Genomic DNA, 144,179 nt, shown 5'->3' with positions numbered 1-144,179 from the left:
CTATAGAACAAGAAGCCATTGAAATAACTGACAAGGAATTCCGAGTGATAATTCTAAGGAAACTGAATGAGATACAAGAAAACTCAGCTAGACATCATGATGAAATGAGGAAAAGTGTACAGGATCTGAAAGAGGAAATGTACAAGGAAATCAATGTCCTGAAAAAAAATGTAGCAGAACTTGCTGAACTGAAGAAGTTATTCAGCGAAATAAAAAACACAACGGAGAGTTTAACCAGCAGGCTTGTCGAAGTTGAAGAGAGAACCTCTGAACTTGAAGATGGGCTGTTTGAAATAACACAAGCAGACAAAAAGAAAGAAAAAAGAATCAAGGACATGGAAGAAAATCTGAGAGAGATATCAGACAACCTTAAGCACTCAAATATCCAAGTCATGGGTATTGCAGAAGGGGAGGAAAATGGAGATTCCATTGAAAACATATTCAACAAAATAGTGGCAGAAAACTTCCCAGGTATAGGAAAAATCACAGATCTTCAGATCCAGGAAGCTCAACGATCTCCAAACGTATTCACCCCAAAAAGACCTTCTCCAAGACATGTCATAGTCAAGTTGGCAAAACTCAGAGACAAAGAGAGAATCTTAAAAGCTGCAAGAGAGAAGCGTCAAATCACCTGTAAGGGAGCCCCAATCAGGCTAACATCAGACTTTTCATCACAAACCCTAAAAGCTAGAAAGGAATGGGATGATATTTTCAAAAAACTAAAAGACAAAGATTGCCAGCCAAGAATACTCTACCCTGCAAGGCTATCCTTCCGAAATGAAGGGCAAATAGTATATTTCTCAGACAAACAAAAACTGCGAGAGTTCACTACCACAGACCACCCTTACAAGAAATCCTCAAGGGAGTACTGGGTTTGGTTCCTGAAAAATAACTACCACTGCCATAAAAACCCAAGAAAAATCAATACCCACTAGTATAATACAAATGGCATTCATGAAGAGAAAACAAGCAAACAAAACTCTATCTACAACCTAAGGAACCAACAAACACAGAAACCAAACAGTAAATCAGAAAGCAAGGAACAAAAGACACCTAAGACAACCAAACAACCAATAAAATGCTAGGAATAAATCAACACCTTTCAATAACAACTCTTAATGTAAAAGGCTTAAATTCCCCAATCAAAAGACACAGACTGGCTGACTGGATCAAAAAGGAGGACCCAACTATATGCTGCCTAGAAGAGACCCACCTCACCCATAAAGACTCACACAGACTAAGAGTGAAAGGATGGAAAAAGATTTACCATGCAAACAGAAAAGAAAAACGAGCTGGAGTAGCTATTCTTATATCTGACAAAATAGACTTTAAACTAAAAACCATAAAAAGAGACAATGAGGGACACTACTTAATGATAAAAGGACTGATCCATCAAGAAGACATAACAATCATAAATATATACGCACCCAATGTTGGAGCAGCCAGATTTATAAAACAAACTCTATTAGACCTAAAGAAGGAAATAGACACTAATACCATAATAGCAGGGGACCTGAACACCCCACTGTCAATATTAGACAAATCATCTAGGCAAAGAATCAGTAGAGAAACACAAGATCTAAACAAGACTCTAGACCAATTGGAATTGGCAGATATCTACAGAACATTCCACCCAACAACCTCAGAATATTCATTCTTCTCAGCAGCACATGGATCATTCTCCAGGATAGATCACATATTAGGTCACAAATCAAGTCTCAATAAATTCAAAAAAATTGGAATTATCCCATGTATTTTCTCAGACCACAATGGATTAAAACTAGAAATTAATAACAAACGAAACTCTGGAAACTATACAAACACATGGAAATTAAACAGCATTCTACTTAATGACATATGGGTCCAAGAAGAAATCAAGCAGGAAATCAAAAAATTTATTGAAACTAATGAAAACAATGATACATCATACCAAAACCTGTGGGATACTGCAAAAGCAGTATTGAGGGGAAAATTTATTGCATTAAATGCTCACTTCAGAAGAATGGAAAGATGGCAAGTGAACAACCTAACACTTCACCTTAAAGAACTAGAAAAACAAGAACAATCCAAACCTAAAGTTAGCAGACGGAAAGAAATCATTAAGATCAGAGCAGAACTAAATGCAATTGAAAACCAAAAAACAATTCAAAAGATCAACGAATCAAAAAGTTGGTTTTTTGAAAAGATAAATAAAATTGACAAACCATTAGCATGGCTAACAAAAAAAAAGAAGAGAGAAGACTCAAATAAACAAAATTAGAAATGAAAAAGGCGATATTACAACCGATTCATCTGAAATACAAGGAATCATTCGAGACTACTATAAACAACTATACGCCAACAAATTTGAAAATCTGGAGGAAATGGATAAATTTCTGGACACACAGAAGCTCCCAAAACTGAACCAAGAAGACGTAGAAAATTTGAACAGACCAATAACAATAAAGGAGATTGAAGCTGTTATCAGAAGGCTCCCAACAAAGAAAAGCCCAGGACCAGATGGATTCACAGCAGAATTTTACCAAACATTCAAAGAGGAATTGACACCGATTCTTTACAAACTATTCCAAAAGATTGAAACGGACTCAAATCTCCCAAACTCATTCTATGAAGCAAACATCACCCTGATACCAAAACCAGGTAAAGATATAACCAAAAAAGAAAACTACAGGCCGATATCCTTGATGAATATAGATGCAAAAATCCTCACTAAATTACTAGCAAACAGAATACAGCAACACATACATAAAATTATTCATCATGACCAAGTGGGATTCATCCCAGGGATGCAAGGTTGGTTCAACATACGCAAATCAATAAATGTGATACACCATATTAATAAACTCAAACACAAGGACCATATGATCATCTCTATAGATGCTGAAAAAGCATTTGATAAAGTTCAGCACTCATTCATGACAAAGACCCTCTATAAGTTAGGTATACAGGGAAAATATCTCAACATAATTAAAGCCATATATGCCAAACCCACTGCCAATATCATCCTGAATGGGGAAAAGCTGAAAGCTTTTCCTTTAAGAACAGGAACTAGACAAGGATGCCCACTCTCACCACTCCTATTCAACATAGTGTTGGAAGTACTAGCCAGAGCAATCAGAGAAGAGAAGGAAATAAAGGGCATCCAGATTGGAAAAGATGAAGTCAAACTGTCCCTGTTTGCAGATGACATGATCCTATATCTCGAACAGCCTTAAACCTCTACAAAAAAACTGCTGGAATTGATAAATGATTTCAGCACAGTAGCAGGATACAAAATCAACACACAAAAATCAGTAGCATTTCTTTTCTCCAATAGCGAACATGCAGAACGAGAAATCAAGAAAGCCTGCCCATTTACAATAGCCACCAAAAAAATAAAATACTTAGGAATTGAGTTAACCAAGGAGGTGAAAAATCTCTATAATGAGAACTACAAACCACTGCTCAGAGAAATTAGAGAGGATACAAGAAGATGGAAAGATATCCCATGCTCTTGGATTGGAAGAATCAACATAGTGAAAATGTCCATGCTACCCAAAGTGATATACAAATTCAATGCAATCCCCATCAAAATTCCAAAAACATTTTTCTCAGAAATGGAAAAAACTATCCAGTCATTTATATGGAACAATAAAAGACCACGCATAGCCAAAGCAATGCTGAGCAAAAAAAAATAAAGCTGGAGGCATAACACTACCTGACTTTAAGCTATACTACAAAGCTATAATAACCAAAACAGTATGGTACTGGCATTAAAACAGACACACTGACCAATGGAATAGAATAGAGAACCCAGAAATCAACCCACACACTTACTTCCATCTGATCTTTGACAAAGGCACCAAGCCTATTCACTGGGGAAGGGACTGCCTCTTCAGCAAATGGTGCTGGGATAACTGGATATCCTTATGCAGGAGAATGAAACTAGATCCATACCTTTCACCATATACTAAAATCTACTCAAAATGGATTAAGGATTTAAATATACACCCTGAAACAATAAAACTTCTTAAAGAAAACATAGGAGAAACACTTCAGGAAATAGGACTGGGCAGAGACTTCATGAATATGACCCCAAAAGCACGGGCAACCAAAGGAAAAATAAACAAATGGGATTATATCAAACTAAAAAGCTTCTGCACAGCAAAAGAAACAATTAACAGAGTTAAAAGACAACCAACAGAGTGGGAGAAAATATTTGCAAAATATACATCTGACAAAGGATTAATATCCAGAATATATAAGGAACTCAAACAACTTTACAAGAAGAAAACAAGCAACCCAATTAAAAAATGGGCAAAAGAGCTAAGTAGGCATTTCTCTAAGGAAGATATACAAATGGCCAACAGACATATGAAAAAATGCTCAACATCACTCAGCATCCGGGAAATGCAAATCAAAAGCACATTGAGATACCATCTAACCCCAGTTAGGATGGCTAAAATCCAAAAGACTCTGAACCATAAATGCTGGTGAGGTTGCGGAGAAAAAGGAACTCTCATACATTGTTGGTGGGACTGCAAAATGGTGCAGCCTCTATGGAAAATGGTATGGAGGTTCCTCAAACAATTGCAGATAGATGTACCATACGACCCAGCTATCCCACTGTTGGGAATATACCCAGAGGAATGGAAATCATCAAGTCGAAGGTATACCTGTTCCCCAATGTTCATTGCAGCACTCTTTACAATAGCCAAGAGTTGGAACCAGCCCAAATGTCCATCATCAGATGAGTGGATATGGAAAATGTGGTACATCTACACAGTGGAATACTACTCAGCTATAAAAACGAATGAAATACTGCCATTTGCAACAATATGGATGGACCTCGAGAGAATTATATTAAGTGAAACAAGTCAGGCACAGAAAGAGAAATACCACATGTTCTCACTTATTTGTGGGAGCTAAAAATTAATATATAAATTACACACACACACACACACACACACACACACAGACACACACACAGACACACACACACACACACACACACACACACACAAAAACCGGGGGAGGAGGAAGAAGATATAACAACCACAATTATTTGAAGTTGATACGACAAGCAAACAGAAAGGACATTGTTGTGGGGGAGGGGGGGCGGGAGAAGCGAGGGAGGTTTTGGTGATGGGGAGCAATAATCAGCCACAATGTATATCGACAAAATAAAATTAAAAAAAAAAAAAAAAAGATTTTCCTGTCTTCAACAGCTCACTGTAATTGTTCTCAGATTTTTGGATTTCATGGATTTGTGTCATTTAAAAAAATTAAAATTCACGTTTATTTTGTAAAGCAAGAGCATTAAAAATAATATATTGCCTATTATATATCATTTTGCAAAAGAAATAATACGTTTCTAACCAAGAGCAAGGAAGAAATTATCTCAGAACTTTGGAGTGGACAGAGATAGGTAACATATTTACTTCATTATCCTTATTATTTTTCATTTGTTTGCAGTTTGGTCCTGTGGGATTCCCCTTCACCAGGAAGGATTACCAATCACACCCTCCAGACGGAACTTCAAGGAAAGGCTTTTTATTTTGGAAGACATTGACTGGGAGATAGGGGGCAAAGTCCCAACTGCCTCCCTGATCGACTGAGTGCTGGGTTTATAAAGGTAAATGTATCAGATGAGACAGGATGCTTTGAGAGATGTATTGGGACGTATCAGGCATGATAGGCAGACAGGATGTCTGCTTTTGACACAATCTTAGTTAATCATTAAGCATGAGCTATAAAGGGAAAGTAAAGTTAGTTCTATAGGGTATACACAAGTGTGGGGGGTTTTCTACATAAAGTACCAGGCTGTGTATATGAATTTTGAAACCCCTGGTTGCAAATTAAAATTCCAACTTATTTATTTTAAGCTTTTCCCAGTTAGTTCTCAGTCTATGTCTCCAATTTCTTTTCATCCCATTTCCCCCCCACCCTCCAGCAGTTGTAGTTTCCCAGGGGTTGGGAAGAGGGAATGAGAAAGTTCAGAGGAAAATGCTTCATTTTTACGGAGACGACCCAGGAATCGCATACATCAGATACGTCCATGTTCCATTGGTCTCGACTTGGTCACAGGAATACACCTAGAAGGCTAAGAATTCTGTTCTGTAGCTGTTGGCCATGTGTTTAGCTAAAACTTGGTGGTTCTATTATTAAGATGAATGAGTGAATGGATACTAGAGAACATACTGATCCTTCACAGTTCACTACTTTGGCCATCCGTATAGCCATGCTCACCTTTCTTCCCACCAACAGAGCACAATCACCACCTACTAATGACCCCAAGTCCTGTCCATGTGCTGCATCCATCTCAAAGTCCAGGATTTCTGTCCTCTCCATCAGGTGTCAAGGTGGCTCTTGCCTCCCACACCTACATCCAATATGTAGTGATGCTGTAGAGTGGCACTGAGAGAGGAATTGCTCAGTTTCCTTGGGTTCAGATCTCAGGGCACACTTCCTGGGTTTCAAGCAACTCTTCAAGGTCTCCCTCCCCTAGGCTCTCCCCTAGAGCAAAATTGCTGTTACTTTTAGACCTATTTTCAGCACCAACATGGGGAAGTTGAGATCATAAAGGGCTGGCTTATGCAAATCCAGTGACTGGGCATGCTCAGTAGAGAGAGGTTATATAACCCTGGTAGCTGAGCATGCTCAGTGGAGGGGAGTTTATCCTTTGAATGACCTTCCATTAGGGCTGCTAAAGAGCACAGAATATTCTTCAGTATGTCTGGTGCATGTGATAGGATTTGACCAATGAACATACATATTTGATTCCTCATTTAATTTTAATAGTAGGACAGTAAGAAAGCTGACTAAAGTTTTGGTGTACATGGGTGGATGTTGTTCATTTAATTTAGGATGAGCAGATGAATGGAGTCTTCCCTGATCCCAACCTCAAAGACCAATTATGGATATTTTGTTCAGAGGCACACAACCCACTTTAACTGTCCTATTCTCTCCCAAAATATTTTAAAATTTATTTAGCAAATAACCTTTTGATATTCTGCCTGGAAGTGAACATCTGGGTCTCTGCCATTCATCCTGGAGGATGATGAGATGAGGTTAATTGTCTTGTATAAATATACACATATAAAGTCAATTCATTGATTTCCTTTTTCACCTTGTCTTCATTAAACCTTCCAAATGGGATTTCAAAACCTCTCTGGAGTTGGGCAATTTTTTTCCCATTTTAACTTCAGGCCTCCTTGCGTATCTGAGATTGTGGCACATATGCTGTTGGGAAAATAGAATGGTTTGGTTAGGACCCTTGTCTTGGGTCCAGTTGGGTGTGGTTTTAGCACATCCTTTGTAAGCAAATTGTGTGTGTGTGTGTGTGTGTGTGTGTGTGTGTGTAGTTAGTGTGCATGAGTGCCAATGTATCTTTTTAGTTTTGTTGCTATTCTTGTGTTCTTCAGAGAGAGAGAGAGAGAGAGAGAGAGAGAGAGAGAGAGAGAGAGAGGTAGAGAAGTAGGGAGGTAGAGAGGAGTTTTAGTGAAGCAGGCAGGCAGGTGTCTGCCTCGGGTGTCTGCCTGGAGTTGCCATGCTTTCCAGCCTATGGCTCCAAGGACCTTTTGGCCAGTTACCTAGCTCATAGACCTGTATGTGAGGGGTCTGGTGACCCAGCATGGTATGTGAGGGGACTGGGGACCCAGCCTGGCATGTGAAGGGTTTGTGACCCAGTCTGAATGGGTTTGAGGGGTCTGTGAGCTCCAGAACCAGCCTTAGCTGGACAATTGGCCCAGCTGGTACAGGATTACTGGTAGGTAAAAGAGCCCAACAATTAGTGTGGTTGTGTAGCTAGACAATTGGTGTCAAGAGCAGGATTACAACAAGAGCCTGAGCACCATACAATTGGTGTAGTTGGCAGGATGCTGACATTAGCAGTAGTGCCACAATTGGTGCAGTCAGCAGGATTACGGGCAGAGGACAGAGCCCCAGCTTTACATATGCCATATCTATTGTCTGTATTAGGTCTTCCAAAAATTTACTGAAATCTCTTGTCCACTTCAGTTCTTCTTCTATTCTGTTTTATTTCCTCACTACCACTTACATGGAATCTCTGAAGGAAAGGAAGACAAATTCATGTGCTCAAATCTCCTTCTTAAACTGGAGTTTATTGACTTTACAATTAGAAAAATAACAGCAAAAGTAATTTACAAAATACAGACAGATTGTGTGAACTTCTATCCATACATAATATCTTGCCTTTGGCATACAGTAGTTTTATTCCTCAAAATATTGTTACCAACAGACTAGGCTGTGGTTGCCCTCTTGCATTAAACAAATGACTCGAAAGTCTAGAAGTTGGTGCAAGGATTAGAAGGTTTATTCAGATAACTGGCATCTGGGGGATGACCAGGCTAAAATCATCCCACCTTCTGATGCCTGTTCTGGAGTTTATAAAGGGGAAGAGGTGGGAAGATGAGGAAGGGTCTTCGTTCTGAAGAAAAAAGCAGAGTCTGGGAGTAGCATATAGTCTGAGTCAGATGTCAAGGTCCCATGATGGATTGGGAACTTCAGCATCACAGAGTCTGTGGTCAGCTTCAAGTCCTTGATGTTACCTAGGGGTCAGAGTCCTTATCTCCTAGGGAGAGCTTGAGGATAATAACCTTAGTCAAACATCATAAAAATACCTGACTTGGATTTCTAATTAACGTGGATGAAGTTTTCCTTTAAGTAAGAGGGGAAGTTTACCACCGGCTAGGTTGTCTTGCCTCTCTCTTTTATCTCTTACTTGCAGCTGAATAGAGAGGTAAGAAAAACAAGAAACTTAGTTTCAGTCCTTACCTGTAGGTGCACAACCTCTGAAGTAAATCAGCATGAGAGGGGGTGATTTCATCTCCGGGCACTCTCTCAGTTCCTCTGTTAACCTCAAGGAATTGATAATTGTCAGTTCCCAAGCTAAGGGCTGACTGAAACGTTCTGCTTGGTCTTAGTTACCCTAAAGATGGTTGTTTTTTTCTGGCTAAGGTCCCTTTCAATATGATAATCCTTTTCTCAAATAAGTTTCAGAAACAGGCAATGTCTCATTTAATCTTTTACTGGTTTTCCTTTCCCATATGATGATACGAGATTAGAGGATGGTAGTGTCTTGGGTGAAAAAAAATGTGAAAGGGACACTAAGTTTAATGCAATGAATTGAGAATTTATTTTCTTTAGCTCAGTGGTTCTCAATCTGGGGCTATTTTTCCCCTTAGGGAACATTTGGCAATGTCTGAAGACGTTTTTGGTTGCCACAGCCGAGGATGTTCTACTAGCATCTGGTGGGTAGAGGCCAGAGATAACTGCTAAGCATACACAGGACAGCACCCTCCCCCTAACCCCCAACAAAGAATTCTCCAGTCAAAAATGCCGATAGTGCCGAGGTTAAGAACCCTTTCTCTTGCACAACAATGTGAATGTGATTAACAATACTGAATTATACACTTTAAAATGATTAAGATGGTAAATTTTATGTTGGGTGTATTTTATCACAATTTTAAAAAAGCGTCCTTATTTACTAGGAAAAATTTCTATTTACAAGTCAGCTTTATGCTATTTTGATCAGAATAAGAAAATTCTACTTCTATGCTCAGGTAGAGCTTAATTTCATTGTCAAGATTGAAGTGTGTGGTGAAATTCACAACAGAGGCCCATATGTGCAGATACCATAGGAGATCCAGTCAAGCATCTGTGCCAGGGATTTGCAAACAACAGACATAAACTGATTCTGGCTAACTTAAGCGATAGACAAAATTTATTGGACAGCAATGCAGTCAATTATGATATCTGAAAGAGAATCCCTACACCTAAGCTACAAAGAGAACAGAACCCAGGGTAGCTTTAGGGGATCTATCTGGATGCAAGATTAAATAGGCAGTGTCTCCAGAAGCCCTCAATCAGGATGAATCAGCCTCCAGGGTTTTCGAGAGAGAGATTGTCTGATAGGCCAAGCTTGGGTCCTATATCCCTCTCTCAGCCCGGGCAGCATGTGGCATCCTAAGTGATGTCCCATATGAAGATTGTACACAAAGGGGAAGAGGCAGTTTCCTGTCCCCAAAAGTAGGGTGAAGGTAAACGTAGGGCAGGTAAGAGCGATAGGTACTCACTTCAGCTGCTGCCTCCTGCTGCCCAAACCAAAATACAAACAGGTAAACAAACAAAAATGTTCTTAAATCACGACTACGTTTGCTTATTGTGAATGTTATGGAAATCTACAAAATAACGAACTTGAATTCAATCACTTCTAACTTCCTTTTCATTCTAACATTATAGACATACTCCCTTAAGTTTTAAAACGGTCTTTGAACTCCAGTTCATATATACTTCATATTTTGCCTGTATTGTGGATTCTCCTCTCATTTGATCTATTCCTGGGATGGCTTCCTAATGACTGTGGTGGTAGTTCCGAGTTTTGGGATATTGATCTATTTTGGGTAAAAACAAATCTTTAAGTGAAAATTTAAAAAATTAATGCATCTTTTTAGGGCATGTATGGGGGGCATAATTTATATCAGTAAGAAAATGCTGTGGTTTGAATGTGTCCCCCCAAGTTTGTGTGTTGGAATCTTAATCCCCCATGCAACAGTGTTGAGAGGTGGGATCTTTAAGGGGTGATTAAGTCATGAGTGCTCTGCCCTGATAAATGGATTAATGTAGTCATCATGGGAATGGGTTCCTGGTAAAAGAATGAGTTCTGCCCCCTTTCTCTCTCTCTCTCTTTCTCCCGGGCTCTCTTGCCTTTCTGCCTTCTGCCATGGGATGACGCAGCAAGAAGGCCCTTGCCAGATGTGGGCCCCTCAGCCTTGGACTTCCCAGCTTCCAGAACTGTAAGAAATAAGGCTCTGTTCTTTATAAATTACCCAGTCTGTGGTATTCTGTTGTAGCAGCACAAAACAGACTTAGACTATAAATTTCAATTGTTCTTTCCTCTTTTATAGAGAAAACCATGTGGGGTGTGGGGAGTGTGGAGGAATACTAAGAAAGAAAAGGCTGAAATGGCAAAGGCTTTGTCAGCATTGTGTCCTGCTAAAGGATTAAGCCCTGCATAAAGAGGGCTTCACATGGAGAAACACATCAGCTAGTCTCTGTGGAGGGCCTGAGCTGCAGGTCATAGAAAATATGTTTCTGGGCAAGTCAGAAGTGGAGTCTCAAGACCAGAGCATTGGGGAAAGATGTGGTAGGAGGCTGCAGCCTATCGAAGTAGGTGGCAGGAGCAATTCCTGATGCTGGGGTAGGTAAAGGATTTGTAGGATGGGGATAATATCCTATTTTAGTTTTGTTCAATTTCATTGCCCTTGTGCAGTATAAAATCCTACTGTTGAAGCAAATCTGGTTTTGAGAAAGTTTAAGAGAAGAGGGTGAGACCAATATCTGGGTTGGTATGGGGCAGAGGAAAGGGAACCCAGAGAGCAGCTGTAGCAGGAGAGATGCAGGGAAATTAGGAGATTAGGATTAGAAACTTGGAGCTGGAGGATGTAAGTCCTTGGGAATTCACAGACATTTTGTGGGATGAATTGGACTTCCCAGAAGTCTCACAATGAGAGCTTGGGTCAAAAGGATAAAGGGACGTATAAATGTAACTTTGAGCTACACTCATGAATAATAAAGAGGCTGAGCTCCCTCCTTCCCCATGTGATGACAGGGCGAGATGCAGCTGAGGACCCCAAAGTAATGTGGTGGGATTTTTTTTTTTCTGTCTAAGTCTTTGATTTCATTATACAGCACGTCTTTTCTAGCTCCAGAAACAGTGCTCCGAAATATAAATAATTTCACCGTGGAATAAAAATTTTATTTATTTGTGTATATAACATTTATTGACATCTACCAATTGCAAGTTGCCTGAGGAGAGTCATAGTCATGCACTAAAGGAGTTTATCCTCAGAGGAAGAGAGAGAAACAAAAACCAACTGCAATACAAGGAAGCATAAAGTCAATGCTAAATGGAGCAAAAGAACCGTATTTATTAATTCTATTTATTAATTGGGAAACAATGATGTAGAATCTGATAAATGAGCGGATGTTCTCCCTGAGTTTCTAGTGCTTTCTTGAATTATTTCTCTTTCCTGTTAAGAAAGAAAATAAGAACATTCTGACATGGTATAAAGTACATAAAAACCATCCTAAGACTATACAAACACAGGGAATATCATGGTATGTACAATATGTTGCTCACCTAGCCCAGTATTCTGTGTTTGGGGCAAAGACTCTGAAGAACAACCTCCAAAGGCTGAGGTAATATTGTACATAGTGTGAGTCCTGGAGTTCAGATATCTTCACATCCTGACTCTACAATTTTACTAGCTGTGTGACATTAGGTAAATTACCATTTAACCTGTTTTAGCATTAGATTACCAACCTGTAAACTGGGGATAATAGCATTTCATTGGACTGTTGTATTAAATGAGTGCTTGGACTTGGTACGTTGTAAGTACTCCATGCATTTTAGCTATTATTTTTATTATTCTGAAAAGAGCATTAGGAATCTTGCATCCATGAGTTAAATCACATTTTTTTGAATCTATACTTTCTGTTCATAGTTACTTTTTGGATAAATGAACTCCTTAAATTTACAACTTACATAATTAAATTCTACTTTCATTTGTCCAGAAGTTACTTTCCAACTTTGACTAGGGGCATCTCTTGGTCTAATACTTGAGGGATTCGTGCACCAGTCCGTTTTCTTCCTGTTCGATTTAATCAGTCTGCCTCAGAATATTCTTTAGTCTCCTTGTATATTTCTTAAGTTTATAAGATAGTTATAGAATGCCATAGAGTATTCTATGAGTTCCATAATTTTATATCGGGGAAGGGTGTATTTTCTGTTTGTTGACAATAACTTTGCCAACAATTGGCAGTATTTTGTGAGTCTTTTGGACATCAGTATCTCCCTACATAGCATTTTCCAAACTTTTTTCTCTGAAGTACTATTTCATGGGATTTCAAAGGGTTTTCCATAAAAAGGATTATAATTTAGTAAACATCAAATTAAACAATGTTTGTTCAGTACTCTTTAATATCCTATACACTTGAATAGTAGTAGTATTTTTTGGACTTATTTCTCTATAGTATCCTTTTTTGGAAATTGTCTTGTAAGACTAGTGTTTGGGAACACACTTTGGGAAATGTTGATTTACAATAAATTCTAGGTTCAACTGATTCATTATCCTACAGGAATAATTTCCCCCTAAGAACAGTACTCTGTTATGTGAAAGCACTTTTATGGCTCTTTTCATTATTCAGAGACTCTTATGTGATCTTTTTGCAGTGTGTTCTTATGATCCTGATATTTTGCTGGATAGGTTTAATGATATCTGCTCACTTAAAGATGTTATTCTGTATTCTCTTATCCAGATTGCTTTTAAAAGCATACTAGGTAGTGATAGGCAGGGATATGTAGTAGAAAGAGTATGAAGTCACTCGGCCCTGATTTGGAATCATTGTTCAAGCACTTGGCAGCCACATGACCTTGGAAAATTCAATTAGCCTCTTTGAAACTTACTCTTCTCACTTTCATCTAGAGACATGCTTTTTATCCTGGCCCTTTGATTTCTTTCTCAAATACTGTTTTTGACTGACTTGATCAAGCAAATTCAAATCAGTGTATTTTTTTAAAAACTGAACTTGGAACATGATTAAAACAAAAAAGTATAGATTGGAACATGGACTATTCATAAGCTTCATGACCAATTATAAACAATTACAAGCAGTTGCTATCTATGGTTAACTACTTTCTGTGTGTGGATATGTAAGCAGAAGAAATTGGGTCACTTTTAATCACCTAAGGCTGAATCCTTGGTAGTGGGCGCATGGAGGACGGTGTTATGTTCCTTCAGTCTGCTCCTACAGGGGGAGACTCTGCTAGGGTATTTGAACTGAACAAGCAAGAACAATGAGTGGCAGCTTGAAAAAACCCTTGACAGTGTCATTTTCATAATTTCACTGCATGATACTGTATTACTGGAACTTAAAATCAGCATCCTGATAGTATAAAATGGCTTGGTTAAGTTTGGAGTATTTAAGGTCTCATATTTCTCTACTCAATAGGTTTTTGGATAGATATGAGTCATGTGAAGCCCCCTTATTTGAAATCATGAACATTACCGTATAGTTTCTGAATGCCTTCAATATCATCCTGGGAAAGTTTAAAATTTATGGTATCTCTATTTTCGTAGGTTGGATACATCACAGCATGAGGATTAGAGGAATGCCCCAGACCCAAAGAATGGCCAATTTCATGAGTTGCAGCAAACAGGAAGTTAATTCCTACAACCAAAGAAGTGACATACAGTAACTATAAAATATCTGTATAAATAATGTAACATTATATATAATATAGTAATAAAAAAAATTAACTATACATATACACAACTCTCAAGCCTCTGTAGTTTACTTATTTGTTTCTAGGCCTTCAAAAGTGAGGAGGGGTTAGAAGGTATGGGAAAGCCAAGTATTTCAGCCCCAAATTATATTTCTTTTACATATTTCTAGATGGCTAACACAAGGAGACTAGAAAAACAAGATTAGCTAGAAGGCTATTTCTTTGTGAAAAGAAATTTACATCTGTACATGCAAACATCCGGGCTTCTTCTAAGGCACCAGCTCCTTGGGCTACTATGTCTTGTTTCTGAGCAGCTGTGAGACTACCTGAAATATTTTCATTTGCATTCTAGGTGTCTCTACTTAACTTTAACTTCTGACTTCCTTCTTTTACCTGTGACAACACTTACCTGCTCAACTTCAGAGAAACCTGGTCTTAGGTCGTTGATCTGGGACTTTCTCCCTCTACCTTCTATCTCTCTCCTGAACACTGGTATATAAGCTTTGTTACTCCCATTGGAATTTTGGACATTACTCTCTTGTGATTCCCTGGTGCTTTGTTTTCTCCCAGCATGTTAAATAATAAAATTTGTTATACTTTTTCTTCCTATTGATCTAAATTTGTCAGTGATTTTTACTAATGAGCCTTTAGGGGTGAAGTTTTCCTTTGGTCTGGACAAAGCAGAATCAGAAGAGTAGTGCCTTAATCTCATCATCATTTCTGCTTCTTTTAAAAGTGTAATGTTTTTCTGCCTATTTGCTTCTTACATAATCACTCAGGCAGCAAAATTCTATAGTGGAAAGCAAAGGCTTTAACAGAATTAAGGTCTGGGTTTGAAACATAGCTCCACTACTTACTAGCTGGACAACTCTGGACAAATTAATTGATGTGGCTGAGTCCCCATTCTTTAGCTGTTAAACAGAGATAATAATTCCTATCTTGTAGATTTGTCATGATATTTAGAGTTTCCCAATATCTGAAAAGTAATGGCTGTGCAATAAATGATAGCAACTTTGGATATCAGGAGAGAGAAAGTTGGTTTGAGAAAGCCAAGACTGAAAGGCAGGATCTCCAGGCAATGCTGAGCTTTGCTTTTGATTTTGAAGCTTTGTTTTTGATTTCGATTTATTAAATTGTATAACCTATATCCTTTTTTCCCTCTCAGACTCACAGAAAGGCTTTGCAAGTAAGGGGGAAAGTGTGAACCTGTGAATTGGAGGAGTGGCCAGATCTCAAACTGTGCATTAGATTGAAGGAAGCTGCCTTTAACTTACCTTGAGTAGGAAGAAAGGAGAATGAAAAAGATATCCAAGATGCAAAAGGGAGGCAGCACGGCAGTTTCACATAGGTTAGGTTTTCACAGCAAGGCATCACTACTTGTTTGGACTGTGGTAAATTCCCTTTGCCAAATACAGGTACTAATTTTTCTTTCAGGACCAACTTGTAGCCATTTACCATTTTTTAAAATTTTAGAATTGTCTCCAGTTAGGATTATTTATGTCAGAGCTATTAGGTTTCATGGCCAGCATCAGCACAACCATGTTAATCAACTTTCCACCCCCTATCCCCTTGCTTTCTGAGGAAAAACGGAATTTGTACAAAACAGATTCTTATGCAAAGATGACCACCCAATGCCCTTCCTCTAATTCAAACCTTATAAAACCCTTTTTAGTCTGTACAGGGGCAGGAGCTGATCTGACTCAGTCTCCCCACCATGCTGGTGGAATAAAACTTCTTGGCTGAAATGGCACCTGGCTCAGGTCTCTCTCCCCCTTTTCTCCATCTGGCAGAACCTAATAAGACCTCCTCTCCATTAGTTCACTGAGGTGTCTAGAATCTCCTACTTTGTGAAGTGACAAATATGATGGGCCAGGTTATGGAGCTGATTCATTCAGAACAGTAGTGAAAAATTCCAGAATCATATATAATTCTTAAATATCCTAATCTCTACTTTTTTCTCCTCCATTTGAGGTGCATAGTTTTTGGGAAATATGAAGAAAGACCTGTAATTTATTGGATTATTAATATATTCCAAGCATGATGCCAAGTACTTTATAAGCATGATCTCATTTAATTTAAATAATAACCCTTGAGGTGGGAACTGTTTATATTCCCATTTCATAGATGTGGAAACCAAGGCTCAGAGAAGTTAAATAACTTGCCCAAGGACACGCAGCAAGTTATTAGCAGAGGTATAGGAAACTGAACCCAGTGTTGCTGGACTTCAGAGGCTGAGATTTCATCTTCTGCATATGTATACTAAATGAGATAATGAATTTAAAGCCTATAGTACAGTGGTTGGCACTCAGCAAGGGCTCAATAATTATTATAAATTAAAGCAATTATCAAATTAAAGGTAGTAGGAGTTTGGGATTTTGAAAAGGATGTGTAGTAGACGAGACTGGGAAGCTATACCTAAACTGCTACCATCAGTCCAGCGTTCATCCTCATCAAAGTGAGCATCTCCTCCTAAGCCTGGTCCAGGTGAAAAGGCATGAGCCAGCGTGTTTCCTGGTCCATCAAATGGGTAGCCATCTCCATGAGCTGAAAGAAAGAGGGGTAATTGCCCTTAGTGACTGAACTTTTCTCCAGTCATTTCATCTTTTCAGTTATATAAATAAATATAAATAAATAAATAAATGTGTGTGTGTGTGTGTGTGTGTGTGTGTGTGTATTAGTAAGAGCAGTCCAGTCCAACCAATTGGCATTGTTGGTAAAAGTGGTCAGTTGTATACACAGGGCGGTTTGGGTGCTTATTAGACACAGGCACTTTTTCTTTTGCAGAACCACTGCTCATCACTGGTAACCACTGTCTCTTGAAAGTTTGCAGGATATGGGACTTTACCAGCTTTTAAGTGTAACTTATGGTTGCATTTAAGCTTTTGATAAATTTGATCACTTTGCTTAGCCAAATAATGGTGAGCAGGAGAATGCGTGTGAGTACTGCATTCAAGTAATTTGTGTACCGTCTCATATATATTTTTTCTTAAAAATCTAACTTATTATTTGTGAGCTTAGTAGACAATCTCTTGGAGAACCACGCTCAAGGTCTCTTAAAATGGATTTCTGTAGTCCTTTTATTTGTGATGCAGACCTATGTATCTTCAAATTGGTATCAGGCTGTATTTATTCAGTTCTTTAAAAATTTGCAGTGCCATGATTAATGCTTTCCATAACATTTTCTTCAGTGTTGTCAATATTGTGGGTTGAAGTCATATTTTGCTGGGGCTGGCTGGCTAGCTCAATTGGTTAGAGCATTGCCTTGTAACACCAAGGTCAAGGGTTCGGTTGCCTGTGCCAGTCAGCTGCCAAAAAAAATTTTTTTTCAGCTAACTTCACAGTACGCAGTCAGTTCAACATTAGAACAGACCAAAATGGGCAACATTTTCCTCTAAATTTGCACCATGAAACACTAGCAATTAAGAGCATGTATGTGAGTTATATACATATTCGTTTAAACCCTTTAATATGAAAGTATCCATTTTCTACTTTTTTGCTACATAAAGGGCATTGACCACAAGTCATAGGGGCTGCCCCACTTCTTGGAGCCCACTTGAGGCCTTTGGAAGCTGTAATCCTTTCTGTTGGTTTACTGTTGATGTTAGATATATTTTAAACTGATACACTTATGCACACACATACATAATGATTCATGCTACAGAACAGAGGTTGGCTTTTTCTATAAGAGTTAGATGACAAGTAATTTAAGCTTTGTGGACTTGATGGTCTTTGCCGCAATTGTAACCCACCCAGAAGCAGTCATGGACAATAGCTAAACGAAGGAGCATGGCTATGTCCCAATAAAGCTTTATTTCCAAAAACAAATGATGGGCTGGATTCGACTCATGGGTTATAGTTTGCCAACTCTTGCTGTAAAAAGTGGCTCTAAAATAACAGATTAGAAGAATTGTAATAATATTGCTAAATACTAAATATAGATAATATATATATTTAACAACATTGTTACAACTTTACAATATATGATGCATATAATATATATCTCTCTATCTACCTACCTATCATCTGTCTATCTATCTATCATTAAAGGTTTTAAATCCTGAGAAGAGGAGAGCACTGATATAAACAACGAAAAAATAAAATAGCACACATGATCAGTCTACAGTAGTCTTCCTTACCGCCTCTTGCAAAGCCAATCATGATATCAGCAATTCCCCACCTAATTCTCTTGAAACGCAGGGGGATCTCTCTGCTCCACAAGTCGAAAGCCTTTGCCACTAATTCATCCACTGTGAATGGTGATAAGTCTGGAGTATATGATACGATCCTGGTAGCAAACAAGAAAACAATATTTGAACTCTTAGGAAAAGGGCTTTATTGTTCTTGTCAAAATGAGCCAAAGCACAACTAACCTGTAGGTGACTACACTGGAAGTCCATTTTGGGTTATCTGGGAATAGTGAGTATTCTGCAACATCTGGCACTCCACACCTGGGCTTCTGCATTATTTCTATGATGTGGGCGTTTAATATTCCAGTTATAGGCAGGCTGAAGAACTTTTGCATCTCCTTGAGTTTGGCTTCTAAACTGTTGGCAGTTTTTGTTTCTGAGTCGCGAGAATAAAATCTTTTGAGATAGTCCTATTGAAAAGAGAGCAATTAATCTGTAGTTCTTGTTTATTGTATTATTTCATCTCAGAAGTCTGCACATCTTTTCCTTTGTTTCCTATGGATTTAAATAGTGATTTGAAGAATAATTATGTAGGCACTGAGTAAAATAAAGTGTGCATGAGTGAGAAAATTTAATATTGATAATGAAGCACTTGCATGTCATTACATGAGCAGAAGAGAAGAATCCCTCAATTTATCTTTTATCATATTAAATGTTTTGAGGAGAAACACACTATTCACTTTATAAAGTCTCGAATTGTTTGTTAAGAGCAACCAGGAAGAGTGTCCCAGTGTGCCCTCAAGGGGCACAACTGAGACTTTCCCTTGGCTAGATGCTGTTGGGAAGATCTGATGTCAACCAGCTCCATCTAAGATCCTACCGAGATCTGGTCCCAGTTAAAGGTTAAAGAGTCTTAAAATTTTAGTTCTGCGAAAGAATATTAGATTATTAACTTAATTAGTTTAATCTAATTGTCCTGGTGAGGAAACCAAACCTCACGGCAACGAAATGCTTTGCCCAAGCGCACACATTAAATTAGTAGCAGAACTGGACCTGAGTTTCCTGACTCAGGGCCTTCTTTTTTTTTGTTCTGCTCTCTCCCCTTCCAATTCTTCTTTCCACTGTTAAATCCCGAGTAAAACCCACTTTTTACTAGGCTTCAGTATAAAGCAAGTCTCCCAGGTCTATTCTAAGCACAACTGGGTCTCTGAGAATTTCTTAAAGGTTTCTAGTGTCTGGATATGAGAATGAGAATCCCGAAGACTAAATACAGGAAAAAAAAAAAAAAAAAAAAAAAAAAAGGAATGAATTAACAACAGTAGCAAACCTCATAAGAACATTTTTAAAGCATTTACTAGTGTCAGGTACTTGCATACATATCTCATTGAAACCTTATAGCCATCCTGTGAAGCAGGTATGGCATTGTTATCCCTATGTTATATATAAAGAAGTGTGGCTCTGAGAAGTGAAATCACTCAAGTGTTCTGATTTCCACACATTAGAAAAATTTATAGGGCTGTATAATGCATGATGGTATTGTTGTTGAAATGGTGTAAATATTGGCTCACTTATTTGCAGTCTATTTTCGAGTAGATGGAGTGGTTATTTGTCTCAGAATCTCTTAGGAGTATGCACTTTATGTAAGTAAGCTTATTAATATTGTGTCCTCTCTTCCTGTTACCAAGGATTGTGCTTCATTCAATACAACAGATACTTAATTGTTGATCCAAGACAGTTAGGGATTAATCCTTTATTTAAAAGCACATAATCTATTTTGTCCCTTCCAGAGCAACATAGTTTGCAAAGACACCCTCTAGAAGAAATCTCTCTGTGTTCTTGAAATAACTTTTCCTGCCTGCCATTAAACCTAGCTATCCTTCTAGTTTATTGACAACATTGCACGCTAAGTAATGGGACTAAATTCTCCTGCAGGTGTACTCCTTCTAGAGAACCCATTAGGTGGAACCGTATAAAATTTCTGTTTTGGTGTTAAAAAACGAGCTAAATATTAATAATTTCATATGGCTCAATCTGACATATTATTGGAACTTTTTAGAAGTCCAAGTTAATGTGAAATAAAACTTGACTTTTCTAATGCTGAAAGCTTGAATTTATAAACAATACTTATGAGCAATTACCCCATTATTATACCAAGTAATAATTATTTATATTTATTAGACTGCTTATTAAGTAGTATATTGGAAAGAACATGATTTTTGAGCAAAAAACCCCAAAAACCAAAAACCAAAAAACTTGTCTTTGATTCCTATCTCTACCAATAACAAGTATGTGAATCAGCTTAACTTTGGTTTCTTCTTTTTCCCATGATAGAGCCAAGGATTAAATGACATAATGTATATGAAAGTACTTTATAATCTGTAACTGTTACAGACATGCTAGTTAGTATTGTGATCACCTCATTTATACACTAGAATACCCAGTGAGGTACAAAACATATAGTATTATTATTTGCATTGGACACATGAGAAAACAAAATCAGAAGTTAATGTCTTGCCTATTATCATTGGTTTGTGGCAAAGCTGCAGCTTCTACCCAAGTTTTCTGACTTCAAATCTCTCCATTACAAGTAGTCTTCATCTTAAGAGGTAACATTCTGTGCACTTCATGAAAAAGAATCTGATGTTACAATAAATAATAATAACAACTTAAATTTATTGAGTATGAACAATGTTTCAGGTACTGTGCTTTACAGCATCCCCAAAAAGTTGATATTATTATTTCCAAATTCCGAATTAGAGACAAGCTCAGAGAAGTTTAATGGCATTCCTAAATTTAACCATGTAGAAAAGGGAGGAGTTGGTTTAAGCAGGCTCTAAAGCCTGTTCTTAATGGCTACTCATTGAAAACATATATTGACTTTATAATCAGAAAAATTACCAAAAAGAAAATTCATTGCAATACCAACATGGAAGGAGAAAGAGTTGAAAACCACACGTCCTAATGCTGATGGCAAGACCATGGAGCCCAGAGGGAGAGGGCCGTGACATACCTGAGCCTGTTGCCACTGTAGCTTACTCATGCCCCCTGCCTCCCGGGGCAGCGGCAGGGCCAGGCTGCCAGGCAGCAAGCTCACAGAGCACAGCAGGGCAAGCCACATAGCTGCCAGCAGAGATGATTGTTCTCAGCTCTACGGTTGGTTTGGCATTTTCTGCTAGGGGCCGGAGAAATTTATATAACTTCTCAGCCCTGAATGTGGAAATACGTGACTCACAGGAGTGTTTTCTTTCTTTTTAGTGTCTACAGAACTTTGAAAGTGTGTGTTATTTTTCATTAATGACAATGAGGAAGTATTATGTCCTTATTGGCAGGAAGCACACAATGTATTTGTCTTTCAAAGGATTTTTTTTTTTTCTGTCTGCTGTATAAATTAAATTAATGGAAAACTTGCTTTGTTTGGCAGAATAAATTAAAAATTTTGGGGAGAATGACTCAGGATGTTACTGTATCATATATCTTAAAAGGATTTTGTTTTAAAAATTGAAATGTATGGAAAAGTGCACAAAACATACAAACAATCAAACAATTATTAAGTAAATACTGTAATAGTCACCAAAGTCAAGAAAGAGCACATTGCCAATTGGAGCTGTGCTCCGCCCCTACACCCTCCAGGGACCTCAGTGGAACAGTGAAATTACCTTCTTTAAGTCTTCTTTTAATCAGGCTACTTATTTTTTAAATGGTCAACACTGCTCCTAATTCCTCTTTAACTACATGAAAAAATACCAAACAAAAATCTCTAAGCGTGGGCTTGACTGTTCATCTGCTCTACTATCCTGCTTCACATTCTATAGTAACACGTTTCTCCAAAGCTAGACCTTCAACTTGGAAATCACTCTGTCCAGTTTTCTTCCAATCAGTCTGACTCAGGCTGCTACCCATCTATATAGGTAGAGTTGTGTTGATTCTCAGTACACATAATGGTTATCCCACACACAGCAATAATGACCCGCTATCTACAGATTCTAGTCCAACTACTTCATTTTTACCAAAGATAAAACTGAGGCCAAGATGACAGGTTAGTTTATTTCCCCAGGGTCACATAGCTAGTTATTAATAGTCATAACTTCCAGTCTAGTACTTTTTCTATTGCACCACACTGTCTATTCATTGTGTAATAGGTCTATCTCCATTATTTCATTGTATGTTTCTTGGGAGAGCACCATGGCTTTTGACTCTACTCCATCCTGGGAAACACACCAAATACAGTGGAGCTGAATTTAGGATTATTTAGATATCTCTTAAATTACCAGGTGATTGGGCACTGGGTGTCAGAAAAGGTAAAATTTCCAGACCAATTCATTAAATTTGCTCTGTTTACAGAGATGCTTTGATTCTGTGTGTTCACGGTTCAACTATACTCGGGTACTTGGTATCTTTAGTCTGTGTCTGGTATATAATAGGTGCACAATAAATTTTGTGGAATAAATAAATATTTATGGACTTTACTTGGATCAGCTAAAAACAAAGTTATAAGAGATTTTCAGTGATATTTGCATTGAATTAAAATCAAAGGCATTCCATCAAGAGATTAAGAAGACAAGCCACAGACTGAGAGAAAATATTTGCAAAGACACATCTGATAAAGGACTGTTATCCAAAATGTACAAAGAATTCTTAAAACTCAACAATAAGAACACAAACAACCCAATTAAAAAATGGTCCAACGACCTTAACAGACACCTCACCAAGGAAGGCATACAGATGGCAAATGAACATACAAAAACATGCTCCACACTATATGTCATCAGGGATATGCAAATTAAAACAATAAGGAGGTGCCACTACACACCAATGAGAATGGCCAAAATCCAGAATGCTAACACCACCAAATGCAGAAGTGCTGCAGGGATGCAAAATGTTACAGCCACTTTGGAGGACAGTTTGGTGGTCTATTACAAAATGAAACATACTCTTACCAGACGATCCAGCAATCACACTCCTTGATATCTACCCAAAGGAGATAAAAACTTATGTCTACACAAAAACCTGCGTATGGAGGTTTATAGAAGCCTTATTCATAATTGACAAAATTTGAAAGCAACCAAGATGTTCTTCAGTAGGTGGTTAAATAAAAAAATTGTGGGACATCCAGACAGTGGAATTTTATTCAATGCTAAAAAAAAAAAAAGAGCTATGAAACCATGAAAAGACATGGAGTAACATTAAATGTGTATTACTAAGTGAAAGAAGTCAATCTGAAAGTCTACAAAGTGTACGATTTCAACTATATGACATTCTGGAAAAGGAAAAATTATGGAGACAGTAAAAATATCAGTAGTTGCAGGGAGTGGGTGGGGGATGAACAGGCAGAGAACAGAGGATTTTTAGGGCAATGAAACTACTCTGTATGATACTATAATGGTGGATACATGTCATTATGCATTTGTCCAAACCTGTAAATTGTGCAACAGTAAGAGTGAACCCTAACGTAAACTATGGACTGTGGGTGATAATGAGGTGTCAAGGTAGGTTCATCAGTTGTAACAAATGTCCCACTCTGGTGGGGGATGTTGGTAATGGGGAGGAATATGCACGTGTGGGGGCAGAGGGTACATGGGAATCTTCTGTACCTTACTCTCAATTTGGTTATGAACCTAAAACTGCTCTAAAAAATAAGGTCTTTCTTTAAAAATAAAAGCATTTCCTAGATTTTGTATTTTATATTTCTGTTTATTTTTAGTAATTCAAAGAGCATTAGAAATTATGAACAATTTAAATGAATTTAACTCCCTTGAGCATTCACTTTTGGATAGGGACAAAGAGGTCTTCTCTTGTCTTGTTCATCTAAATTGTAATTAGCGAAAAAATGGCCCCGGTAGGATCCAATCCCCAGTTTCTGCCTTTAGAAGGTTATTCTCTAGGGGAGGAGATACGGAGGTAAATACTCTTTAAAACAACGTGGCCCATGCTTAAAATATGCAACACTACCAAAGAGAAGGGTGCAGGAAGGGAATCTTTCCTATGGGAATTGAGGAGGTGGCATTTTAGCTGGATTTGGAGGATAACTAGGAGTTCTTTTGGGAAAGGGCATTCTAGGAAGAGGATGTGGGAAGAGAAGAGTGCGAGTGGAGTAGAGAGAGCAGGCAGTGTGGCTGGGATGGGGGGCAGGCAGGGAGTGGCTGGAAGCAGGTTGGGATCAAGTTGTTGAGAGCTAGCCTTGTATGCCAGGGAGTTTGGACTTTATCCTTAAGGGCATGAAGGAATGTTTGAAAGCTAGAAAGTAGCATGATCACACATGTAATGTAAGAAAATAATGGTGTTTGTTCTGGAGACAAATTGTGGAAGGATAGATGACTCTCTGTAGAGGGATATTAAAGAGGCAGATGGACCAGGCAAAAAGTTATTATTATAGTCCAGGAGAGAGACCAAGGATGAAGCCCTCAACTAAGACTGTGACTGTAGGGTTGGAAAAGAGGAAGGAAACCCAACACATATCTGGAAGCTAGGATTGATAAGGACAAAATAAAACAAAACAAAATGAAAACTTGGGAGCTGGTTGGTTGCAGGAGTGAGGAAGACAGAATCAAAGATGATCTGATCCTAATAGACACAAAAGTTCCTAATTTTGATGAAGTCCAATTTATCTATTTTTAATTTGTTTATTCATGCTTTTGGTGTTATATCTGAGAACCAACTGTCAAAGCCAAGGTCATGAAGTTTTGCCCCTTTCATCCAAGAGCTTTATGGTTTTAGCTCATGTTTTGGTCATTGATCCACAGACTTTGTTTTGATAGTTTTCTTTCTCATACCTTTGCTTTCTCAGCTGTAGTTGATTTCCTGTTCTGATCTGAACAGACTGACTTAATTTGTTATCATGTTAAAGGAGAGTCATTCAATCCTGGTCAGATTCCTTTTGTGTCGCAGTAACAAAATATTTAACCTCAGTGAAATCCAGCTTCCTTATTGAAAAAACGGGGATAGTGCTTTTTTCTTAGGGTTGTGGTGAGGATTAAATGAGAGGATTAAATGTATAAAAGACTTAGCAGTGTTTTTGGAGCACAGTAAGAGCTTAGTATATGCTAGTTAGTATCAATGTTACTGTTGTCATTATTATACTGGGAATTTTTTTTTTTGTGGCTGGGGATCTGAACCCTTGACCTAGGTGTTAGAAGGCTGTGCTCTAACCAACTGAGCCATGTTGGGAGTTTTTATGTACTGTAATGTCCTTTTTCTTTCATATCTATAAACGTAGCATGGAGATCAGATAAGTATAAAAGAAAAACAGAAGGTTCAAATGGTTTCATTCCAATAATTTTACTAATACTGTTAATGCCAATGTTTTCTGAGATACAAGGAAGTAACTATCTCAAATATTACAATGTGTTTAAATAGAACCAATCCAAACAATCACTTTATCAAAGAAACTTAACTTTTTAAATAAGAAAAGCACAAGATCTTTATCAGTAAAATCTTTGCATGTACAGTATGAGCAACAGAACATAGCTATGGAAGAAGTCACAAAGATTGTAATGGGGTAAATCAGAGGTTAGGACAAGTACCACAACTTTAATTTTAAATGCAGTGAAATGTTTCACATTCGGGAGAAGAAGAACTTATACAGAGGTAAGGAAGGCAGTGGAATACCTTAGTGGATGGAGCTGGTGATATGAGCAGCCCTCCCACTGTGTCTGGGTGACAGGCAACGTGATGTCTAAGCCTCTTACAAGACAAGTGTGAGCTGCAGCAGCAACATTGCCTCTCAGTGCAGCCTCCACTGCTCTGAGGCTCATGCATCAGCTGATGGAAAGTTTCAGAACTGAGAAATTGGAGGAGGAAGGAGCACAAAGAGGAGAAGGAAGTGAGAGGAAGGTGAGGGAGAGCGTGGTTTGAGTGACTACAGCCTCCCCTCAGATCACATTCTATGTAAGCTCACTTCCTCCACCACCAAAGAGAGAAAGCAAAACAAAACCACCAACTCTTCCTTTCTATCTATCCCTTCCTTTCCCCTGCAAATCCTAACCTGTAAAGAATTTGGATCATGCTTAACTAAGGGCATCTTCCTGTTTGCAAGAGGAAGGGCAGGGAAAATTTTAAATGGGACTGGACATTTTTCCATTAGTGCCAATTTTTACAAGTTACACCTCAGAAAGAAAGGAAAGTGATTATCCTTGTCCCTGCCCAAGCCTTGAAGCAGGAGATAACTTTGTACGCATGACCTCCTCCATGTGGACTCACACGTGGTAGCTCTGTAAAGTGGATTTTACTGGAGGGTAGGGAGTAGTGGAAGGTGAGTTATAGCTGAGCACCATGCTGCAGATAATTCAAAAATTAATACTAAGCTACCTATTCTTTAAAAATGATCCTTCATCAACTACGTCTTCTGCCTCCTGCCCGGCCGCTTGGCTTTCCCTATTTCTATTTGCCTCCAGTCCTAAACTTTTATTCTTTTTGTTTGTTTGTTTTAAATTAGGGGCCCTTTAGTAATCTCCAGATTGTCTCCTTACAGTACAAACTCTCAGCAGCTTATCAAGGCATTTTTCTAAGCAAAGACATCTATTTGTCTGGAGCAACTCTATGCCTATTGGTAAACTGGGACGTAGTCCCTCAGCTGTGTTATATAACATGAACTCCTTTTAGAGTCTTTATAGAGGTAATTCACAGTTATGACTATTTTTTATTTAGTGATTTTAAAAAAAATAGAAGCAAATAATTTACTTGACATTGTGTCTAAAATTTCATGACCAAATTTACTCTGAGTGAATACTCAATCTTATAATATTTTTGGCTTTCAATCATTTACTCTGAGAATATTTTAGCTGCCCTGTCCCCTCATCTCTCATGTTTAGCTGACATTGAAAATTAATTAGATCGATGTTTAGAATCAAAATGATCATTGGAACTTTTTATTGTGTTGTTTCTGTCCAAAGCTTTAAGCAGTTTGCACAGCTAAAATCAGCAATAACTTTTGAAGAAAGCCAAGCACCTTAGGGCTGGACTGGCCCAGGAGGTGCAGAGACAGAGACACTTGTCACACTGAGTCAGCTTGCCTCTAGACGCGCTGTTCATAGGGCAGCCACTGCTTCCTGGGTGGACCACACCCTCCCATTCTTTAGAAGCCAGTCTTGTGGTTCACCAAGGGTGGCGTCTTCACTCAGTTTTCTCATGTGGTTATAGCTAAGGGTATCTGCTAGCTTGAGACTGGGTTCAGATTAGAGCCAGTTCCAGGATCAATCAGGGGTTTATCTCTTCTTTTGGGCCTTTCTCTCCAGTTTGCTGTCCTTACCCTTAGCCTTTTTCATTTCCCAGCTCCCCAGTGCTCGTTTTTCCTTCACCACCTCTTAGGATCTCTACAGGTCATCTATACCTCAGTGTGATGTTTAGCTTCCATTAATGCTCCCAAGGGAATTTACGATTTAATCCATGTCTGTAACTGAGGACAGCCATCTCCTTTTCAAGAAATATCAGGCATCAGTAAATAAGTAAGGGCCAATTTGGAGGAAGGGGAGCCTTTCCTGCCTGCCCCCCACTCCATTCAGGTAGGTCTTCCTTACTTTGTCAATGCCCAGGGATGGTGTTAGTCTGTCTCTGGGCCTTTGTCACCTGAAGGGAGTCTTGTCACTAGTTTCTTATTGCCTAAAACTGTGCTTCTCAAACGTTTCTACTTAGCTGCCCTTGGATATTCTAGGGGTGTGGTCCAAAGTATCTCACCATAGTAGGGAAAGTTCTTTGTTATCTTATGGTATCATATGTGCAGATTTAGCATAGTCTCCACAACTGATGCACTAAGGGCAAGCAAGGCAGAGCCATAGCTGTAATACATGTCAGCCCTAATAAGCACAAATTGCTGCCCCCTACCTACAGGGTGGAAGGGGTCTGATTTAATCAACTTGTCACCAGATAACTGCTTGATCCTGAAGGAAAGCAGAATATGTCTCTTTGATATTAATATTTTAATATGCCTCCTTGATATTAATATTTTAATATACCTCTTTGATATTAATATTTTTGAGCTAAGGACAATTAAGAAGCAGCAAATGGAGGAGTGTCTTTTTCTGTCCCCACCCAGTTTCCACATAAAGACAGGATATAAATTCTTCTTTACTGGAGACAATTCTTATCAGCTCAGAGATGGCAATAGAGGAACCTGCAAACAAACCTTATTTCATTAGTTTCTTCCCATACAACTACCTTCCCACAGTTTCCTGCCTCTGGAAACCTAAACTGCTTTCCTTTGTCTTGCCACTTCTCTAAAATTCATTGTTCTTTATTAAAGATCATATGTAAACCAAAGTTTTAAGCCACTGCTTCAAGTTACCTTTTTTGGAGGTTTCTCCTGCTTGATGTGCACTGCATGCTTTAATAAATCTGCTTGTTTTTCTCTTGTTAATCTCTCTCTTGTTATAGGGATCTGTCCCAACTACAAATTTATTAGGGTTGAGGAGAAATTATATTTCCTCCCTGTATTAGTTTGTTTCTGTTGCTTATAACAAAACACATGGAACTCGGTGATTTATAAGAAAACAAAATTTATTGCTCACAGTTTCAGAGGTTTGGAAGGCCAAAGTCCAAGGAACACATCTGGTGAGGGTCTTGGTGGTAACTTCAGTGACACAGGGTATCACATTTTGAAATGGCAGAGCAGAGAGAGCAGAGAGAGACAGTTCCTCATGCATTGTCCTTTAACCATGACCCTGGCTACCATTTTTAATCCATTGTAGAGCTAGAGCTAGGGTCTGGAACTCACAGAACCCTGGAGCCCATTCACAAACCCTTCACACGCAGATCTATGAGCTAGGTAACCAGCAAAGAGGTCCTTGGAGCCTTGGTTGAAGTAGGAATAGTCTTTATTCAGCACACACAAACACTAATACCTAGGCAGTACAAAGAGAAACTCAGAAACTCAACTGCTACTGGCAAAGTCCAAAGAAAAACTGGGCAGCTGCTGGCAGAGTAAACATGATCTATTTTTGGACACAAGCTCTCTGCCAGCCAGCGGCTGCTTCACAAACTGAAGAACACACAATAGCAATTAACTAAAAAGATACATTGGTGCACATGCGCACTAACTCTACCCACACACAACCCGTTTACAAGAAATGTGCTCCTCGACCCCCAACCAGACCTGAGCTGAGGGAGCATGACTAAATTATCCTATTTTCCTCACATACATTCACTATGGCATGGACTACAATCTAATCACCTCTTCAATGCTCCACCTTTCAATTACCATAATAGGATTTCCCACCATCTTAGCAGTCACAGTAGGGGCTAAGTTTCTAACATGTAAAACTTGGGGGACACAATTCAAGCTTCAGGGAGTTTTGGGGGAACAAAATTCAATCCACTACACTCCCCAATAGTCCACTTGAAGGATGATACCATATTCAGGGCTTAGGTTCAGTCCTCAGTACTGACAAGTTGGGCCTTCAACAGCAGCAGCAGCAGGTAGACCAACTGCAGCTGGGCTCACAAATAACCCCTATGCCTATGACTATGGCCTTATTGTTCATGGACCCATTGTGTTCATGGGGTAGCTGAGGACAGAAGCTGGCTGAGCCACTGGATGCATCATCCCATCCACACAGGTGTTTAGTGCTTCCTTCTCAGTAGCTGTTATCTTCTGGGTACTGCTATGAGACACAAAGACCTGCACACTTTGTGCTTTCTTCTTTTTTAAGTTCATTCAGGTGCTACTTTCCCAGACATCTTTCTCTTTGATTTCATAATCTTGCCTTCATGCTCCTTGCAGATTGTGACTGACGAATGAAGCAACTTGTGATTACCCAGTGATTTAGTTTGAGTATGTTTGTCCTCCCAAAGCTTATGTCCTCCCAGAGCTCAGTGGGGAATTTAATCCCCACTGTGACAGTGTTAAGGGAGTGGGAAATCTTATTATGGTAATTCAAAGTTGGAGCCTTTAAAAGGTGATTAGATTGTGAGTACCATGCCATACTGAATGGATTAATCCATTGATGGTTTAATGGTGGTCATGGGGCATGGTTCTGATGGATTTAAAGGAGAGCCAGTGAGGACGTTAGTCTCTCTCTCTCTTACTCCTGCCATATTCACCATGTGACACCCTGCATTACTGTGAAGAGTCACCACCCACCAACAAGGCCCTCACCAGATGTGTTCCCTGAACTTTGGACTTCTCAGCCTCTGAAACTGTAAGAAATAAATTGTATATCTTTATAAATTACCCAGTTTCTGGTATTCTGTCATAAGCATCAGAAATGGACTGATACACCCAGGAATCTACGTGTATTCTTACTTATGGTCACTTCACTCTCCCTCCAGACTGAATTGGTGACTGTTTATCATCAGCAGCATCAACACCGAATGTACTCAGGGCTCTGCCTACTGGAAGCATTGCTCCTCCCTGCCATCCTGGGTGAGGCGCAAGTGCAGCAGCAGTCTCTTTTCAGTCAGGCAGGCATGCATACTTTTTTCTGCTTAGTGAAGTTAGCTAATGAAGGGTAGCGGAATATGCCATCCTAAAATATGCCACTTGGCATGAGGATTATTTTGAGCTTAAGGCAATTGAGAAGAAACAGATACAAGAATGGCTCTCTGCCCTCTTCTTATTTGTCTAAAAGTGTGACATAAATTTGTAAAGATGTTCCCCCTCCCCTCTCTACCAGGAGGGACAGAAGTTAATCATTGGAGACAACTCTCGACTTTTATTAGTCTGGGAACAGCATGAACGAAATCTATATAACAACCTTTACTAACTAGCCTTATCTTCCATTAGTTCCCTGATATATTTACCTTGACACAATTTGCAGCTCTAGAAACTCAAAGTCCCTTTTCTTTGTCTCGTCACGTTTCTAAAAATGTATTGTTCTTTTGTTAAAATGATATATAAGCTCAAGTCCTAATACTCATTTGAGTTACTCATCAGAGTGCTCCCATGTGTAAGCCCCATGCAGGGGTTAATAGACTTCTGTTTGTTTTTCTTTTGTTAATTTGTCTTTTGTCAGAAAACCTAGGAGGGTATAGGGAAAAATATTTTTTTCCTATAGAAAGCCCTCAAAGGGCTATAAGTATCAGCTAGAGGAGAGGCCTTGGTGCAAAAGATGCAGCTGACATAGGAGTTTTGACCACCTACTCATGTAACTTGCTTGTGTTCTCTTGACCAGCTTGGATCTTGTCCTGAATGTACATTTTCATCATGTTTGCTTTTCAAATAATGGATAGTTCTCTGCTACAAAGAACACATTTTTGCTCCAGAATTCTAGGGTCTGCGCTGTGATTCACTTATTGGGGCTCGCTAGGTCTTGTGGTTTGAACCCGCAATAAAATTATTTCTCTGAAGGCTGGCCTGTGGCTCACTTGGGAGAGCGTGGTGCTGACAACACCAAGTCAAGGGTTAAGATCCCCTTACCAGTCATCTTTAAAAAATATATATATATTTATCTGGATCTCAGCCCTATTTAAATCTGGCAACCTTCCAATTGACCTAAGTAGGTTAGAATGATTCTTGCTTTCTCTGAAACCTAAAGATTGTTGTGCTTCTTTCTTTCTTTCTTTTTTTTTCTAAAAGATGGCTGGTAAGGGGATCTTAACCCTTGGCTTGGTGTTGTCAGCACCACGCTCAGCCAGTGAGCGAACTGGCCATCTCTATATAGGATCTGAACCCATGGCCTTGGTGTTATCAGCACCGCATTCTCCGGAGTGAGCCATGGGCTGGCCCTTGTTATGCTTATTTCTTAGTGACAGGAAGAATAAGATGCAGTAGCTTGTTTTTTTACCTGGGAAGGGATATTTTGTATGCCCCAGGCTGTTGGATCCAAAGTATAGGGCCACATGGAAGAACAGATAGCCAGTAGTGCTATCTTATCAATACCATTAATTAAATAACTCATTTTTTTACTTAATCAAATCATCATCTTTGTCCCAAATTAAATAATCTTTATGCACTGTCATGTAAATGTCTCCAAGTATACAAAGACATAAAGGTAGGTTAAAAGCAAGTAGCTGAACAATATGGTTAGTATTATTCCATTTACGTAAATAAACATATTTAAGTATAGAATATATATGTATAATAGTGATTTCCTTTGGGGAGAGGAGGACAGTGAAATACAGATAAAGTGAGATGTTCACTTTTTACTATGTAACAATTAATAAGAATAACGTTTATTGCATATGTAGGGTCTTGTTCTAAAGTTTCACCTGTTTTATTTCACTTACTAATTATGACCCTGGGAGGAAGATACTAGTGGCTAAGAACGTAGGCTCTTCTGGTTTATAGATATTTCAGAGTTTAAACTATAAATCTCAGCTCAAAAACAGACTAGTTGTATATATTTGACCTCAAACAAATTACTAAATCTTTTATGTCTCAGTTGCCTCATCAGTAAAATGTAAATCAAAGTGGTACCTAAGTAGCAGAGTACCTAAGTAATAGTGGTGCCCAAGGAATAATGAGGATTAATTGAGATATACTTGTGCACTTACTGGTACAGTCCTTGACACATAGCACTCATGAAATAGCTATTGTCATCATCAACAGCATCATATCCATTTTACAGATGAGGAAAGTGAGTCACAAGGCTTTTAAGAAACTTGTTAGCAAGTTTTAAAAGCAGTCTGATACCAAAACTATGCTCTCACTTACTCGGTCAAACTGCTTTTGTTGGAAAAATTCAAAATTAATTCTTTCAGTAGCTTATTTTGCCTTTAGAACAGAACCTGCATATTGTGTCTGCTTTACTGATAATCAACTGCTTGCACTCCCACTTTTGTAAATATGCTTGCTTATCACAATGGCTACTGCACTGGCTACATAAATGCTGAGAAAACAAAAACTACTACTGCACTAGCTACATGAATGCTGAGAAAACAAAACTTAAAAGAACCTGGAAAAGTCAGCCTATATAAACCCTGTAAGGCCTAAACTTGGGGCTCAGGTTGTGGAGTGCTAGCTCATCTGGGCCCACGGCATAATAAAGTACCTGACTCTCCAACCCTCTGAATGCTGACCTCTTCTCTGTTGAGTCTGTTCCATAACACTTTCTCTCTCTTTTTTTTCCTTGGCAGCTGGCCCTTGACCTTGGTGTTATCAACACTGTGCTCTAACCAACTGAATTAATTTGACAGCTGTCAAACTGCATTTTTAATTCTCCTGCATTATGAAATTTTTTGATAAGTATGCATAGGAATTTAATGGGGCTCAGGACGTGTCATCCCGAAATGTAACTGTAGGAGACCAGAATATGCCACCTCAAATAAGCCCATTAGCATAAGAATTATTTTGATCTGAGTATTCTGGGAAACCGAAGACACAAGAGAAGCTCTGAGAACATAGAAGTTACCCTTTTGTAAGAGAAATATACATCTATAAAAGAAATCTTTATTTGTAAGGATGTCTCTTTCTTAAGAAAAAGGATGACTTTAAATCACTGGAAACTCTTATCAATAGAGAAGGTACTAACTTAAATCTGCACAACAAACCTTGTCCTTATTTACAGTGCCCTTTCAGGCATTTCTTCATTACTGTCTACCCCTCCCAACACCCTTTCTTTGTTTCAGTTGAAGACGTTCTTGAAGCCTGAGCCCAAAGCCACGTCTCTGAGATTTATTCATTTTCCCTGGGTATCTTCTGTGTATACATGAGGTATGCATGTTATTCAGTGTGTTTGTTTTTCCTCTTGTTAATCTGTCTTTTGTTACAGTGGTTGATCCCAACTAAGAACTGTGAAGGGTAGAGAGAAAATTATTTTTCCTCCTCTACAAATACATGTATTACATATTGTTTGGAGAAACACAAAATGGATGTTTTTCCTATACTCTTGTAACTGAGCAGTAAAGACCTAAATGAGTTCAGTTGCTCATTGCACTGAGAGCCAGTCATCAACACAAAAGTAGTGTGGGGAAGAAGGATTTTATTACAGCTAGAAGAATGGAAGAACAGTATTAGCCTGCCTCCCCAACTGAATAAAGTTTAGGGTTTGCAAAGGGAGGTAAGGAATGTAGGTGTGTGCAAGGAGGTAGTGGGAAGTGGAGGTGGGGGTGTCACAGGATCAGCAGGTGGGTTGAGTCAGATTTCAGGGTTCCGTGATGGACAGGGCCTCTGGTGTCATGGAATCTGTGGTTGGTGGTATTTCTTAAGGAAAAACTCAAGACAATATAGTCTCAGCCAAGCTTCTCTGGAATATTAAAATACCTGACTTGGGCCCTTGACTAATGTACATGTGTAAGGAAATCTTTAAGCAAGAGCACAGGTTAATAATCAGCTTGGCCTCTCTTTGGAGTGCCTTTGTTCACAAAGGTCGACTAGGAAAGCAGGAGAAAAAGGAGGGAGACTCAGCTCTGATTTTTACCCCGAAGTGTACAGAGGCTATGTAAATGAGCACAAGGAAGAAAAGAAATACTTTTAAGAGAAATCCTTATGGGGGCCCAGTTTCACTCTTACTCAGCAATAAGCAACACGGAAGACTGACTTCTGACCTCTGACCAAATGTGTGGATTTCTCTCCACTAGCAAGCAAACAAGCAGTTCTGCAGCAGACACCAGACGGGTGCCCTCAAATTCAATTCTGACACTTTCTGCCTGGAGATACAGATTGCACAGGGTGAGGGCTCAGTCCTGAAGGTTGCCCCCCATTTCAGGTGCCAGTCACAAGTCCAGGCTTCTGGAACTTCTGACCAACTATAAATCAGGGTTTCTATAACACCCTCCTTGGGTTCCATTAGTTTGCTTGAGTGGCTCATAGAACTCAGAAAAACATGTGCTTAAATTTACCAGTTTATTATAAAGGATACTACAAAGGACACAGATAAAAAGATGCATAGGGCAAGGTATGGAGAAAGGGGGGCAGACCTTCCATGCCCTCCGCCGGGTGCGCCACTGTCCAGGAAGCTCCACGTGTTCAGCTATCTGGAAGCTCTCTGAATCCAGACCTCTTAGGGTTTTTTTCCTCTCGGGTTTTTATGGAAACTTCATTATGTACGCATGATTGAAGCATAGACAGCGGGGTAGAAATGTGATTGGACAAAAAGAATATGACCTAATACTAAGACACTAGGTGGGGAAACCCAGCAAAGGTTGTTCGTTTAGGTTCTTCTTGACCTCTCTGTGCAGCACACCTTCCTCCTGGGTATGGGGTGGGATCCCTCCTGAAGTGGGGGTCTTATGACCTACAATCAGCTAAGCTAGGTCAGAGAACTTCCTGCCTTGGGGAGAAAAAGGAGCAGGTGAAAGGAGGTCAGGAGAAGGACAAAGGGTAGCATGAGCCAGGAATCATGGATCAAAACCAATGTATAAATATCAAACGTCACACTTATGTATTTTGGAGAAATTAAAAAATGTGACTAAGATATCTCAATAAAAACAAATCATTTTCTACAAGATGAAGAGAGAATTTCTAATTATAACCTGTACAGTTTTCAAGAGAGCGTAGTAGATAAATATTTTTTAAAAACAGCATTATTGAGGTATAATTTACATGCTGTAAAATTCACCCAATAATGGTGGTTGGTTTTAAGAGGAAAAAAGGCTTAGTGTTTTGCTTTAGCTCATGGTAGAATGTTTAAATTCATACTGGTATTTCACTTAGGGTCAAATAATTTGATTCAATTCAACCCATTCATAATTGTTAAGCACCTAACAGAGAAGCAGGCCTTGGGGGATACAGCCAAGCTTGTGAAAAGTCCCCTACTTTCCCTTAAACTTAATAAGCTGGTGTTTTTTGATAATTTGCATTTGATTGTTTTTGGCCTTTTTTTTGTTGATGCAAATCATGATTAAATTAGATAGCATGCTCATACATTAGATAGCATGCCATTACAAAACTAGCATATATAGTATTGACCTGAAAAAAAAACAGCTGAAGCCATATACACATAGCAAAGATTTATTGAGCCAATATGATGATTGCAACTGGGAGACACATAGATCAGATAGCCCTGAAAATGTGTTCCAAAGAGGGCCAGCAGAGCTTAACATTTCATAATCACAAGAAGAGGGAAGGGTCAAAGGAGAGAGAGAGAGAGAAAGAGAGATAGCCCCACCTAGATCGTAAGTTAGTACAACCACTATGGAAAACAGTATGGAGGTTTCTCAAACAACTACAGCTAGATCTACCATATGAGCCAGCAATCCAACTTCTGGGTATATACCCAGAGGAATGGAAATCATCATGTCAAAAGGATACCTGCACTCCCATGTTCATTGCAGCTCTGTTTACAGTAGCCAAGATATGGAACCAACCTAAATGTCCATCAATGGATGATTCGATAAGGAAACTGTGGTATATATACACCATGGGATACTGCTCTGCCATAAAAAAGAATGAAATTCTCCCATTTGCAACAACATGGATGAACTTGGAGAAACTTAAGTCAAGTGAAATAAGCAAAGCACAGAGGGATAAATACTGCATGTACTCACTCATATGTGGAGCTAGGAGAGAAAGAAGGAAGACCACAGTGGGTTGGACTTGCAGAGGGAGAGAATATACCTAGGGATAAAAAGTGGAGTGGGGGAAAGGGAGATGGGGAGGGAGGTTGGTGATTAATTGGGTGGGGGACGGGGGTATAATCACAATTTGTGGTAACGGTCATGCTGCCAGTATGGATCTGGCCACCACATCTTAGGCATGAGTGGTGACAATTTGCTTTGTACCCAATGAATATTCATAAACAACCAAAAAAAAAAAAAAAAAAAAAAAAAGAAAGAAAAGAAAAAAAGACAGCCCGCCTAATTAATTAGGCTTTCTATTGGTAGTACATGACATATAGTTTTGAGATTGTTACTAGTTTATATCCTACATGCAGGAATCTAGGGTAAGAGTAGTAAGAAGTATTCTAGGTTATTTTATGGCTTTCTAGCAACACGATGGTTGCTTCTCAGTAAAATGGTCTAATGATAACGTGTTCCAGGACAGGTGGACGTGATTACTGACTTATCCCGTATCTCCCAAGGCACTATAATTTAGCTGACTTGGTCAGAGCAGATTCTTTTGGTTATCGATGGCCCGAGAAATGAATCATTTTTTAATGTCCCCTTTTTCCATATGACACAATTATTTTCAGTAATAAACAGGAAATGAAATGAATAAGAATATTAACTGGAAAAGAAATGCAGAAAGCAAAATTTTCAGCTACTAAACATTTCATGGATAATTATGCCAGGAAAACAAATAAAAAATAAAATGAATATTCAAGTACAAAACAAAAATTACATTACTGTTGAAAAAAGGAAAAAATTTATGCCCCGTAGTAATCCATCATAGTAATAAATGAGGTCACAGTTTTTGTTCTTGAGCCCAAACTTCATCATAATTGTTGGAGCTTAGAACATTTAATGATGGATTCAATACTTTTGCTATCAGGATTTTCTTTCACCTACTTTGTTTTGTAGAAGTTGCATTCACTTGTGGCGAAGGAAAGACTTCTTTAATGTTCAATATATCCCTTGGAAATAATTCTAACATCATGTCTTATACTAGTCATTCCAGTCAAGAATTTTCTATGGTATTTGTACAGTCAGAAGGTATATATGATTCCTCTTGGTATATATGAAACTCTACCAGTTCTTCTTTTTCTGGAGTCCCCCTCATTGATTGAACTTCCCCCCAACTCCTTATCTAGCCTTGATCACAGACTGGCTTGAAATGACATCATGTCTCCATACACTACTAGCAGAGTTATTTTGTATCGGGGACAGTCTTTTTCCTTAGAGACCTGAATTTGCTGTAAGCATGGAGAATTGGGAAAACAGAACTGAAGTTCCTGGTAGGTTATAAATGATGTGGGTGAGTGGCATGATGCTGGAAGGGTTAGTGGAACACCAACAACAGATTTGCCACATTTATGAGTCCCTCGAGGCAGTGACCAAGTCTGACTCTGTTTTGTGTTCACAGAACTTGTTTGTTGAGCTGGCCGGTTAGCTCAGTTTGTTAGAGCACAGCCTCTTAACACCAAGGTCAAGGGTTTGGTTCCCTGTACCAGCCAGCTGCTAAAAACAACAACAACGAAAAACTTGTTTGTTGTGACATGCAGGCGGCAGTAGAGAGTAGTAGAAAGAGTGTGGACATTGGAACTAGGTACGCTTGGATTTAAATCTCAAAAGTATTACTTGAGCAGGTTATTTAACTTTCCTAGGCCTAATTTCTCACCTCCAAAAAGGCTTAGTATAGAGGTTCTAAAATTTTTTTATTTTTCATCCCCTGAGTCTTAGTGATTTTTTTTTTATTATTGATTAAGTTATTACTATTATTTTTTACATTCTAAGATGTGTTGTGGAGCAGTTGGGGGAGGGGAGAGTGGGGAAGGAGAAGGGGATAGGGTGAGGAGAGAAGGAGGGAAGGAAAGGGGCATGGTTGAGGCCTGTATCATCCCCCTCATTCTGGCAGGGGAGCCCAGGACACTACTGGCAGTGGCCTGGTGGTCGTTGCTGGGCTGGATGTGGACGTTGAGGGGGTGTGACTGAAGCCCACAGCTCTCCCTTAACCCTGGCTTGGAAGCCTGGGGGGCTTCTGGTCCTTCTAGGTTTTATAGGTGTTCATTGGTGATGTTAGACCTTTACTGAACTTTGTCTCTGATCTGTGGGTTTTTTGTGTTTTTTTTTTTCACTTCTGTGTTGGATTATTAGCTACCCCCATCACTTAAATTCTGCACTGGAACTAATTTATTGTCCTTTGCTTACTTCTAAAATGGGGGAACTTCCTGTGGGGACCAGCACTTGAGCCCTGTGGTTTAGCTAATTTGCTGCTTTGCTGCTGATTCCTTGGGGAAGGCTTTTTGTGCAACTTAGGTTTTTATTGTTGACCTTGTAAGCACTTCCAGGTCTTGTGAGGTCAGTACACCAGGGTTGTGTGGAAACTCTGGTCTGGGCATGAGTGTTTTCAGCAAACTGCACCCCCTGCAGATCGTATTCCTGACCAGTCTCCACTGAGTGGTCCTGTGATGATTGGGGGACAGATCAGCTGTCCATGCTGTACCCCAGTGTTCCCCCATGTGGCATAATCCTGCTCATGATGCCAATTGTAGAGCTAGGGCTAGGATCTAAAGCTCACAGACTCCTTCAGCCCATTCACAAACCCCTCACACACAGGTCTATGAGCTAGGTAAAGGGCAAAAAGGTCCTTGGAGACTTGGTTGAAGTAGGAATATTCTTTATTCAGCATGAACAACACTAGGAGCTAGGCAGTACAAAGAGAAACTCTGAAACTCCACTGCCACCAGCAAGGTCCAAAGAAAAACTGAAACTGAGCAGCTGCCAGCAGAGTAAACATGCTCTGTTTTTAGATAAGAGCTCTCTGCTGGCCAGCCTGCTTCACAAACTGAAGCACACACAATAGCAGCAAACTAAAAAGATACATTGGTGCACATGTGCACTAACTCCACCCACACAAATTATTTACAAGAAATGTCCAGGGAGCCTCACTAAATTATCCTATTTTACCCACATCCCGGTGGGCTTGTTCCCCCCTCTGCCCACACTCCAAACACTTCCCATGGGACAGGCCATGCGCTGGTCCCTCGTGATGACTCACTGGCCTCTGAGTGGTTCCTTTTTTCAATTGTCTGTGGCCTCTCATTCCTATGTGGGTCTATGGGAACCCTGTTAGTGGTCTTGCTGGCTTGGGGGCCACCAAGGCCCTCTTCTCTCCGTCAGCCTCCAATCAACTCCATCCGAAGGACACAGCGGTAGCTTTTGCCAGCTCCTGCTCCGTGCGCTCACCAGGGCCAACCTTGAAGTGGCCGAGGCTTGAAACGGCCAGAGCAGTTTGTTCTTTCTCTCTTTGTGGCTTCTCCCACCTTCATGCACTCCGTAGGTCTCTCTTCCTCCCCTGAGTTCTAGCAGCCCCAACTTGGCTGTAGTTGCTTTCTAATAGTCGTCCTTAGTGACTTTTTTTTACAGTGTCCCTAGGCCAAAAGAAATGTCCAACAGTCCTATTTATTAAGTAGTTAGGTCCAAGTCAACTTATTGAATATTTATGTCCTCACAACTTAGTAGCTATTTAAAAAGTAATACACATAAATTGAAAGAAAAAAATATTACTTTTATTTTATTCTTTGATAGCCACAATTCCTTACTAATGGAATGAGTGCACCTTTAGGACTCTGTAAAACTTCTCAGTTTTTAGAATAAGATCAATCCATGTTGATTTTTATACAGTGCTTGATTTTTATCACAGCAACTATAGAAACCCAGCTTTGCAAAGTTTGATGATATCTAAAGGAATATAGCACAATCTAATATTGAAATTGTGAACTACCTTAAGCTACTAGTTTGTGCAGTGTCCAACAAACATCTAGTGTTGCTGTGTTTCCCTTGAAAATTTTAAATATTCTGTGAATTCTCTTTTGCATCTTGGGTCACCCTGGTATGCAGTTTGGGAACCATGGAGTCAAGAGAATTTAAGTGCAGGGATGTGGGGGGGAGATAAATGCAATAGTGCCTACTGCATCATAGGTGCTCAATAAATGCAGCTATGAACATGTGTTTGTTGAAGAATGGAGAAAGGGAGGGAGGGGCCAGAAGAATATGGCCCAGTAATTGTTCCTCTCAAAAATAAAATCCTCTCAATATGCCAAGACTGAGTCCTCTTGCCCCTCTGCTGACACACACACACACACAGTAGAGCTAGGGCTAGGGTCTGGTGCTCAGAGACGCCTTGATCCTGTTCACAAACCCTTCACATTACAGGTCTATGAGCTAGGTAACTGGCAAAACGGTCCTTGGAGCCTTGGTTGAAGTAGGAATAGTCTTTATTCAGTACACACAACACTATGAGCTAGGCAGTACAAAGAGAAACTCAGAAACTCAACTACTAGGACAAAGTCCAAAGGAAAACTGAAACTGAGCAGCTGCCAGCAGAGTAAACATGCTCTATTTTTAGACTCGAGCAGCTGCCAGCCAGCGCTGCTTCACAAACTGAAGAACACACAATAGCAATTAACTAAAAAGATACATGGGTGCACATAGGCACTAACTCCAACCACACACAACTTGTTTACAAAGAAATGAGAATGTGTTACTGGACCCCCAACCAGACCTGAGCCCACTGAGCTTGACTAAATTATCCTATTCCACCCACCCCCATGCTCACATGTTAGGCAGGTAGTGCATTAGAATGAAGATGGGGATTTTACTCAGAAGATCTGGGGTGGTGGTTTTAAGTTTTTCTGTTGAATAACTTGAGGAAAATTATGTGGTCTCTTTGAGCTTCAAGTGAAGACACAGCAAGTTGAGGACACTTTCAAGTTCTAGTTCATTGCAAACCAAGTACTAATTGGCAGCCAAACCTCAGCCTCTGGGTCAGGGTGCTGAGGAGGGAGAGGTGGTGACTGCAGTGAATGGGAGAGCTGGAACAGGGCAATTGCTACTCAAGAGATGTCAGAAATGTTTGCTACATGAGAGTTCTGAGTTTTAGGTATCAACTAATTTAGATAAATAAAGGACAATACTATGTGGTCCAATGCCACGCAGTTCCACCAAAGCATGCTTTGGGGTTAGTTTTCACCCATGGACCATCCTTTTCCAACCGTGGAGCCAGTGTAGTCCCTTTACCTCCATTTACAGAGGCAGGAGCAACCTTAGCATATGTGGTCAATAGAATGAAATAACTTTTTATCACCCCCTTTCTCTAAATGACAAAATTGCTTTCTGTAGCTCAAAATGCTAATTAAGCTTCAAACCGTCTGATCCTTCTTTGAGTCCAGATTTTGTGTGACTTCTGTGAACATGTGCATGTAGAATTTTGTATGCTTTTTCTTCTATTAACCTGTCTGTTGCCAAGTTTATTTTTCAGACTCAAATATCGAACCTCCAGAGTGGACAGAAAAGGCTCTCTCACCTCTACATAATTGTTCTTTGCATGTAACCAATCTGTCAGTCTATCTCTACTCATAGTTAATTGAATAGCAATTTTTATTACTTTTAATTTAAAATTTTTTTTCATGTGGGGTAACCAATATACAGTTAGGAAAAGACTTAAGCATAAGGATAAGTTTGTCAAAGTCATAAAGAATACCATTGCACATCAGTTCTGGAAATCACAATGTTATTCATGCCTATTTCTTTGATATTGATTTTAGCAACTTTCATATGTCTCCACAGCTGAAAAAATTTTAATACCATTTAAAACTCTATGTCATAGATAATGACAGAGTTGATTGAATTCAAGTTCTGTTTTCTCATCTTTATAATCCCATGCTCTTATTGTTTATTTTGAATGTACTATTTAAATGCAAGAATGTGTAGTACTACAGGGATTGGAGAAACAAACTGTGTCAGAGCAAGCATGAACCTTTATGAACTCACTTTCGAAAGGTATGTGTGTATCTGGATCCTCATTTGTCTGAGGCTAACTGTGTAGCTAGAAGTTCTCCAAATTAAGTACCATGTGGGACACATCTATTAGAGATAAATAATAAAAATATGCTAATTTGAAGTGTACATATATATTACTAAAATTTAACAGTAACTTCAGCATTTGTTTAGAACATAGGCCCATACAAGATTTTTGGGGGAGGAAGATTTTGTCAATGTTATTGTTTAGAATTGCTGCACATGGTAATAATAAAAAGCAGACTGAATTTCAGTAAGTCTGAAAAGATGAAGCAAGGACACAAAGCTCATCAGCAGAAGATCTGGCCTAGAACCCGGATTTCTTGTTACCCAGCACTAGGTAACATATCCTCAAGGCTTCAGAAGGGCAATAAAAATAATGATTATTTTAATATTATACCAATTATTAATTGGTTGCTGATTATAAACCAGGAATTATGCTAAATCTGTTATCTAGATTATCTCAATTCTCACAACAATAATTCCACAATTATTATTCCCATTTTATAGTTGAGAAAACTGAGGCTTAGAGAAGTAAATAATTTGCCACAAATTATATGGCTCTTCCTGGCCTGATTACAGACCCCACAGACTGGTGAGGTTTTAATAAGATGTGTGTCATCAGAAAGGTAAAGGTGACAAAGTACATTGAACAAGACTGCCTAAAGCTGTGAGCTCCTGCTGCAGCCATTGCCCACCTCCCTTCCACCTCCACCCACCTAGCAATTCCCCTTTGTACTGTATGATTCTGGGAACATAACATAGGCTAGGTCTGAGTTCCTTGCTTTGCTTTGATAACTTGTGGGACTGTAGACATGTTATTTAACCTTCATTATTCAGTGAATAACTGGATAGGTTCACCAAGGGCCTTTCTAGGAGTGAAAAACGAATCCCTTATAATGATAGCACATTGACTATAGAAGCTCCTGTGAGGTCCAGAGAATGTGTGGACATCTCTCTCAAGCAGCAAAATCCTGCTCGTGTCTATATCTTTTACAGATTTTTGGGGAGACTTTTAAGCTGCCTTGTCTCAGGCATCTGGTCCTTGGTAATGATGCACTGATCAGCAATCTACATCCCTTGTATACTAATGTTTTCTTCTTTTTCTCTTAGTATTTCCCTCACTCATGTCTAAGACAGTTGGACTGGAAATCCTGCCCTTCCTTCGTAGTATTCTTAAGGCTACTCATTTCCAGCATTTTGTGATGGTTATTCTTTTTTAATATCTCTTCTCCCTACCCTGGAGGGGCAGAGCAGTATAAATAAATTTCTTCAAAGAAACATTAATAATTCAAATACTTTTATGAAATAACAGGCCCACAAACATACTTGATAAACGCAGGCTGACATGTTTAATCCTGTGTTTGTTTTTCATCTTTACTCCTGTTGAAACCAGGGGATAGACCCTGATTTCCCCTAGCTGTTCCCCTAACCACAGTCAGAACAGGCCTTGGCTGGGAGGAAGTGGGAACTATCAAAAGAAAATCTACTTGACCAAGCAGGATGGGCTGGATTCCTAGGAGGAGCAACAAAATTCAATCAATAATAAGATAAAAGTAGAGTAGATTAAACATATACTTCCTTAGGCTAAGACATGATTTGAAAGTCAGGATGTTTGTTCCTTAAATAAATGCCTTATGGCTTAAGATAACATCTGTAACCCCTCTCCTCAAGTTGTCTTTGCAGATAACAGCCACAAGCTTGCTCTGAAGTCTGTACACCTCCAGACTTGAGGGAGCCAAGGAGGACCTTAGTCAGGATGCCAGAAATAATTGCACTGACCTCATTGCTCACCAGATTCCCACACGACTCCTGGGAACCCTCTGATTTGGCCCTATAAATGCTTGTGATTTTAAGTGGTTGAGAAACGTGAGGTCTTTAAGCCCCTTTGGCTGCCATTGTGCCCCTTTGAATGGCCATCCAAATAAATGCTAATCTTTAACATTACAAACTTTGGTGTGAGAGACTTCTTGGTCATTTGGGCAGCATATGATGGACTCTCTTGGTCTGATAACACTGCTTTGGAAACTCGTCTCCATATCAAACTCTCTTGGTTTGATAACACTGCTTTGTCCTCTTATGTACCACCATCTGGTGCATTTTTTGGAGCACTTGGGGTAAGAGGCAAATGCTAAGAAGTAGACTGCTGCTTGAATGTTTGACTTATCTGTATTGTGGGGAATCACAATCTGCTAGGAACTTGAACTTCGAAGAACACGGTTTTAATCATTCTTCTGGAAGTTTGTGTTAAATTAAGCTAAAATCTTAAGCTCTGTGGGCCTCAGTTACACTGTTTATTAGGTGAGAATAATAATCCCAATTCCCAGGGCTGTTCTGAAAATTATACTCTTGGCACAGAACAGGGGAACAAAAAATTTTCTTTCATAAGGACCACAGGATATAAGACCTAATCTCTCATATAAAAAGTCATGCATTTTGAAACTAGAAGTGTGTTTCAGATCTCTGGCATATTCTTTTTGTATGTGACAAGATTTTGCTATTCAGTTTGGCTGTTGTTGTGTTTGCTCCACAATTCAGAGATGCCTTATTTTCCCAGAGGAAATAGTAAAGAAGAGAAGAATTTTTTGCATATTCTGATATGGCCAGTCCTTAAATTGAGCTTTTGCCTTATGCTGGAGATGTGATTCCTCTCTAGGAGATTATGCCCTTATGAAGTATTTTTCTCATGAAAGAGGAGGAAGAAAGAGCCTTAGTCCTAATGTTTTCCCAGAAAAGGGGGAGACTAGATTGGTAATTGCTTTCCTTCTACCTATAGAATCCTGGGAAAGGAAAGTACAGGTACTTTTAACAAGAAACTAAGAAAACCTGAACTGGAAACTTTGAAGCTGGTGAAAGAAAAATTCAGAGATCTAAGCTAGAGCTGAAGTTGAAAGCCTACAGTTGACAGTTTTATTCTGAGAGTACCATATATGCCATTTTGCTTATGAAAGTCAAGGCCCAGGCAATGAGAAATGTAGGCAAAGGAAGCTAAATTAACCTGTGGAATAAAGGTATAAAAAATTTCTATTTTTCCTGGTGGTCTCGAGGAAGTATTCAAGGGTCTGTGAATTTGGAGAAGTGGGAAAAGGGAGAAGACAGGCAAGCGAAGAGAGAAGAGGCTGCAGCAACTGTGGGGTACTAGGGCTTGGGCAGAGCAACAGGCAGGAAATATTGGGATGAGAAGGGCCAGAGAAGGTTGTAAGAGTGAGGTCTGATACTTAATTGTAAATCGTTTCCTCTCTCGTGCTCTAATCTTCCTCTTAAACCTGCAATACGTCTGCTGCTCTCGTCACCATTGTGAAGCGGTGAATTGGGGGTTGAGGGAGAGAAGCTGTGTCTGTGTTGAGGAAGACCCCAGGCCCAGGAAGGGTGACAAGGCACGGATAATCATGACAACGCTCAGAGAAGGAGCTTGGAGAAGAGACGATGGGGACAATGCAGAGAATGTAACCATCCTCCTAACATGGAAATCCTCTGAAGGATTTGGGTAGTGGTGGTGTTGTGGCGGGGAGGGAAATAACTAGAGATCCAGTGCAAAATGGGGGCTTTCATGATTGTGTTTGGATGTTAGAGAAAAGTGTGGCCTTGTAGGTGGAAATTTGGAGACACTTGAGCTGAAATGTAATGCTCTAAGCTGGCCCAGGGAAGTGTCCACCCAAAGAGTGAGGCCAGGCCCTGTCTTGTTGAATCTCAAAGAGGCAAATGGAGTCTCCCAGGATTTCCCTCCCTCAAGGGAATACAAGAGTTTTAAGAGGAGGAAACTGATAATCGTGCACAGAAATGCTCCACTTGTGGGTTGTGGGAAGGTAGTGAGACAGCCACAGGCTCAGGGCATCCTTCCCAGAGTTGACCTAAAGTCTGCAAGGTGAGGCTGATCAAAGAGACCGCCAGCATTTTAAGAGGAATTCCCATCAGGGTGGTAACTAGCACTCCTAGTCACTAGACAAGCACCAGCGGAATGAGGAAGAGAGGGAGAAAAATCCCGCTCAGAATCAACAAGCAGAGCAAAAGAATAGAGGGGGGAGTTCTAGGAAAAGATAACTGAGTGATCTTCTCCTCGGGGAAAGGTGAAATATGTGCAAAAACTGCTCCTTCATTCAGGACCCTGGGGTTTGTATTATCCTGGAGGAAGTGCCGGGAGAGCCTACACCTCTCTGCTAAGGATGGCTCCTGCACATGAGATCCTGCTGCAACGCAGAGGGCAGAGTGTGTCAGATGCACTCAGCCCTCACCTGACTGTGGGTTCTCCACCCCCCAGCCTGGCCCAAGCCATCCTTTTCCTCCTCCCAATCCTGACTCTGCTTCTTTTTAGCTCTATGACTGGGGCAAGTTCACTTAACCCAAAAATGGAGAAAACACCAATACCCACCTCACTGAATTGTTGTGAACATTAAATGAAACAACATGTGCAACACTTCAATAGTGCCTGGCATATAATAAATGCTCAGTAACACTCATTAAAAATCCTCTCACACACTGCTGGTGGGAGTGTATGCTAGGACAACTGCTTTGGAAAACAATTTGGTGAACATATGATTATGAACCAGCGATTCCACTTCTAGGTATTAGGTATATTTTCCTAGGTATATACTCCCCCAAATGCATACGTATTAGTTATGTAATAACTAATCACCCCCAAACTTAGTGGCTAAATCAGTGTTAATTATGTCAGTTTCTGTGGGTCAGGAATTTAGGTGTGGCTGAGCTGGGTCCTCTGACTCAGGGTATTTCACAGGCAGAAAGCAAGGTGCCAGCAGGCCTGTGGTCATCTCAAGGCTTGCTTGGGAAGGATCTGCTTCCAAGCTTACAAATGTAGTTGTTGGCAGGATTCACTTCTTCATGGGTTGTTGGAGTAAGGACCTCAATTGCTCACTAAAGTCTGTCCTCAGTTCCTTGCCACTGAGCCTCTTTACAGGACAGCTCACAACGCAGCAGCTGCCTTTATCAGAGAAAGCAAGCAAGAAGAGTGAGATTGAGAGCAGAGACCAGCAGGACCAGGGTCATAGTCTTTCATAACCTAATCTTGGAAAGCGACACCCTGTCATGCTTGCTGTATTCTCTTTGTTAAGAGTGAATCACTAGGTCCACTTCACACACATAGGAGGGGATTGCATAAGACATGAATAGCAGGAGGTGGGGATCACTGTGGACGGTTTTCAAAGCTGTCTGCCACACAGAGTTTCACTAACAGAACTAGACAAGTGCTGTTCATAATAGCACTACTGTATCTGTAATGATCAAAGCAAGGAAACAAGCCAATGTCCATCAACAAAGGAATGGACAAACAAATTGCAGTATATTCATAAGTCAAATTCTAAACAGTAGTGAGAATGAACCAATTACACTTACATGCCACCATATGGATGAATCTTTCAGACATAATGTTGAGCGAAAGGAATCACACAGAAGAGTATATACTGTATGTGTGTGCTATTTTCATTTCAAGGGCTTTACTGCTCTTCCATATTCAGAAATCGGGATAACATAGGTAATGGGCTGGAAAACTGCAAATGTTCTCCATCTAACAAAGTAAAGCCTTACAAAGTAGTTACTGTATCGAGCTTCCTGACTTCCTCCATTTTGTGTTGGTAACTGGAAGTTACTGGAAACCCTACTGGACTTCTCCCCTTGCATCCTATTTCTGTGAGAGAGAGAGACTCTTCAAAGCTTACCCTCTCTCTGAGTGAGAAATAGCCCTTTTTATTCAGATTTCTTTCAAAGAAAGTTTTCACAGTTTCCCCAAGCCCGTGACCCTAAGTGATGCATTATAATTTTTTCTATCCTATTACAAAACACTATACATTACCCACAATATTTATATAGTAACTCACACCGATCTAGACTACAGAGCGCCTTTAAAGGACAGAACACCTAAGTAGAAAAGAACACTAGATCTTGAAAACTTAGTTGTGAGGGGTTTGAGGTATATCGAGGTATATTCTTCATTACATTAAAAATTCTGCAGCAGTTCTGGGCTGTGAGGAAGGACAGCAACTAGTCTCATTCAAAAAATTATTAGGAGGATGTGATAGGAAATATTTTTAGTAATGGGGATAATTTTTCCTTTTCCACAAGGAGCTTAAATTGTACTAAGTCATTGAATATTTATTCGTCCATCCATTCATTCACGTAATCGTTTGTTGAGCTACTACCGTGTTACAGAGGTTTTATGCCCATTAGTTGTCAGCATTTCATTGTATTAGCTGTTGTTGTGTAATAAACTACCCAAAATGTAGTGGCTTACAACAATCATTTTATAGAGCGCTTGGATACTTGTGGTTGGCTGGGATGCCTGGGACAGCTGGGACTTTTGAGGCAGCTAAAATGGCTTAGATGGCTGGCTTCTCTCTACGTTATCTCCTATTCTCCGAGGACTAGCTGGCACTTCTTCACATGGTGGTCTCAGGGTTTCTAATAGCAAAAGAACACAAGCTCCAATGTGTAAACACTTTTCAATCCTCTGCTTGCATTACATTTGATAAGATTCTATTCAAGCCTTAGTTAAGCTTAGATTTAAAGGAATGGAGAAATAAGTTCCACTTCACCATGGAGGGAGTAGCAAAGTCACATTCTAGTGGGGCATGTGTATAGAGCTGGTAAGAATGACTGCGGCCATTTGTGCAAACAATTTACCATAATTAGCATCCCCATTTTCACCAAGAAAAATAGGCTCAGGGAGCAATTTGAGATCAAGTTTATAAAGTCAGACAGGATTTGAACATAGATGTGTGGCCTCAAACTCTCCGTTCTTCCCATAGATCACCCTGCTCCAAGGTAGAATACCACTTCATGGCTTCACATACCAGTTTCCAAAGGTTGACAGCTCTGAGAATAAGGAGGAGATGTCATTCTATGACAAATATTTCACCTGTTGAAGGAAGGGAGTTAATGCCAAACAGATTCTATGTCATTATGTTGGTACTTTAGGCAGACTCTCTGTCAGCATATTCCCCTGTGCAGAGGACTAGCTCAGACCTAGGGCCTGAAAAATTCACAACAAGAGAATTAAGAATATTTGTGTCCTTTCTGACTTCAGGTGCCACTTGGTTGACTTTTCTCATAGTGGGTTCTGCAGAAGCCACGTACAATGAGGGCTTTAGATTCACAGGGTTGGTGGGCCTCTTCCCAGGTCTCATTCCTGAAGGCTGTATCATCACTGCCTAGGACAGTAAGTATGTCAGGTAGCTCTATGAGACATCTGTGGCCATGGCAGCATCTGCAGAGGGCAATGACCAAACAGTGTCATAGAACGGAGGAGAATCTCCCTAGCAAGATTTAGTTTGCTGAGTTAACATTGCAGTTTTCTTTGAATTGTATATCCTGCTATGCGTAACTATTAAGTTAGATGGTTTTCTTAAGGATGATCCTCTTCATATTTTATGGATAAAAATTTAGTGTCAACACTTCAGATAGTTCGCAGAATTGTGGTTCCATTCTGGCTAGTTAGTTCAAAATGCTACCTTGAATTTTCTGCCTATCTGTAAAAATGCATATGCACATTTCTGAGATGGTTTATGATCACAGAATGAGTACACTCCTCACAGCTAATGCCCAACTGCCAAAATTGGCATGGATGGGATTTGATTCTACTTACATGACATTCTGGAAAAGACAAAATATAGGAACAGAAAACAGATCTGTGGTTACAAGGAACTGGGGGAAGAGTGGGAACGGACTACAAAAGGACTTGAAATGTTGTACATCTTGATTGTGGTGTTGGTTACATGACCAAAGCTCACAGCTGTACACTTAAAAAGGATGAATTATACAATATGTACATTATACCTTAGTAAGCCCAACTTAAAAAGAAAACAGCGAAAATGGTAATGCACCAATCTTCTTATTTAAATCATCTACATTTTTTAAGGTAAAATTTTCAAGATAAATTTTTAAAAATGTCAATCAATTTTACTAGTTAGAAATTTATCATTAAGAAAAACTATCCAAAACTTAGAAAACTTAGAAATAGATGTGCCATTTCAAATTCATTTAAGTGGCATCTGATGCTTTAGAACGTTACAAAGTCAAAATTATTATTTACTATTGATTAGAACCAGGCTGTAGGAATTAACATTTAACTTTACAGAATTGAAAATAATTTTTTTCTGGTACAGAAATAATTGATTTCTATGTGTGATTTCTTCTTCAGGGGAAGAAAAAAGCTTTCTCTACCCTTCTCAGTTCTGTGGCTGGTCTAAGAGTTAAATTTGCATAAGACAGATAAATAGGAGAAAAACAGTTTTATATATGTGCATATATATATGGGAGTCCCACGAAGATGTGAGACTCAAGGAAGTGTAGATAATGTTTTTTCCTGTGGCTGCTAATTGTTCAGATGTTTTCAGTTTAAAGTAATTTTCATATCACTTTGATGGGCTGTTAATCCACTTAGTAGCTGATTTGGCAATCTTACTTTAGCATCTTTTCTCTTACTAACTCTATCCATATACCCGTCTCACATATACATCTTTGAAACATGCTCACTATATATTGCCATGAGTATATATATTTAACATTTAAAAATGTATACTGTGGCAATTTTCTATGATTTTTCATTTCTAGTCCATAGTACTTCTGTTACATACGTATGTGTTAGCCTTTTGTTAGTTTATAAGATCATCCTTATGGGAAATATTTTCTGAGTTCTGAAAAGCCAATTAATAAGATTTTGAAACATGACCTAATTATAACTTGGGGACTGTCTATACTATATTTTATTAATAATGCTGTGGTTTGATGTTCTCTGGTATTTAAATTGCTAAGCTTTACTGGCTTACAGTTCTTGGCACACCACAGGGAGGTTAGCCATGGGCCATGTTTTGGAGTTCTGGGTTCTGTTATTAGAAGAGTAATTAAATCTCAGGCAGGAATTGGCTGACTTCCCCAGATAGGTAAGGGTAGGTCCCATGATGCGAGGCTTCTAGGCAGGGTCTCTTGGCATGACAGGTATTACATTAAAGAGCGTGGCAGTTTTCACTGTTAAGGACATTCTCATTCAACTCTCATTTGGTGAAATTTAACTCAAAGTTCTTCTATTTTCTCCTCAGTAGATCTTTTACACTTGACTGTAATGTTTTATCAAAAAGCCCTTATTGAGATAAATTTTGATGCAGTTATGAAATTGCCAGACAGTTCTACTTGTTCCCCTCTCCTTTCCTTTCTTTTCTCCCCTGTAATGTTTTTAAATATTTCATAAAAATAAAGTGGGTATGATATAGGCACAATTTACAGAAGACTTTTTAGTTATAGCATCCTCAGTTTGGAAACTTGCTGAATGATATTGCTGATAGGATACAAAGTTTGAAATTGAGGCATTATTTTGAATGGTTTTATCAAAGTCTCCTTACTCTCAACTCTTCTGATAATAGTCCATTTTTTTTCCTAATTGCACCTCATAGAGGGAGTAAGACTTGAGCTAGTCCTGGAAAAATAGGTAAATATTTGAATAAGTACGAGATGTTAAACTCCAGAGTGGCAGGAACTTATTGCCCAGTATTTAATAGATGCTAAATGAATATTCATTGGATGGTTGAGTAAATTAATTCACTAAAATTTTAATATGTTAAATATATTAGATTTATTTATTTATCTATCTATTTATTTATTTTAATTTTTATATTATAAAATTTTATTTTATTTTGTCAATATACAATGTGGTTGATCATTGTGACCCATTACTGAAACCTCCCTCCCTCCTTCCACTCCCCGCTCCCTCCCAACAACCTCATATCTGTTTGGTTGTCTTATCAACTTCAAGGAATTGTAATTGTTGTGTCTTCTTCCCTCCCCCCCAGGTTATTTGTATATTTATTTATTTATTTTAGCTCCCACAAATAAGTGAGAACATGTGATATTTCTCTTTCTGTGCCTGACTCGTTTCACTTAATATAATTCTCTCTAGGTCCATCCATGTTGTTGCAAATGGCAGTATTTCATTCGTTTTTATAGCTGAGTAGTATTCCATTGTGTAGATGTACCATATTTTCCGTATCCACTCATCTGATGATGGACATTTGAGCTGGTTCCAACTCTTAGCTATTGTAAATAGTGCTGCAATGAACATTGGGGAACAGGTATACCTTCGACTTGATGATTTCCATTCCTCTGGGTATATTCCCAGCAGTGGGATAGCTGGGTCATGTGGTAGATCTATCTGCAATTGTTTGAGGAACCTCCAAACCATTTTCCATAGAGGCCGCACCATTTTGCAGTCCCACCAACAATGTATGAGAGTTCCTTTTTCTCTGCAACCTCGCCAGCATTTATCGTTCACAGTCTTTTGGATATTAGCAATCCTAACTGGGGTGAGATGGTGTCTCATTGTGGTTTTGATTTGCATTTCTCAAATGCTGAGTGATGTTGAGCACTTTTTCATGTGTCTGTTGGCCATTCATATATCTTCCTTTGAGAAATGCCTATTTAGCTCTTTTGCCCATTTTTTAATTGGTTTATTTATTTTTTTGTGGTAAAGTTGTTTGAGTTCCTTGTATATTCTGGATATTAATCCTTTGTCAGATGTATATTTTGCAAATATTTTCTCCCACTATGTTGGTTGTCTTTTAACTCTGTTAATTGTTTCTTTTGCTGCGCAGAAGCTTTTTAGTTTTACATAATCCCATTTATTTATTTTTTCTTTGATTGCCCATGCTTTTGGGGTCATATTCATGGAGTCTGTGCCCAGTCCTACTTCCTGAAGTGTTTCTCCTATGTTTTCTTTAAGAAGTTTTATTGTTTCAGGGTGTATATTTAATTCTTTAATACATTTTGAGTTGATTTTAGCATATGGTGAGAAGTATGGGTCTAGTTTCATTCTCCTGCATATGGATATCCATTTTTCCCAGCATCATTTGCTGAAAAGGCAGTCTCTTCACCAGTGTATAGGCTTGGTGCCTTTGTCAAAGATCAGATGGCTGTAGGTGTGTGGGTTGATTTCTGGATTCTCTATTCTAGTCCATTGATCAGTGTGTCTGTTTTTATGCCAGTACCATGCTGTTTTGGTTATTATAGTTTTGTAGTATACTTTAAAGTGAGGTAGTTTTATGCCTCCAGCTTTATTATTTTTTTGCTCAGCATTGCTTTGGCTATGCATGGTCTTTTGTTATTCCATATAAATGTCTGGATAGTTTTTTCCATTTGTGAGAAAAATGTCATTGGAATTTTGATAGGGATTGCATTGAATTTGTATATCACTTTGGGTCGTATGGACATTTTCACAATGTTGGTTCTTCCAATCCAAGAGCATGTGATATCTTTCCATCTTCTTGTGTTCTCTTTAATTTCTCTCAGCAGTGGTTTGTAGTTCTCATTATAGAGATTTTTCACATCCTTGGTTAACTCTACTCCTAAGTATTTTATTTTTTTGGTGGCTATTGTAAATGGGCAAGCTTTCTTGGTTTCTCTTTCTGCATGTTCATTATTGGAGAATAGAAATGCTACTGATTTTTGTGTGTTGATTTTGTACCTTGCAACTTTGCTGAAATCATTTATCAACTCCAAGAGTTTTTTTTGTAGAGGCTTTAGGCTGTTTGATACATAGGATCATGTCATCTGCAAAAAGGGACAATTTGGCTTCATCTTTTCCAATCTGGATGCCCTTTATTTCCTTCTCTTCTCTGATTGCTCTGGCTAGTACTTCCAACACTATGTTGAATAGGAGTGGTGAGAGTGGGCATCCTTGTCTAGTTCCTGTTCTTAAAGGAAAAGCTTTTAGCTTTTCCCCATTCTGGATGATATTAGCAGTGGGTTTATCATATATGGCTTTAATTATGTTGAGATACTTTCCATCTATACCTAAGTATTTGAATAAGTCCTAGATGTTAAACTCCAGTTGGCAGGAACTTATTGCACTGTATTTAATAGATGCTAAATGAATATTCATTGGATGGGTGAATAAATTAATTCACTAAAATTTTAATGTGTTAAATGTATTAGATTTTTTAAAAAATTCTTTTTACAGAGACTGTTAGCTCAGGAATATTTAAGTTCACATAACACCAAATCTTTGGCAAATCAGACTAATTTAATAATTTTGGTTTGCTAAAAAAAAAAAAAATAGCTGGCTAAACTTTACCCAAATGTTTTTGTGACTAACTTGTAATTAAGCAGAGATACAGAGAGGAATTGATTATGTGGATGTGTTCATGGAAAGGTAAAACTCCTAGAGGTTAAACCTAACCACTTAGAGTATTAATGTTATAAAAGTAACAAAATTAAACTTCAAGATTATTTGTGGGAAGGAAAATCAAAGCCTCCCTAGACTCCTTTCCTCTTGCCACATTTTCCTTATTTGGGTTCCTGTAGGACGTATATTCATATGCTGCATATTCTCTTACGGCAGGAAGAATTTCTTTTGTGTGTATCCATGTCAGTCACGTGGCAATTACCTAGCATTAATTTTTCTCTCTGTACACGTTCCGCTATATTTCTGGTCTTATCTGTGTGACTGTGTAAATAATAATACCTTTCACGGTCATTGTGAATCTCAAAGCCAATTAGGTATGCAAGGACCCTTGAAGAACTGTAACGTTGAATGTAATTCTGGCACGACAGCCAAGTGATCTGGGGTTCAAATCAGGGTTAGGATCTGTGTACTGGAAAAGGAGACTGAGGCAGAGGCCTGGTTGCACACACTGGGACACATGGCTAGGAATCAGGCAGGAAAGGGAGTCAATATCTAGATTCATCCAAGTCCTTGGTAGACTGGCTCACTGGAGGGCCAGGCTGGCCCTCTTGATATAAGCCCCACTAGATGGCTCCACTGAGTCTCACTTGTGTTGCAGATTGATTCAGGTGCTGAAGAAAGCCTTGGCCTGAAATAAAGACATTGATGACTCTGATTTTTCAGGCAACTCAGAGGAATGACATAGGTACCTTATTAGTTGCTTTCTCTGTAAGGCTTGGTAAGATTACAAACAGGGCTGTTTTCGCTGTAAGAACAAAATGGGTGTTTTTAAACGTTGAAAGTTCTTTTACCCTTTTAAGTAGTTTCCTATGCTAACAAGAACTTACTTCCAGAACAATTTTTCAAGATTTTGATTTTAGAAACAAGAAAGGTAAAAACTAAGACAAAACAAAACAAAATAAAAACAAGAAACAAACAAACAAAAAATGAAAAAAAAAATCCTCAAAAAAAGTGCAATTTTTGTTGAAAACCAAACCATGTTCTTGAAGTGTGGAGGAATGAGCCAGTAGTCTGAGCACTGGACGATGATTCAAAAAACTTGTGATCATTTTTACCTGCCTTCTATTTTTTTTATAATCTACTTTTTGCCCTAAATTCCGTGTAGTCTGTGGGGGAATCAAAGGGGATGTAGATAAGAATACAAAATAATAACTCCCAAATTTGCAAACTCTTCCTTGAACTCAGGATTTTTATATATGGATGCTTTCCGTTGGGTACCTAATAGGCCTCTCAAACTCAATAAATTCAGAATTGCACTTGTCAACCTGCCCTTCCTCTGGTCTTCCTTGTTTTACCACCATTCTCCCACTTGATTAGGCCAAAAACCTTGGCATCTTTCTTGACTCCTCTCTTTATCTTAAATCTCACATACACTTTAGAAGTAAATCCTGTTGTCTTTTCCTAGAAAATAGTCCCCAATGTGACAGTCTAAGCATCTTCACTGCTACATCCTTGGTCAGTGCCACCATCATCTCTACCCCAGAAGTGGCACTATCCAGTGTCCCCACATGCACTCATGCTTTTACAATCTGCTTGCCACCTAGCAGCCGGAGTGACCCTTTTAAGTCAGATTGTATTATGCACCTGCTCAAAACCCTTCCTGTTACATCAGAGTAAAATCCGATCTAGAGTGGCCCAGCAGACTCCCATAGTTTGGCTGGCTGCCTTCTGACTCACTTCTTTCTACTTGCCTTCTCCCTCTCTGTCTGCAGCCAGTCTGACCTTCCTGCTGTGCCTCCACCAGGCTCAGCCCTTCCCACTTCAAGGCCTTGCACTTACCGCTTTGTCTACCTGAAACCCCTCGGCTCCTTCCCTCCCTTCACTCAGGTCTCTGCATAAATGCCCCTGACTCAGTAGGTTCTTTTCCCAAACATGCTTTTATAAAATTGCACTCAACACTTTTCATTCCCTTTCCTGTTTTATTTATTTTTTCAAAGCATTTTCACTACCTTCATTATATCTAGATCTCTTTATTCACTTGAATATTGTAAGTCTCTCTTATTAGAATGTAAGCTCATTGAGGGCAGAAGTTTATGCCAGAAAGCAGCTAAGCCTAGGTTGGTGCTAACACAGAGTTAATGCTTAATAAATAAATTTTTAAATGAATTAAGAATGAATACTGAGGGTGGAGATGATGGGGTTGCTAAATCCTGCAAAAAGGGTGAATTGATTATTTGTAGAGATGAATCTATTTTAGAGAAAAGATAAAGAAACTTCAAAGCCTTCAAAAGAAAGTGCTGATAAAATTAACTTCCAGGAATTGCTGATTCATATATGAAAATACACCTAAATTTAGCACAGTGACACACTACAATCATTGGACAGTCTGCAATTCAAGCATGATGCACTCTGATGGGACTTTTGATATCCCATCCTCTGTATAGGCAGCTATAAACACATTTACTGCCCAACCTCAAATGCTTACATTATTTATCATTGCATTACAAACCCAGGATTTTCCAAGAACAAACAAATTGCTAACTATTTTTACAGACATGCTTCCTCCCCCCCACTGTAGATGATCTGAGATGGATTTAAATGTTACATTTCTCAACCAGTCTTTTGCAATTGTTTTCTCATTGACTTCCTTCTGTCCTTTTCTCTTCTGATCTCTCCTCCAAGTCTTGTTAGAAAACATGCTGTATTGTGCAATAAAAGTTTAATTTCTTCCCCAAACATGTCAAATGATATACTGAATTAAAGGAAAGGATGTTGGATTAAGATTAATGGAGAAGGGTTAAAATGAGGATATGTGCATAAAAACAAACAAACAAACAAAGAAACAAAAACAAAAACCAAACAGAGAAAAAAAACCAAGAGAGTCCTCTTTTGGACCCTGAAGTCAATCACTAATTTCCCACTATAATTTATTTACCAGCAAGCTTCCTAATTCTGCTCCTATTCAATTCCAAGAGTCTAGGTATTGGGAACAAAGCCAGGATTATGGCATGTTGAGTATAACAGGGTGCATTTTTAGTCTGGCCATGTTGACAAGCCACTTAGGGATGGGAATGGGACCAAAGACAGGCTCGGAAGATGCAAGAGCATCAGAGGATGCCGTTTCTTCCTTTTACGCGGGCCTATTGGGGAGAAATGCAGAAAACCTTTTGGCCTAGACTACTCTATGCTCATTATGGGAGTCTAAAACTCTAATCTGTTGACCAACATTATGCATTTCCTCTCAAATGGCAGTTCATTGGGTAATTCTAGCTATGAATATTCACAAAAAATCTTCCTTGTCTGTAGAAGGAAATGACTAAAAACAGGAATAAAGAGAAAATACATGGATAATATATAAGTAAAAGCACCCTGAAGACCCTGTGATCATTTAAAAATATACACAGAATTCTGGATATAAAACTGCATAGTTTCTTTGCCATCTGCTTTTGAAATGGAAGTCTAAGGTGTTTCCAAATAAACATTAAAGGAAAAAAAAAAAAAGAGACCTAATAGACAAAATTAGTCTGCCAGTTCAGACTAGGCTAAATGGAAGACAGCTTGGTTCCACCCACAGAAAACGTGGAGCTGTTAGGGAAGCTCCCCACGAGGGTGAATCCATTCATCCTCGTAGCCCTTCTGGTGCTTTCAAAAGGCTCCGCCCATAGATGGTCATCACTGAGGTCAACAGGACAATGCACAGAGGTCATCGGACAGTGAACTCTGTTCTGCTTCGTCTCGATCGCTGAAGGAGTACTTAAACATTTAGAACATTTAGGGCCGAGCCCGTGGCGCACTTGGTAGAGTGCTGCGCTGGGAGCGCGGCGATGCCGCCGCGGGTTCGGATCCTATATAGGAATGACCGGTGCACTCACTGGCTGAGTGCCGGTCACGAAAAAATGACAAAAAAAACATTTAGAACATTTTGTTCTAAACTGTTATTTAACAAGACATTTTGCACTTAGTTATTCTGAATCCAAGTGAGGAGTATATATTATAAATTATTCCTGCATAAAGTTCTTGTATCAAATGAGGATAAGTTCTCTGGCTGAGTTATGACACAAACACAGTCACTGCTTCTTGTGTTTCAGAGAGACTCATAGTCTCAGAGAGAGTCTATGTCTTTCCAAAATACATATTAAATATATCCAGGAGCCAGAGTTCTCTAACTCAACAAAGGAATGATGATTTGGGGAGATGAGGGTTACCACAGTCAGTGCATTTTTTGATTATTGATTTAGTTTGGAATTTCGAAAGAAAAATTTCAGATCACTGATAAAATCAATTCTTGTGGTGTTACAGCTCATCAGATATTTAGCTATCTCAAGGGACATATACAAATTCTGTAAAATATCTCAAAAAACAAAATGAACTGCTTCAAAAACAATTACAGAGCCCCTGGAGAGTACCAGGGACTACTCTAAGAGCATTGCACATTCTGACTCATATATTTAAGTCTCTAAATATTACTAGGAGGTAAGAACTATTCTTTCCAGTTTTACAAAGGAGGAAACTAAAAGAAAGATTAGAGAACTTGATCAACATCACGCAGCTTAAAAACAGAAGATCTGGGGTTTGAATCCAGTCAGTAAGACCTCAGAACATACTTCATTGCTTTTGTAACATTCATTTACTCAGTGAGGTGTCTTTAGTGTGCGTGCTCCGGGGCTAGTGCTGGACACAAGGAGGATGTTTGGCAGGTTGTGCTCGGCGCCAGATGTCTTAAGGCTGATGCTTCATTGCTGTGTGATCCCTGCCACAGCTGCCAGGAACACAACATTTATGGGTCATCATACCACTTTGATCTTCTTGCTTATTTTTAAAAATGTAACAGTTTTATTGAGATATAATTCACATAACATACAACTCACCCATTTAAAGTGGACAATTCAATGGCTTTTAATATATTCACAGAGTTGTACAGCGTCAACATCATCAGTTTTAGAACATCTCCATCACCCCAAAGAGAAACTCCATACCCATTTGCAGTCACTTCCCATTAACTCCTACCCCCCAACTCCTAACAAGCAGTAGTCTGCTTTCTGTCTCTATAAATTTTTCTAATATAAACATTTCATATAAATAGAATCATATAATAAATTACCTTTTGTGTCTGGCTTCTTTCAGTCAGCATGATGTGTTTAAGGTTCATTCATGTTACAGCATGTATTAGTTCTGTACTTCATTTCTTTTAGTGCCAAATAATATTCTATTGTCTGAATTTGCCACATTTTATCCATTCCTCCTTTGATATACATGTTTCCACTTTTTGGCTATTGTGAATAATGCTGCTATAAATATGTGTGTGCAAGTTTTTTTGTGGACATGTTTTAATTTCTCATAGGTATATACTTAGGAGTGGAATTGCAGTATCACATGATAAGTCTACTTTTAAACTTTTGAGGAATTACCAGTGTTCTCTTCCTTGCTTAATGAAAATAAGAAGTTCTCCTCTGCTGACTGTTTTGGCAAAAGTGACTTTTCTCCTCTATAGAGGCACCTTGACATCGGAAAGTAAAGATATCAGACCTTGTCTTCAACAAATATTCAACATCTGGTTGGCTATAAATAGCCACATTCAGTATCAGAAACTAAATGGAAAGCTTAGAGTAACCTGCCCCATCCCTCCTTAATACTAAGTCTTTTTAGTGAGCGCACGAAACAAATTTAATAAATGATGGTAATAATAATAACTAACATCTGTTGAACACTGTAGATGTTCCAGGCAGTCTATAGCATATGATACATGTATTTTACTGTTCGATTTTAGACCTGCTAAAATGTTTTAGAATCTTTACATTCTAGAGGGTAAATTTAAAACAAACAAACATAAGAATGACAGACAGCCACAATTCTATCCGTACGGATGAATGACTAGGTAGGAAAAAAAAAAAGGTTTAGCTTGAAGTAAGAAAAACTAAAACAAAAAGATAAACTCCCCTAAATGGAAAACTACTCAGAAGAGACTGACTTAAATGGATCAAAGATAGTTTCCTTGAGGGTATTATAAGGAAGGAGGAAATAGAGTGAATTTCTGTTATTTTTTCTGGGTCTGTGTACTCATGATACTATCTTATGGTTTAATTGTTTATAGGTACACAGAATTTATTGCCAAATAAAGTAATATCTAGTAAATATTAACAGAAAAGAGAAATGAGGAACTGTTCTAGTATAACATGTTTATTGGCTTTTGTTAAAAAGTTTTCCTGTTGCAGAGTGCCCATCTCTTGCCTACTAAAAAAATTCATTTCAATAGGTTTGTCCACCAGAATGTACTTCAGAGAGCAATGAGTAGACACAGAATTAAACAAACAAATAAGAAACAAACTTTATGCAGTGTTTTGTTTGTGATATGTTTAAAGTAAAAAATGGGTAAACTTATATTATTATAACAAATGATGGCCACAAAAGCCATTGCTCATAAAGAATAATTATAATTTGTATGGTAATGACATTTCCTATTAAAAGAATTATAATATATGCCAGGAAATCCACCAATAGGGTTCTTCTTGGAAATAAAAACTGAACCGATCATTTTGCTTTAGTATATTAGGTTAAGAAAAAAAAATGGTGTCTGATCGAAGAGTGCATTGTGTTGATTACAATTTTGTGTAAGTTGGCCATAGAGGAATTTCTCATTCGTATTGAAATTCTGAATACACAACTGTGAAAAAATGTAGAAGCATATTATTTTCAATGAACTCTAAATTGCTCTTAGAACGGAAGGCCGTGGGAAGAATCCTTATCCTGCGTTATGCTTTAGTCCTTCACATCCAGTTACCAGATGCTTGCAGTCATCTTTATTCCTCAGGAAAGATTAAACTTTCTGTTTAGCAACCGATCCAGGAACTAGATTTCACCACACTAACCACATCTTCCTTCTCTGTATCGTACTTGTATGTTTTTGGTCCTGAAAAGAAGTAAATGTAGCCTAAAAGAGACAAAGTTGAAAGGGTGGTTACCAAAAATGACCTGCGATTATGTAAATGGGAGGACTTGTCATTGTAACTGTCTTGAGGTGGCACCAAAGGAGAATTGGGAATTTTTCAGGTGGCAGTTAAAGTCATCTCTCATCTTACTCTTTGTTCCAGCAAGGTAAGGCCTTCTCCTCGGAATCATCCAACATGCCATGTTTTTTTTTTTTTTTTTTTTTTTGGCGGCTGGCCGGTATGGGGATCTGAACCATGGACCTTGGTATTACAAGGCTGTGCTCTAACCTGCTGAGCTAACCAGCCAGCCCCCAACATGCCATGTTTAATTATGCTTTGTGCTTCTGCTCAGGCTATTCTCCTCCAAGAAGCTCCCTCACCTTTCCTTTGCCTAGTCAAATCTCTGGCCAATCTTCAAAACCCAGCTAGAGTTCCACCATGAAATCTCCAATGACTGCTGCCAATTCTGATCTTTTTCTTTCTGAGATCAGCTCTTGTTATTATTGAGAAGTCTACCACACAATTCAGTACTAAATTAAACATTGTCTTGTTTTCCAGCATCTTCCTCTGTATAGGATGGATAGGCATTTTTCAAAAGTGTTCACCATTCTGTGAGAGCAGAGGCCATGTCTAGAACTGTCTTTGCATTTCTGACAGTGTCCAGCTCTGTGCTACATTCTCAGGAAGACTGTGTTGACTGACTGATTCAAAAGATTCAATTTAATTTATTCAACCCAATTCAATTTAACTTTCCTCACTGTGTGTTAAATTTCAGGAGTTGGTGATGGAGTGGGAAAAGGCACTGGAAAGGTTAAGAGTATGCGTATTTTTTTTTTTTAGTTCCTATTTTCATTTATTAAAATCGTATGTACAGGTATAGTCATGAAACCACCAGTGTTTCCACACTTAGTTGATATAATTCCAACCAAAAGCAAAGACACTTGACATATTCATTCATCTTTATAGCCTGCTGGCAGGGTAATTGTTGTAGGCTATATTTCTGTAGACTATGTGCATGTTAAAGATGAAAAAGGAAACCTGGGTAGACTTTATGATCTAGCTAATGGATTGAAGTTATACTTCTAAATCATTCCATTAGCAAAGAGAGAATTGCAATGGCAGATCTTTTATAGTTACTCTTTCTACTAGATAATCTGGTTAGCCAAACTTATAAAAGAACCCAGGACAAAAATAAGAACCAATGACTCCCATTTGGAAGCCTATTTTCTGTTGTGTTAAAGCAGAGCACAGATTTCTTTTTATAATTTCCAAAAAGTTTTTGGCAGAAACACTCACCATTTAATTCCACAGCAGCATCTATTTGGCCATTTACTCCTGAAAATTCTTCTTCAGTACTCTTTGGATAGTCTTTTTCCATTCTCCTTTTCCGTTCATCATAGCTGGAAGAAGTATTATTTCATAAATAATATTAATAAGAGGTTTTTATTAATTGTAGATGACATCATGCTGGTCAAGCATATTTAGCCAGGGCTGCTCTATGACTTATTTTGATCTCTCTCTCTCTCTCACACACACTCACACACACATGTACACACGCGTGCGCACACACACACACATTAAAAAAATTGGGCTCTTGAAATACCAAAAACAAATTACAAGCCTCTATACTAGTCTCCTCTCTTCCTGAGATTCTGGTACCACTAATTTGGAAGTCATGTGCTCTAAGCAGCCTCTTCAAAAAATTGCCAGATATATTGTCTAGACTCAGTTATTTTATGTATTTAGCAACATCTTTCTGAAACTTTAAAAAAAGATGGCTTTTCAAAAGTAACTTTACTTGTATTACTAATGCCTTATTTACTGTTGTAATTATTTTCTCCCTGTCTGTGTGTGAATTTCTTGGTTTGCCAGACAATTGAAAGCTTTTTATAGGGGCTTTTATCCATGGGCTTAGTGCTATATACTCATGGAGAAAGGGTTGAACAAATAATGCACATTGAATAAATAAATACATGCATGAACAAGTGAACAATCAGTAAATAAGAAACAAAAAAAAAAAACTGTAAAAAAAAAAAAAAAAGCAGAGGCCTTTTAAATCAATTTAATTGCATTTCATTGCTTTTCCTTCTTGGAAAGATTATATGACCGACCAAATAGTAGATCAGGTTTCTTTTTCTGGATCAGCAACCACCATTCAATGCTAACTCTGAAGACTGGTTAATATATCTCTTTGTGATCTAAATTATGCCTTGTGATCTAAATTATGTCTTGTGAAAAAGAGCGTGACTTGGATGAGTCAGCATGACTTGTATGGGTTCAGCATTGGGCAGAGATGACTCTCATCTCTCCGATACTATTTCATTCTAAGTTTGAGAAAGTTCCTTCTTCTTTAGCTCAGAGCTTCAAATGGGGATGTTCCCAGATGAACACTCCACTTCTTTTCCACCAAAAGGTCAGACAATTTCTCCTGGTACTTGGACTACTGGGTAGTTTCCTGTGGCAGCAGATCACAATCACCATCTCCAGAAACGTGGCTCAAGTGGCTGTGACTACATAGGGCAGTGGACAAATCTCTTGTCATTGTGAGCAGGAGTCAAACATTGGGACAGAAGTGTTTAGGCTAAAACTGACTAAAGGGTTGAGCTGCTTTATGGAGTGTTGGGGTTAGGGGTGGAAGCTAACTTTCTCAACATATTAATATATTAACTATAACATTAATGTTGCATTTGGACCTTTTATGTAGACATTGTATAAACAGGGGCCTATATAACTAACACAAGGTTACCTACTTTTCATTTTACCAAGTAAGAACATTACCACGAAACCATCAAAAACCAATTACTGCCTATTTTCATGATCATTTCACAAAGAAAAGAAACTAACACCAAAAAGGAAGAAAGGACATAAACTCAGAATAAAAGACAGCTCTTACCAATAATCTGTCTTTATGCTGCCACATACCGCATCTCCCTACATTTACAGTACTGTGCTGTGTTTCTTACGTTGCTGTGAACTGGTGAAAACTTTGTGATGATTGAGCTCTTTGTTTGTGGGCAGATAGTTTGGGATTTCTGTTATAGAGCAAAGACTACAATGTATGTAGTCAGGTCTGGGTTTGAATTTCTGACTGTTAATCTGCTGGCTTTGTGATCAGGAGAATGTGCTTTGAGCTCTGAGCCCTGGTTTCCTTCCCTGGAAAACAGTGGTCATGAAGACAAGTTAATTTATGCGTGTGCATGCACACACATGGAGGGGCCTGGCACATGTAGCACCCTAGGCAGGCCCAAGCCATGACTATATAGGTTATTTTGGCCCCAAGAACCATTAACTCTGACTTGTTAGTATGAGGTTGAGTCAACTTTGTGATTTGATCTGGGATCCTAAGTCATCAAGGAGTTTAATCTTTAATCTTTAAACATACTTGATCAGGATAATATTTTGCAGTGGTAGGTAAGGTTGAGAAGAGGTGGAAAAAGGAGGGCTAGAAAAATTTGGAGGTGGTCCAGAGAACCATTTGGAGAAGGGGTTAAGATTAGGAAGGTCTGCTGGTGTGTTGATATTGCCAAAAGGATGAAAGAAAAGAAAAGTATATGACAGGATGAGAATCATGAGCATTTCGACTGACAAATAAATGGTGAAGAGAATTGTGGTGGACAGGATGGCCTTTGGAGCTGGATTCAGAGGACATGAAATACAGCTCCACAGGGACCGGTTTTTAGCTGGGTGATCTTAAGTTAATCACATAACTTCTCTGAGACACACTGTTTTTAACCATTAAGTGGAAATAACAATTCCTACCTCTCAAGATTGTTGAGAAGGAAGATAAGAGAATGAGGGAATATGAGAAAATACCCAGCATAATTCCTGATGCCCAGTGAGCCATCAATAAATATTAGCTGAATTTGAAAATTATGGAAAGAAATACATTTTTATTGAGAATCTACTCCATAGTAGGTATCTGCTGAAATTATTGCATACATTTTCTCATCACTGAGGTCTTGTTTGTGAAATCGAAATATCAAGCTAAAAATAATGATCTGTAACTACATATTTCCTTTTGGGCAATTGTTTTATCATTTAATGTTGATTAAAGGTATAGATATTAAATAAACCATTGCTGACTATTAAACTTTACTAGTGATATCATAGTGCCACAAATGTCTGATGTAGTTTTTCAGATATGTCATCTTACTGCCCAATTTGTATCTAAGGATTTGGGGAATATTTTAGTAAAGAGCTTGCATTTTTGTTTTTGTTTAAGCTGACATGCATGCTTGGAACTTAAATTTGTTAGGCATTTCGAGTGTTTTGATTTTGATGATTTCTATCATGTGTCAATGGCATAACTGACTCCACTCTGCCTCTGTTGAAGTGCTAAATGGGGAGTTGAGTCTGCTAAAGGATGCTTAGGGAGAATGTGAAAAGCTATGGCAAAAAGAGGACTTATTGGTAAAGTATCTAAGATTGTTTTAGGAAGTTCCCTCAAGGTGACCTTACCAGTGTGGGTCAAAAGGGACAATGAAATGGAAATCTGGAATTCCCCTTTGAAGTTAATAATCAACTTCTAGCCGGGAATCACATGGCTTCGTGAAGGAAGAGCCCTTTGTAATTTACACTGGGGAAGGGCAGGAGGAGAGTGATCAGGAATGAAAAGAAGACAGAAGAGGGAGAAGCTGCCATGAATCATCCCAGAGGAGAGTCAGGAAGCAGGACCCCATGAGGAAAATGACTGTGGGAAGATTCTGGAAGAATTTGTAACAGCATGGAAAATTGTCTATGCTATGATAGTAAGTAGAAAAATGTCAGGATACAAAATTGGATAGTTAACTATTTTAAAATGGTAATACCCCTAGAAAGAAATAGAAAAAAGAAATTACATGATTATCAAAAGACGTTGCAAATGGGTTCAGATCCCTGTAACGGCCAGTCACCACCACACACATACAAAAAGATGCTGCAAGTGTTGGCAACTGGAGGAATTTCTTTTCCTTTCATATTTTCCATGTTTTCTATAATGAACATAACAGGCTGTCCTTGGGCCCCTTCCTGCTGGGCAGTCTCATACTTTTACATGGCCTCAGTTGCCACCTGATTATACAATGAATTCCAAAGTTATCTTTCCAGCCTGAGTTCTCCTGAGCTCAAGATCTGCATGTTCAACTCTCTTCTGGGCATTCCCATTTTGGGGTTTCACTAGAATGTCAAGCTCCACATGCACAAAATGGAACTCCTCTTTATTCTCCTAATTCTGCTTCACTTCTTAAGTTTACTATTTTGGTAAATAGCAAGATGGAAAACCCATTGATCAAAGCAATGACCCTCAGGTAGTCAATCACCAAGACCTAAGATTTCTACTGCTTGAAGAATAATCAAATCTACCCTAAACCTCCAAACTCACCATCTCTGGCAGAATCATTGCAATAAGATTTTTTCTCTCTTATTTAACAATTCACTGTTTCTTTTTAATATATTCACAGAATCATGATACCATCAACACAATCAAATTCAGAACATTACCATCACCTCAGAAAGAAATTTCATGTCTTTCAGCTATCACTTTCCAACTCCTCCTCCCCACCTCCACCCTTCATCCTTCCCAGCCCTAGACAATCTTTAATCTACTTTCTGTCTCCGTAGACTTGCCCCGTTCTGTACATTTCATGTAAATGAAATAATTTAATATGTGAATTTTTGTGACCAACTTTTATTTAGCATAATCCTTTCAAGATTCATTCATGTTGTAGCATGTATCAATAATTCATTAATTATTGTGGCCAAATAATATTCCATTGTACAAATGATCACATTTTATATATCCATTCAACAAGATGAAAATTTGAATTGTTGCCACTATTTGGCTATTCTGAATAATGCTGCTATGAATATTTGTGTACAGTTTTTGTGTGACATATGTTTTTATTTCTCTTGGGCATATACCTAGGAGTTGAATTCTGGGTCAAATGGTAATTCTATGTTTAACTCTTTTGAGGAACAGGAGATTGTTTTCCAAAGTGGCTGCACTAATTTACATTCCCAGCAGCAGTATGAGGGTTCTGATTCCTGCATATTCTCCCCCACACCTGCTACTATCTGACTTTTTGATTACTGCATCCTAGCAGGTGTGAAGTAGCCTCTCATTGTGGTTTTGATTTGCATTTCCCTGATGACTATTGATGTTGAGTATCTTTTCATGAGCTTATTGGCCATTTGTCTATGTTTTTTGGAGAAATGTCTATCCAGATTCTTTGCTCATTTAACTGGGTTATTTGTCTTTTTATTAATTGAATCCTTTATACATTCTAGATATAAGTGCTCTATGCGATATATGACTTATAAATATTTTCTCCCGTTCTGTGGGTTGTCTTCTTACTTTCTGGACAGTATCCTTTGAAGCAGAAAAGTTTTTAATTTTGATGAAGTCCAATTAGTCTAGTTTTTCTTTTTGGCTCATGCTTTAGGTGTCATATCTAAGCATTCATTGCTAAATCCAAGATCATGGAGATTTATCTCTATATTTTCCTCTAAAAGTTTTATAGTTTTAGCTCTTACATTTAAGATGTGTGATCAATTTTCAGTTAATTTTTGTATATGGTGTAAGGTAGGGGTCCAACTCTGTGCTTTTGCATCTGGCTAGTCACTTGTCCCAGCACAACTTATTAAAGACACCATTCTTTCCCCGTTGAATGGCCTTAGCATCAACTGGCCATAGACAGATGGGTTTATTTCTGGACTCTAAATTTTTTTCCATTGATCTCTACATCTGTCCTTTTGCTTATGTTACATTATCTTGATTACTCTTTCTTTGTAGTAACTTTTGAAATCGGGAAGTATGAGTTCTCCAACTTTGTTGTTCTTCAAGATATTTTGGCTATTGTAGGTCCTCTGAGTTTTATATGAATTTTAAGATCAACTTGTCAGTTTCTACCAAGAAGGTAGTAGTATTTTGAAAGTGATTGTGTTGAATCTTTAGATCAATTTGAGAAGTATTGCCATCTTAAAAATACTAAGGCTTCCAGTCCATGACCATGAGATATCTTTCTGTTTAGATCTTGTTTAATTTTTTTCAGCAATGTTTTATAATTTTCAGACTATAAGTTTTCCGTTTCTTTTGTTATATTTATTTCTAAGTATTTTATTCTTTTTGATGCTATTGCAAGTGGAATTGTTTTCTTAATTTCATTTTTAGACTGTTCATTGAGGTTTATAGAAATTGATTTTTGCATTGAACTCATACCTTGAAATTTTGCTGAACTCATTTATTAGTCCTAATCGTTATTTTAGAGTATTCTTTAGGATTTTCTTTGTGAAAGATTATATCATATGCAAATAGATATAATTTTACTTTCTTTCCAGTCTGGATGATTTTAATTTTATTTATTCTTACTTAATTGCCCTGGTTAGAACCTCCAATAAAATGTTGAATAGAAGTGGTAAGAGTGAAATTTTTTGTCTTGCTCCTGATCTTAGCATCCAGTCTCTCACCACAGAGTATGATGCCATCTGTAAGATTTTCAAAAATGCTCTTTATCAGTTTGAGAAAGTTTCTTTCTATTCCTAGTTGACTGAGCATTTTTATTATGAAAAGGTGTTGGATTTTGCCAAGTGATTTTCTGCGTATACTAAGAAGACCATATGGCTTTAGGTTTTTATTCTATTGATATGGTATGCTACATTAACTGATTTTTGGATATCCAACCAACCTTGCATTCCTGGGGAAAAATCCCACTTGATTTTGGTATATGATTCTTTTTACATGTTGCTGGATTTGATTTGCTAGTATTTTTGAAGGTATTTTGCATCCATCTTCACCATAGACATTAGTCTGAAGTTTTATTTTCCAAGATTTTCTTTTTCTTTTTGGCAGCTGGCCAATATGTGGATCTGAACCCTTGACCTTGGTGTATCAGCACAGTGCTCGAATCACATGAGCTAACTGCCAGCCCTTTGAAGTTTTATTTTCTTGTGATGTCTTTGGTTTTGGTATAGGGTAATGATGGCTTCATACAAGGAGTTAGGAAGTGTTTTCTTCTCTTCTACGTCTTAGCAAAGTTTGTGAAAAATTGCTATTAACTTTTCTTTAAATGTATTGGTACAATTCACCAGTGAGCCATCTGGTCCTATGCTTTTCTTTGTAGATAGTTTTTGATTATTAATTCAATCTATTTACTTGCTATAGGTCTATTCAGACTATTTCTTCTTGACTCAGTTTCACTAGTTTGTGTCTTTCTGGGAATTTGTTCATTTCATTTAATTTATCTAATTTATTGGCATACAATGACTTATAGTATTACTTTATAATCCCTTTTATTTCTGTTATTTCAGTAGTAATATCCCCTCTTTCATTTCTGATTTTAGTAATTTGAGTCTTCTTTACTTGGTCAGTCTAGTTTGTTAATTTTGTTGATCTCAAAGAACTAACTTTTAATTTTTCTGATTTTCTCAAATTGCTTATTGATTCTCTATTTTATTTATTTCCACTGTAATCCTTATTATTTACTTCTTTTTGATTATTTTAGATTTAATTTGCTCTTGATCTTCCAGGGTCTTAAAGTGAAGGTTATTGATTTGAGATCTTTCTTCTTTTTTAGTATAGGTGTTTACAACTGTAAATTTCTCTCTGATCACTGCCTTTGCTACATTCCATAAATTCTGAAATGTTGGATTTTACTGTATTTTATTTATTTATTTGTTGTCTTTTTCGTGACCGGCACTCAGCCAGTGAGTGCACCGGCTAGTCCTATATAGGATCCGAACCCACGGCGGGAGCGTCGCTGCGCTCCCAGCGCCGCACTCTCCCGAGTGCGCCACGGGCTTGGCCCAGAAATGTTGGATTTTAATTTTTATTTATTTCTGTTTGTTTTCTAATTTCTCTTGTGATTTCTTCTGTGTTCTATTGGCTGTTTAATAGGGTATTGTTTAATTTCCACATATTTGTAAGTTTTCCAGTTTATCTTCTGGTATTGATTTCTAGCTTTATTCCCCTGTGATCAGAGAAGCTACTTTGTATGAGCTCAATTGTTTTAAATTTGCTGAGACTTGTGTTGTGGCTTAACATATTGTCTAGGCTGGAGAATATTCCATGTGCATTTGAGAAGAATATGTATTCTCCTCTTGTTGGGTAGAGCATTTTACAGATATCTATTAGGTGTAGTTGGTTTACAGTGCTGTTCAAGTCTTCTGTTCCTTGTTGGCTTGTCTAGTTCTATTTATCATTAAATGTGTGGTACTGAAGTCTCTGACTATTATTGTCCCATTATGGATTTCTCCCTTCATTTCTGTAAGTTTTTGCTTCATACATTTTGGCTCTCTGTTGTTCGATTCATATATGTTTATAACTGTTATGTCTTCATGTTAGATTGGTCCTTTTGTCAGTATAAAAAGTCCCTCTTTATCCCTAGTAACTTCTTAAGTTTTAAAGCCTGTTTTGCCTGATATTAGTATAGCTATTTATGTTTTCTTATGATTGTGGTTTGCATGGTATATTTTTTCCATTCTTTTACTTTCAATTTGTATCATTGAATCTAAAGCATGTCTCCTGTAGACAGCAGATAGTTGGATCTTGGCTTTTTAATCCAGTCTGATAGTCTTTGCCATTTGATTGGTTTGTTTAATCCTTTCTCATTTAACGTATTGATAAAGTTGAGTTTATGTCTGCCATTTTACTTTTTGTTTTCTATATGTCTTATATATTTTTGTTCCTCTTTTCCTTCCTACTGCTTTCTTTTGCATTAGTGAAAATTTTCTAATGTAACATTTTAATTTCTTTTGGAATTTTTTTCACTATAAATTTTTGAGTTATTTTCTTAGTGGTTGCTTTAGGGCTTATCATATACATCTTAATTTATAAATATCTGCTTTAGATTTATACTAATTTAATTCAGTGAAATATAGAAACATTACTCCTATACAGCTGTATTTCCTTCCCATCTCTTTTGTGGTATTATTGTTATACATATTACATCCTTTATGTTACAAGCTCAAAATATTCCTTATAATTACTATTTTATGTAATTTAATGTATTTTAAAGAAGCTGAGAGAAGAAAGAAGAGCAAGTATACATTTGCAGCTTTTGTTATATTAATCTTCTTATTTATCATTTCTGGTTCTCTTCTTTTGTCCTGTGAATTTGAGTTCCATCTGCTGTCATTTCTTTAGCCTAATACAGTTTTGCTCCTATCCACCTCCTTTGTGCTGTAATTGACATATAAATTATATTTCTACATGTTATAGCCCCAACAATATAATTATACACATTGTTTGATATAATTGTTTTTTAAACCAGTTAAGAGGAGAAAAAAAATGCATTTATACTAATTTTTATAACTACATAATAACATTTACTGGTGCTGTCTGGTTTTCTGTGTGGGTTTGAATTATTATCAGGGGCCACTTGCTTTCAGCCTGAAGAACTTTCTTTAGTATCTCTTGTAAGGCAAGTCTACAGACAACAAATTCTTTCAGTTTTTGTTTATCTAGGAATGTCTTTATTTATCCTTCATTTTTGAAAGATACCTTCCTAGATATAGGATTCTTAGTTGAAAGTTTTTCCTCTGAGTACTTTGAATATACTTTCTACTGCATTCTGCCTAACTAGTTTAGCTGGCTTCCAGTCTTGTCCTTTTTGTCCAGTCACATTGCTGCCGGAGTGATATTTTTATAACACAAATCTAGTTGGGTTACTCCCTTATTTAAGATATTTAAACATGTCCCTCTTTTCTACAGAATAAACATTGATCTTTCTAGAAAGGCACTGGCCTCCCATGATTGATACTCTTCTCTCCTTGGGCCACATCTCTCATTTTTAGTTCGTGTTCTGGTCATACTGAACTGCTCGAGGTTTTCCCCACATTTGCAGGCGATTTTGTGCATCAGTGCCTTTGTTTCAATTGCTCTGTCTGCCTGGAAGCCACCCACCCCCACCCCACTCCTTGCCTGGGAAACTCCTACACGACTCTCAAAATGAAGCTCAGTCATCATTTCCTCTAAGAATTCTTTTCTGAGACCTTTGCCAGAGTTGGCTGTTTCCTCTTTGTTTTGGTCCATTGATCTCCATGCAGTCTTCTGTTAGGGCACTTTTGGCACTTGGATTCTGTTAATTATTTATACATATATATTTACTCTCAACTGTAAGACCTGTTGAGGTCATTAATAGCACCCAACATAAGTGCTTATTTTGTGATAGGCATTTCACATTTTTCTCATTCAATCCCACAACTCTTTGAAGTAGGTACTATTTTCACCTCTATTTTGTAGAGGATCAAACTGAGACAGAAAGGTGATCCAGATTGTCAGGTGATTGCTGGTAGAGTCGAGATTAACACCAGGGCTCTCTTACTCCTGCCCATGCTCTTAATTTGAAAACTCTATGCCTTCTCTTGAGTGTCAGGGGCCTAGTACAGAGCCAGACACATAATCATGCCCAATTAATGCTGGTTGAATTTAGTAATTTGGTGATAATTTAAGACATTAAAAAAGATTTTGAACTCTACTTCATCTTGCTTATTTTTACTAATTACTATTTATTTCTCTGTGGTGACTAACTATAAAATCCTTAAATAAAAATACCCCTTTCCAGTGTTCCTGGGGCAGTCAGGAAGGAGAAAATATGGGAGATATTTCCTACTTTGCAGTAATGATGCCTCCAGTCTATCTGTATAGAAACAGTCGTTTGGGGTGGCAATATGATTGAAAAGGGGTGGGACATGTAGATCACTTTACATAAAATCACTTTACATAAAATTCAGAAATCATTGACTATCTCAAAGAATGATGGAGGCGATGGTCCCCGCTCCCCAGCCCTCAGTAACCCCTTGATGTAGCCACTACTCTGCTGTTGGTAGGTGAGGGAGAACATCTAAAGGGAGAAATTAGAGACAGATAGTGGAAGTAATGTAAAGAAAGAAAAACTGATTGAACCATTAGGGCCTGCTAGAAAGAGAAAAGGAAGGAATAAAAGTGAATGGCTATATGGGGAAGGAGTCCCCTTGGGGTGGCAGTTTAACCAACAGGTCATTTGGTGATGTGGTATGTAATGACATCAAGATGGTAGAACCTCCTTTTTGGATTTCACTTTGTATGCTGCTCCCTTGTAAGTTGCTAATACACTGACACATGGGTTCTCATCTGAGACCCTAAACCAATGTGGCCCCAAGCCAACCTTCAGTTCTCTATGGAGAAAGTTCCTCAATCGTTTTCTCACAGCATTTCATTCACTGACATTGGGCCTAAAGTCTAGGAGTTCATGGAGAATTTCCCTGATATCCAGAGACTTTTCTTCCCTTGACACATTATTTGTGCTGCAGGCTGATCTAGCATGAGGACCAAGGAAGAACCTGAGCAATGACTAAAAGAAATAAGACCTAACATTGTCAGTGGATGTCAATATAGTAAAATTCTTATTCCATAACTTGAGGCTTGCAGCCTTCTGTATTTCTGAGTGTGGCCATATGTTTATCTATAAAGTTCTGTTTCCTTTGCCTTCCCCCCACAGCTTCCTCCATCTGAAGTGGGGATGCATTGACTGAAGCTTCACTGACCACCTCAAATCATGAGGCAACCACAAGAATGGAAGCCACGTATTGAGAATAGTGGAGCAAAACATTAGAAGGAACTTGGGTCGCCAGTGACCACAGACCCATCACGTTGACTCTTAATCTGTTAAACTTCAGACTTTTACATATGTGAGAAAAATAGACCCTTATGTGTTTAAGTCACAACAATTTTTGGGTCTCTGTTACTAGCAGCTGAATGCAATTTCTAACCAATGTAGGGCTTTGCATGACAATAAGATGTCATACACGTGAGGCCCTGCAAAACACAATGTGCAGAATTCAGGGAGGTTTATTAATAGGGCAGATATAATAGCTTTTTCTGAACTTTTGAGCTGTTTGTCTTACTCCTTAGTGCATACATCAGTGTGTGTGTTAGTGTGTGTAAAGTGGAAGACTCCCAATGTTGAAGGGATTGTCTACATTTTGCCAAAAGTAGTACTTTCAGTCCAACAGCAGGGGCCTTTCGAAAAGGAAATTCGCTTTGACCAGCTCTTTGACTGGCTTTCTGCTTAGAGGAATATTGAGATTTAAGCAATCAGTTGTTAATTATTACAACTTTTTAGGCAATTACTTGTTAATTACCACAGAAGCTCTTACTATTACTGAAGAGTTACTCTTTTTTGAGCACACCTACTATGTGCCAGACATTGCGCTGGACATCTGCATGTATTATATCACTTAACACTCTCAAACCTGGGCAGGCTAAAAGTGCCTACACTGGTTTCCTTTCGCAACCAGCAAAATGAGCTTGTTAACATTTGAGTTAATACCCCAGACCAACTTTTCAATGAATCTTTTTAATCTAGATCATGAAAGACTTTCCCTTAGTAGACACTCACAGAGGCCCAGTTGGAAAGGTATAGTATTATTTCCTCTGGGGACATCAGGCATCTTTAAAATCAGGGACCCTCTCTGTTCCCAAACTAAATTTTACAAAGACTTTTGAACTTCTACCCTCAACTCTTGCCTTAGCTATTAAGCCTCAATCCAGCCTGACTGGAGCAATAGGCTTTACTGTGGGTGCTGGTAGGTGATAGATTAGTGCAAACACCAGTTGATAAATGGAGAAGAGAGATAATGGGAGAGTGGATAATCTCCCCAATGAGAATCAGGCTGTGAACACTCTTTAAAAATTAACTGGATAATCCTAACATAAATGCCCTCACCCCCCCCCCCATGCTTATACATGCATCTCTTGATCTTGTTCCCTGAAAATCACAAGGGGAATCAGATTTTTCAATACCTATCTTCCTGAGATGACAGCCACTTTATCTTATAGAAAGCCTTGGGAGAATCATCCTCTGCCCAGGATGGTCTGAGAGGAAAATAACCTAGCTTAGTTATTTAAATGCTGGTTTGGAAGTGACAACTCATGACACCACATAATACTTTGAGCGATGCTTCCAGGGCTCTCAGTGGCCCTGAAGAGTCAGTAGGCTCCACATTTGTTTAGAATTATTTTTTGTGAAATAATTTTTCCTCGTCATGAAATATATGTGTGCTCCAGTTATATTACTTTCTTAGCTCAAAATCAGGGAAGATGATATCGGTCAGGTGGAAGAAAATGACATATTTACTTGTAAATTTCTTTTATGCCACATAAATGGTTATTAAAAATAGGTGATATAAAATAAAATGGCAGCCCCTGGATCAAAGTTGGGTGGTCTCCTGCTTCCATCCAGACTCTCTCATGGGCCTAAGGTGTTTAGCATGGTCATCTGCTGAAAATCTGTTTTTGCTTCTCTCTTTTGAAGTTCAGGGAAACGGGCATTGCCAAAGAGAGAAGTGGGAACAGAGGGAATGTGTGCAGAGGCAGAGGTGGTCTTTGAAGGAGCTTGGCAAAGAGGTGCACTCATTCCTCAACATCAGCCAACTAAGGACAGAAACTCAGTAGGTGAGATAAGGTATGACCCTGTGCTCAGTGACTGGATGACAGATCATGCCTTATTCAGATATGCCTGTAATAAGCTCCTGAAGTACAGGCATGGAAATTATGTGTGGTTTCCTTTGGATCAGAAGAATCTTCATGTCTAAGTTGGATAAAAGGGCCTAGCTATAAGGCCATTTCCTTTCAGCAGAACTTTCCTTCAAACAGTCCCATAGTCACGACCACATTCATTTTGGCCCCAAATCACAGAGTATTCTGAAATGCATTGATGCTCACATAACAGCACAGTCACCTCCCCCTGAGGCAATCCAAGTGGGTAGTTAAATATTTGGGGATGCTGCACCCACTTTTTTAGGCCACTGGGGGGTCCAGTTAATGAGTGCATTGAAAGATCAGGATGTTTGGTGTATTAGAGACCAAACAATGGGATTATCAAATCAATGTTTCACTTATCTTTTGGATGGTTCTGTATCTTGAAGACAGTCAATCATCTGTACATGGCACCCCAGTGGACAAAAAGAGTCAATGGGCCTGTTGCAAACTTGCCTTGCATTCTTTCCTGCAAAAGTTTTTTTTCCCCTTCCCGTGAATACATCTGGACAATCAAAAGGAGAAAAGCCATACCTGTAGTATTCATCTCCCACAAAGAAAAGGGTCTTCTGTGGCTCCTTGAGATAGACGGCAGCATCTATTCGCTGCACGTGCCTTGGGAACCCAAAGTCATAAATAGTCCGAGCAGGACCTTGCATTTGGAATCCTCTTGTTATCCAGTAGTGGGGCCCTGAAAACAGAAATTAAAATTATAAAAACTCTGTACCAGTTAGCGATGCATTTCACTCATGAAGATTTCTATGCAAGATTGTGAGTGGGGCTAGTTCAAAGGATATTTGCCATTACTGTAACCCAATAGGAGACATAAGCCTTAAACTATTTAATTCAGTAAAAGACTTTAAACTTCGCTGAAGGCAAAAAGTCCTAGCTGTGCCTTAAGGAAGTGGTAATATTTATCTAATTGTGTCTTACATTTAACACATTAATTTTTTCATTTATAATCTCATTTCATCGTTATATACGTACCTATGAGAGGGAAGGGGAAGTAGCATGCAAATGCTTATATTGGCACCAGCCTTCTACCCTTATCCCTCAGCATCAAGTTATTGGATAACCTCCATTGGCTAGTCATTGTCACAACACAACTTCAAGGCTGATAATACTATAATTTCTTTGCAGAGGAAGAAGTAAAGGTTCAGAGAAGTTAGATAAGTTCCCAAAGTCACTCAAATAGTAAAGGGCAAGAGCCAGAGATTGGTATTACGTATGTCACTTCCTGAAGTCACAGGCATCCTTCCTCTCTTAGTTGCTTCTGAGTAAGACATAGCAGCAAGGAGATTGTTTACCTCACATTGGGTTCCATGTTGGCTTTTGTTAATTAAAGCTTCTACAAAGAGCATGCTATACCACTCTGAGCAGAGGTCTTAGAGGCAGGGACCAGGTTTCTAGCTCCTTGGGCACCATCACCTAGCATGGTGCCTCTCTAGGCTATAAAGCTTGGTTCCAAGAACAATTTGATATCACCATCATTGCTTTCATTATTACAACACAGTATGAGGGAATTTTTACCCAACCTGAGAAGGAGCAACCAAAACATGTTCCACAATCACTGAACAAAGTCTGTCAGAGCTGGATATGCCAAACAGATGGGGCACTGTGCCCCTGCCATTTCTAGTGATCTGTAGGGTACCTTTGAAGAAGTAAGCAGTGCCCCTCTCAGCCACTTCGTAAGCTGCATCCACATTGGACATGAGCTGGGGGAAGGAGCTGGTGATAGTGCTGGGCCGAATTCCCGCCATCAAGTGAACCTGTCGTCGCCAGAAAATCCTATTGCATGTTCCAAAAGAAATCAAGACCAAGGGTTGATTTAGATCTTAAATTGCACATAGACTGAAATGTGCTGCAAGCCAAACTTCAGAGGCTCTTGCTAAATACCTTTTGCCCTTACCTTGTTTTGAAGGAAAACCCAATTTTTTTGACCTTAGTAAACAGTTTCTTCTCCCTTTTCATTGTCTCAGCATCTCTGGAATACCCTTCCTTTCATTTATTTAAGGATGTTCAAAACATGGAAGCATATAGCAAAAACATAGCATGAATGATTTAAGCCGTGCACCCTCCTGTTCCAAATATTACTTGATACAAATTTCTCTTTCCTATTCAGATCTTTTAAAAATTAAAATCTCACAAAGATAAATATGATCTGGAAGGGGAACATTGTGAATACTATATAAATGAACCAAAAGTTTGTGGTTGGGTAATGCTAATTATTTTTTTTAAATGTGGCAAAAACATTAAAAATCGTAAGTCATGGTGTTTCCTACATAATTGTCTATTGGAAGTTGTTTGCATCTTTGAGACTGATGGCTAATTAACAGAAAATCTAGTATACACACATTAATTTAAGGTTTAGCAGCTTATCCATCCACTTATCCAATATTATTTTCATAAAATTGTTGCAGCATACACATGAAGGTACTGGGTTGAAGCTTCCAATGTAAATATGGTCTATTTTGCATTTTAGAGATGAAAATTGTTTTTCTAAAACATGAATAATTTACTTAGCTCCTTTAAAGTCCAGAAACAATGTATAAGATTATTCGTGGAGAGAGAAACTGTAATTAAGTTTTGACATTTAGGTTTCCATGTATAATTAGGAACTCCCCAAATCTTATGTTGAGTTTTCCTGTTCAGTTAACATAATACATATTTACAGAGTACTTATCACCAAGCACTGGGAGAGACATTCACAGATGAAACACTGAATAAGATCCAGGCCCTGCCCTCAAGATGCTTACAGTCTAGTAGTAGAAACTGATAAATAATTAGGCAATTATAATTCAGAGTAATCAGTGCCACAAAGAGTTAAGTTCAGGATGCTTTGAGAACACATGGGAGGGACACCCACTGCAGGTAGGGGTTTAATGATAGTGTCCCTGAAGAGGCAATTTAAGTTGATGATGAAATCTAAAGAGGAGATATATTGGGAAGAGAGAAATATTTCTTCATATTTCCTAAGAGGCATCAAGATGAAGAAGGAAAAGCACATTGTGTTTCAGAAGTGTTCCAATTCCACTGCTGACCAGCATCTCCAAATCTCAGTTTCATCATCTTTTAAATGGGAATAATAATTCTCTGGCCAATTTTATGAGATCATTATGAGGATCAAATGAGATAATGCATATGAATGTGCATTACAGACTGTAAAGTGCTGTAGGGGTAGATACTGTCCATTTTAAAATTTGTTATTTGCCTAGGCCTCAATTATCCACTAATTGGGCATCCACCATAGACAATACACAGGGTGCCGGGAGTCCATTTAGGGGTACACTGCCTCACCCCCAAACAGAACATATGTACTAACAGATGAAAAACTGAGACCCTGAAAGGCTGATGGGCCCAAAGGTCACTTGGTGGTTAGGGGCAGGCAGAGCCTGGATTCGACTCCAACTGTCTTGATTTTCATCACATACCCTATCTCATCTACTTGTTCATTTTCAGTCTTGTGATTTCTGGGTTTTCTTTACTTATAACTCGACCCTCTGTGCAGTCAGACCCGGTCTTTCCTGAAGGCAAGAGGGACCCCTTCTCTTTTCCTTCCACCACCTCACAATGAGCATAGTTTTAAGTATCCAAAAGAGTTCAGCAACTTCTTGGGTTAATTGGGTACCTGGTGAGAAATCTGAAAAGCAAGTGTTTTCCAATTAATTCAATTTAATACATAGCTGTGAAATGCTGACTCTATTCAAGTCACATAGAGCGTGCATTTCAGGGGATTGGAATGGTCGGGATGAGGAAGGGGGAAATTGGGAGGCAGAGGAGCAGGTACATCCTCTGAAAACTAGGCTCTACCTGAGTTACGTCTCTGGCGAGGGGTGCTGCGCTTCCAGCTGCTTTTGCCTGGGTCACTCTGAAGCAGGGATATATTTTCTCTCATTTCTTATTTAAAAATCAACAATTGACTCTAGGCAAAATTAAATCCTACTTTTCATTTGAAGTTACAGAACACTGATGTCCTGAATGACTCCACATGAGAGGTAGTGAAGTGTAGTTGTTAGAGTTCAGGCAAACCGAAAATGTACTGTTGCAACTTTTCATGGGTGGTAGAATCTTAAATTCTTACTAAATAAACCTTGATTTAGGATTTTGTAGGGATTGTGAGGACTAAATTGACGTAGTCATTCTATTTAGAATTGGATTTAAAGTATGGTTTTGTGTCCCAGGGGACATTTGGCAATATCTGGTGACAATTTTGGTTGTCACAGATGAGGATGGGCAGTGCTATTGGAGTTTAATGGATAGAGGCCAGGGATGCCATGAAACATCCTACAATGCACAAAACAGCTCAACACAACAAAAAGTTAGCTGGCCCAAAATATCAGAAGTGACAAAATTAAGAAACCCTGGTTTAAACACTGTTATGACATATTATAATGCATATACTGTATGCATAAGATAGAAATAAATGCTACCCATCACTTACATAAATTATCACAAATTCCAAAAAGAATTGGTAATCATGAAAATTTTCAGTAACTAATGCAGAAAAATTATGTCTGGTGGGTAATAAAACAATAACATACTCAGAGGATTTCCATCCTTAGAGCTATAGATCACGGTAATAAAGTTAAATTCTCAAAGAAAGTTATAGCAAGTAACCCCCATTACATCTGTAAATGAATTTAAAATATAAGCAAAAAAAAAAAAAATATGAGCCTGTTGAAAAAGAACAGCTGCAGTATATATTGGAAACTGCTAATGAAAATAGATATACAGATCATGTCGATAGTCTGTAATCTGATTGCAAAACAATGGAGCTTACTGATATTATAGATCTCCTGATTAAATATTTAGCTGTGCTATTTATCTTTATGTAGCCAGTAGCTAACGCTGTGCCTGGCATGTAGTCAGGGTGCAATAAATATTTGTTGGCTAAACGAATGAGTGCCAGAGGTTTGAGCGGAACTTCTTTGATCAGTGATTTCATATTATCTGAAATTTTTATCCCCTTTTACTAAACAACAGTAATGAATTCATCAAATTTGAGATTAGGTCACTGATAACCTTCACCTGGCCTATTGCAGATCTTTTCCAGGCACTTTCTTTTCATCCTTGGACTTAACATAGTGCCTGGCACATCTAGGGACCCGATTCATGTTGTTGAACCTTTGGTTTTTTTTTTTTTTTTTTTAATTAGAGCCAACCATATTCACTTCCCACCTACCTAAGCTGATCTCATCAGTCTCTCATTCTCAGGAGATGCCTTCGCCTCCTACTTGCTGGACTCTCAAGGCGATTCAGCACAAGTTGAATGGATGCCCTTATTTCCCATCCTCTTCAATCCCACACTCTCCTTGGCTTTTCTCTTCTCTGTCATCCTGGCTGCTATTTTCGGGAAGAGGTGTCTTCCTTCTTTCTATTTTTTGATGCTCTTAATTTAACTGCTGCTCACTCCCCTGAGATCAGGCAATGTGGTGCAGTGAAAGAAAAGAGGGATGCTTGAAACCATGTTTTATTGCTGGATGTGTGACCTCATGTGAGTTACTTTATTTTTCTGAGACAATTTCCTTCTGTCACATAAGAGTGAGAATAATAATATCTGCACAAATATTTCAAAGGATCAATTGAGATAATGCATATGAAAGTGTCTTATAAACTCTGGACTACTCTTATGATTATTTGTAAATACTTAAAAAAGACATTTTCACTCTACAAATTTATTAATCGATGATATGTAAAATGTAAACTTAGAGTTTATCAATAGAGCTAGGTTTCCTTCTAAATTTGTTTCACCGGAGACTTTGAAGTACAAACTATTATGTCATTGGTAGAGAAGCCGTTCATTTCATGGGGCTCACTAACTAGGGCTGTTTATCTCAAAATGCTTCTGAAGCCAAGAAATCAATGATGCACTATCCACCTCCCTGCACCCAAGAAAAATACAGCTTATAAAATTAAAAACCCATGTATAGAGCATGGTGTGGATTAAAAATAGTCAAAGCTGCGCAGAGTGTTTCTGAATTAAGAATGTTGATACCCATGTGAGGAGCCTGATGGGATCCATATTCATAAGCCATAACTGCGAACACATAAAGGGCCCAATCCTCACTCAGAAGGACAGAGTTGGGAAGAAACGACTAGTCAGGGATCCTAGTTCACCTTCTACCTCTTTGTCTGAATTCTTAATACAGCACATCGCAGAGAACTGGTCTAAGTAGATACAGTGCCATTTGTGGCTTTCAATGAAGAAAACTTACAGCCAGAAAAGACAAAGCCCCAGGGAGAGTGTGAGGGAGGAAGACTTCCTCTTCGGTCGTGCAGGTTTTCCTCAAGCCCTGGCATCCCCGGCTGCTATTTCACACGTATTATCTAACAGTGGTGGTTACTGATTTTACTGTCCCTCCTTCCCGTAGCATTTTGCATATCGTTTTCTTCAGTGGCTCCTTTTCATGTCTTCAGACATGACCATTTCTCATCTTTGAAATCCTTTTCTGACTCTGCTGCCTCTCCCAGCTTTATCTTAGCCTAACTTCTTTTGTTATTAACAAGATTCTCAAATGAAGGACCCTTGTCTCTATTTCCATTTCCCCCAACATGTGCTCTTTAACCCCCCACAACCTGGCTTCCTTCCTCACTCCTCTGCTGTAGCTACATTTCTTAATTATCCTGCCAGTTGGCTCCTTTTCTTCAGTTCTCAATCTGGTAAACTTGGCAGCAATTTCTACTGTTGATCGCTTAAAAAAAAAAAAAAAAGATAAGCCTCTTTTCCCTGATTTATTTGGGACTGTACCACAGGGATTTTGTCTCTGATGTCAAGCAGACCAAAGTTAAAATTCCAGCTGGGGACAATAACAGCATGGATCAAATGGGCAAATGTCTGTAAAATGCTTAGCGTTGACACACAGCACATTGTAAATGATCATGAAATGTCAGTTATTATTATTACTATTCTACAATTATTTTGAATGCTGCTTCTCTCTGGCCTTTGTTGAATCCTCTTCTCCACTTCTGTCCTTTCCTAGGCTCATTCCGTAGACTTCTTTCCTTTCTCTCTTTAGAGCTGCTATCCATCTTCATATCTTTAACTGCCTTTTCCATATGGGAGATTTAAATCCAGGAAGTCTCCAACTCTAACTTCTTCCCTGAGCATGAGCATTTTGTATAAAACCCTACTAGAATTGTCATCACATTAAATCCGACATATCTAACACTGAGTTTTTCTTCCCGTGTCCAGCAAATCCTGTTGACTTTCCCATCTATTTGGCGAAGAAACCACGCTGTTGTCCTCTCAGCCCTGAGGCTGCCACCCTCTCTGACTCTTCCATTGTTCTCTTCACCACACTAGTGTATCCTAATCTAAGATACATAACATCTTTCAAAATGTGACAATTAGTGAGTGACAAATTTTTTTGAAATAAAAAATTGTATTTCGAGAAAAAACAAATGGGGAGAAGCATATCAGACGTTTTTGGGGAACCTAGACAGTCTAGGAACATCTTCCCCTTGTGGCTGGTGACCCAACTTGCAGGCAGAGAGCCCGGGAGCACAGGCACAGCTCTGAGTGCCTCTCTTGCTAAATGAAGTGCCTAACAGTCGAAAGGCATATGTTCATGTAGGTTAAATTCAGTGTTTTTCTTGGTAGTTCCATTTCAGAGCCAGAACATTTTCTATATTAGTGATAGGATGGACTCTGGACTGGGAGCCAGAAGGCCTGGGTTGCAGTGCGGGATCTGCCAGGCTGAGAGACCCGGGCCTTGTTTCCTTACCTCTAAAATGAAGAATTTGGACACGATCAATTTTTATGCTTATTCCATTTGTAGAATATATTATTCTCCTAAGGTCTATAACTCATTGTGATATTCTTGATATTATCCTTAAAATTATATTGGGTAAAACCCCAAATAATCTGAGAGATGCAAATATAATTTGGTACAGCTGCAAATCCAGTCACTTCTCTCTTCTCTTCCCTAAGCGCCTAAGAATAGCTGAGATAGCCTTAATATTTTGTCATCTCTTATAAAGAGTAAATGTATGTACATTAAAAAATCTATATACCTTTCAACTTATTATATCTGAAGTTCATTTTTCTGCAAACAGAACATTTGAATGTACTTTTATACACTATGGAGAATATCTAACAATCTCATGGTGACTTTAAAAGGCACTGCATTCCATCTCGCTTTGGAAACAAACCATGTGGTTACTATGTCCACAAGCTGAAACGTCCCATCAACAGATTTTTATTGATGATGGGGAATTCCAGGCTGGTGAGTGGGAGAGAACAGACTGGGAGCTCTTTCATAATCAGTGGTTCCCTGGCTGTTGTTATAACTGTGGCTTGAAAGAATTCTTTGTTCTTTGTTTGGGTTTAGCAAGCACTTTGGGACTTTTGGTGGCAGCTGGCAGGGGCTCGGATTCATAGAGTCACGGAATTCTAGCTCTGATGGCACTGTAGGAGGCAGTAGAGCAGGAAGTTAGGAGCATGGCTCTGGAGTAGATAATTTGGGTGTCGATCCCGGCTCCACCAATAAGTTTCTCATTCTTTAAGTTTCCTTTCTATGCCTTATAAAAAGAGAGTAATACTTTGTATCTCACAAGGGTATTGCAAGGATTTGATAACAAAGTGCTTGGCATAGTAAGTACTGAACACATTGATGCCACTATTATCATCAGACAATGCCCTTATTTTACAGAGAAGGAAGAGAGGTTCAAGGTCCCATGATGAGTTACTGGCAAGTCCAGTGCTAGAAGGGGCCACTCCTGACGCTCTGTCCTCCTCATACCTCTTCCTAGTTCTTTGGAATTGTCTGTCCTACCACACTCCCTCATCAAATCTGAAATGGGTGAAGATGAAAAGGGGATGACGAAGCAGATTCATGGTAGCCATCCACCTCTCCTGTACTGCCTCCGCTGATCGTTCATTTCTACGTGTCTCTTGCACCTATGCCTGCCCTTCTGTACTGTTACCACCTTCAGTATTTATAGTCAACATCATGTCAAAAGATGTATCACCTTCAAGTAGCCATTAGTAATTTCTAAATGCACATAGTTTGATAAACAGAGGGATTTCTTGTTTGCTTTTTAAAGAAAACATCTATAATTGAATGAAATGGTATCATATCTTTGACTTCACTGTCTCCTTTCCCCTACCGCATCCACTGATAGTTACCTAAAGAATAAGCTACACCCTCCGTGATGGCTGGCACCTCATTTCTACACCAGTGAACAAGTGCTACGTGCTGTTTCAGTCTGAGTGGTGTGGACTCTGGCAATCCTATCCTTCAGGGGAAGCCGATGGTACTTAGTACCACGTTGCAGGCTCCTCCTGTCCTGTGCCTTGCCTACCACTCCCGGGTCACTGCCCACCAATTCTGCTTGGTTGACTTTCTGGTAATAATTGATAAAAATAACACATAATCAATAAGTCTTAAAAAATAAAAAATCATCAATAAAAATAGATAATAAAAAAGAATAAATCGGGTTCTCCAAATATGAGTACCTCAAGTTCCTTCTAAGTCTTCATTGCCATTGTTCATAGTTTTTGATTCCCACTCTTGGAAATAGTAACTGCCTTTTACTGTATGTCTGGCATGTTACTTGCCCAGGGTCACCTCACCATGGGCCAAAATTTAAACCCATGTAGTCTGCTATAAAAGCCTCAGTTCCTGGGCTCTGCTCTAACTTGTCTTTGAAAAGTGAATGCCTGCCCATTGTTGACAATTTTGTTCAAGCTATCCCTCATTTTCAAAAATTAGAAAGAATCTAGATGTTGATACGTGTGGGATTGGTTAAATAAGTAAAGATATATCTATTCATTGGAATAATATATAAAATAAAAAAAATTAAAATTCGTTGACATGGAAAAATAAAATATTGTCGGGTCAAAAAAGTTTGTAAATTAACACAACTAGTGGAAATACTTGCCTCTCTTTCATATTTAAAATATACATACATCTACCTGAAGAAAAAAATCTGTATTATGCAACAACATGGTTAACAATGTGATTACTCTGTGTTATGAACTAAGAGCTTGTGTCCCCCCAAATTCATATGTTGAAGCCGTAATTCTCAATGTGGTGGTATTTAAGGGGCTGGCCAGTTATCTAGTCGGTTAGAGCACTGCCTTGAAACACCAATGTGGTGGTATTTGGTGATGGGGCCTTTGGGAGGTAATTAGATTTAGATGAGGTCCTGAGGGTAGGGCCTCTCATGATGGGATTAGTGCCCCTATAAGGAGATGATATAGTTTGGATATACTTATCCCCCCAACCTTTGTCCCCACGAAGGTCATGTGGAAATCTCACCCCCAATGTGGCAGTGTTAGGTGTTTGGGTCATAGGCGCAAATCCTTCATGGATAGACTAACGCCTTCCCATGGGCTTGGCAGTGATGAGTGAGTCTCACTCTGTTAGTTCCCACACGAGCTAGTTGTTTAAAGGACCCTGGTGCCTCTCCTCTGTCTTTCTTGCTTCCTTTTGCCATAAGAGGTGATCTTGTACCCACCAGCTGCCAGCTGTTCTCTGCCATGAGTAGAAGCAGCCTGAGGCCTGCCGCAGATGCAGCTGTCCCAGAATCATGAGCCAAATAAGCCTTTTTTCTTATAAATCACCCAGTTTCAGGCATTCCGTTATAGCAACACAAAAACAGACTAATACAGGAGAGATACCAGAAAGCTCGTGTGTTCTCTCTCCACACAAAGAGGTCATGTGAGCATACAGCAGGACTACAAGCCAAGAGAAGAAGCTGCAGAATGAGACTAACTTTGCAGCCACCTCGATCTTGGACTTCCCAGCCTCCAGAACTGTGAGAAATGAATTTCTGTTGTTTAAGCCACTTACTTAACTGTTACCTTGGGAAATTTACTTGCTCTCTTTGAACTGCTTTCTACATCTGTAAATCGGGGATTCTTTCTGCAGTGGAAAAGGTTAGAAGAAATACTGTATATATATGGAAAACACTTAGCACAGCACCAACACCATACTAGGTGCTCCGCAAACACTAGTTTTGGCAGTTCTAAATCTCCCCCCAAATCCCTACCTCCCACCCTATTGCCACACAGGACAGCACTTCTGCATGATCTTCATACATGGTGGCAACAAAGGCCTCTACAGCCATGCTTGTCTGGAGGTGGAGCTGAGGCCCAACAAGAGTTGGTGGCATGTCTGAGGCTTACCGGTCCCTGAAGAACAGGAGCTCCTTTCCCAGCATTGTCACTGCATCAAAGTATGAACTGGAGTCACAGAGATCGGGGATGGATGGCCTATGAGGGGGGCCAAGGGGCACCGAGGGTTTTCCCAGGAATGTTTTCCGAGGTCCTAGGATTCAAGGTGATCTGGTCAAAATAGGAATGGGACTTTGGAGTTTGAACACCTCTGCTCTAGAGACCTGGGGGAGCTTGTACACTTTCCATCTCTATATGTGATAAAGAGCATGGCTGTCGATGACATGTAGACATGGGGTGGAAGCCTGGCTTCCCTAGTTGCTGAGTTGTGTGATTTGAGGCTAATAATTTAACCCTTTTAAACCTCGGCGTCCTCCATTGTAAATAGGGAGAGGTAATAATAGTACCTACCTCAGAAGGTCATTGTGAGAATTAAATAATGCCTGTAAAGTACTTAGTAGAGCGCTTGCTTGGCACATAGTAAATGTTCAAAAAATTGGTTGCTATTATTTTATTGTTATACATATTTTGTTGATCTCTGTTGGTGTTCCAAATTAGAAATGTAATTTAAAAATTGCCATGGATTATTTCTTTGTAATTGAGTTATTTTTTCTCAATAAGATTAGAACTTTCTTGTGTGTTTTCCTACTATTTTTATATACTCCTTGGCATCTGGCACTGTGTTTAAGCCTTCTATGAGGCACCCAGGAAAGACTGGGTGAATTCTTGTGGAATTGATACACACTGAAGGTGTTTGCTGTTTAAAAGTATCTTCTGCTGGATCCTGTTGTAAAACAGAGACTCACTCCTTGAGAGAGCTGTCGGTGTATTTTCAACTCCTGCTTTGCATCTCTGAGGACTATCTGTCAGCTGCAGAAATATGAGTGGGCTGTTGTAACCAGAGGAGAGAATCAGGAAAGAAGCGAGGCACAGGGAAAAGGAAAGGGTCAGAGAGGGGTTGAGATCAGAGATGGAGTAGGGATGAGCAATGTGGTGAGGATCACAGGTGGGGTGAGACTTCAGGAGAAGATCAGAAACTAGAAACTGATCAGATCAGAAAGGTAATGAATGTCAGAAGTGGCCAGGTGGTTGAAGGTGGGTGATGTGTATGCTGCCTGGCAACATAAACCCATGCTTTTACATTTCATTCACTTGTGTAAAAATGGCAATGTCAAAATATGTGCTTTGGCTCCCGGCCAAGGGACAATGGCTATCAAAATGGCAGTGACTTAGCAGTGCACAAGGATCTATGAGGGCAAGTATTTGGGCTTGGCTCTTCTTTGCTGCCCATGGAAATTGCTCCATGTTGGAGCTCTGCCTGTAGATGTTCTGGAGCTGAGTTAGTAGAATGGAGACATGCACAAAATTTTTTTCTGTCCCTCAGGGTGGAGCGGAGCTGGTACCTACCCTCTGTTGGAAATGGATGGAGCTGGCAGAAAGGCTTCTTTGGATAAAATCTGTCTTTTGTGCCTCAGGTGAAATCTGTTCAAGATGTGTGTGCCCATTTCTAATCAGCCAGATGGTCTGACCAACACACAGGAAGGCACTGGGGGTCTGGGCTCTCCAGGCCCTTTAGGCTGGCAGGAAGGAGAGAGGCTGTGGCAAGCAAAGGATGAATAGCCAGTTTTCCAAGGCTCAAGGGAAAGTCAGTTACCTAGATTTTTTCTGCCTTTTATTCATGAATGAAAAATTGCCAAGATTCCTTCTTAGAATTAATAGATTTGTTTTTCCCTTAAGGAAAATTGGATATCGAGTCTCTAATAATCCCTATTACCTTTTGAAAGAATTACACTTGAGGTAATTTTGACTATCTCAGGATACTTCCTGTCTTTGAACCTCAGCTTTCTAAGGCACGAAATGAGGAAAACATTTCATTCCCCACAGCTTGTCATGAGGGTGGTGTGCAATGACACATGTGAACAAGTTTTGTAAACTGCAGATTGGTCTATACGGCTGAGTCATGGAGTTCTTATCATCATCATTGCTATTTTTAGGGAGATATGGTCACTTATCTGCAAATGGGTGAGCACCATGTATAAGAATTAGAAAATATAGTCATCCTCTCCCAGTGTGTGAATCCTGACCTGCATTAAAAAAAAACAGATAAATGACTTTGTTTTTTATGGCCATCTAGGGACCAATATGCTTTGGAGTAAAGAGGTAAAATTTAATTGCACTTCTTAGAGAAGAAAGCAATATTTATAACTGGTGAATAAGCTCTTCACAAGAAGGCATAGTTGTGGCTGTGGTCTCTAGCTTAATCTTTACCTATGCAGGTAGCTCCTGGAAAATACACTTTCTTTAAGTTGGAGACTGAATGAATGTCACTTTCAGGGTTCCTGTCACTTTTCAGGGTTTCAAAGAAGTATAGCGATCATACCGTACAGTGCCTGGATCCCTTTCACATCATCCTTGGGGAGGTGGAAGTCGTAGGGATCCTGGTACTTATAAGTTGGGTACATCAGTGCTGATGGGTCTGTGGAATGGGCCAGGCCCAGTGCATGGCCAAATTCATGAGCAGCAACAGTAAACAAATTGAAACCTAAATAGAATGAGAGAAAAAAAAAACAACAACATCAACACGGGTTTTTGTTTTCTCCATCTTCTGTCTTTATAGAACTTACTCCCAAACCGCAGTTAACTCATCTCCTTTTCATAACTGGACTATTCAAAGGTTGGTAGGTTATTCTGACACTTAGCTTTGTTGACTTTAGTTCTTTTCCTCTTGGCTAGAAGGGGATTCTGGTGGGGGAGGATGAAGATGTAAGTCAATCCATTTTGCTCATTGCCAATGACACTTAGTTAGAGGGATAAAGAAGGACCTTGGAGCTAATAGTGGCACTGATATTTGGCAATAATACATAGATTTAGACCACAAATACTTTAGTAGTTCCCTGCTATTTTAGCTACTCCTCTTTATACATGTTTCACGGTGAAGATTTCCAGATGGCTTGCATGATATTCTGGAACATTTATACCCATCCCCATCATGCTTCTCAGGAAAGTACTGATTCCCTTGGGTCATTTCTGAATGTAGCCTGCTTGCAAGTACAAGTAAGAAACAATAAGTACTTGTACTATATAGTTGAAGGAAAAGAGAGCTGTGTTTTGAGGAGGGGATTGCTGGTTCTTGAGAGTATATGCTATGAAACAGAGATCAGACACGTCTACAGCACAACTGGGGGTGGGTCTTTTCCCTTATGGTGTTCCCTTTTGGATTTTTGGCTTACTTGTTTTTCCTAGCCAGCCCCCCAAGTTAAAGGGTGGCTTGGGACGTTGAACCTCAAGGTTTCATGATGGAAGCCCAGAAGAAGGTACAATATTTTCCAGGTTATGGTGAATTGTGCATATATACCATTCTTTCCCATAGTCCACTTCTCAGCATTGTCGAAATGTGTATCTCCTCCCAGGCCTTCTCCAGGTGCAAATGCATGGGCTAGCGTCCCTCGAGGCCCATCGAATGGGTAGGAATCCCCGTGATCTAAACAAATGGGGAGAAATGCCAACGGGATTGAGTTCTTCTAGCAATCTTGAGGGGCACATGACATTACAGAGAATGGACAACATTTTTTTTTTTTTTTTGGTGGCTGGCCGGTATGGGGATATGAAGCTTTGACCTTGGTGTTATCAGCAGCATGCTTTCACCAACTGAGCTAACTGTCCAGCCCTGGATAACATTTTGAATAGCAATGACACTTACATTTACTTTTCAATATTTATTTTTAATGATAAGAAGTTCCCAGTAGATGAGTAACTACCCATTGAAAAATAAAAATGGCTATTTTGTACTTCAAAGATAGCAAGCCCTAAAGATAAGAAAACTTTTTTTCTTATTGTCTTCATTGTGACTTCTGTTAACTGACACATAGTGTATGCACTGTGGACTGTGTTCACTCCATGCATTACAAAAGGAGAAAGAACAGAGACATTTGATAGCAACCTCGTCTGCTGATGAGAATGTGAACCTGTTGCAGAATGAGCTTTCAAAATACTTTTCAGCTGAGGTGGTGGCAGTAAATTGAGCAGGTGTGTGCTTTCTGTTTTTCTAGCACAATATAAAACAATTTAAGGAAGTGTCAAAAAAGGAAATTTCTCTGTAATTTTGATATGCTTTCATGCATAAAACTCATGAATGTAACAAAGGTGATTATAAAATCCTAACTTTTAAAGCTTTACATTTTTTTTGTTTTATGATCTATATTTTAATTTACAGCTCATTACAAATTTAGTAAAAAGGAAGAAGAACAAAATGAGGGATGTAGTAGAAGCAACATTTCACAATTTTTTAGAATGTTAGTGAGGATTTCTTGTTTTTTTAAAAACAAACAAACAAAAACAAAAACAAATTTCTGACATGCCACGCCTCAATTTTTAGTGGTGTTTAGTCAGGTTTCATGTCCTGAGGACTTAATGCAGTGGTGGTACAGTCACTAGGCAGCTTGTGTGTTAGGAGACAGGAAGGACACCAGCTTGAAAGATGGAGAGAACCAGACATTAACTCCATGGCCCCCAAACCTGCCCCGAGTCACACTGTCCTGCCACTTCACCAGGGGTGGCCTTTTCCCCCCAGTAGGAACAGAACCTGCCATGAACCAGGTTACACCCAGGGCCATTTCTAAAGGGTTTGTACTCAGGACCTGCTTGATCTTCTCTCGCCTAGCTCCTGAGCATGTTATCCCCCAGTGATATTGGGTTAAAATTAAGATCAGGACTTGAAACGACAAGGACACTTAGAAATGTTGTCTGTGGAGGGGAAAAGGCAGGGCTCTCACTTACCTTGACTGTCAGGAAGCTGAGAAGGAAAAGGAATTTCATGGGTCATCTGGCCTTTCCTTTATCTACTTCCCAGCCATGTTTCTCTGGAAAGGACTCAGAGCTCTGCACCAATCCCTGTGCAAACTTATGCCTTTACTCCCTCGCAGGATGAGAGTGGGTAAGAGGAAGAAGTGGGCAAGCTGGAGGCAGGACCTCACATGCACTTCCTGAAAGGTAGTCTGCAAGTGTGGACTTCCCTAACCATTGCTGCAGGGGGCGAAGCTGCGTCAAGGTTGCCGTGGAGTTTATTTCCTTCAGTGAGGATTCAAGATGGGAGATTCTTGGCCTATATGGAAGGGGGTATATAATGATGAACATGACAGGAATGGGAGGTCAGGTGGCCTAGACAATGGAAAAGGCAAGTCTGGCAGAATGTGTCCCCTACTGGGGCAAAACCATAAGGAAACTTGTTACAGTGACTGTATTCTATAGCTGTGTCTAATGATGACAGGAAATGCTAAGTACACCTTTTTCTGTTTTCTGGCCAGGGGAAGATCATGACTTGGCCGTGGTCTTGGCCTCTGCCCATCACAGCATTGTGTGGGGGAGGACTGTGCTGGTCACTTGGATTAAATATGCAGAAGAAACAGTGGTGGAATATTCTCCTTTAGATTAGTAGATGGAACCCAAGAAGCAGCACAGTACCTCCAGTTTCAAAAGATATCATGATATCCGCTTCTCCTGCGAGGACTCTAACAAAGTTCAAAGGGACAGCGCCACTCCAGGCCTGCAAGGCCATCTCTACGGCTTTGTCCACCTCCACAGCACTCATGGAAGGTGTGTATTTGGATATTCTGTGAAAATAAGAGGAACAGGTTTTCCTTTCTGTAAATGCTTCCAAGTGAAGAAGGCAGGAATTATGTTATTGGTTGTATTAAAAATAAAAATGTTGAACATAAATCTACAATTTAGTTATTTTCCTCTCAAACAAGAGTTCTTATTTTGCTTTTATTTATTTTAAATTGCTGTATGTTAAACAAGAAGAAGAATGAAAGGGAGAAATAAGAGGGCACTGAGGTACTGAAAGAGTTTGGCTTTCGTTGTTATTGCACTACCATTAATTAAAAAAAATAATACTCGTGTAATGTTACAGCTAGTAAAAAGTCCATTCCTTCAAGTGGTTTTCATTGAGAGAGGACCTCTTTCTCCCCGAAAGGGACTGAAAATTTTCAGTTATAAAATTATACACGTGGAGTTTTGAGGTTTTGCAAATTCCCATTCAAAGACCATCAGGATTTCCCCAGGGTTGTTGGGAAATGTTTTTTCTTAAAATAATGCATTCCTAAAGAGGAAGTGTTAGCTTTAAAAAAGGATGCTCACTGGGACTGAAAAAGGGTTGAGTCTTTCAGCAAGTCCTGGTGTAAGAACGACATTTGAAGGCAGAAAAATGTAGTGCTTTTTGGACAAACATAGGTGGAGACAGAGCTGGTGGTTTTCTAGAACTTTCTGCTCTGGAGCCCAGGAGCTGGGATTTTTGTTAGCAAACAAAGGAAGGTCAGGAGAGAGAAACTCTTTCCTGGATGTTGGGCCGGGCTGGAATAATGGATGCAAAGTGAGAAGCTAGATCTCTGTGAGAGCCAAACTTGGGAGCAGGGACAGAGCTTACTTCCTCTTTTTCCAGCTCCTAGTCCGGTGCTTTGCACATAGTAGATGCTCAGCAAATGCTTGATCAATAGACGAGCTAATGAATAAAAGCCAGTGGTGTTGGGGCCTACTCAGTGGTTCTCAAACTTTAGGACCTGTCATAACTATCTAGGAAGCTTGTTAAATATACAGCTGTGGTTCAGAAATCTGCATTTTAATAAGTATCCTAGGTTATTCTGATGCAAGTGATATAATTTCATTTGGAAACCAACAGCAGTAATCCTGGGGTCCCAAAAGGAAGAATCATATTCCACAGAGAAGATGGTAAACAGCTCACTTCAGGACTGGAGAGGGAAGAAACAAGGAGCTTCCTCACGCCAGGGGTTGAGGCCAAGAGGAGGGAGCTGTAGAGTTGAAGAGGGAAACCAGAAAGACCTTCAAAGGGACTATTTAATGCTTTCAAAATATGCCAAGCCGCCTGTATAACACGAGTCTGTGATTTATCACAACTCCGGATTGTGGGTGCCTTGAAATCCCCTCACATGTTGGATAAGTCAGCCATATCTTTGAGCTGACTGTGTGTTGGGCTGGAGAAAACAAGGATGGAGAAAAGAGAAAGCACCAGAAAAGAATATGGAGAAGATCCTGGCCCAGGGTCTAGAGACTGATACAGCAATAGTAATAACAGCTAATATTCTTTGAAGACAAAGTATGTGCTAGATGTTGTTCTAAGCCCTTTTTGATGCGGTATGTTAGCTAATCCTCACAACAACCCACAAGAGGTAGGATATAATAATCATCATCTACATTTTCTGCTAAGTCAGGATTTGAGCCCAGTCTGTCTGGCTCCAAAGCTTATAGCAGCACTTAAGCCCTGTGCTGTGTTCTTCCTTTTTTAATCCTCTGGGCTATGTTATAAGAAGTTATTCCGAGATCTAGATACAGAGTACTAAGATAGCCTCTAGTGTCTTTTTCAGGGGAAGAGGGCAGGGGAGCTATTTGGGAGCAGGAGTGGGTGGGCAGTGTGAGTGTGCTGTATGGGGTTGTGGGGGTGCCCAACTTGTCGCGAGGGTATTATTATGCCTCTCCAAGTCCACATTATCTTGATCTGTGCCCTCTGTCTTCACTGTACATAGACTAAGATTCTAGGACACAGTTTATTTTAAGAAAATTATGAAAAGGCTCTATAGATTTATATGCATTTTCTCTTATCTCCTAATAACTTGCGTGCTCAACTCCTTAAGAGATTTTTCTTTCCCAATTGCTTTGATTTTTTTGTTCAGAGCGCCACCTTATGGGTTCATAGGCTCATGGCAGGTAACGAGTGGCCAAGCCGAATCCTCTGGCGGCTGCCTGTGTTCGCGCCCCTCGTTTGATCACATGGACTCACTCGTGTGCTGGAACAGTTTAACGACCGCTTCTGGAAGGAAAAAATAACCCTCCTGATTTGTATGGTTCACTGGTTTCTGCGTTGTAAATACCCTCACTATGGCTAATCTCAAGCCACCAAGTTGCCATCACTGAATGCGACGTTGGGAAGAGAGGAGCAGGAGCAAACCACTGTGTAGTGTTTCCACTATGTGGACGAAACAGATGTTAATAGCCTCATAAACACAGATAATGAGATGTGGAAAATAGAAAGTGATATATTTTCATTAGCTTTGTTTTTTAATATAATTTATTTAATTGTAAGTTTGCATAATTTAAACTTAACTGGCTGTGTCTTAGCAACCAGCTCACAAAGTTCATGGAAACTTAACAGCTGGCTGCAAAATTCCTGGCATTATAAAGACTGGCTCCTGTGAGCCGTCAGGAGCCAGCTCCAGCACGCCACTGCTGGACTACTGTAACAGTCAAGCCTTTCTCCATCTCCAGGTATCTTTCAGTTGGACTCATTCTAAAAAGGCAGTCTGATCCTGATCCCGGCCCGGCTCTCCATTGCCCTGGGATGAAGTCCAAACTCCTTCACATCATGTTCCAGCCGCCCTTCAGGCTGCTTTGACGACCACATTTCCCAGCATTCCCCTTCTGGCACCCTCTCCTCCGGTGCATGCACCAGGCACTGTTGGCAAGAATGCTGCCCAATGCGCCAGGCCATTCCACTGTCTGCTGCTATTTGCTTGGTCTGCTTTTCTATTTGGAAAACCTCTGACATTTGCAAGGCCTGGGGAAAGATTACAAGTGGAGGCCACTCTTCTTTTCCAATGCTGCATCCATCTGGCATGAGCAAGGCCCACATAGGCAGACCAAGGGGCAGGTACTGTACATGGTCCACCCGTGGTGGAAGGGACCTGGCGAGGAGGACTATGCTGTCCCCAGAAGCAGGTCAGGCTGCTGGGCCCGAGAATTCCAGCTTCTGTACTCAGAGCATAGGGAGGAAGGACAAAGGTTGTGGCTGGGTGTGTCCCCTTGGTCTACACGGGATGAGGCCAGAGGATGAGGAGGGTACCAGGAGAGGGTGGCAGGAGATTGGGGCTAAAGGCAGAACTGCTTCTACTTTGCCAGCTCATATCAGGCTCAGATGTCACCGCCAGTCTCTGGGCAACTTGGTAGCTCCCTCTAGATTCTGCCCCACCAGTTCTCTGTTTACACCTGTGGTTTCACACTTTTCACACAGAGCTGGAGCTATCTGTTTGCATGTCTGTCTCCTGCAAAGGACTATGAGTTCCCTAAGGTCAGAAAATGTGATCTATTTACTCTTATAGCTCCAAAATTGAATGCCTGTAGTAGGCACTTAATAGATCATCAATAAGTAATTTTCAGAATCAATAAAATAATTTATTAATAGATGAGTTTATCTTTCTTAGTGAGCAGGTTAAGAAAACAGGTTTGTACTGTCAGGACATTAATACTAGACAACTACTTTCCTTTGAAGATTAATGTGATGTTGCTAACTAGTAAAATTGTGTGTAATGTCTAAAATGGCCAGTCATTATGATAATCCTGAGATCACATTTTCTGGTGAATTGTCCATTGTCACTGTCTAACAGCTAGACCTAAAAAGTTCTTACTCTTTGTTTTGGTTCTGAGGAGTCATAACTTTTATAGAGATCAGAGGGAAGACATTTTTTAAAGAAAAGAAGAGACCGAAGGTGTTTCTCTCTGAGTTTGGAAAGACTCGATCTCATTACCTGTATGTCAAAGTATTTTTTTTCCATTTGGGTTCACCTGGGAAGAGGCGATAGTTTGCCACATCAGGAACTCCACAGCGAGGCCTCTTCATCACATCCATGGTGGTCTGGTCTAACTTTCCAGTGACTTGGAGGCCAAAGAACGCTTGCAGCTCCTTGATCTTCCTCACCATGGAATTGCCCCCTTTTGCAACCATCTCACCAATCTGGTGTCCTCCTTTCTTTGTGTAATACTTGTCAAGATACGCCTGAAATGGAGAGGGCAGCTGACACTTCCAGGGCATAGTCTGGGAAATACTCATGCTCAGGTAAGACAGGAAACAATATTCTTAATGTATTAAAAATAGTGTGTAGCGTAGATTCCCATTTTTGGAAAAAATTAGACATGTTTGCATAGATAAAGCTTAGATATCCCAAATTATTCATGATTGTTATTGGGTGGTAGATTTTAGATTTTTTTCTTTTGTCCATCTGCATTTTATAGCTTTTCTGAACTGAATGTAATGAATATGCATTTTTGCCTTAATTTTATAAAAACGATGGCAGGAAACTGATGTGAACATTTTCCCCATGGATTAATTATTTGTTATTGAAATTATTTACCCAACTTGCTAAAAAAGGCTAGCTGGTTTCTTTGGTAAACAGTTATTGGTATCATATTTTCATCACGCATAATGCGAATCAGTATGTTTTTCACTTTCAGAGATGTTATATTCCAGCCTCTCATCCTATTCAAAGGCAGAGGGTTGATCTATTTTTCAGCTGAGGCACTTAGTTCAGGTGTGCCCCACACATGAGGTGGACATTGTTTCCAAGGGGCAGGTTTTCTAGGGCCGGCTTTTTATCCTGTGAGGCAAATAAAATGAGCCATAAATTATAAGGCTTTCATGTGTATCTAAAGACTTAAACCCTTTAGTATAAGTTGTTCAAACACTTCTATGGCTCAGGACTGGGATTAGGGTAAAATGGATGAAGCAGGGTTATGCATAAACAGGGTTGAGGCCTGCCTTTGGCCCAGGAATTTTACCTATGTGACTTATTTCAGGAAAATAACCAAAGAGCAGCTAAAGATTTACATATTTTTGTTTTATATAATTTTACATTTATATAGTAAAGTTGTTCCTCAGTATCCTTGAGGGATTGGTTCCAGGACTCCCTCACAGTACCAAAAAGTGCAGGTGCTCAAATTTCTGATATAAAATGGTGTAGTATTTGCATATAATCTATGCATATCCACCTGTAAAAATCATCTCTCGATTACTTCTCATACCTAATACAATATAAATTCTATGTACATAGTTGTATTGTTTTTATTTATGTATTTTTTGTTGTATTGTTATGTTTAATTGTTTTATTTTCCCCAAATATTTTTGACCCACAGTTGGTTGAATCCTAGGATGCAGAAGCTGTGCATACAGAGGGCCAACTGTTTACAATTGCTTATTTATTAGATATAAATAATATATCATTTATCTGTATATTAACCATATATATTATGCAAATTATTTACTTACATATTATGCACACATTTTATATATATATATAAATAGTGAAAAATTGGAAGTGACTTTAATGTCTTACAATAGTGGATTTGTTAGATATATTTGATATATTCATGAGATGCATTACTAGACCTCTACTAAGATCATACTTTTGAAATATAAATATTTAATAGCTTTGAAGAATGCTCTTAATATAATGGCAATATACCAAGAAAAGCAGAGGAAAAACCTTTACGCAGATTATAATCACAATTCATAAATAAACCAAACACACAACACAATAAATAATGAAAGGAAGCATGTCTGAATATTAATGTTGATTACCTCTGGGTTCTGAAATTTGGGTGGCTTAATTTCTTTTTTACCCCTTCCTATATCCCAAAGGTTTCTACAATGAACATGGACTGTTATTTTTTTTTAATTGGTTATGAATATTCATGAGATACAAAGCTGGTTGTCACCCCTCGTGCCCGTGATGTGGGGGAGGACTGTTATTGTTAAGGAAAAAATAAAAGGAATAAGTCTTACTTGTTTGGAGAGGGTGCACTGTTTCCTCACTGCAGGGTCAACCGATCCTTCACTCCTACCCTGTGTGTGAGAGGACCTTGCTTTTGTGGTAGTGTCTCTTGTAAAAATTTTAGGTGAGATGAGAAGCCAAGGGGAGGAAAAGGGAGAGGCAGCCACACGGAACCCAGAAGAGGTGCTCTAAAACAAAGGCGTGACTAGATGGTTCCATTTCCATCTCTGGTCAGGCCATCTTCAGTGAGCATTTTACATTTCTGATCTTTTTTGCAAGATGAAGTTGATTGGATGAGTCACTCCTGTTTGCACAAGTTGACACTGTGATAATGCATGTAAGTGATCATGTCTGAATTTTATGCACCTCAGAGCCAAGCTTGGGGATAAGACCAGATGCTCCACATTTCTGAGACCATTTTGATTTCAAATATTTTGTTCCCCGTTAGGTTATGTGTTAGGTTATGTGTTTACACTCTGCATTGTAAATTTTGTTTCATAAAATATGATCATGTAAAGGAAGATGCTCGTGATAAATGAAGTGGAAAGCATGTTCATCACTACTATTACAGTATGAGCAGTGTATATAAACAAAAGTGACACGTATAGTCATAACTCAGGATGAGGGTGAGGACAGTGGTGGGTCACCAAAAACTCAGCAATTAAGATAAATATTTTAATGCAAAATTTTAAAAAACCAATATTAATGCAAAAAATCCATGATAAACAAAATTTTGAAATTTTAAATAAAGACAGGATTCATTCCTGCCTCTCTTGCCTCACCCAAATCCTGGCCCTGAATCATAAAAAAGTGTTTTGATAGATAGAGACCAAGGAATTAACAATGGTTATACCTTAATGATGGAATTAAGAGTATTTCATTTTAATCACAGAGTTTCATATATAGTATAACCTATATATACAGGCGGCTGGCTGGTATGGGGATCCAAACCCTTGACCTTGGTGTTGTCAACACCACACTGTACCCAAACAATTTATATAACCAAATGTTTTTTTGGTTAAAATATGCATAAGATTCTTGATCTATGGCACAAAAGGTTTAAGGCATAGTAAGTAGGATTAAAACAGTACCTTCTAATAAATTAAAAACAAAAATGGAAACTATTCCTACTTAAAAAGAGAACAAAAATTGGTCACAATTGGTAACATAAATGAATTGTTCCCTACCTGGTGCTCCCGTGGGACGTGGTTCTTATACTAGTAAAGCACCAGTTACATTGCACTATAAACCACCCTCTCCACTGATTTCTTGTCACCCTCACGTACTCAGCTGCAACGTTCTTCCTTTTGGGGACCGTGACTCCTTCACAAATACGGCTCTGTGCCTGACACAGTACTAGGCTCAGAGTAGATGCTCAGCAATGTGCGAGCTCTTTTTGTTTAGGCAAAATATGAAAATAAGCTTCTTTGAAGAATTATCGTGTGTCCTGAGAGCCCCAAATTCTGTGAGCTTTCTGGCCAAAGTTATTGACGAGGGTTTGCAGACTTTTCTGAGTCAAACTACTCTACCAGGCACTTAGAATTGCTTTTGTGTTATATTCTAACGCTTGCATGCAGTTGGCTCAACACTTAATATTGGCACGGGCCCAAAGATTTCAGGACTCACCAGAATTGTCCCATTTGCTCCTCATCTTCCCCACTCCCCACTGTTAAAAATCACAGAATTTTAGGGTTGATTATCAGGTGGTACTCTCTCCACTTCTTTTCCAACATTTGGCAAATAAAAATAGAGGCCCGGAGGTCCTTCCGTGCAAGCCAGTGGCCCAGGTCTCCCTCCAGACTCCTCATTCAGTGCGCTTTCCTATTGTCCTTCCTGAGAACTGAGAGTTTAGAGCTCAGACTTAAGTATGCTTCTGGACAAGGTGAAGTTCAAGGTATGGTTTCTTCAACATTTCTCTCTTTTTTGGCTAAGTCACAGAGATGGAAGTGTGAGAACTTTCGATGCTGTCTGAAACATCCTAGGCCGTAGTCCAGGCTGTTTCACTGACAAGCCTGGGCAATTATTTTGATTTCTTTTGGTTTCAGCTTTCTCATCTGTGAAATGGGGCTGGTTTCTGTCCAACTGACCACACCGTTGTGAGGATCCGTGAGGTCCTCAATGTGAAAATGCTTTTAAATGTATCAGAAGGCTTTAAAATGCCGTTTACTCACTAATTCTACTTCTGGAAACCTATCCTGAAAAAATAATTGTTTAGTTTAAGCTGATGTACAAAGATGCTCACAGAAACATTATTCATAAAGAAATAATCTATTTTTTTAATATAGGAAGTGGTTAAATAGATTATAGCTCACATATACTCTGGAATATTTGTGGCTTTAAAATAATGCTTAAAAAATACTTAAATATATAATGCTTAAAAATAGACTTAAAAAATAGTATAAAAATAAAAATTTTCTTATGAGAGACTAGTTAGTGAGAAAAGTAAGAACCGAATTTTGAAGACAATAACAACTAAAAATAATCTTTATCACAGAAAATAAAATGGCAGTAACAACACCTGAATTTAATAGTTTGTATTTGAAAGGTTGTATTTTTATTTTTTATTTTCTTTAATTATGAGTTCATAATAATGTAGTAATAAAAAATTGTTATTTTAAAAGACAGTTAAAAAAACCTGTTTTAAATATTGTATTGATGCTATTAATTTTTCTTTTTTTAAACAGACAGAAAAACCAGAATAAAACCCTGGACTATGAGAAGAGGTAAGCACTTTATTATTTTTTTTTATGGATTAAAAGAAAAAGCCTTTTATGCAAATTGGCAAATCAGAATTTAAAGGAGGCAAGTGGACATTAAATAAATCAACTAAGAACCTGCTTATCTTTTTAAGTGTAGATTCTTGTGTCCATGGGTTTTGGAAGAAGTGCTGGTGTCTGGAAACATGGCCTGCCTGGTGTTTCCAGGCACAAGAAGCCATTTGTTCTCAGGGAGTGAGTGATCTAGAAAGAAGAGAGCGGCCTCTGTAAGCACGTTCTCTGCTTAGCCTGCATCAGGCTCCCGGGCCTCAGATGGTCCACCGGCCTGGCCTGTTCCTGGGCTCAGCAGTGCCCCCTTCCGTGGTCTCTCCGCGGTGCTCTGAGATCGCACCCCGAGCTCCTTCACTCTGGGGCTGCCACACTTGCTGTTTCCACTGCCTGGGCTGCCCTGTCTTCAGGTCTTCATGTGACTGACTGGTCCTTTCACACAGATCAGGTTCATCTCAAATGTCGCTTCCTCCATGAGGCCTCTCTGGACTAATACGTTGAAAATGTCCCTCCCCTGCGTGCATCCCCCCACTGCCCCAGTCACTTCCTATCATCCTGGTTAATTTTTCCCCAGTATCACATCATTTTCTGAAATAATCTTGTGTACGTATTGATTGGCGTGTTTATCTCTTCCTGGCACCTCCCCACCAGTTCTGCCATCCCCATGAGAGCGCCCTGAGAGCAGGGACTTGACTCGTTTTGTTCCATGTGTTCTTCCAGCACAGACGCATAGCAAGCATTCAGTAAATGAACCTAAGCTGCCTATTTTCATGTTCTTGTTTGTGATCTTGTAAGGCGGATAAGGTTATTACACATTTCTCTAAACTATAAGGTGGGACATTAATCCCTTCTAGTCTCTGGGACCCACTTTAGAGGTCTGGCCAGATCATGTCAGCCTCCTAAAGAGGGATGAATGTCCCCCCCCAGTGCTGATGACCAGGACCATTGCTGTGTGCCAGGTGACAAGATGTGGACAAGGTCTTTCTGAGAGTATGTCATATGAGAGACTGACTTATTTTGGAGAGGAAGAAGTAAGGAATTACTAAAGGTCCCCATCATTCCAAGGCCACCCTATTCTTTCTAAACACATCTAGCTGATCCCTGATCTGCTAGGCCAGTAAGAATAGCTCCTCTAAAGAGTTTCTGGCCTCTTTCCTGCATAGACTGGGGCTGGCTATTTTTTTTTTTTTTTTCTGTAAAGGGCCAATGATCAATATTTTTGGCTTTGCAGGCTATACACTGCCATTGTGGTACAAAAGCAGTCATAGACAATATGGCCATGGCATATATATGGTTATGGCATATAACACACATGGCCAGGTTTGGCCTGTGGACTGTAGTTTGCCTGAGCCCTTGACTGGAATCAGGGTCTCCGGCCACCTCAGATCTGTTCTGGTCTCAGCATGGCCACCCTTCTGAAGGTCACAAAACCTCTGTAGCTTCTGAATCAGAGTGGCATGAGGCTAGGTCGGGGAAAATTGCATCTGGGAAGAAAGAATACGAACTAGGTGGCACTGATAAAACACAATTTTCAATAGATCTCAGTATTCTGAGTTCTTTTGAATTTAGTTAATCTAAAAGTGGGCTCAAGTCAAAGTTCAATTCAACAGGCCTGTACTGGGCATCTACTGTATTGTCTATATGCAGGGCAGGGTTGCTGTTCAAAATGTTTACTGAACTGGTGTAACAGGGGAGCTGACCAGTGAGAATGAACTAGTGGTGGAAACAATTGGTCCCTACGCCGGTGAGCATGGGTGAAAATTAGCTTTATAGTGCCACGGCCCAAGCAGTACCAGGTGCAGCCTGGTAGCGGGAAAGCGGCCCTGAGACAGAGCTGGTCATCGCAGACGTTCTAGAATTTTGACAGGCTCTTGAAAGAGAGGCCCACGTGCAAAAACATCTCCTCCACACATCTGCCACTAATGTCAGAAATTCCATCATTGGAAACCAATTTCTTTAGGTTAAGGATTACTACCTTCCTTTAATGCAAAAACACTTGGAAGCAAATACACATTGAATTATTTTGGGTTATGAGGTCTTTGCAAAAATTGTAGTATGAATTAACTAGATCAGATCCTTTCCAACAGGCAGATGGGAGAGATCTTAAAAGAAGAAAATATAGAATGTGTAAGTAAATAAGGGTAGTTGGGGAATATGCTTTAGAGAAGAAAGCCCCTCAAATGAGAAGCAGTTGACATCCAGGAAAAACTTTGTCCACTTTAAAATTAGATCAAGGTTACCCTGAATACAAGAGCCATTAAGAAAATGTGAACACAGGAGATCCTTTTGTTGAGACTGCTAGAAAGCTTAGCACTAAATTCACAGCCTGCCTTTGGTGTGCGACTTTTACACCTCGGTTTTTATTTTTCTGCCTCTATTTTTTTCTCTACATTATTCCTCAAATACTACTTTTGTCGTTTTGTACGGTATGTTTTTTACAAGCCACCTTGAATTCTGCATGAAGCAAGATACCTAGGTAGATATTTATTCCTTTATTAATTCAGTTATGCAACACCTGCCCTAATATGCCCCAGACATCAATCTTAGACAGATAGGAGATAGCATTGAGTAGATGTCGATGGACTTATAAAATAATTTAAAAAGAATGACAGATTTTTACTTATTTTCTTATCGTATGCTATGAGGTTTTCTGAGGCAGGAGTAGGAAGAGGGCAAAGATTCACAAACCTGTGCAAGGTGGTAGTTGTTCCTCAAGGTCCTGGGGGTGGCTGCAAATAGGGAGGGGGCTGCAGAGGAAAATTTCAAGGCTGTGACGAGGAGGACAGCGATGCCAGATGCAGGGAGCACCTTCATCTCCTCGAGGTAGCTTGGTAATTATATCAGCCTGGGGGATGGCAGAGACAGTGCACATTTGCACTACGACCCTGAGCTCCTTTTATAGAGTCAAACAGGTCTGGACCCTCTGAGAAGGATGATTCATGTCTCAAATGGTAATTACACATCTCATTTCTTTCCCTGATGACGGGGCAGCACAACTGTACACAGGAATCAGGGAATGCTTCATTCTTTGCAATTTACCAGGTGGTGAAAGAAGAAAAACAGTCACCTTTAATGAAATTAGTCAGCTACTCACCAAAATTGGGGTAAACTTGATTGATTTGAACCCAACGCAACCAAAACGTTTGATTAGTTTCAGTTTGCTGGTCTTTTTCCATTCCATTTACAGAAAAAGTAAATGATTAGAATACAATTCAATTTGTCCTCACAGTAATCCTGGGGTCCCCACATGTTCAACCCAGTCACCTGTATCTACTGCATCCACTTCAACATTTCTCAGTAACAAATGCTGTTCATGATGATGGTTTTGAGACATGTAATATCCTGAATCCTCAAGGCACCATTAAATTACACTGTGCTGACTTAAGGTGGAAAGTGAACTGATAACTGCTAGAAAGGTTTTGAATGAGTTTACTCGAGTTATGTCTTAGTTAACCAAAACATTTCAGAACTCTGTGTTCTCTGGTTAATTGGTGTCATATTCTTTTTCCTGGCTCTTATTAAGATGGATTTTGATCTAGAGATATCACAGAGAAATGGTGTTGTGTGGTGAGAAAAGCACTTTGGAGTCAGATTAAATTTTGTTTAAGATACTTCCTAGCTGTGTGACCTTGGGTAAGTTATTTAATCACTGTGAACATCAGTTTTTTTCAGTCTGCAAAAGGATGACAATAATATTACTCTCTGTAAACTCCTCAGTGTTATAGGAATAGCGCAGCATACACCATAGTATCTGCTAATACCACTTGGCATCCATTAGAACTGGGTTCAGATCCGAATTCTGACGCCTCTCCATTTGACTTTGAGCAGGGTGATTAATCTCTTTCAGCTGTGGTATTTTCATCTGTAAAATTGGGGAAAAGATGGCTACTTCTCAGGATTGTCGTAAAGGAGTAAACCACAACATAACAAAGCTCTTAGCAAGGTGCTCAGTACACATTAGCTCCTACAAAATAATGTCCAGTTTACCTTTTGATTTTGGTGCGCGGTTCCTGGTAGGCTTTTAATACATGGTTTTTTTTTCTTGGTTCTTCAAGAAAGATAATAAATGTTTTTTGAGTGAGTGACTGGATGACTGGATCTATGATTCTGAAAGTGTGGTTCCTGGGCCCGCAGCATCACTACTACCTGGGAACTTGCTGGAAATGCAAACTCTCTGGCCTCACCCAGATGTACTGAAGCAGGGAGTCTGGGGATGGGGTCCAGAGGTCTGTGTTTTCACAAGCCCTCTAGGTTATTATGATGCATGCTAACACAGGAAAACCAACATTAACCAACTAATCACTGGATTATTGAGAGAACAGAACTATGGGGACAGAGGTAAAATGAAAAAATGTATAAAAAATGTAAAGAACGTCTCAGTCACAGAAATTACTCAATATTGCTCTTGCCATCTGGGGCTGTCTTTTCAGTGGTGACACATCTGGTACTTGAAGGTCGTTTGTGATGTCTGTTTGCAAATAATTTGTTATTAATGCCGTTAAACCATGAAAGTATTTGAATGACTTACCTTCACATTTCGACTAGATTCAAGGTTATTCCTGTAGAAGTGTCTCTTTTTCTGGCTCCTTTGCATTCTGATATACTTTCCTGCATGGAAGAAAAAGTGATGTAGTTACAGCTGGTATGTGAGGTCTAGTGAATAATTCCAGGCACTCAGCAAGAGTTTGCTACACATGGAAACATCATCTCTGTCACATACTGTGAGAGGCACAAAACACGTGTCTCAGAAGAAAAGAGAAAACCACAGATCCATTAGACTCAATCAACTAATTGTAAGCTCCTTGAAGACTGTATGACACACACACAAAAATCACTTAAGTTTGTTTAATAAATGAATGAACGAATGAATGTACAAACATATGAAGGTGTAGAGCTAGGGCTGGGTCTGGAGCTCACAGACCCCTCAAGCCCGTTGTCCAGACTGGGTCACAAACCCTTCACATGCAGGTCTATGAGCTGGGTAACTGGAAAAAAGGTCCTTGGAGCCTTGGTTGAAGAAAGAGTAGTCTTTATTCAGCACACACACATGTAAGAGCTAGGCAGTCCACAGAGAAACTCAGAAACTCAACTGCTACCGGCAAAGTCCAAAGAAAAACTGAGCAGCTGCCAGCAAACATGCTCTATTTTTAGACACGAGCTCTGCCTGCTGTCTGCTTCACAAACTCTGAAGAGCACAAGAACAGCAACAAAACTAAAAAGATGCATTGGCAAGCATGCGCACTAACTCCACCTACACACAACTTGTTTACAAGGAACGTGCTGCATGACCCTCAACCAGATCCAAGGCGAGGGGGCCTGATTAAATTATTCTATTTTCCTCACAGAGGGTATGGCAAAATAGAATTGAAAGGGAATATGAATCTTTCTACAAAGTTTTTGAAGTTCCCTCATATACTAATTGTCACTTTTTGGCCTTAAGAAAGTAGAAGGATATTGTAAAATCTTTTAGAAATTGTATTTGTATACTCTCCTGTCCTCTGTAGCCTACTGCTACACCTTCATAGCAGCTGCCGAAATTGAAGAACAAAAACTGAGACTTGAAACTTCCCTCCAATTGGTCATCTTGTTCCATTGTTTTCTCCTCAAAACACTGTTTCAATTCATCATGATGGTTCCAGTGCTAAAGCAGACAGGGAAGTGGTCACACTCTAAAGAGTATGCTAAGTTCCATTTTTGGAAGCAGATTGAAGTAAATAACTGCCTATAAGTTGTGATCTAGATACTTCTAGAAGGTTCCAGTATCCACTCTTCTAATGCATGAATGCTATCAATCCCAATGTTTCCAAGTGCAACACTGCAGTTGGTAATTGCAAAAATCCTAAACAAGGATCAGTTTATGTTCTTATAAGTCATTCACATGTTAGTGTGAATAAATTTTACTTTGGAGTCAGTGGTAGGCAACACCTTTGACCTTGCCAGAGAGAGAATGAGATACTCAATGCGGTAACTTCTCACTATGTTTTTTCTCTTCCTGATTTTTCTTGTTACAGAGAAGCAAGAGTCTGCTTTCTTTCTATGATTCTTGTATCAAATCTAAATTTAAATTTAAATCATTCAAACTACAAGATGACATCAAAGCAAATTAATTACTAAAAGGAAATAAAGTGAGAGAACCTATCAGAGAAATTTGGAAAGCACAGTATCTGTAGAAAAATTGGATGATAAAAATAATATATGTGAGACAGGAGGTTGGTAGCCTCCAGGCAGGAATGCTGTTCTGGGGATCCTGCAGATTTCTTGGAAACAGAACCTATGTTTCCACGTACCACTAATACAAAGGGATAAGGGTTTTAATCTAGTTCACTAGAGAGAACTGCTCCTGTTAGATCCTAGCTCAATTCAATTTCATAGTAATTTTAGTAAATCCTCAACATTTTAGCTCTCTGAGATTGTGCCTGCCATGCATTTGATGAGTTGATGAATAATTGTTAAATAAACTACTGACTGCCAATTTATCTTAGCTAAGTAGAGTGCACAGACTTTGTATTTAGGCACACCTAGAATCAATCACACCTAGTGTCCTGACTTGGACACTTTCTAGATGTGTTACCAGTTAGTGTTCTTCAGTTTCAAGCTATAGAAACCAGCTCTGGCTAATGTAGAAAATCTGCATATTTTTGGGAAAGAATCGGTAGTTCCAGAAAGGCTGGAGCCACAGGCTAGGAAAACCAGCAGGAGCAAGGACATTAGAAACCAAAGCCAAGGCACAATCTGTTGGTGGGACACTTTCCTCTTACCACTGGACAATATTCCAGCTGGACAGACAAGAGTGTTGCTGCTACTGCTGCTAGGCTCTTGTTTTTAATGTCTTTGTCTCTCTCCGTCAGCATTTGATGTTATAAGTATGAGAGCCCTCACCCTGATGTCCAAAGGCAAGAAGCAGGAGAACCTATCCAACTTGGCCTCCATGCTAGAAAGCAGGACACCTTCCATGGAGAACTTTAATAACATACATAATGAGGAATGTCCTCCAGAGAGAAACAGATCAAAAACAACCAAAACCAAACCCAGAAAATACACACCACAATCTGTGACCTTCCTCCACTTCTATCTCCTGATCTGTCAAGTGGAGGATAATTATACCCGCATTAGAATACTGTTGGGAGGATTAAAATGGCTAATGGTTGTTTAGCACTGAGCCCAGTTCATAAACGGGAGATTTCAGAGTTGCTTTTCACCATGATTTCCGAAAAGTTCCCAGAGATATTGTGATGGATTAATAAAAAATGGTTAAATGGCATTTTTCTATTTTTAAGCAACACTGGTTATTGAATTGGCCATTGATTAAGTAACAGTTGTGGGAAAAAAATAAAACATTACATCATTGCTATGGGTTAAATGTATCACCAAAAATTCACATATGGGAAACTTAATCTCCATTGTAATAGTGTTAAGAGGGTGGGAAATCTTATTATGGTAATTGAAAGCTGGGGCCTTTAAGAGGTGACTAGACTGTCAGGACTGTACCCTCTTGAATGGATTAACCAAGGATGATTTAATGGGTGGACATGGGTGCGGTTATGATGGCTTATAAGGAGAGTAGGTGAGAAGCTTAGCTTACTCTTGCTTGGCTGATTCTCACTGTGTTATACCCTCTGTTGCTGTGGAGAGTCACCAAGAACAAGGTCCTCACCAGATGTGTTCCCAGACATTGGACTTCCCAGCCTCCAAACTGCAAGAAATAAACTTCATTTCTTCATAAATTACCTAGTTTCAAGTATTCTGTTATAAGCCACAGAAATGGACTAATACAATCATTAAACTCAGATACTGACATACTGTATATTGTTATGTGTTTACTGTCTGTCTTATACTGTTAGAATGTAAGCACCGCAGGAATAAGGACTGTATATCTTTGTGTTCATAGCAGCTTCCCTAGGGCATAGAATAGTACCTGACACAAAAATAGGTATTCAAAAAATGGTTGTTGAATAAAGGAATGCATGAATAAGTGACTAATTGAATGATTAAAGCTAGAAATAAGAAAAACAAGATTGTCCTCAGGATAAATTCTAAATCAACTCATATAATGAATCGAATGAAGGTATACAGTTACCCTAAGGAGTCAGAACCTTTATTAAGACCTTATTGTATGCCAGATATTGAGCCAAGCACCTTATGTACATTTTTCACTCAACTTTATGACACCCCATTTTTCAAGTGAAGAAACTTGGGTTCAGGGAGGATGAATAAGTTGTTGAAGTTAACATAGATACTAAGCAGTGGCTCTAAGATTTTCACCCAAAGCCTGTGTTCTTCACAGTTATAGGAAGCATACATTGGTGCCTATGCGGAGCAGTGCCCTGGGGCACGCAGGACCTCTAGCTGGCTTGCAGGTGGATCCACAGCTGACTCCAGCTGCCAAGCAGCTCCCTCCCTGGCACTCCCAGGTGTCTTGCCTGCACAGAAGAAGGGCCAGCCAGACTGCGCAAGCTCCCTGGGTGATGGTGGTGTTTCTCATTGCAAACCATTTGATTGTTACTCTCATTTCTCTATTTCAATCTCTAGTGAATTTAACTTTCATAAATTATTGAATTTTTGGATTTCCAAGGAATTTGGTTATAACCAAGGTAAGGAATGCCTCCCGGTGAGGCAGGCTAGACTTACCCAGCCTTACCATGGCCCTTCTTCAAAACCCTTTCAGTAAATAGATGCCACTTTGAATTCCTAACTTTTAAAACGTGTTTATTTAACTTGTAAATCATATCATTATTTGGTAATGGTATTATTTTTTAAGTTTAGACATTTTTGATAAGAATACAGAATAGCATTAACTGATATTCTGAATATCTAGGTAAACATGTTCTAGAATCTGATGGAATTAAAATAGAAGAAAAAGTGTATTTGAAACCAGGCTACCCTAAGAATCTCATACAGAAAATGGACAAATGATCTTACCTCACCTGTGAGAATAAAAAGCTCAGAGCAGACCTGGCAAGCTATATTGCGAGGCCAACTTGTTTATCTTCACCAAGAAGAGAAGAAAAGGAAGGGGAAAGGAAGGAAAAACACACTTACCCTATGCCATAGGTGATTTTGGTTAGAGAGAAGAAAGAAAACAACCTTCTGATCCAGCAATGTTTAAATGGGCTATTTTAAGAAGTTTGTGAAGTTGCTTTCAGAAGTCTTTCAATATAGGATAGAGGACCATGGGACAAGTGGGGTTGGGATTGGGACAAGTGGTGTTCTGCCTGTCTTCTCAGGTTCTGGGTGTTATGTGGAGAATTTTGATTAGACGACTCTTTCAAATTTCATTCATATATACATATATATAACTTATAAATATTTATTTATGAAATTTATAAGAAAAATACCTGTATTCATCCACATATTCAATAAATATTTATTAAGCATCAGTTATTTGTTAGGTACTGGGAGTACAGAGATATGAAACACTGTTTTTGCATTCCAGGAGGTCAACATTTATTACTGCAATAAGATGGAGAATTTGGAGTAAGATCTGAGATAAAAATGGACTGAGTCGTTGTGACAAAAATGTGCCTTTATATTGCAAACTTGTGGAATCTTCCTAAAAAGCAGTTGTACAATGCATACAGAGAATTGTAAAAGGATTCGTATTTAGGGGGTTTATATTCCACTCCTAGGAATTTTCACCAAGAAAATAATTTATTTATTTATTTATTTTAATTTTATTATTTTATTTTAGACAAAATATTTACTTATTTATTTTTTGTTATTTTTGGTCATTTATTGTTTTTTTGTTTCTTTATTACCTTTTAAAAAATTTTAATTTATCAATATACAATGTAGTTGATTTTTGTGTCGCTTTACCAATTCCTCTATCCCCCTCCCTCTCCCCACTCCCCCCACATCAACTTCGTAACTTTTCACTTGTCTTAACAAGTTTAAGGAATTGTTGTCATTGTTGTGTCTTCTTCCATGCCCCCCCATTTGTTTGTGTATTTATTTGCTTATTTATTTTTGGCTCCCACAAATAAGTGAGAACATGTGGTATTTCTCTTTCTGTGCCTGACTTATTTCAATTAATATAACTTTTCTAAGTCTATTCATGTTCCTGCACATGGTATTATTTCAGTCTTTTTTATAGCAGAGTAGTATTCCATTGTGTAGATATACCACATTTTCCATATCCACTCATCTGATGATGGACATTTGGGCTGGTTCCAACTCTAATGAGTGCTGCGACGAACATTGGAGCACAGGTATCCCTTCAACATGATGATTTCCATTCCTCTGGGCATATTCCCAGCAGTGGAATAGCTGGGTCATATGGTAGATCTATCTGTAATTGTTTGAGGAACCTCCATACCATTTTCCATAAAGGCTGCTCCATTTTGAAGTCCCAGCAACAGTGTAGGAAGGTTCCTTTTTCTCTGCAACCTCGCCAGCATTTATCATTCACAGTCTTTGGATATTAGCCATCCTAACTGGAGTGAGATGGTATCTCAAAGTAATTTTGATTTGCATTTCCTGAATGCTGAGTGATGTTGAGCATTTTTTCATGTGTCTGTTGGCCATTCACATATCATCCTTTGAGAAATGCCTACTCAGCTCCTTTGCCCATTTTTTTAGTTACTTGTTTTTTTGCTGTAAAGTTGTTTGAGTTCCTTGTATATTCTGGATATTAATCCTTGGTCAGATGTATATTTTGCAAATATTTCCTCCCACTCTGTTGGTTGTCTTTTCACTCTGTTAATTCTTTCTTTTGCTGTGCAGAAGCTTTTTGGTTTGATACAATCCCGTTTGTTTATTTTTCCTTTGGTTGCCTGTGCTTTTGGGGTTGTATTCATGAAGTCTGTACCCACTCCTACTTCCTGGAGTGTTTCTCCTGTGTCTTCTTTAAGGAGTTTTATTGTTTCAGGATGTATATTTAATTCTTTAATCCATTTTGAGTTGATTTTGGTATACAGTGAGATGTATGAGTCTAGTTTCATTCTCCTGCATACAAATATCCATTTTTCCCAGCACCATTTGCTGAAGAGGCAGTCTCTTCCCCAGTGTGTAGACTTGGTGCCTTTGTCAAAGACCAGATGGCTGTAAGTGTATGGTTGATTTCTGGGTTCTCTATTCTATTCCAGTGATCCATGTATCTGTTTTTATGCTAGCACCATGCTATTTTGGTTATTGTAGCTTTGTAATATAGTTTAAAATCAGGTAGTGTTATGCCTCCAGCTTTATTTTCTTTTTGCTCAGAATTGCTTTGGCTATTCATGGTCTTTTGTTATTCCATATAAATGTTAGGATAGTTTTTTCCATTTCTGAGAAAAATGTCATTGGTTTTGATGGGGAATGTATTGAATCTGTAGATCACTTTGGGTAGTATGGACATTTTCACAATGTTAATTCTTCCAATCCACCAAGAGCATGGGATATCTTTCCATCTTCTTGTGTCCTCTTTAATTTCTCTCAACAGTGGTTTGTAGATCTCATTGTAGAGATTTTTCACATCTTTGGTTAACTTTATTCCTAAGTATTTTACTTTTTTGGTGGCTATTGTAAATGGGCTAACTTTCTTGATTTCTTTTTCTGCATATTCACTGTTGGAGTATAGAAATGGTACTGATTTTTATGTGTTGATTTTGAATCCTGCAACTTTGCTGAAATTATTTATCAACTCTTTAGAGTTTTTCTGTAGAGGCTTTAGGCTGTTTGATACATAGGATCAGATCATCTGTAAACAGTGACAGTTTGACTTCATCTTTTCCAATCTGGATGCCCTTTATATCTTTTTCTTCTCTGATTATTCTGGCTACTACTTCCAACACTATGTTGAATACGAGGGGTGAGAGTGGGCATCTTTGCCTAGTTCCTGTTCTTAAGGGAAAAATTTTTTAGCTTTTCCCCATTCAGGATAATATTGGCAGTGGGCTTATCGTATATGGCTTTAATTTTTTTTTTTTTTTTTTTTTAATTTTATTTTGTCGATATACATTGTAGCTGATTAATGCTCCCCATCACCAAAACCTCCCTCCCTTCTCCCTCCCCCCCTCCCCCCCAACCATGTCCTTTCTGTTTGTTTGTTGTATCAACTTCAAATAATTGTGGTTGTTATATCTTCTTACCCCCCCCCGTTTCTGTGTGTATGTGTGTATGTGTGTGTGTGAATTTATATATTAATTTTTAGCTCCCACCAATAAGTGAGAACATGTGGTATTTCTCTTTCTGTGCCTGACTTGTTTCACTTAATATAATTCTCTCGAGGTCCATCCATGTTGTTGCAAATGGCAGTATTTCATTCGTTTTTATAGCTGAGTAGTATTCCATTGTGTAGATGTACCACATTTTCCGTATCCACTCATCTGATGATGGGCATTTGGGCTGGTTCCAACTCTTGGCTATTGTAAAGAGTGCTGCGATGAACATTGGGGAACAGGTATACCTTCGACTTGATGATTTCCATTCCTCTGGGTATATTCCCAACAGTGGGATGGCTGGGTCGTATGGTAGATCTATTTGCAATTGTTTAAGGAACCTCCATACCATTTTCCATAGAGGCTGCACCATTTTGCAGTCCCACCAACAATGTATGAGCGTTCCTTTTTCTCCGCAGCCTCGCCAGCATTTATCGTTCATAGTCTTTTGGATTTTAGCCATCCTAACTGGGGTTAGATGGTATCTCAATGTGGTTTTGATTTGCATTTCCCGGATGCTGAGTGATGTTGAGCATTTTTTCATATGTCTGCTGGCCATTTGTATATCTTCCTTAGAGAAATGCCTACTTAGCTCTTTTGCCCATTTTTTAATTGGGTTGCTTGTTTTCTTCTTGTAAAGTTGTTTGAGTTCCTTATATATTCTGGATATTAATCCTTTGTCAGATGTATATTTTGCAAATATTTTCTCCCACTCTGTTGGTTGTCTTTTAACTCTTTTAATTGTTTCTTTTGCTGTGCAGAAGCTTTTTAGTTTGATATAATCCCATTTGTTTATTTTTCCTTTGGTTGCCCGTGCTTTTGGGGTCGTATTCATGAAGTCTGTGCCCAGTCCTATTTCCTGAAGTGTTTCCCCTATGTTTTCTTTAAGAAGTTTTATTGTCTCAGGGTGTATATTTAAATCCTTAATCCATTTTGAGTTGATTTTAGTATATGGTGAGAGGTATGGATCTAGTTTCATTCTCCTGCATAACGATATCCAGTTATCCCAGCACCACTTGCTGAAGAGGCAGTCCCTTCCCCAGTGAATAGGCTTGGTGCCTTTGTCAAAGATCAGATGGCAGTAAGTGTGAGGGTTGATTTCTGGATTCTCTATTCTATTCCATTGGTCAGTGTGTCTGTTTTTATGCCAGTACCATACTGTTTTGGTTATTATAGCTTTGTAGTATAGCTTAAAGTCAGGTAGTGTTATGCCTCCAGCTTTATTTTTTTTGCTGAGCATTGCTTTGGCTATTCGTGGTCTTTTATTGTTCCATATAAATGTCTGAATAGTTTTTTCCATTTCTGAGAAAAATGTCTTTGGAATTTTGATGGGGATTGCATTGAATTTGTATATCACTTTGGGTAGTATGGACACTTTCACTATGTTGATTCTTCCAATCCAAGAGCATGGGATATCTTTCCATCTTCTTGTATCCTCTCTAATTTCTCTCAGCAGTGGTTTGTAGTTCTCATTATAGAGATTTTTCACCTCCTTGGTTAACTCAATTCCTAAGTATTTTATTTTTTTGGTGGCTATTGTAAATGGGCAGGCTTTCTTGATTTCTCCTTCTGCATGTTCACTATTGGAGAAAAGAAATGCTACTGATTTTTGTGTGTTGATTTTGTATCCTGCTACTGTGCTGAAATCATTTATCAATTCCAACAGTTTTTTTGTAGAGGTTTTAGGCTGTTCGATATATAGGATCATGTCATCTGCAAACAGGGACAGTTTGACTTCATCTTTTCCAATCTGGATGCCCTTTATTTCCTTCTCTTCTCTGATTGCTCTGGCTAGTACTTCCAACACTATGTTGAATAGGAGTGGTGAGAGTGGGCATCCTTGTCTAGTGCCTGTTCTTAAAGGAAAAGCTTTCAGCTTTTCCCCATTCAGGATGATATTGGCAGTGGGTTTGGCATATATGGCTTTAATTATGTTGAGATACTTTCCCTCTATACCTAACTTATAGAGGGTCTTTGTCATGAATGAGTGCTGAACTTTATCAAATGCTTTTTCAGCATCTATAGAGATGATCATATGGTCCTTGTGTTTGAGTTTATTAATATGGTGTATCACATTTATTGATTTGCGTATGTTGAACCAACCTTGCATCCCTGGGATGAATCCCACTTGATCGTGATGAATAATTTTTCGTATGTGTTGCTGTATTCTGTTTGCTAATATTTTAGTGAGGATTTTTGCATCTATATTCATCAAGGATATCGGCCTGTAGTTTTCTTTTTTGGTTATATCTTTACCTGGTTTTGGTATCAGGATGATGTTTGCTTCATAGAATGAGTTTGGGAGATTTGCGTCCGTTTCAATCTTTTGGAATAGTTTGTAAAGAATCGGTGTCAATTCCTCTTTGAATGTTTGGTAAAATTCTGCTGTGAATCCATCTGGTCCTGGGCTTTTCTTTGTTGGGAGCCTTCTGATAACAGCTTCAATCTCCTTTATTGTTATTGGTCTGTTCAAATTTTCTACGTCTTCACGGTTCAGTTTTGGGAGCTTGTGTGTGTCCAGAAATTTATCCATTTCCTCCAGATTTTCAAATTTGTTGGCGTATAGTTGTTTATAGTAGTCTCGAATGATTCCTTGTATTTCAGATGAATCAGTTGTAATATCGCCTTTTTCATTTCTAATTTTTGTTATTTGAGTCTTCTCTCTTCTTTTTTTTGTTAGCCATGCTAATGGTTTGTCAATTTTATTTATCTTTTCAAAAAACCAACTTTTTGATTCGTTGATCTTTTGAATTGTTTTTTGGTTTTCAATTTCATTCAGTTCTGCTCTGATCTTAATGATTTCTTTCCGTCTGCTAACTTTAGGATTGGATTGTTCTTGTTTTTCTAGTTCTTTAAGGTGAAGTGTTAGGTTGTTCACTTGCCATCTTTCCATTCTTCTGAAGTGAGCATTTAATGCAATAAATTTTCCCCTCAATACTGCTTTTGCAGTATCCCACAGGTTTTGGTATGATGTATCATTGTTTTCATTAGTTTCAATAAACTTTTTGATTTCCTGCTTGATTTCTTCTTGGACCCATATGTCATTAAGTAGAATGCTGTTTAATTTCCATGTGTTTGTATAGTTTCCAGAGTTTTGTTTGTTATTAATTTCTAGTTTTAATCCATTGTGGTCTGAGAAGATACATGGGATAATTCCAATTTTTTTGAATTTATTGAGACTTGATTTGTGACCTAATATGTGATCTATCTTGGAGAATGATCCATGTGCTGATGAGAAGAATGAATATTCTGAGGTTGTTGGGTGGAATGTTCTGTAGATATCTGCCAATTCCAATTGGTCTAGAGTCTTGTTTAGATCTTGTGTTTCTCTACTGATTCTTTGCCTAGATGATCTGTCTAATATTGACAGTGGAGTGTTCAGGTCCCCTGCTATTATGGTATTAGTGTCTATTTCCTTCTTTAGGTCTAATAGAGTTTGTTTTATAAATCTGGCTGCTCCAACATTGGGTGCGTACATATTTATGATTGTTATGTCTTCTTGATGGATCAGTCCTTTTATCATTAAGTAGTGTCCCTCATTGTCTCTTTTTATGGTTTTTAGTTTAAAGTCTATTTTGTCAGATATAAGAATAGCCACTCCAGCTCGTTTTTCTTTTCTGTTTGCATGGTAAATCTTTTTCCATCCTTTTACTCTTAGTCTGTGTGAATCTTTATGGGTGAGGTGGGTCTCTTGTAGGCAGCATATAGTTGGGTCCTGCTTTTTGATCCAGTCAGCCAGTCTGTGTCTTTTAATTGGGGAATTTAAGCCTTTAACATTAAGAGTTGTTATTGAAAGGTGTTGATTTATTCTTAGCATTTTATTGGTTGTTTGGTTGTCTTAGGTGTCTTTTGTTCCTTGCTTTCTGATTTACTGTTTGGTTTCTTTGTTTGTTGGTTCCTTAGGTTGTAGATAGTGTTTTTGTTAGCTTGTTTTCTCTTCATGAATGCCATTTTTATTGTACTAGCAGGTTTAGATTTTTCTTAGGTTTTTATGGCAGTGGTAGTTATTTTTCAGGAACCAAACCCAGTACTCCCTTGAGGATTTCTTGTAAGGGTGGTCTTGTGGTAGTGAACTCCCGCAGTTTTTGTTTGTCTGAGAAATATACTATTTGCCCCTCATTTCGGAAGGATAGCCTTGCAGGGTAGAGTATTCTTGGCTGGCAATCTTTGTCTTTTAGTATTTTGAAAATATCATCCCATTCCTTTCTAGCTTTTACGGTTTGTGATGAAAAGTCTGATGTTAACCTGATTGGGGCTCCCTTATAGGTGATTTGACGCTTCTCTCTTGCAGCTTTTAAGATTCTCTCTTTTTCTCTGAGTTTTGCCAATTTGACTATGACATGTCTTGGAGAAGGCCTTTTTGGGTTGAATACGTTTGGAGATCGTTGAGCTTCCTGGATCTGAAGATCTGTGGTTTTTCCTATACCTGGGAAGTTTTCTGCCACTATTTTGTTGAATATGTTTTCAATGGAATCTCCATTTTCCTCCCCTTCTGGAATACCCATGACTCGGATATTTGAGCGCTTGAGGTTGTCTGATATCTCTCTCAGATTTTCTTCCATGTCCTTGATTCTTTTTTCTTTCTTTTTGTCTGCTTGTGTTATTTCAAACAGCCCATCTTCAAGTTCAGAGGTTCTCTCTTCAACTTCGACAAGCCTGCTGGTTAAACTCTCCGTTGTGTTTTTTATTTCGCTGAATAACTTCTTCAGTTTAGCAAGTTCTGCTACATTTTTTTTCAGGACATTGATTTCCTTGTATATTTCCTCTTTCAGATCCTGTATACTTTTCCTCATTTCATCATGATGTCTAGCTGAGTTTTCTTGTATCTCATTCAGTTTCCTTAGAATTATCACTCGAAATTCCTTATCAGTTATTTCAAGGGCTTCTTGTTCTATAGGATCTAGAGTATGAGATTTATTAACTTTTGGTGGTGTACTTTCTTGATTTTTTGTATTTCTGGTGTCTTTTTTTTGGTGTTTATTCATTGTGGCAGGGGGTTTCACAGTCCACCGGTTTAAGACTAATGACTAACTAGGATGTTGCTGTGGTTGCCAATTTGGTATGGCTCCCGCCGTGACTGCTCAGTTGGCCTCTAGTGTCTTGTGTGTGTGGTTGCCTCGGGTCTTGGGCTTCTCCGGGGATCCACCTTTCTGGTCAGCTTGTACTCTGCTGGGCTGGTGGATCACGTACCACAGGGTGTGTGATCTCTGTTGAGCTTTCACTTTCTGTACAGGACTTCTCCCCGTTCAGTGTGCTCTGGCCCAGGCTGTTAGATCGTGCAGTGGCGACCCCACCGGGTGTGTGGTTTCTGTCGAGTCTCCGCCTCCCTGGCCGCACGTCTCCCCCCTCTGTGCACACTGTGCTGGGTTGGGGCGTGTCTTCTGCACCCCTCGTCTATCAGCTGGGCCTTCAAGACCCTGCTCAGCACCGCCTCGCCCAGGAAGTCTACCAGGTTTCTGCTAGGCACAGACGACCAGTCTCTCTGGGTGCCTTTGTAGCACTGTGTAGATCTTTCTCGGGTCTTGTTCACCTTTGTATCCCCCCGGTATAAACCGAGTCTAGTGCCCGCCTGCAGCCTGCTCTCCGGCAGGTTCAAGCAGACCTGGGAACTCTCCTACCACACTATTCCCAACCAGAAATTCGTTAGGCTTTTTTCCAAACTGGTGGTCGCAGAGATGGTATCTGCCTCCCAGTAACAGGAAGTTTACCGGGGCCGGAGTCCAGGGTGTGGTGGAGTGACAGTCGGCCCGCCCGTACTTCCTAGCCCTCCCAAAACTGGTCGGGACGCCCCACACCCCCAGCCCTGCCAGAGAACCGTGGAGGGAGTGGGAGAGGAGGTCGGCCCGCAGGGTCCGGAAAGCCCCGCGCCAGGCCAAGCAAATGGGCTCAGTGATGGCCGAGCAGGGCGGAGCTGCCCGCACCTGGGAAAATGGAGGCAGCACCGGGGCAATGAGTGGCCTGGTGGTGCAGGCGGGGAGCCGCGTGGGCATCCACCCCCCGAACAGAGCTTTGCCAGGGATCACTCACAGTGCTGTGCCAGGTCGGGCGCTCGCTCTGTCTCTGGTTTGTTGCCTTCCGTGTTCTCGGCGCTGCCGCCTCGGGCTGTTCAGTCGCGGCGCCGCTCGGGCGCTCCCAGGAGTCTTCTTTAATGCCGGCCTGAAACCTCGAATCCTGGATAGGGCAGCTGGCCTCCTTCAGTGCGGCCCCAGCCTCCGGGATCCTGGCTGCATCCACAGCAGCCCTGGCGCCGTGTTCCCTGTTTCAAGACTCGCTTTTGCAGCTAAGAATCAGTTCTTTTCCTGCTCCACACTTCAAAGCTGTTGCCTGTAAATGAGGCAGCCTCTCCTGCCCGTATATGGCTTTAATTATGTTGAGATACTTTCCACCTATACCTAACTTGTAGAGAGTCTTTATCATGAACAAATATTGAATTTTGTCAAATGCTTTTTTAGCATCTGTAGATTTGATCACATGGTCTTTGTCTTTGATTTTATTGATGTGGTATATCACATTTATTGATTTGCATATGTTGAGCCAACCTTGCATCCCAGGGATAAATCCCACTTGATCATGGTGTACAATTTTGTGTATGTGTTGCTGTATTCTGTTAGGTAGTGTTTTATTGAGGATTTTTGCATCTATATTCATCAAGGATATTGGCCTGTAGTTTTCTTTTTTTGTTGTATCTTTGTCTGGTTTTGGTATTAGGGTGATGGTTGCCTCCTGAATGAGTTTGGGAGAATGGCCTCTGTTTCAATCTCTTGGAATAGTTTGTAGAGAATTGGTATCAATTCTTCTTTGAAGGTTTGGTAGAATTCTGCAATGAACCCATCCAGTCCTGGGCTTTTCTTTGTTGGGAGACTTCTGATAACAGCTTCAATGTCTTTCATTGTTATTGGTCTGTTCAGATTTTCTACATCTTCACGGTTCAGTTTTGGGAGCTTGTGTGTGTCCAGAAATTTATCAATTTCCTCCAGATTTTCAAATTTGTTGGCATATAGTTGTTTATAGTAGTCTCTAATGATTCCTTGTATTTCTGAGGTGTCTGTTGTAATATCACCTTTTTCATCTCTAATTTTTGTTATTTGGGTCTTTTCTCTTCTTTTCTTAGTTAATCTTGCTAAAGGTTGTCAGTTTTATTTATCTTTTCAAAAAACCACCTTTTTGTTTCATTGATCTTTTGTATTGTATGTTGGGTTTCTATCTCATTGAATTCTGCTCTGATCTTAATTATTTCTCTCTGCCTACTAATTTTAGGTTTGGATTGTTCTTTTTTTTTAGATCTTTAAGGTGAAGAGTTAGGTTGTCTACTTGCCATCTCTCCATTCTTCTGAATTAAGCATTTAATGCTATAAATTTTCCCCTTAGTACTGATTTTGCAGTATCCCACAGGTTTTGGCTTGATGTGTCATTATTTTCATTAGTTTCAATAATTTTTTTTCCTCTTTAACTTCTTGGATCCATATGTCATTGAGTGGAATGTTGCTTAATTTCCATGTGTTTTTATAGTTTCCAGAGTTTCATTTGTTATTGATATCTAATTTTAATCCATTGTGATCTGAAAAAATACATGGAATAATTCCAATTTTTAAAAATTTGTTGAGACTTGCTTTGTAACCTAATATGTGGTCTATCCTGGAGAATGTTCCATGTGCTGATGAGAAGAATGAATATTCTGAGGTTGTTGGATGGAATGTTCTGTAGATATCTGCCGAGTCCAATTGGTCTAAAGTGTTGTTTAGATCTTGTGTTTCTCTGTTGATTTTTTGTCTAGATGATCGGTCCAATATTGAGTGTGGGCTGTTCAGGTCCTCTTTTATTATGGTATTAGTGTCTATTTCATTCTTTAGGTCTAATAGTGTTTGCTTTATAAATCTGCCTGCTCTGACATTGGGTGCATATATATTTATGATTGTTATGTCTTCTCAAAGGATAGATCCTTTTATCATTATATAGTGGCCTCCTTCTTTATCTCTTTTTATGGTTTTTGGCTTAAAGTCTATTTTATCTGCTGTCAGTATAGCTATTCCAGTTCATTTTTTGTTTTTATTTGCATGGTATATCTTTTTCCATCCTTTTAGTCTTAGTCTATATCTGTCTTTACAGGTGAGGTGAATCTCTTGAAGGCAGCATATTGTTGGGTCCATCTTTTTAATCCAGTCAGTCAGTCTGTGTCTTTTGAGTGGGGATTTTAATCCTTTTACATTAAGAGTTGTTATTGAAAAGTATTGATTTACTCCTAGCATTTTATTGATCTTTGTTTGGATGTCTTAATTATCTTTTGTTCCTTTTTTTCTGATTTACTGCTTGTCTTCTGTGTTTATTGGATTCTTTGGGTGGTAAACTTTTTTCTCTTTATTGTTAGCATTTTTATTTTACTAGTGGGTTTTGTACTTTCTTGAGTATTTATGGCAATGATGGTTGTTTTTCAGGTACCAAACCCAGTACTCCCTTGAGAATTTCTTGTAAGGCTGGTTGTGTGGTAGTGAACTCCTGCAGTTTTTGTTTGTCTGAAAAATATGCTATTTGTCCTTCATTTTGGAAGGATAGCCTTGCTTGGTAAAGTATTCTTGGCTGGAAAGTTTTGTCTTTGAGTGTTTTGAATATATCATCCCACTCTTTTCTAGCTTTTAAGGTTTCCGATGAAAAGTCTGATGTTAGTCTGATTGGGGCTCCCTTATAGGTGACTTGATGCTTCTCTCTTGCAGCTTTTAAGATTCTCTCTTTGTCTTTGAGTTTTGCCAATTTGACTATAACATGTCATGGAGAAGACCTTTTTGGGTTGAATATGTTTGGGGATCTTTGAGCCTCCTGAATCTGAAGATCTGTGTCTTTCCCTATACCTGGGAAGTTTTCCGCTATTATTTCATTAAATATGTTTTCAATTCCATTTCCTTTTTCCTCCCCTTCTGGAATACCCATGATTTGGATATTTGAGCCCATAAGGTTGTCTGTTTTTTCTCTTACATTTTCATCAATTTTTAAAATTCTTTTTTTTGTGTGTGTGTCTGCCTGTGTTATTTGAAACAGCCCCTCTTTAAGGTCAGAAATTTTCTCTTCTGCTTGTTCTAGCCTGCTGGTTAAACTCTTTGTTGTGTTTGTTATTTCACTGAATGAATCCTTCAGCTCTCCAAACTCTGCTACATTCTTTTCAGGAGATTGATTTCTTTGTACATTTCTTCTTTCAAGTCCTGTATACTTTTTCTCATTTCATGGTGTTTTCTGAGTTTTCTTGTATCTCATTTAGTGTCCTTAGAATTGTTGCTCGAAATTCCTTGTCAATCATTTCAAGGACTTCCTGTTCTATAGGATCTAGAGCTTGAGAGTTATTATTTTTCTTTGGTGGTGTGTACTTTCTTGATTTTTCCTATTTCTGACATCTTTCCTTTGGTGTTTAGTCATTGTGGCAGGGAATTTCACCATCCACTTATTCGACCCTAATGTCTGGCTTGTATCCTGAAGGGACTGCCAATTTGTCATGGCTACCTTGGTGCCTGTGGGCCAGAGGCTCAGGCCTCTCTGGACAGTGGGGACTGGCCTTGGCTGGGAGTCCCACAGAGCAGTGACTGTCTGTTCTGGCATGGCTGTTTTGGGGCCTTTGGGGCTTGGAGGCTCTCAGGCCTCTCTGGGTGGTGCGGACTGGCCTGGGCAGAAAATAATTTAGAAGATTAAAAGCTAAAATATTTATTTCGTGCTTAGAGCAAAAACCTGGAAACATCCTGCAGGGAAGTGATTCCATAAGTTATGGCAACTCCATGGTACATACTTTAGTAATTAAAGATAATTTAGCAATGTAATAAAAGATAATGTGTAAAATATTAAAAGAATAATTTCAACCAAAAAAGCAAATATAAAATTACACAAAATCTGATTCTTTATCTGCTAAAGAAAAGTCTATAGGCAAAGTTGGAAGGAAGCCTGGAGAAATGAAGACAGTAGAATGAGGGTGGTAGGGCCTTATACCTAAGGAATCTTGTAATCTTTCCTTGAATGCTACCATACATTTTTTAAAGCCAGTAAGTGAAATTTGGAAAGACTATATCAATTTACCCCTTAAATTTGTATTTGAGAAAGCAGAAGACGTTTACGATGAACTCACTGGCATATTTTATGTATCCATTTGTTTTCCCATGTTTCATCTGTTTACTCCGTCTGGAACTCTTGTATTTATTCTGCATGCTGGCACTAGGCTTAGTGCAGGAAGTACAAAAGGTAAATAAAAATGCGTCCTTGCCTAGTAGGGTCTTTGATTTCCAGGGAGAGACTCAGAAGTGAACTCAAATATCCCACAGCATAATTAGTAGAATAACAGAGGGCAGGAGTCATGTGCCGGGTGAGCTGTGGCAAAGGTGCAAGCCGTGACAGTGAGATCTAACTCAAGGTGCAGCTCCAAGGGGCATGACTGAAATGAGGCTCCAGGGCACAGAGCTGGAATACGGTTGGCAAAACAAGGAAGGCAGAAGATGGGCAGAATGACACGGAACAGGTGTGGAGCTGCCATCATAGTGGCAAGGGCTTCTGAGGGCTTGCGGGGTTCACTTAAAGGGCCTGGAGAGGGTGGACTGAGTAATGTCGTGGGAGCCTTGTGTGCCAGGCTAAGGCATTTAGACATTAATGGTTTGTGACGGGAAACCATTGAAGGTTTCTTCCCAGGAATGACATGCTTGGGTTTGCATTTACAGAAAAACTGCCCTGAAAGGAGCATGCAGCCTAGATTGGAGGGAAGTAAGGACGAAGGCGGGGGCACTGAGTGGTGGGCTGTGGGAGGCCTGGTCAGAGGGTTAACAGTTACGTTCATTTTAGATCATGAACTGTGAGAAACAAGCATGTCAGTACAAATAGTTAGCATTCTGTTTATTCTTGTAAAATCCTCGACCTGTAATGCGATGATCACCAATGTGAGCTGTTGAGGTTGGGTAGTATGTTTACAGCTGCCTGTGTATAAAGCCAGATGCCAAAAGTCCCATTAGAGCAAATTCCTCTTGCCCAATCATTTTAGTGAGTCAATTTTCAAAATTATAGACTTATTTCAGTGTACGAATCAGCAATTTTTGGAAGTTGATAGTTTTTCCAGCAGTTTCTTTTGAAAGTCTCTATTTTTTTCCTCTAGAGTTTTGTCTGCATGTAAAATCAATTTAACTATTTTGAAGGATCTATCATACCCCCACTGCTATGATATGAATGTTTGTGTCCCCCCAAATTCATAGGTTGAAATCCTAACCCCCAAGGAGATGATAATAGGAGGTGGAGCCTTCAGGAGGTGATTTGGATATGAGGGCGGAGCCTTCTTGAATGGGTTTAGTGTCTGTATAAAAGAGGCCCCAGAGAGCTGACCTTCCTCTTCCACCATGTGAGAACACAGCAAAGAGCTACCATCTATGAATCAGGAAATGGGCCCTTGATCTTGGACTTCACAAGCTTGGAACTGTGAGTAATAAATTTCTGTTGTTTCTGAGCTACCCAGTTTGTGGCATTTAGTTATAGCAGCCTGAGTGGACTAAGACAAACCTGGAAGATCTTTTGGTGCTAGATAGTAAGGAAGTACTCAAACAATGATGGAGGCATGTTTAAGGGACACAAGCCAGCTTGTTGGAGGCCCCTCTGGCCTAACTGGGGGGACATTTTGATCATCAAGATACATAATGGTGGTAATGGGTTGCAGTCTGTTGAATAAAATAGGAACTCATGCGTCTGTACTGATAAGTACAAACTGTAAGTTTGAAGCTGCTTCAAAATTAAATATTAAAAAAAATTTTAAAAAATCATCTAAATAATTTAGGTTCAATATACTATGCTGGAAAGATAGGACTCAGACAGTGTGTTGCTCTGAGGTGGTACTGAAAGACTATGAAAATTATTTGTATTATTTGTGAGTTTAAATTGTTGTGTCAGCCAAAGAGAAGAAAAAACACTCCAGAAAAATAGGAACTACTGTATTCTGAAAACACACAAGCCAGAAAACCTATTTTTTAGAAAATATTATGAACAGTCTGTAAAACCATACCTATGCAAATTAAGTCTAGCTTTATTAATTATGTAAAGAAAAACTGGAATAAAAGATAAGTCCAAATAAGTTAAAGTTTTGTGATTCATTAAACAACTGCAATAAATCTTATTTTATACTTAAAAGATATCATCTTTATTAATAGAAGAAAATATATTTTTTGATCTCCTTTAAATAAACATTGAAGAAATATTCAAAGAATATTAATTTGAAAGGGTGCAAATTTTCATGCTAAATATGTTTAGCCTTGGTCTATCCCTGATTGTGGAAGGAGAGTTATAAGATCTCTTAAACACCCAGAAAAAATTATGATGGTCAGAAATGTGATATCATTTTGGAGGTACATGGAACAAGTTATCCTAAACTGGGAAAATTAAATAATATTTTTTTCTCTGAATTCATAAATATCTCAAAAAAGTTATTGCTAGATAATAAAAACAAAAAAATTATGAGTACATTTTGATAGAGATCTGTTACTATGCACAGTTAATGTGTTTTCACCTTAACATTTTGGCTGTATTATACCATGTTATTACACACACCCCTGTGATCCTGCTTGGTATCCTTAATGTACTTATTTTTGGTAGCTGGCCTGTATGGGGATCTGAATCCTTGACCTTGGTGTTATAACACCATGCTCTAACTAGATGAGCTAACTGGCCAGCCCTCTTAGTGTACTTTTTCTCCTTATCCAGTTTTTTAAATGTTGGTTTGACCCAGGGTCCGTTCCTAATTATCTTCTTTGAGTATTCTCTTATGTGTATTCTCATCTTCTGTGTATTTTTTTTGTGTGTGTGTGTAATCTCATCAATTTCTGTAGTTCAAGATTACATATATACTCTGCAGGACATTATTATAAGTGAAATAAGCCAGTCACAGAAGAACAGATACTGCATAATTCCACTTACATGAAGTATCTAAAATAGTCAAACATACAAAAACAGAGAGTAGAATGGTGGTTGTTACGTGATGGGGAAGGGGAAATGGGGAGTTGCTATTTAATGAGTATAAAGTTTCAGTTATCCAAGATGAATAAGTTCTAGAGATTGGTGCCTATAGTTCAACATTGTGCCTATAGTTAACAATACTGTATTGTGTACTTAAAAATATAAAAGGGTAGATCTCATGTTGTATTCTTACCACAATCAAAAAAAGCATCACATATATGCTGATAAAACCTCAAGTTTTGTCTTCAACACAGATTTTTAAAAAACATATATCCAAGAGTCTTCTTGTGGAATCTCTACTTGAATCTCTCTTCATAGGTACTGTGTAGTAGACATCTACTATACTGTCTTCCTACAGCATCCACCTTGGTCCACTAGGAAGCTGTAATTTCAAACAGGTAATTTGAATGAAACTTCTTATAGGCTCAGCCTCCCTGGATGAGAGGGGATTGCTCCAGGTGAGAAGGGCACCTGACTTGTTCTGGACCAATCACAGTTCCCCATTTTCCTGGCTCCCTTTAATTTGTTCAGGAATGAGCCAATCAGTGAACCAATTGGAATAATTAGACTGGTTTTCCAGGGTTATTGAATGTGGGATTAGAGACAGGGCCCTTTCTGGGGACAAAATGTGAGATTCTTGTATCATCTGTGGTCATGTCCCCTGCTTGGTGAAAATGCCAGGTGGCAGTAGGAGAGAATAAAGTAGAGATGAGAGAGAAAGAGAGAGAGAGAGAGACAAGCTGAAAATGTTTCATCCTATTTAAGGATCAGTACCCATCTTCTTTTTCTGTGGTCATGTGAGTCTCCCAGTAAATTTCTCCTTGACCTGAACTAATTCTAATTGGATATCTATCACTTGCAAAATTCAGACTAATTTTCCTCTCAAATTCAGATAAGTCCAGAATAAAATTTGTCATGTTTCCTGGTATGCCTTTTCTATCACCTGCCAGCTTATCACTCCTTTTATATTTTCTAGTTTAGCAAAGACACCAGCCTTCAGGGTTGGTGTGTAGCTAGTATGCACTGGTCATAGTTGCTCATGGGTTTTTGATTTGTCAGTACCAATGCCATGATTGTTGATAAATATTTTGAATATCACCCCTGCCAACAGCTATCCAGAAACAAGGAATTTATTCTTAATTCCTGCTTCCTCTATGCGTGGTTTGAATATGTCCCCCCAATTTCATGTGTTAGAAATTTAATCCCCAAATTCATATGTTGATGGTATTTGGAGGTGGAACCATTGGGAGGTAATTAGGATTAGATAAAGTCATCATAGTGGGGCCTCCATGATGGGACTGGTAGCTTTACAAGGAGAGGAAGAGAGACCTGATCTAGCAGGCTTCCTCTGTCTCACCATGTGACACCTTCTGCCATGTTATGACACAGTAAGAAAGCCCACACCAGGTATAGCCTCTCGACTTTGGACTTCCCAGCCTCCAGAACTGTAAGAAATAAATTTCTTTTCTATATAAATTACCCAGTCTCAGGTATTCAGTTACAGCAACAGAAAGAGGACTAAGACACTCTACCTCTATTTGTTTTTCCCTGTCTTTTTAATTATAGAATTCTTTACTTATTTAATTTTTACTACATTTTAAACTTTATATTTTGAAATGATTTCAGGCTTACAAAATTTGCAAAAATTATACAAAGAGTTCACCTATACCCTCCACCCAGATTCTCCAAATAATAATATCTTATGTAACCTCAATTGAATTGTCAAAATCAGGAAACTAACTTTTGTACAACACTATTATCTAATCCAAAGGTTCCCAAATTGTGATCCAGGAACCCCTGGGGGTCCTCAAGAACCTTTCAGGGAGACTATGAGATGAAAACTCTGCTCATAATAATGCTGAACATTTTCCTTCTTTACCCTGATTTTCTCATGGGTGCACAGTGGAGTTTTCCAGAGGCTACATGACTTGTGGTATTGCCACAGATCGAATGCGCAAGCAGATATGGGAAACAAGTTTCCTTCTCTAAAGACAGACATTAAGTATATTTTGAGAATTGTAAAACAATGTCACTCTTCACACTAATTTTCTTTTGTTTTAGAAAATATAGTTAGTATTCACAAAAATATGTTAACACTGCATGTATTACTGTTATTTTACAATAAATTGTTAAATATAAATTTTCAGTTTTAGTTTATAAAATGCTTAATGTGATAAACGAGAGCTTTTGGGGTCCTCAATATTTTTTTCAGGAAGTAAAGGGGTCATAGGATCAAAATGCTGAAAACTGCTGGTATAACATATGAGCTTTATTCAAATTCCACCAATTGTCCTTCTAATTTTCTTTTTCTTGTCTAGGATCCAATCCAGGATGTACATTGCATTTAGTCACATGCCTCTTTATTCTTCTTTAGTCTGGAACATTTCCTCAGTGTTTCTTTGTCTTTCACAGCCTTGATACTTTTAAAAAGTATTGCATAGTTATTTTAAAGGATGCCCCTCAATTAGGATTTTTTGGGTGCCATCTCATGGTTAAATTCAGGGCACGTATTTTGGTGAGAATATCCCAGATGTGCTGTGTTCTTCTTGGTGCATCACCTCGGGCGGCACCTGGTGTCAATTTACTCCATTGCTGGTGATGTTAACTGATCCCTTGGTCCAGGTGACATTTGTCAGATTTTTTCACTTACTGTTTTCTTCTTTGTATACTTCACATTGTGGGGAGATACTTGTAGACTGTGTATCATTTATGATATTTCTGCCCACTGATTTTAGCATCTGCTGTTGATTCTTGCCTGAAGCAGTTGTTGCAGTGCTGATTTTCTGTCTCCATCATTCCTTCTGCATTTATTTGTTGGAATTCAACTGAAAAGAAGAGCTTTTCCTTCTTCTTCTTCTTCTTCTTTTTTTTAAAAGATGACCAGTAAGGGGATCTTAACCCTTGACTTGGTGTTGTCAGCACCAGGCTCTCCCCATTGAGCTAACTGGCCATCCCTATATGGGATCCAAACCTGTGGCCCTGGTGTTATCAGCACCACACTCTCCCAAGTGAGCCACGGGCCGGCCCTTTTTCCTTCTCCTTCACCTATTTAGCTATTAATTCCTTGAAATCAGTTATAGACTCATGGATTCTTATTTTCTGGATTATAGTCCATTGGTATAATAATTTATTTTATTGATGAAATTGTTCAGATTTGGCCACTAGGGGCTCCTGTTTCCATTTGACATTCCTCCATCAGTTTGGGGCACTTCCATATCTCCTGGCACCACAAGATATTTTAGGCTCATCTTGCAGTTTCCCTGGCCCAGCTCTGAAACCAGCCATTTCTCATGGAACTCTGGTTCCTTTTATTGGAGAATAATATTTAGAAATTAAGATCTGGGCTAGCTGCTCCAATTGGTACTGGGTTGTCTTATTTTTAATGATTTTGTTGTTGTTGTTATTTTAAAAAGTTTACAAAATCCCTGTGAATAATTTACAAAAAATAGTTTTGAAAAAAGTCAATTAAAAATCACCCCTAACCCTACCACACTAGAAATAACCAGTGTTACTTAAAAAATATTTATCATCTGATATTTAAACATATGTGATATTGAAGGAGTAAAAACTTTATTTCTAAGTGGTTTACTAAATCCTGTAAAGTCTATCTTTGTCATGTCTTTGGAGTCTGTTTTCTTCTTTTCTCCTTCACTGCCTCTGTGTATGCCCTCATTATTTCTCCCTTGGATTCCTAAAAATAGCTTCCTGCAGTCTCCCTGAATCAGTCTTGAACTTTTCTGATCCAGATTCTGTCCTGTTACCAAAGTAACATTTTTTTTCCAAGTTAAAATGAGTTTTATTATAAAAAGGGGAAATTTGCACACAGCAACAGACACACAGAGAGACATCATGTGGTCATGAAGGCCACCTACAAGCTCAGGAGATAAGTCTGGGATGGATCCTTCTCTTACAGCTCCCTTGAAGGGTCCAATCCTGCCAGCACCTTGATTTTGGGCTCCCAGCCTCCAGAACTGTGAGACAATACATTTTTGTTGCTTAAGCCACGCCGTCTGTGGGACCTTGTTATGGTAGCCCTAGCAAACTGATACGGTTGACCCTTGAGTGACATGGGTTGCATAAATCCACTTATATACAGATTTCTTTTCAATAAATACTGTACAGTATGGTAAATGTATAGTCTCTACCTTATGATTTTGTTAATGACATTTTATTTACTCTATCTTACTTTATTGTAAGAATACAGTATATAATTCATATAACATACAAAATATATGTTAATCTGTGATAATCTACTGTTTATGTTATCAGTAAGGCTTCTGGTCAACAGTAGGCTAATATATAACATAAAGATTGCCATTTTAAGCATTTTTAAACATACAGTTGTGTGGAATTAACTATATTCACAGTGGTGTGTGACCACCACCTCTATATATTTGCAAAACTTTTTCATTATGGAAAAAAACTTCATTCTGAACATAAATTCTGTACCCATTAAGCAATAACTTCTCATTATTTCCCTCACCCTCATTTCCAGTAACCTTGAATCTATTTCCATCTCTGAAAAAAATTTTTTAAATTTATTTTTTCTAAAATGACCCATGGTAATTGTATATATTTATGGAGTACAATATGATATTTGGGTACATTTATACAATGTGCAATGATCATGTCAGGGTATTTAGAATACCTATCATCTCAATCATTTGTTATTTCTTTGTGTTGGGAACATTCAACATCCTCTCAAATAGCTACTTGAGGTTATACAGGAATTTGTTGTTGACTGTAGTCTCCCATATTGCTATAGAGCACTAGATCTTCTTCCTCTCTCTACAATTTTGTATCCATTAATCATCCTCTGTCCATTCCCCCTCCCAGCTCTCAGTACCAATCTCTAGGAACCACTATTCTACTCTCAACTTCTTTCTTTCTTTTCTTTTGGTTGAACAGTTTATTTATGTATTTTTATTGAAACATGGTTGATCATGCATATCTGTGGGGTACAGAGCTGACTATCAATACCTGTGTGCAATGTGTGATGCTCAAAAAAGGATAATTAGTATATTCAACATTATGCAATGTAATTGTTTTTTGTGGCTTTCCCCTCTCCTTCTACTCTCAACTTCTATGAGGTCCACATTTTTAGCTTCTACATAGGAGTGAAAACATGTCATATTCCTCTTTCTGTGCCTGGCTTATGTCACTCAACATAATTTTCTCCAAGCTCATCCATGCTGCTGCAAATGGCAGAATTTTATTCCTTTTTATGGCTGAGTCGTATTCCATAGTGTAAATATACACATTTTCTTTATCTAATCATCGTTGATGGACATTTAGGTTGGTTCCAAATCTTGGCTCATGTGAATGGAGCTGCAATGAACATGGGAATGCAGGTGTCTCTGACATGATGATTCCATTCCGTTGTGTATATCCCCAGCAGTGCGATTGCTGGATCTCATGGTAGTTCTATCTGTAGTTGTTTGAGAAACGTCCACACTGTTTTTGATAATGGCTGTGCTAATTTACATTTTCACCAACAATGTGTAACAGTTCCCCTTTCGCCACACCCTCCCTAGCATTTGTTATTTTCTGTCTTTTTCATAATAGCCATTCTAACTGGGGTGAGATGATATCTCATTTTGGTTTTGATTTACATTTCTCTGATAATTAGTGATGGTGAGCATATTTTCATATACCTTTGGCCATTTGTATGTCTTCTTTTGAGAAGTGTCTGTTCAGTTCCTTTGCCCATTTTTAATCGGATTATTTGGGTTTTTTTTTTTACTACTAATGTAACATTAAAAAAAATATATATATAGTCATGTCACCCTGTACATAAAAAGTGGCTCTACTTGGCCTTTAGGAAAATCCCCACCATCGTTTGCATGACATTTCTGTTCTGACCTTGCTGTCTTCAGCCTCTTTTCTCATTCTCCCTGTTGCAGGCTTTGCCACAGCTGTAATGAACTCGTGGTCACCCCTGAATTGTGCCAGGAGCTCTAGTCGTGATCTGCCTTTCCTATTTTATTCTCTCTAGCAGGGACACCCTCCTTCATATTCCCCTTGTTCTACTGTCCCTTTAGACATTGCTTAGATGTCATCTATTTATCTGTAACCTGATACTTGAATACATTGTCTGTCTCTCCTATTACGCTTTGGGCTCCTTAAGAAAAGACATTTGGTATCTAGTAAATATGTTTGTTGAATGAATTAGGAAATTTTTAATAAATAAGTAAAACACGTCGAATGAATTAACAAATTTGTTGAATGAATTAAAATTACCTGGTAAAAAAGTGGAAATAGAATGAATATTCAGTATGTAACAACAATACCACCAGGTGCTTTTTTTTAGATTCCAGAAAAACTTAGATATAATGTGGTTTGGAATTAAAATGTTTAACAAATTAGTATTTGTTGTACATTTGTCAAAATGAGAATTTGTCTGTTATAGATTGGGTTTCTCTGGAAGCAGATGCTGAGAGGAGCAGGAGAGTGTAGGAAGTTATTGGAGAGTGCTCTTGGGAACATCACTTGTGGAAGAGAAGAGAAGGAAGCAGGATTCTGCAAAGGGAGAAGCTGGACTGTAAAATCGTCTCAGGCTGGTCTCAGCACCCCATGGGCAGCTCTGCAGCTGACATGCCCTGCAGAGTTGTCCTGCGTTGGGGTGTGGCTGACGGGCCTTAGCCACACAGGGACCAGTCCTTGAATGTGCTCTGCCCTGGGGAAGGGGACATGGCCTGGGGAAAGGAAAATCTCTTCAGCTGAGGCAATTCAAAAAAAGGAGAAATAAATTCTTTGTTCTGGGGTGTGGGGAGGAGCATCTAGACATTACACCATAGCATCCACTATATCTACAAATACTATGATCGAAATGACATGGACTCCATTATCACTGAGTGTAGTAATTGTGTGTGTGGAGGGGGGATAGATTTCTTAAGAATCCTCTAGGCTCTAGTAGACATAAAAGAGAGTATATATGGGAGGCTGGCCAGCCAGGGCACAAATCCATCCATTCCATTGAGCTCCACAGCAGTAAAACAACAATAGCAAAATACTTCAATTTGGAGTCAGGTGGCCAGAGCCTTTTTTTCTTTAAGACAGCCATGAAGGCAGATTACTGAACACTATCAGTCAACTAAAAAATCTCTTATCTGGGAAAGAATAGTGCAAGGAAGACAGAAGGGAACTGGGTGATATGATGGCAGAACCATTAGCCATGTTTTCTATGAGGAAGGATACAGTAGAACTCAATGAAACTTACATTGTGAACCAACTTGAAAATACATTTGATAATAATGACTTAACATAATTTGATTCTAGCCTTTTATTCACTGCTCATCAGTGCCCATTATTACATTTCGTGTTTCAGCCCAAATAATAAAAAATATTTAAAATATTGAATCCTGCAAAAGTGATCATTTCACCATCTTCAGACACAGGATTCTAATAGAATTAAGAAGTCACTAAACATAAGCATTTGCATTTTTAGATAAAGAAAATGATGAATAAGGTATAGTGTGGGTAGCAGTGATTTAAAAGAAGCACATGTAAGTAAAGGCTAGTTGTCTCGAACCACATCACCATAGCAATTCATGAGCACACAGCAGAAAACCACAGAGCTTCTTGCTCCATGCTCCTGGCAAATACAAATGTATTTTGCAATCACTAAGCTTCTTAAATAATTTTATTTTAATCTTTCTGAGGGCAGAGCAAATGTGTGCAGCTTAATGGGTGGTTATAAGAGTATTCTTTGTTTTTCTTCTCTTTCACACTTTCTCCTTCCCAATCTTTTAAACATATACTAAATTTATTTCCTCTACCCCCACCCAACCACTCCACAATTTAAAAGCATTCTCTTTAAGGTCACAGGGCTCACTGTGGACTTTCTTTCCTTTCCCTTTTTCCCTTTTCCTCTCTCTCTCTCTCTCTCCCCCCCCCCCTTCTTTCTTTCCTTCCCCTGGTCATCCCCACAGTCCTGGAACATTGATTAGGAAGTTTTTGCCACCAAAAGTTGAATAAATGGCTAAATGAGAGTTTATAAGTATCCCAGTCACTCATTCACTTAACAGCAAATGGCCACATGCTGGCACCAATGATGTTGTAGTAAATGTGACCCAGCCCTGTCCAGCTCAATAGCTGATCCAAGAGACACTCATACAAAAGGGCAATTACAAAACAGAGGTCAAGGGCTAAGACAGGATGTTGTTGTTTTGGGATTACTGAGACCCGGGGGAAGCCTTTCTGAGCATGACAGGATGTGCAGCCCCATCAAGGCAAAGAAAAAAAAATGTGTCACTTTAGGTAGTGGGACAGTATGAGGTGGCCTGATTTGTGCAAGAACAGGACAGACCAGTGTTCCTGAAGCTTAAAGGATAAGGCAGAGTGGCAGACAAGCAGAGGAGGCTGGCAGGGTTCAGGTCAGGAGAGCCTGCTGTGCCACAGTGGGAGCCTGGACTTTATCTTGTGGAGGTGGGAGAGAAACCCTGAGGGGTTGTGACCCCGCCTACACTTTCAGCTTTAACTTCTTGGCTTGTCCTGTTGGTATTTACTTCACTCTATTGTCTCTGGTATCGAGAAGAGAATCTTGGCTCTGGCTGAAAAATGTGTATTCCTGAGAAATTGTTGCCCACAGGGAACAGAAAGAAGCTGTTGGGTATTCTCTTCACCTCCTGCCCCTGGGTCTGAGATTATAGAGCACATAGTGCTGGTTTCTTTTGAGTTATTGGAGCTTATTTTCACTTTTTTATGATCTATCATCATCTCTATTTTCTCTACTCAAGTGAGAAGTTTCTAGATTTCATTCACATGTCTCATTTCCCTTACTGCTATTTAAAAAAAAATTCCAACCTTCAAGTATGACTATTCTGTTATTAAAGTGAGAAAAGCAATTATTTGAAACATTTATTTATTGTCATAAATAATTATAATACTATTGTAAAAGTAGCCTCTTCAACATCCACTGCAAAAACAATAAAGAATTGGACTTTAGCTAAAGTTATATACACTCACTCAATGGATCTTTTTTTCTCTTTTTTCTTGGAAATTGAATTCAAGGGAAGTTTAGTCTTAGTTAATGCTTCTATTTTTCATTTTGCCATTGCAGTTGGCTTTGTTTCTCCTGAGAACTGGTTTTTCAATTGTCACATATTTATGTATTCCAGCATTTGTCTCTAATTTCTCTTACAGTTTTCTTTCTTTTATTTCTTAAAATAGGTGTTGCTGCTGGAGCATTGAATTAAAAAAAATTTCTAGCATGTGTCATTACAAATTTTTTTTCTTTTTAAAGTTTATTTATTATTGCTTTTTTTTTTTACACTCTACGATGTTGTTCAGGACCAGTTGGGGGGCAGGGGGAGAGGGGAAGTGGGAGGGAGATAGGGTGGGAGAAGAAGAGTAGGGTTGAGGCCTGTGGCACCCACTTCATTCCTGCAGGGGAGACCAGGGGGCTTCCAGCAGTGTCTTGGTCATTGCTGGGTTGGGTGCAGATGTCAGAGGGGTGTGGCTGAAACCCTCACTCCCCTCACTGCCCCAGCTTGGGAGCCCAGGGTGCTTCCTGCAGTGGCTCGGTGGTTGTCGCTGAGCTGGTTGCAGGTGTTGGGGGACATGGCTGAGGCCCCCAGCCCTCCCCCATCTCTGGTTTTGTAACCCAAGGGACTTTTGGTTCTTCTAGGTAATATAGGTGTTCTTTGGTAATGAGAGACCTTTACTAGTTAATATCAAATTTTGTCTCTGGTCTGTGGGTGTTTTGTTTTTTCTTTCAGTTCAGTGTTGGATTATTTGCTGTTCCTACCACTTAAACTCTGCATTGGAACTAGTTTGTTGTCTTTTGCTTACTTCTAAAATGGGAAACTTCCTGTGGGGACCAGTACTTTAGCTCTGTGATTGAGCTAAATTGTTGCTTTGCTGCTGATTCCCTGGGGAAGGCTTTTTGTGCAATCAGATTTTAATGGTTGACTTTATAGGTGTTTCTGGACTTGTGAGATACGGTACTCCTGGGCTGTGTAGAAACTCTGGTCTGGGCCTGAGTCTTTTCATCAGACTGCATCCCATGCAATTGTATATTCCTGACCAGTCTCCCCTGAGTGGTCCTGTGCTGATTGGGGAGCAGGTCAGCTGTCCTTGCTGTGCCCCAGTGTTCCCCTGGTGGGCTCGTCTCCCCCACAGCCTGTGCTGCGAACGCTTCCCATGGGGCAGGCTGTGCATTGGTCCCTTGTGGTGACTCAATGGCCTCTTAGTGGCTCCTTTTTTCATTTGTTGTGACTCCTTGTTCCTATGTGGGTTCATGGGAACCCTGTTAGTAGTCTTTCTGGCCTGGGGGCCACCAAGGCCCTTCTTCTCCCCTACAGCCTCCAAGCAATGTCATCGGAAGGGCACAGCTGCGGCTTTTGCCAGCTCTTGCTCCGTGTGCTCACCAGATCCAGCCTTGAAGTGGCCGGAGCTCGAAACGGTTGGAGCGGTTCTTTCTTTCTCTCATCGTGGCTTCTCCCACCTTCATGCACTCCATAGGTTTCTCTTCCTCTTCCCCTGAGCTCTAGTGGCCCCAGCTTTACTGTCATTGCTTTTTAGCAGTTGCAAATCAGTTGATTTGTGGGAGAGAGTGACGCTGGATCATCTATTCCTCCATCTTGACCGGAAGCCTGTCATTTCAAATTCAGGGTTCCCCTTCCACCACCCCCAATTTTTATTAAAGAGGAATAAGTGAAAAACTAAATGATAAATAAAGGGCACCATGGGTGATTTCTATTTAATGTGGTTTCACACATTAATTATAATGCACAGTTTTAATTAGGAAAGCAAACTCAGCTGTGTTTTTAGATTATTCAGTAATATTAATTTTTTTTTTCCCCAGAAAACCCTTCAGATGTTAATCATTGATTTTAAATCAAGGGATGTAGTTGCAAATAGCCATTTGGTTTTAGAGTCTTTCAGTAAGAGGAGCAGAGGTTAGGGTCATACACTGGTGGTGGCAAATAAGGGTGGTCACCTTGTGAGGTCTCCAAGACTCAAGGTCAAGCTGACAGTGCTGGGTATGACATCATGACCTAGTGGTGGGGACAGGAGGCTAAAGTGATCCTCAGAACATTTAGAGCTTTTGCATCATCACCGAATCACATCAAAGGCATTCTCTACTTCCACAGACTGGCCTGAGAAAGTGGCAAATTGTCTTTTAATGACTTCTTTTGCTCTCCTTCATGTTCACTTTAACCTGATTTCATCTGAATGAAAGGGCGGCAGTGGAGATGAGCTATACCTACTAAGGGTTGACTCTTCCCTGGATATTTTGCATCTTCTGACCCTACTTGACCCCTTGAATGGTGAGGCCATATCTTGGCTTACAATGAGAAATTCTCCTCCAACTTCCAGGGTATACTCTTATTCTTTCTCTCCTTTGGCATTATCACCTATTGTAGTTTTTGTTGTTTGTCTCCACGGGACTAACTTGATACAGTGTCATGTTTTGATATGAAAGATAACAGGATGTGATAGTACCCTAAAGGACAACACTCAGGATTTGCACCAGATGTATTTTTCCATATCTTAAATGCAGATTTTTAATTAGGTAGAATTTTCACATAATTCCATTTAAGCACTTATCTCCTTTTATTTGGGCTATTTATTATATTTCTGTCCCCAAACTAGATTGAGTTCTCTAAAAGAAATCATTTTTCACTCATCTTCGATTCCTCATCCCTATAAGATTTAACACAAACTACAGAGAGCAGTTTAGCAAATGTTTGTTGTACCAAAGAAATCATAGCAGCAGCAGCAGCAATAATATTGACCCAGAACCAGAATTATGTTCTGAGTTCAGAGGTATTTACTCTTTCTTCCCTTGAGAACCCAGAATCATTTTAAAAATGCTAATTTGCAGTTTGAAGCTGTTTAGGTGAAAAATATGAGAAGCAGCAGCAAAAGAGACGAAGCAGGCACTTTTGGATATTATAATTACATGTAAGGTTTGTTTTTATTATAGTTCTTCAGGTTTAATCATGCTCTTGATTCCATGAAATGTCATAGAATCACAGGACAGAGAAGCTCTCAAAAGGTCTTTTAGTCTCTGTCTCTAAGAAGATACGAGTTTAACCTTTTGTAAACGTTTGCTTACCCTATAGTTTTCTTTTAAAATATCCAAGAAAGGATGGACACATAGAGGTCCAAACATTTCTTTTAATAAATAATATTTTACTTAAGACTTTTATAGTTATGGTTTAGCCTTCTGATAAGTTTATTCTTCTCTTCTTGCCACTTTTGGGAGATTTCTTTCTCTGATCTCTTTCTGCTTCTCTTTTCAAAGAGAACTTTAAGGGGCTGTCCGGGTAGCTCAGGTGGTTCGAGTGTAGTGCTGATAACACCAAGGTCCGGGGTTCAATCCCTGTACTGGCCGGCTGCCCAAAACAAACAAACAAACCCACAAACCAGAGAACTATAAGCTCCCCATCTCTCTACTGTGCAGAGCAATTTAACAACCTATTCTAATTTCTTGAGCAGGCATCTGCAGAACGTGGGTGATTCTCAACCTTGAACAGTAGTGGTCAACAAGACATTTATTTCAGGACAAATACAATGCTTTCCCTAACAGGGCTTTTGGTGAATGAGATTTTTTTTTTTTTTTTTTTTATCTCATTACATGTTCATGTACTCTTCTAAATAAATGGTTCCATTCCTTCATTCTTTCAACACAGTGCTTACTTTCCAGAAATATAGCCTTGTTTCCTCAATTTTTAGTCCTCTGCTCAGGTCAACACCTATCCTCTAGGCCTAGACCCAGAGCTGATTACAGGGTTCTAAAAAAGACCAGGCCACTCCAGATTGTAGCATTAATGGTTGTTCAAAGTGCTGGTGACTCAGTTCCTGGAGTTTGCCACACACCAACATTTGCAATGGAAGCTACGCTTTGTCCTCATCAATATCATTATCATTATTATTATCTTAACATTTTCATTTGCCTCCTATCAGACTTCTAGGTTTTCTACCTTACTCATTCTGTTCTACTCATGGTTGTTCTTTCGTCTCTACTTTTTAAGGCCAAAGGATTTTAAGGGATGTAATAGTGTATATGGTGGTTGTCTGACTGATTCTCTTTGGTCGGTTTAAGGCATGTGGATGTACCAACCCTGATCATTTCTTTATGGGCTTCCTGGCCTGCTGTCTTGAGAAAGACTTTTGGTGAATGTGGGGGTAGAACTACCATGCAGTTGGTTAAGGGAGCAGCATGGGAGGGGGATCTTCAGATGTGGGAAGTCAGGGAAGACTTCCCAGAGGAGGAGAACCGACATAGTGGCCTAAAGCCTGAGAAGGAGAAGGCCAGGTGAAAAGGACAGGTTGGTAGAAGGAGAGGGTTCCAGGAAAAGAGAACAGCTTGTGCCAAGGCCTGAAGGTGAGAGAGAAGATGGCCGTGTTCAGGCAAACTCACGGAAGTCTGGCATGGCTTCAGCGTCAGACACAAGGATGGGTGAGTGAGGGATCAAGATGAGGCTAACCACATAAAGGTCTTAAGAAAGGGAATAACATTATTCATGTCAGAGGAAGAAGGCTTACTCTGGCCTCGGTGTGGAAAACTGTGGGCAGTGGGACTCCAGTAGCTGGGTGTAGCAAATAATCCAACAGCGATGATGGTGGCCTGAACTAAGGTAGGGGAAAAATAGATAAACTTGAAAAGTATAAACAAGGTAAAATGGACAAACAAGGTGGAATACTCTGCTGCTGTCGTCATATTCACTATTAAGATTATACAAGACAACACTAACACTAGAATTGGGAAGCTGAAGCAAGCTCTTGGGGAAGGCACACCGAGGACCAGGAGTTCCTTTGTTTTTCTGATTGGCAATTTGCTTCTGAACAAGCACTGTCTATAAGTAGCGAGGCTGGCCTTATGGGACTTGGGGTTCCTGCCTTGTACGTATTCTGGGATTGGACGACCTTCCCGCAGGAGTTGAAGTGCTGGCCAAGGGCTCACCGATCTCAGCACTGGTGGGAACATACCTGAGTCATTGTGACCAGTTCTGGAGTCCACATTTCAAAAGGGTCATAACTGGAAACTCTATGGAAAAGAATCATAGGGCAAGAGGTACTCAAAACACATGATGTAGGAAATAGTTCAGGAAAGTAGACTTTTAAAGAAGAAAAGACTTGAGTTGTGGCCCACGATAGCTCTCTTCAAATACCTTTGGGGTTCTTAGACATGTTCTGTGTGCCCTTAGGGGGCTTCACTGGAACCAATGGAGGTTCAGAAGTCTCCAGGGGGCAGGTATAAGCTCAGCCTAAGATCTAAGTCTTGGTTCTGGCTGAGAAAGGAAGCAATGTGCTCCCCGCCAAGGTAAATATTCAGAGGACCACACAAAAGCCACAAAAGTACCATCTAACTCTGAGTCACTCAGTTTTAAAAGTACTTCTGTTTTCCTTTATTCAGTCTCGTATTGGTTGGCCTTCCTCAGAGGAGGGTAGCAGATACTCTACAGCATGCGTTATGCATAGTAAATGATTAATAAAAATAAGTTGAATATTGCAAACCAAGTACTTACTGTATTATTGGTTTTGAATTGTCACCACATTCTCGTTTGGTGTGAAACTTTATAAGCCTATCTTTAAATGAGGCTTTCCAGTTATGTATCACTGTGCTAAAAATTGGTAATGATATTATTTGTCTACACCGATTTCCTAGGTTTCCTATTTGTGTCAATCTTTGCCAGAAGGATTGAAGGTACAGTGGGTATGGGGAGTAAGGATAATCATAAAATCATGATGGAGAAGGTGGGGATGGTTGGGAGTGGAGACATCCTCGAACACAGAACATATTCATGTCACAGTTCATGTAAGTAGGCCGTAGCACTGGCATGAGATATGTAAACATCTTGCCTGCCTTTTAGCGAAGTTTTTGGAATTTTAAACACCTATTTGGTCACATTTCTTGTCAAATCATGTTCTTAAAGATTAAATACCTCACTCTTTCTCCTCTTCTTTTCTTTCCTTCCCTTTTTAAAATTATTCAATCTAAAAGCCAGTAGGTGGAGTCAAGGAGAAGTCGGGGGAAGACTGTGAAGGGAAGGCTGTGGTGGTCCAGAGCAGGGTATCAGAGCTCAGCTGGGGTGACAAGGTACCACTGGTGGGGGTGACAAGGTACCACTGGTGGGGGTGCCCAGCACAGCTCACCAGAGCATGAGTGGGGTGAGGAGAGGTCCATGCAGGCGTGTGGGTGATGGAGCCTGAGAGGTGTGAAGAAGGCATCTGCATGGGGTCTGGGGCAGCGAGGGATGCAGGAGATTGATTACATACAGGAGGACCACTCAAATAAGGAAATATTGTAAGGTTAATGGGAGCCAGGTTTCTCACAGTCAGAGAGCAGCATTATAAGTATGGATAGAGAAAACCAGGTATTGGGTTAGAACTGGAGATATTAGTGTGAACTCATGGTTTTCAATATATATATTTAGAGAGAAATAGAGATAGATGTAAAAATCCCTGTGTGTGTACACATATATGAATGTGTGTATGTAGGCATGAGATTGTATATATGTATATTCCCTAGCTTTATCTGTTGCAGGGGCCTGGAAGCAGTGCACCCCAAAATAAATATACACAGCTAGCACCTAGATCCTGGTTTCTAAATACCATTGTCTCTTCAATAGAACCAGGACTCCTTGAAAAAATGACTGAGCCAGGGGTGGTAAAGGAAAAGTATAAGATGAGCCTGTTTGGCTAGAGAGTAAAGAGTGTTTAAAGATTAGTGGGGACATGTCAAAAGGAACCAGAAGCCAGCCTGAAGGGCTCTTGCTAGCCAAATCTGGAGAGCTTTGAGTATCAAAATAGTGACAGTAACATAATGTAATTGAATGAAACAGGAGTCCATTAGTCCATAGGCTAATAAATAAATAAGTAGAAAGTTTAATGATGATTGATGTACTTGCATCGTGTCAAAGTACTTCCCTGTGAAATACTTACCAATTACAAGAGGAAAGGAGTAACTTAACAGCTGAAAAAACCAGTTAAGAAAAAAAAACTCATGAGAGTTTTGAGGTATGGGTCTGAGGTCTTGAATTGCTATAGACGGAGAATAAAAGGCAACAAAATTCGGACATTGATATTACTGTGATTTGATTTATAGTCACAGGTTGTTAAGGCCTGTGGATATTCAGGTTAAAAATACGTACTGTTTAAGTTAATCTTCACAACAACCCTAAAATGTAGGTATTATTGTTTCCCTTTTACACGTAATCGAACAGCTGAGGTTGGAGGGTTTAAATAACATGACTTGGTTGGTAAGCAGTAGCTCCAGGATTTGAACTCAGGCCTGACTCCGAATCTGCTACATTTTGAGGACCAATACAGAGATACAGAGTCTCTGCGTTATGCTTTTCCTAGTCAGGATCTACTGCAGCTTTCCTTATTTCACTAAATTAATTCCCGAGGTAGACCCCAAACCTGACGGATCAATGTGTCCTGTAATTTATAATAAACACACTTGCTTGTAAAACTCCACAGGCCAAAAAAAAAAAAGAAAAAAAGAAAAAAGAAAAAAAGAAAAAAATCCTACCATGAATAGGAGGTCTGCCTACATTATGGAAATGGTTCTATTGAGAAATTAATGACTACAGGGTACTTCAAAAAGCCTGAGGAAAAATGGAGTTAAAAGATAATATGAATCCTTCCATCAACTTTTTGAAATACCCTCATATTATGATGCTACACCTTGTTGGGGTCTAAGGGGGACCCAATGAATAGTTCTCACAAAGAAGCATTTGAGACATCACTGCTTTCCCATGAAGTTTAGAAAACTCTAAAATGGACAGTTGCAGTCTCCAGTTTTTACTTGAAGTGCTTTCCTTTCCCCTTCAGTATATTCAAGCATATTAAATTCTGCTTCCCCTCTTCCTTTCCCGTATTCTGAAGCAATTGAAAAATAAGGCAGAGAAATAAATCAGATGGGGTCAAAATATCCCCCTTGTTAAGTCGATATTGTGCCATGTAGCTGATATCTGCTACTTTCCTTGTACTCAACCAAAGAATTAGGCCGCTTGCCCAACCAACATGCCTTCAGCTGAGGAGAGGAGAAGGGAAACATGAGCTTTCAGCAGGCAAATGGCTCCCAAGAGAGCGGGAGGAGCACGGAGAAGGGCTGGGCATGACCACTCAACCTTCCAGCTCATCAGTCAGGGCACTAGGTGAGCTGGTGGCCCCTGCATTATGACTGTGGAGCTTTCTCTCTTTGAAGGAAACATCAAGAGTGAAGAATTAATCATTCCCCATAACAGTCTTTAGCTTTTGATTGATCGGTCCAGTGACTGGAACATTAAGCCTGTGGCTAACCACGGCTGGGCTATGCCCTCCTGGGAAGAGATGAGCAGTCTTTCACAAGGCCTCTGCCTCAATAACAACCTCTGACCCTCTGGGTTTGATCCTGGGACTCTTGAGAGGCAATGTGGATTTTTGCCCCTGAGAGGCTCTAAAATAAGTCAGAAATTGTACATTAATTAAACCAATTTTAAGTAC

The 144,179-nt window shown here is 39.1% G+C and overlaps 2 protein-coding genes across 2 annotated transcripts; both read right to left on the bottom strand.

Moving 5' to 3' along the window:
- Positions 1–11,949: 11,949 nt before the first annotated feature.
- Positions 11,950–21,532, bottom strand: MMP7 (matrix metallopeptidase 7). The gene is made up of 6 exons (XM_063095802.1): positions 21,425–21,532; positions 18,658–18,884; positions 18,424–18,572; positions 16,703–16,831; positions 14,071–14,232; positions 11,950–12,032 (listed from the first exon to the last, which is right to left on the bottom strand). The coding sequence occupies exons 1-6, from the start codon at positions 21,530–21,532 to the stop codon at positions 12,004–12,006; spliced, it is 804 nt and encodes a 267-aa protein (XP_062951872.1). The 3' UTR covers positions 11,950–12,003.
- A 40,094-nt stretch (positions 21,533–61,626) lies between these two features.
- Positions 61,627–104,463, bottom strand: MMP20 (matrix metallopeptidase 20). Its single transcript, XM_063095575.1, has 10 exons — positions 104,338–104,463; positions 96,866–97,113; positions 92,796–92,944; positions 90,691–90,816; positions 89,716–89,877; positions 87,348–87,489; positions 77,868–78,004; positions 76,751–76,907; positions 63,022–63,125; positions 61,627–61,727 (listed from the first exon to the last, which is right to left on the bottom strand). The coding sequence occupies exons 1-10, from the start codon at positions 104,461–104,463 to the stop codon at positions 61,627–61,629; spliced, it is 1,452 nt and encodes a 483-aa protein (XP_062951645.1).
- Between the last annotated feature and the right edge of the window lie 39,716 nt (positions 104,464–144,179).

Source organism: Cynocephalus volans, chromosome 4 (assembly GCF_027409185.1).
Source record: "Cynocephalus volans isolate mCynVol1 chromosome 4, mCynVol1.pri, whole genome shotgun sequence".
Classification (NCBI taxonomy): Eukaryota; Metazoa; Chordata; class Mammalia; order Dermoptera; family Cynocephalidae; genus Cynocephalus; species Cynocephalus volans.
Note: the sequence above shows the minus strand (reverse complement) of the source record. Positions and strands in the feature narration are given on the sequence as shown.

Excerpts from the sequence above, each read along its gene's own strand:
- MMP7 (XM_063095802.1), bottom strand. The coding sequence starts at position 21,532 with ATGTGGCTTGCCCTGCTGTGCTCTGTGAGCTTGCTGCCTGGCAGCCTG. Across the intron at positions 14,233-16,702 it reads GACTGATGGTAGCAGTTTAG|GAATTAACTTCCTGTTTGCT; the intron begins GTATAGCTTCCC and ends CTTTGGTTGTAG. Across the intron at positions 12,033-14,070 it reads AGGCATTCAGAAACTATACG|GAAAGAGAAATAATTCAAGA; the intron begins GTAATGTTCATG and ends CTTTCTTAACAG.
- MMP20 (XM_063095575.1), bottom strand. The coding sequence starts at position 104,463 with ATGAAGGTGCTCCCTGCATCTGGCATCGCTGTCCTCCTCGTCACAGCC. Across the intron at positions 97,114-104,337 it reads ACAACTACCACCTTGCACAG|GCGTATCTTGACAAGTATTA; the intron begins GTTTGTGAATCT and ends TCTCCATTTCAG. Across the intron at positions 61,728-63,021 it reads TGCTGCTGTGGAATTAAATG|GCTACATTTACTTCTTTTCA; the intron begins GTGAGTGTTTCT and ends TGTCTCTTTTAG.